Raw genomic sequence first — 118,049 nt, forward strand, 5'->3', positions numbered from 1 at the left:
CAATTCCTCATTTTTGTAAATTCCGATGAGTAGACTCCCAACCTGTTTAGCCTTTGCTCATAAGAGAATTCCAGGGATAATCCTAGTGAACTTTCTCTGAATTCCCTGAAATGAAATAGTATATTTTAAAATAATGGAACCAAAAGTGTTCACAGTGCTCCAGATGTGGTTTCACCAGTACCTTGTACAGTTGTCATAAGACTTCCTATACTCCAACTGCCTTGAGATAAAAGTCAATCTCCTATTAGCCTTTTTGACTATGTGCTAGCTTTCTGTGTTTCTTGCACAAATACCCCAAAGTCCCTTTGTGTTGCAGCTATCTGTAATTTCTTAACATTTAAATAATATTCTGTTCTTCTGTTCTCCATTCTGAGACCATGAAAAACATAAATGTCTTTGTGTGAAGGACGGGCTGATTGGAGGAGCAGGCAAGTGAATATGAGAGAGAAAGAGAGAAAGAGAGAAAGAGAGAGAGAGACAGAGAGAGAGAGATGGAGGGATAAAGGAGGGGCACATGGGAAGATAACAGTTCCTCCATCTCCTATCCAACACAAAACTGTCTTCATTTTGGTCAGAAAATCCAGCGATAACATTTTTGGAGTTAATTATTAAGCCACGATTTCTTTTGAAAAAGCAAGCAAGATGTGTCAATAGTTAAACTTCAAAAGTATGTTACAAAGTAAATCTATTAAAGTAAGGGGACAAAAGTGTTGACTGGTCAGAATTATAATTTACATAACATCTTATCATGTCAAAGTTAGCCATGCTGGAGTTCAAAGTTCATTGAATCGTTGGCAATTTAATAACAAGGGCAACAATAGCGAGGAGTTTTACCTTATCGTTAATTTAGAAAAGAAAATTCCAAGATATTTCACAAATGTATGAACAGATAAGAACAACATTACAAATCCAAATATGCTGATAGTCTGAGGTGATCTCAGGAAGCAACATTTTTGATATTTAAACAAAAATTTCCAAAACCCTTCAAATTTCAGAACGATTGCCTTGACTCAAAGATCATTTATTTTTAACAATGAATAAGTAAGACAGGAAGGTGAAACAGACCTGTCACAGAGTCATAGAGACGTACAGCACAAAACAGACCTTTCGGCCAACTCGTCCATGCTGACCAGATATCCCAACCTCATCTAGTTCCATTTGCCAGCACTTGGCCCATATCCCTCCAAACCCTTCCTATTCATATACCCATCCAGATGCCTCTTAAATGTTGTAATTGTACCAGCCTCCACTACTTCCTCTGGTAGCCCATTCCATACACTCACCACTCTCTGCGTGAAAAAGTTGCTGCTTGGGTCCCTTTTATATCTTTCCCCTCTCACCCTAAACCTATGCCCTCTAGTTCTGGATGCACCACCTTTGGGAAAAGACTTTGTCTATTTATCCTCTCCATGTCCCTCACGGTTTATAAAACCTCTATAAGGTCACACCTCAGCCTCCAAACCTCCAGGGAAAACAACCCGAGCCTATTCAACCACTCCTTATAGCTCAAATCCTCCAACATTCTTGTAAATCTTTTCTAACCCCTTTCAAGTTTCACAATATCCTCCCAACAGGAAGGAGACCAGAAATGCACACAATATTCCAACAGTGGCCTAACCAATGTCTTGTAAAGCCGCAACATGACCTCCCAACTCTTGTACTCAAGACTCTGACCAATAAAGGAAACCATACCAAATGCCTTCCTCACTATCCGATCGACCTGCGACTACTTTCAAGGAACTATGAACGTGTACTCCAAGGTCACTTTGTTTAGCAATACTCCCTAGGACCTTATCACTAAGCGTATAAGTCCTGCTAAGGTTTGCTTTCCCAAAATGCAGCACTCAAAGTTATCTAAATTAAACTCCACCTGCCACTTCTCAGCCCATTGGCCCACTTGATCAAGATCTATACCTCCTATGGTCACATCCAAATCATTTATATAAATGACGAAAAGTAGTGGACCCAGCACTGATCTTTGTGGCACTCCACTGGTCACAGATCCCCAGTCTGAAAAACAACCCTCCCTCCACCACCACCCTCTGTCTTCTACCTTCATGCCAGTTCTGTATCCAGTTTCTAGTTTTCCCTGCATTCTGTGAGATCTAACCTTGCTAACCAGTCTCCCATGGGGAACCTTGTTAAACACCTTAGTAAAGTACATATAGATCACTTTCACCACTCTGCCCTCATCAATCCTCTTTGTTACTTCCTCAAAAACTCAATCAAGTTCACAAGACATGATTTCCCACACACAAAGCCATGTTGACTATCCCTAATCAGTCCTTGCCTTTCCAAAGATGTGTAAATCCTATCCCTCAGGATTCCCTCCAACAACTTGCCCACCACTGACGTCAGGCTCACCAGTCTATAGTTCCCTGGCTTGTCCCTACCACTCTCTTAAACAGTGGCATTATGATAGCCAACCTCCAGTCTTCCAGCACCTCACCTGTGACTATTGATGATACAAATATCTCAGCAAGGGGCCCAGCAATTATTGCGCTAGTTTCCCACAGAGTTCGAGGGTACACCTGATCAGGTACTGGGGATTTATCCACATCTATGCATTTCAAGACATCCGGCACTTCTTTCTCTGTAATATAGATATTTTTCAAAATGTCACCATCTATTTCCTTACCTTCTATAACTTCCATGTCCTTCTGCACAGTAAACACTGATGCAAAATACTCATTTAGTGTCTCCGCCAGCTCCTGTGGCTCCACACAAAGGCTGCCTTGCAGACCTTTGAGGGGCCCTCTTCTCTCCCTAGTTACCCTTTTGTCCTTAATGCATTTGTAAAAACCCTGTTGGACAACTAATTTAAACGTATCGATTATTCTGTCCAATAAGTAAGTGACTTCCTTGAAAGGTTCAAGTGCATTCGTCACACATGACCAACTCTTCACAAAGCCTGCCCTCTTTTAATTATTTGGTGTGTGCATTGTCACAAAGCAAGGAATTGCCTTGTCATTGGCTAAATGGAGTTCTTTTAAATCAGCCTTCAAGTTAAATTAGGGGTCAATCTTCAACAGTGTGATTCATTGGTCTCGACCGCAACAATAGCCCGGATAGTCTTGGCAACTGATGTTAAGTGGCTACACAAAAGTTTAAAAAGCCCACTACCACTGGGCAGATCAAAGCCTCACTAACCTTTTTTTGGATGGGTTGGAACATCCATAGATCCTCTGTCTCTCTGCTTCGGATAATCTAAATCGGGGCTTCCCTACTCTGGATGGTGACCTGAGTTTGAGAGATGAGCTATCGGGGCCTCAAGCTCTGAGATAGCAACAGCTGTCGTGAAGCTCCCACTGATTTTTGACAGCTCTGAGACCCCTTCAGACCTTTCTCGGTTGGTTGGGGTGACCTAATAGACTGCCCTCTAAGACATAATTCCTGCTGTTGGAGAGAAAACTATGAATATGTCTTAAGCCAGGAATTCAGAGACAAGTAATTGCCCTCTCTGTCCCAAATTACTATCCAACTACGTGGCACAAGTGAGGAGTGCAGTGGAATATTCTTCACTTGCCTACATGAATGCAAAACCAACAATACTCAAGAAGCTTGACGCTATCCAGGACAAAGTAACCCATTTGATTGGCACCCATTTTTTTTTATTCATTCATGGTATGTGGGCATCGCTGGCTAATCCAGCATTTATTGCCCATCCCTAATTGTCTAGAGCACAGTTATGAGTCAACCACATTGCTGTGGGTCTGGAGTCACATGTAGGCCAGAACAGCTAAAAATAGAATAGAATGGAATCCCTACTTTGTGGAAACAGGCCATTTTGGCCCAACAAGTCCACTCCAACCCTTCGCAGAGTAACCCACCCAGACCCATTCCCCTACCTTGATTACTCTACATTTAACCCTGACTAATGTACCTAACCAACACATCCCTGAGCACTATGGGCAACTTAGCATGGCCAATTAATCTAACCTGCACATCTTTGGATTGTGGGAGGAAATTGGAGGACCCGGAGTAAACCTACATAGACACTGGGAGAATGTGCAAACTCCACGACAGCAGTTTCCCACCCTAAAGGACATTGGTGAACCAGATGGGTTTTTCCAAAAATCAATTCACAATAGACTTTTAATTACAGGTTAGTATTGAATTCATGTTCCATCATCTGTCATAGCAGGACTTGAATCCAGGTCCCCAGAACGTTACTCGAGTCGCGAGGTTAACAGTCCAGCAATAATGCCACTAGGCCACACCTCCTCATGCACTACATTTGGCATTTATTCCCTTAGTCACAAATGCACAGTGGCAACAGTGTGTACTATCGACAAGACACTCCACAGTAACTCATCATGGCTCCTTCAAGGGAACCTTGCGAATCCACAATCTCTTGCACCTAGAAGGACAAGGACAGCAGATACAAGGAACACCACCATCAACATCTTCTTCTCCAAGCCATTAACCATTCTGACTCGGGAATATATATCACTGTTCCTTCACTGTCACTGGATCAAAATCCTGAAGCTCCTTCCTAACACCACTGTGGACTGCAGTGGTTTAAGAAGGTGGCACAATAAGGAACAGGCAATGAATGTATAACTAGTGACAGTCACATCCTATGAATTAGTTAAACAAGTTGGGAAAGAACTACTTATGCTGAAAACCTGAAACAAAAACAGAAAATGCTGGAGAAATTCTGCAGGTCTGGCAGCATCAGTGGACAGAAAATACAGTCAACATTGCAGGTCCAGCAACCCTTCTTCAGAACCAGTAGTAACTACAAAAAGATGATATATATGCTAAAGGTGGGGGCGATGGTTGTCAGAGGGAGAGTGAAGGAAATAGGTGATAAGTGGAGCCAAAATGCCCAGCATTAGAGAAAGACAGTAAGGCAGATAAAAGGATTGATAATGGTAAGCCAGGGACAAAGAAGCACTGCTAATGCTGGCCAGAAGTAGGTGAAATAGGGTGGTTGTGTTGAAAGCAGCCCATGTGATGACAGGGCCTGGGGTGTGGGTGGGTAAAAGACATCAAACATGTTCAGGCGTTAAAATTATTAATTTCAATGTTAAGTCCTGAAGGTTGCAGTAGAAAATGTTCATGGCATGGTGGCTCAGTGGTTAGCACTGCTCCCTCACAGCGCCAGGGATCTGGGTTCAACTCCAGCATCAGACAACTGTCGATGTTGAGTTTGCACATTCTCCCTGGGTGTGCTCCGGTTTCCTCCCACAGTCCAAATATGTGCAGGTTAGGTGAATTGGCCATGCCAAATTGTCCCATAGCCTTCAGAAATGTTTAAATTAGGTGCATTATTAGTCAGGGGAAATGTAGACTAATATAGTAGGGGAAAGGGCTTGGGTGGGATACTCTTCGGAGGGTTGGTGTGGACTTGTTGGGCCGAAGGATGTGTTTCCACACTGTAGAGACTATTAAAAAAAAATGAGATGCTGTTCTTTCAGCTTGCAGTGAGCTTTGCTGGAGCACTGCAGCAAGCCTGTGACAGAGATGTTACTCGGGGAAATCAGTGTGTTGAGGTGGCAGGCAACTGGAAGCTCAGGGTCACTTATACCGACAGAACATAAGTGATCCACAAAGGACTCACCAAGTCTGTGTTACATCACCTTAACGTTCAGAAGACCACATTGTGAGTAGTGAATACAGTAGACTAGATTGAGTGCAGTGCAGGTAAATCACTTCTTCATCTGGAAGGTGTGCCTGGGCCATTGGATAATGAGGAGGGAGGAGGTGCACCTTCTGTGAATGCATGGGAGGGTACTGATGGACTGTGGTGGGAGGGGGGTGTTGGGAGTGAATGAGGAGTGGACCAGAGGGAGCGGTCCCAGGAAAGGCTGACAAGGGAGGGGAGGGGAGGGGAGTATATGCCTGGTGGTGACATCTGCTGGAGGTTGCACAAATGGTGGCAGATGATTCTTTGGATGTGGAGGTTGGTGGGATGGTAGATGACAAAGGGGATCCTATTATTGTTGTGGGAGGGAAGAAAAAGCTCAAAAATGGGCTGGATACAGCTGTGGGCCCTGGCAACCATGGTGGTGGGGAATCCTCAGTCCAGGAAAAAGGTGGAAATATTTGAGGTCTCCTGCAGCATCACTGGAACATGATGTGATGAAGATGGAGAAACAGGGAGAATGGGATGGACTCCTTCCAGGAAGCAGGGTGTGAGGATGTATAGTCCAGGTAACTGTAGGAGTCAGGGGGTTTGCAGTGAAATTTGGTGGCCAGCCTATCACCAGAAATGGAAACAGAGATATCAATGAAGGGAAGGGAGGAGTCAGAGAAAGAATTGTGGCTGGATGCCCAGGTAGGACTGGATAAAGGAATGTTTCACGTACCCCACGAAGAGACAGACACACTGGGGCCAATGCGGGTACCCTACCCACTCCTCTGACCTGAAGAAAGTGAGAGCAGTTGCTCAGTATGAGGACGAGCTCGGTCAGGCAGAGGAATGTGGTGAAGGATGGGGACGGTTCAGGCCTTTATTCCAGGAAGAAATGGAGAACCGCAAGTCTATCCTGGTCGGGGATGGACATGCAAAGGACTTGTAAACTAATGACTTTTGTTGAATATAAAACATTTAGTGTCAGGGACTGGAACAGATAATAAATATCTGGCAAGAGGCTGAAGTTATGAGAAGTGATGGAGACAGAGTTGGGGAGAAGGTTCCAGAGAGGCATGGGTACCTCTGAGTTGTTGCAGCTTGTGTTCCTTTATTAGATTAGATTAGATTAGATTACTTACAGTGTGGAAACAGGCCCTTCGGCCAACAAGTCCACACCGACCCGCCGAAGCACAACCCACTCAGACCCATTCCCCTACATCCACCCCTTCACCTAACACTACGGGCAATTTAGCATGGCCAATTCACCTAACCTGCACATTTTTGGATTGTGGGAGGCAACCGGAGCACCCGGAGGAAACCCACGCAGACACGGGGAGAATGTGCAAACTCCACACAGAGAGTCGCCTGAGGCGGGAATGAACCCGGATCTCTGGCGCTGTGAGGCAGCAGTGCTAACCACTGTGCCACCGTGCCATCCACTCCTGAAAGGAATTAGAAAATGGGGGGGGGGCAGGGTGCAGGGCACCTCTAAGCCAGCATGAGATGGTGCCAATGGAGAGAGAAGTTGAGAGTGTGCCTGAGGCAATGCATGGCACTGAGTGTGGACCTCAGGACGCGGCAGGGGGAGGACTGAACCTGCGATCCTGGATTCAAACCATGGAGGATGAAATATTAGTTGGAATCCAGTTGGGATGAGTCTGAGCTGGAGGCAGTCACTGAGGGATAAGATGGGCCGTGGAAGTGAGTTTTGGCAAATACCTTGTCAAACACCAGGAGTGAGAATGACAGAAATGATAGTGAACGAATGGAAATCCTGTCAGAGAGAGCAGCAGAACTTCTTCAAAGTTGGCACACTTGGAAGAGGTGTCACCATGAGTTAAACATGAAAATAAAACATAGAAAAGCAGGTGATTGTGGGGTAGAAAGTGAGGAGCGGGAGACCCTGTTGGGATTGTGGGAGGGAAAAGTAGAGGTGAGGGGAAACATGAGGGGAAATGGGTTAGACACAGCAGATAACCCTGTCAAAAACTCTTCGGGACCCTGCAGCCTTCAGGATTCAATAGCCAGCAGAATAAATTTACAGCCTGAACACCTTCTTCCATGTCCTCTATTCACTCCCCTACCTCAGGCCCTGTCATCACATGGGCTGGTTCAGCACAGCCAACCCATTTTTACCTACTTATGGTCCCCATTACCAGCTTTTCTTTCTCCCAGGCTTACCATTATCCATCTGTTTATCTGTCTAACTGTATTTCCCTCTCTCTCTGAGCTCCGTATCCACAAATCACTCACTCCCTTATTCCCCAGCCCTACCTTCAGCATATGTACCACCTTTTCCTAGCCACTACTAAGTCTGAAGAAGAGTCATTGGACCTGAAATGTTAACTCTGCTTTCTCTCTACAGATGCTGCCAGACCTACTGAGTTTCTCCAGCAATTTTTGCTTTTGTGTTAAAAATGTCTATTTTCTTTTGTTAAGACCCTACTTTTTCACCTGCAACTTAGTACCCAGGAGATGACAGGGGAGTGATGAAGGAGGAAAGATGGGAGGAAGCAAGATGGACATAGGAATGTGAGGAGGGGGAGTTGGGTGATGCAGAAATGTTAAGCATCTCCAAGACACAAGTTATGAGTGTGAAGGTATACTCCCGTTTTCCTGGATGAGTGCAGCTTGATACCATCCAGGACAATGCAGCCCATTTGATTGGCATCACATCCACAAGCATCCACTCCTTCCATCACTGATGCTCAGTAGCAGCAGTGTGCACTATCTACAAGATGCAATACAGAAATTTACCAAGGGTCCTTAGACAGTACGTTCCAACCCATGACTACTTCCATCTAGAAGGACAAGGGCAGCAGGTACAGGGGAACACCCTTACCTGCAAGTTCCCCTCCAAGCACTTATCTTCTTGACTTGGAAATATATCACTGTTCCTTCACTGTCACTGGTTCAAAATTTTGAAATTCGATCCATAAGAGTGTTGTGGATCTAACTGCAGCCTGTGGACTACAGCAGGTCAAGAAGGCAGCTCTAGAGCAACCTTCTCCAGAGCAACATGGGGGCAGGCAATAAGTCAAAGGCTGCCAGGGATGCCCATGAGCCATAAATGAATAAAAAGAGGATGTTTGTTCAGATGTCGGACTAGGTTGGGTTGGGATATCTAGTCAGCCTGGACGGGTTGGACCGAAGGGTCTGTTTCCATGCTGTACATCTCTATGACTCTATGTCCTTTGAAAGATGAAAGAGATACATTTTAAGAAGTCTCTTAAAGAAAGAAAGTGATGTAGAGAGGTGGTGAGGTTAGGGAGGGAATACAAGTGCTGGGATCTAAGGCAACTGAAAGTACAGCCACTAACAGTGAAGCATTAATATTTGGGAATTTACAAGAGGCCTAAATGAGAGGAGCACAGATACGGACAAATAACAAAACTACAAGGGCGTAGTGCAACAAAATGCATCCTCCCTGGAACATTTTGAAGCAATTTTTCTCTCCTCTCAATCTGGAAGCTACTCAGATATAATACATGCAAATTTTGCTCTGTTCAATACAACTTAAAATTGCCTGTATCTCCAGTTTAGGTGATGCACAGCCAATTATAAAATTAATGCCGTGTAGACATTTTCCGAAACAGAAGCTGAAAACTAGATGCTGTTTTATGATGGGTTCTTTTGCACAACAAAAATCTAATTACCTTTGCCTTAAAAATATTTAATGGCCCTCCCTGCACTGCCTTCTGAGGCAGAAAGTTACAAAGTTGCACAACCCTCGATAGGGAAAACATTCTCCTTCCTTATGTCCTAAAAAAGATGACCCCTAATTTTAAAACAGTGGGGTTCTGGACTCATCCAAAGAAGAAATATCATTTCACATCAATTTTGTCAAAGCCAAGCAGGATCTTATGTACTTCTATTGATGCATCCCTCACTCTTCTGAATTTCAGGGGAAATATGCACAATTTTCCCTCAAAAGATAACCTGCTCATTCGAGGATAATGGTCGTAAACCTCCTCTGAACCTACCACAGTTACATCCTTCCCGTGGTATGGAGGTGCCGGTGTTGGACTGGGTGAGCAAAGCTGAAAATCACTCGATGCCAGGTTATAGTCCAACAAGTTTATTTGAAAATACAAACTTTCAGAGTGTTGCTCCTTCGTCAAGTAGCTAGTGGGGCAGGATACATCGGATACAGGATTCCCATAAATGAGGAGACCAAAACTGCATATAATATTTCAGCTCAAATGTCCTGTATAACTCAAAAATAATATCCTTGCTTTTATGTCCAATTCCTAGCATAGAACTATGGAAAGGGTATGGCACAGAAAGACCTATTTGATCCATTGTGTCTGCAGTGACTGGAAAACATGGCTGCCCATTCTAATCTGGGACAGGCACCATGTCTGTAGCCTAGCAAGTTACAGCAATTCAGGTGCAGGTCAAGCTTTCTTTTGAATGAATTAACAGCTTCTGCCTCTATCACCAAGCCAGGTGACTAATTCCAGTCACCTATCACTATCTAGATCTAAAGGTTTTTCTTCATATCCTCTCTAATCCTCCTGTATCACTTTACAATAGTCCTCTCTGCTAGGGGAAACAAGGCTACCCTGTCCATTCTATCCAAGACTTTTCTTCCCTCATTGAGGCATTAATGTGAATTTCAAAAAGCATGGTCTGCCTTCCCCTAACAGTTCCACGTTACAAAGAATTGTCAGAATGGAAGAACGGGCTGCATATTTCTGAAGGAGACTTGATTAGATCCCTTCTCAGAAATACAACGCTACTTCTTTTTATAAAAACAAGGGCATGAAATTGCTACTCCTAGGAAATTCAGCCCATTATAGAGTATCAATACATTAATAAACAAGCTCCTGATGTACCGTGTAAATGCAGGATATCTGAAATGAAAACCGCAAATGTTCAAAACATTCAGCAGGTCACAAAACAGCAGTACAGGCAGAGATAGAACTAACATTTCAAACCAATACTGCAGGTAGCATTTAGCAACTGGCAATTTTCAGCTTTTGGATCCAAAAATAAGAAGACTTAATATTAACTTTATTTCGAACAAGCTATTTCAAAGTACAGAGAAACGTTTAATACTGGTGTCACGACCAATTTCTGGACTTTAGCCTTTTTGAAAGATAAATTAATAATGGCTGCTAACAGCAGTACAACTGCTAAGTACCTCTTTGGTCTTACTAAATAAGGATGCAAGATATGAAAAATTGCATGTGCTGGGATGTAAGTAAAGCAGCAAGAATTCTGAGTGAATCTACATAAATAAAAACTCTTGTCAGGAAAAAAGTACTGATTTCATCTCCAGTGGAGGTTGCTGGTAACTGCAGTGTGTAGAAATTAAAACTCGGCTGCACTAAGCTCACACCTTCCTGTAACCTAAAATAATTGAGGCCTCTCTCTGGTTTAAAAAAAATTCTTTATCTCTTCTGGATGAAGGTAGTCGAATATTTATAATTAACTTGTCTGGCTCTGGGAGATAACTTGACAAACTAAACTTAATGAATATCTTCGGCACCTAAGCTTAACAAAAATGTCAATTGCTTTTGCTGGCATTAACCAGTAAGAAGCTGACATGCAATTTGGTTGACAAGGACAAATGATACAGTAGATTTTTTAAAAAATGACTGTAATGAAATGTTGTAGAATATTTAGAAATTCAATGATGGTAATGGCTTTTATATTAAAAATTATTGTGTTTTGTTGTATTATACCGCATTAGTGGAAAATGCAATGTGAAGATCCAATGGCTGCCTTAACATTTACTTAAAATTCAAAATTTTTTGACATTCTTTGAGAATCATAACCCTATCTGGATGCTTGCCTCATTTTGTTTGGATAGTGCAAAGTGCGGAACCTATACTCTTTTATGTTTTGCAAAGCACACCCGGAGGAAATGCCAAGTCTGTAGGAGAGATGAGTTCTGCCATAATATGGAAATACTATCTGCTGAACGGTGACCTGCAATTCTGGCAAAATGCCTGCAATAATACCAGTTCCGTCAGCATTGCTGCACTAAAATCCCAGGAATTCCTACCTCATCCATTACATTTTGTGGTCAGCTAAAAAGAGCAGGAAGTGCATTCTTGCTTGACATGCCACATTGTAAGAAACAACTGCAATAAATTTGGCAAGAAATATTTGTTGTATATGCATTTTCTTTTCTCACACCATTTTCTGGTCACTGTTTGTTAAGAGTCTACACAGAATTTGTAGTGAAAGCATAAAGTGCTGGAGATCACAGCAGGTCAGGCAGCATTCATGGACGGAAAGCAAGCTAACTTTCGAGTCTGGATGTCTCTTCTAGACTCAAAACATTAGCTTGCATTCTCTCCATAGATGCTGCCTGACCTGGTGTGATCTTCAGCACTTTTTGTTTTCAGTGCAGATTCCAACAAGCTGTAGTAACTTTCTTTGACAAAGAGTTTGTTGAGTTCATGAGTAAGTTTTATCGGGGAAATACTTTCTCTCTCCTGAGAGCCCATACAAAACCTAAGGCTTGAGTGGATGTGAAATAGACACTAAGATTGGTGGATTAGCAGATGGTGAAGGGGACTATCAGAGAATACAGCAGAAATAGATAGACTGGAGAGTTGGACAGAGAAATGGCAGTTGGAGTTTAATCCAGGCAAATGCGAGGTGGTGCATTTTGGAAGATACAATTCAAGAGTGAACTATACAGTAAATGGAAAAGTCCTGGGGAAAGTTGATGTACAGAGAGATCTGTGTGTTCAGGTCCATTGTTCCCTGAAGGTGGCAAGGTAGGTCAATAGAGTGGTCAAGAAGGCATACGGCATGCTTTCCTTCATCAGTTGGGGTATTGGGTACAAGACTACTCAGACCTCTTGGCATCATGGTAGCCCACAAACCGACCAACACATTAAAACAGCAGCTAATGAACTTAAATGACTCTATACAGACAAAACTAATGTCATTTACAAAATACCTTGCACGAACTATAACAAACACTACATGGGACAAACCAGCACAAAACTTGCCACCAGGATATATGAACATCAGTTAGCCACAAAAATATATTACCCACTCTCACTAGTTTCCTTACATACAAATGAAGAAGGACCCCACTTTGACTGGGACAACAGATCCATCCTAGGACAAGCCAAACAGAGACACGCACGAGAATGCTTAGAAGCATGGCATTCCAACCAGAAATCTATCAACAAACACATTGATTTGGACCCCATCTACCACACACTGAGAAAAAGAACCTGAAATGACATCACCAACCCAAGGAAACCTAAACACATAAATAGAAAGAAGGACATAACACCAGCGCTTTTATTAGATTACTTACAGTGTGGAAACAGGCCCTTCGGCCCAACAAGTCTACACCGCCCCGCCGAAGCGCAACCCATCCATACCCCTACACGTACCCCTTACCTAACACCACAGGCAATTTAGCATGGCCAATTCACCTGACCTGCATATCTTTGGACTGTGGAAGGAAACCGGAGCACCCGGAGGAAACCCATGCAGACACGGGGAGAACGTGCAAACTCCACACAGTCAGTCGCCTGAGGTGGGAATTGAACCCGGGTCTCTGGCGCTGTGAGGCAGCAGTGCTAACCACTGTGCCACCGTGTGCTTCACCAGAGGCCTCCAAATGATGTTACCTAGTGTGGTGAGAAAATGTCTGAAAATGAACCTTCTCACTCAGCGAGCAAACTTACATCCAGATACTCAACATGAGCTACAAATCTCCTCAAAACTCATGTATTTTAAGTTTTACATGAGTTCTGTCAACTTACCATTTAGCCTTTTCAATTATATTTGATTCCTTATTTAATATTTAATGCACAATTATTAAAATACCAACAGTACATTACTTTGATGGAGTGATATACATTTCAAGGCATTCAATAATTACAGTTCACATAATTGATTGCAGGTTATTTCAATAATTTTTTTAAGTTAAGCTTCCAATTGAATTACATTTCTTTACAGCTGCTGGTGTTTACAGTGGCAATGTTACCACAGCAGTTACTTGTCCGAGTGACAAGAGGGCATGAATAGGTCATGAAATCTGGAAATCTTTATATCATTTAGCAGACTCTACGACATTTAACACTTTACAAACCTTCTCAAGATCAACCAGTTGATGAACAATAAATACTGCCCCAGCCACTGAAGGTCATGTGCCACAAGGGAATTTTAAAAATAACTGAGGATGACATTATTTTTCCTCAAAGTTGTCACCATCTTGGGATGTAGAAGTTCCCAGGTCAGTGCTCCCAGAGTCAGAGCCACAGAAGTGGAAAATGGGCTTTTGAAGGATTTGTGATTTTATAGAGGAATCTTATCCCCCTTGACCTAGTAGGAAGTAGGGCAAGGTGACTGTTGAAATGGACCATGAGCTTCAGCAACAAGCCTCTTCCCAAATGCTACCAACTTCAATTTTAGGTATTTTCCAATCAACCTCTTCATTGTGACCTCTGGAACAGGTGGAACTTGACTTCAGGTCTCCTGGTCCAGACATATGGAATCTACCACTGCACGACAAGGATCCAAAACAGGGGACTGCAGATGCTGGAGATTAGAGTCAAGATTAGATTGGTGCTGGAAAAGCACAGCAGGTCAGGCAACATTCGAGGAGCAGGAAAATCAATGTTTCAGGCAAAAGCCCTTCATCAGGCCAAAACATCGGTTTTCCTGCTCCTCAGATGCTGCCTGACCTGCTGTGCTTTTCCAGCACCACTCTAATCTTGACAAGAATCCAAAACAGCCCTTTTCGAAATAGCACTGCAGTACAGAGACCTGATGCCCTTTTGTAGTGAAACAAGTATTTAAAAGGACCATCATCCCTTTAATCAGCAAAGGTAATCTATTTAGCAAGTTCCATGAATGCTTCATCCCAATGGTCTAGGTATCTGAAGCCTTCCCTCCTGCACCAGCCTCGCAGCCACGTGTTAAGCGGCATTCACTGACTGATCCTCACCTCACTATCTTGTGGCACCGGTTGCAAATTGAGATCACTACTCGTCTTGCTCTTCAGCTTCCAACCTAGCTCTCTGTAGTCACTTTTCAGATCCTCAATCCCTTTCCTGGCTATATCATTGGTGCCAATATGTACCACGATTTCTGGCTGCTCACCCTCCCCCTCCAGAATCTTGTAAACCCGATTGGTGACATCCCAGACCCTGGCACCGGAAAGGCAACGCACCTTCTGGGAGTCCCGTTCCTGACCACAAATTCTCCTGTCAATCCGTCTAACTATTGAGTCCCCTACCACTAGCACTTTTCTATTTTACCCCTTTCCCTTCTGAGCCACAGTGCCAGGCTCAGTGCCAGAGACCTGACAACTATGGCTTTCCCCACCAGCAGTATCCAAAATGGTATACTTATTTGCTGAGGGGAACGGCCACAGGGGATCCCTGCTCTGACCGTCGGTTCCCTTTCCTCCCCCGTGACCCAGTCGTCCTTATCCTGTGTCTGAGGAGTGAGCACCTCCCTGTACACCCTCTCAATTTCTCCCTCAGCCTAGGATGATCCATAGTTCATCCAGCTCCAGTTCCCTAACTCGGTTTTCAAGGAGCTGGAGTTTCAAGGAGCTAGTTTCCCAACTAAACTAGTCCCATTTGCCTACTTTTAGATTGAAAATACTATGCTAATATAACATTTGAAGGAACAAAAAAACTGCAGATGCTGGAATCCAAAGTAGATCGGCAGGAGGCTGGAAGAACACAAGCCAGGCAGCATCAGGAGGTGCAGAAGTCGACGTTTCGTCCGTAACTCAAAGGTTACAGTCGACAATTCGACTTCTCCACCTCCCGATGCTGCCTGACTTGCTGTGTTTTTCCAGCCTTCTGCCGGAATGCAACATTTAAAAGCATCCTAACCCTTTCATCACCTAGCCTAATTTACGGTGCTCTGACCATTTTTTTTAAAATTGCTGTCATGGAGTACTTTGTTTGGGATATCAATGAAGTGCAGCAGGAGCGTGGACAGAATATCTGGAGCCATCAGCACTTCAAGGGTCAAGAGAGAAACTCAACATTGTTTTTATTTCTCTGCCTTCCGATACACAAATTATTCTGGGTTCGCCCAATTTAAGGAACTCTAAAATCAACAGAACCTTTAGAAAACACTTTTTGAAAATTAAACGTCCCAGAGTCTGCTGTCTGGAGGGGCATTCAAAAAAAAATGTTTCTAAAGGAGAGGGAGCAATTGCAAGAAAAGAATAAGAAATTTCTCACATCCCTGTTATGTGAAGGGGCGGTGATTTGAGGCAATGACAGATTAGGAAAACCGAATCTTGCAGTTAAATAGTGCCCGAACAGCTAAATTTATTTTTAAACAAGGAAGCAGTTCGCCGTCCTTTTGCAGCCACCGTAGGTGGGTGTGTAAGAGGAAGTCCTGAGCTTGATGGGCTGAGTAGTAGCGGAGCTTTCTGTGAATGGGAGCCCGCTTCGCGTTGCTATGGGATTCCCGGGCTACGTTCCACTGATCCTCGCGCTCAGCGCCTCCTGCTTCCTGGCTGCTGCCCAGCTCCCCCTGGTCACCAATACTTGGCCTTTTAAAGACGCAACACAGCGAGGTAAGTGCAAGCCAGGCATGGCTCTGCAAAACAATCAAACGACTGATAGGAAAAACACGTAGGTCTAAGTTTCTAAGACTGTACATAATCAGCATTTGTTCAAGGAGAGCTGTTGCAAATGTGTGCTCTGGTTGTTTCTACTGGTCTTCATCTAATCCTGATTAAGTTCCAGTAGAGTCGTGAAGGATCCTGGCATCTCCTCCTCCTCTCTTTGGCCTGAGATATGGTGACCCTCATGTTAAATTCCCCACCAATCATCTCTTTCTCTCTTTAGAAATGAACAAAGAACAGTAGGGCATAGGAAGATGCACTGACACTACTGTGACAGTAGTCTAAACCAGAAACCTTTTGCCTCTATGCTTATCCCTCTATTCACTGCCTATTAGTGTAGCTGTTAAAGTGCCTCTCAAACGTTGCTATTGTATCCGCCTCTAACACCTCCTCTGGCAGCACATTTCAGACACTTAGCACTCTCTGTGTGAAAACATGCCTTTCACATCCCATTTAAACTTTCCCCCTTTTACCTTAAACTTATGTACCCTAGTAATTGACATTTCTACTCTGGTAAAAAGACTCTGATTATCCATTCTATCCATGCCTCTCATAACTTTGTAAAATTCTATCAGATCATCCCTTAACCTTTGAAAACCAAGCAAGTTTGCCTAATCTCTCCTCATAGCTAATGTTCTCCAAGGCGTGCAACATCCTGGTAAACCTTTTTCTGTACTCTCCAAAGTGACCACATCCTTCTGGTTGTGTGGCAAACAGAACTGTCCATACACGCGCGCGCACACACACCCTACACTCACACCCATGCATACACTGTCTCACAGGCATATACTCCATCACACTCCTACTCTCACTCTCTCCCTCGCTCTCATGTACGCACACACATATAAGTGTATGGGGTGAATTTGCATCTGCTGAATTGTATTTGCAGATACATTCTATTTTGTTCAAGAAGCTAGCAATCTGTAAGCAGTCTTTTTTTTATAATCCATGTGACATTTTATAAATTCCTACTTTGAAAATATAACCAGTCTGACTCAAGATTGGAATACAGACAGACTCTAACCCATGCCTTTAATGCATTGTCTGAGCTGAGATGTCACTTTTTATATAGCACCTTAAGTTATCTCAGGAATGTGACTTGAAGGAAGTTCTGGGATTTTCATGTTAATGAATCGAAACCTGCAACCCATTCTAAAAGATGAAAGACTTAGCAGCAATCTAGGTTTGTTCAATATATTGCAGCAGAGTATGACACTGATATTTTGCTATAAAGTTTGTCGTATGATCCTACACCACTAGCTACCTGATGAAGGATCAGTGCTCCAAAAGCTTGTATTTCCAAATAAACCTGTTGGACTATAACCTGGTGTTGTTATTTTTAACTTTGTCCACCAGAGTCCAACAGCAGCACTTCCACATCACAATATTCCAAACGTGGCCTAATCAAAGTTCTATTCAAATCCATCATGGCCTACCAATTTGTATATTCTGCTTGATTGATGAAGGCAAGAATTCCATATGACTTCTTGACCACCTTGTCCAGTTGTGTTGAAACTTTTAGGGTACTATGGACCTGTATGCCTGGATCCTTCTATATGTTGATGCTGCTGAGGGTTCGGCCATTTACTGTATACTTTCCTTTTGCACTAGATCTTCCAAAGTGCCTCAGCTTCCATTTATCTGGATTAAACTCCATCTGCCCTTTCTCTGTCCAAGCCTCCAGCCTATCAATATCCTGCTGTACCCTTTGGCAATCCTCGGCATTGTCTGCAGCTACCCAATCCTTGCGTCACCCACAAAATTACTTCTCAAACTTACTTCTATACTTCTTTTTCAGCCATGCTTCATAGTTCCCTTTTCAACTTGCTCAAATTGACCTGGAGGACTTCATCCTCTTTTTACTTTTGGTATGGGTATGGACCACAATTTGTGTTTCTCCCTAAAAATGCTCTGTAGCTGCTCAGTGAGATCCTTTACTCTGGTACCAGGGAGGCAGCGTACAACCTTGAATTCAGTCACAGAAATATCATGTTGTTAGTCTGCTGCATTCCCCATATTCTTCATGCCTCCTGTATAACAGAGTCACATGGAATCTTGGTTCTGACACTGATGCTGACAGCACTCCCCAGTTGAACCATTACTCTTATCAGTATTTTAAGCTAAATACTGATCGTAGACTGATGCACTCAGGGGTTTCATGCCTTTTAAACCTCGAGTGTCTCGCAATCATCCACTGCCTACATACCTGTCCATCCTTGAGCTGCAGGGTAACCATTTCTGGAAACATGTTATTGAATAAACTCTCAGCTTTGCAAGTAGTCTGCCAGCTGCTACTCAAGCTCCAAAACCTGGAATTCATGCCCCTCCAGCTGACAACACTTGTAACTCTCTGGGAAGGGATGTGACCTGGAGTTCTCACATGGCACAAAATGTCCCATCAAGCTCTTGATTATGAGATTAATAATTGAGTTAAAAGAAACAAAATTAAGACTAAATAAATAAAAGACTCAGGAGCTGTTCATTAACGGGTTGTTTCTTTTGAGCCAATATCACTTTTTTTTAATGGGTGGGAGGGTTGATTAAATGCTCTACTTTAATTCTGATTTGTTTTTTACCTCATTTAATTTAATGAAGATGTAAAATATTTTAGTGTTACCTCTTGGAATTTAAACATTATCCCCTTAGATTTAAGAAATTTTATAAATACATCTGATTTATGATGATGAATCATAAAATTGACTTAGTTTTTTTTATCCAAATTAATTACCCCAGTCTTAATCTTATAGGTGATTACTGGTAACGTTTCACTTTCGTTTAAATTATTCTCATCCCAAGTGACTTTTTGTGCCTTGATGTCACTTTCTGATTGGACACCACTGCTCTGGCGATGTTCCAACCCCGCGTCAGATAACCTAATTCAATGAAGGCCAGGATCCTTGTGACTGTCGTATGCAGCACATATATCCAGCGAGTAATTAGTTAGGTCAAAATGACATTTATTCTCTGAATTCTATACACCATTATTCCATAGATATGTCAAGTCCTGTTATGCTTCTGGTAACAGAGATGGGTAATGCTGGCACATGCTCTTGTATAATTACTTACCCTTTTGATCAGAAAGCTTTAATGCAGAATGTGTGCAAATCTACACTACCAGAGTTTAATAGAAGACAACTGAGTTTTAAATTCCAAACACATTGACATTTACATATTAGCTATCCAAGTTTTGAAACGGTAACAAGAAGAGGCTGCGTGGTGTGCAGCACTGCATTCACTAACTGTTCTTAATGTTCACTATTGACATTAAAATATCAAGACCTTCAAAAAAGCTAAACAAGCTAACAGAGAAGGATAACATGTAATTAACATGACATTTATTCTCAAGCTGTTTTCATTACTTATAACAAATTTATGGTTTATTCTTGTGAAATTTGATTTTAAAAAAACACATAGCAATTTGTTATCAAAGCACTGAAGTAATTCAGTACACATAAAACACCACTACAATCTAAAGGTCTTAAATGAAGAAACATCAAAAACTGTTGTAAGATTCAAACTGTTGGAAGGTTCAACAGGATGTTAATATTGTAACTTATCACTGCTCCTAATTTACATTATTGTCTCTTCCTTTTCACTTAAAATCATCAAACAAACTTATTTCTTATTGTGATGGAAGGTGTATAATTTATCTAAATTCTAGTGTCATTTATTTTTTAGTTGGACTTACTGATTTTTAAAATTAGTAATATATTGGATTTTCTGTGTCTGAAGGCATTTAATGATGAACTTCCAAGTATTTCTGTAGCCATGGTGATTTCTTTCAGAACACTTTGAGAGAGAGGGCCACCAAAAACTAATGGGCTTTAGATACAGTGGGAAAATGTACAAGCGAACAAAAGTACACAGTGTAATATATTAGGTATTCTTGTGGAAGATACTGAATGAACCTTTTTCAAGCTTGAGGTAACACCACACAGCAATCATGAGAATGAACCTCCTATGAACTGCCTTCAGTACCACTCCATCCTGCCTTAAGTAAGGGGACTAAAGTTGTATGTAAAACTCCAGGTGCCATCACATAATGCCTTGTACAGTTGCAACACCTCTCCACTTTTATACTGTATTCCTTTAACAATAAATGCCAAAATTCCATTTGCCTTCCTTATTATCTGCTGTACCTGCATACTAAGTGCACTTACATTTTCCCTTTTTAGATACCTACAGAAGCTCTGATTTGATATTGCTGAGTTTTCAAAAAATCGCTGGCTCATACACAATTGTTTGTTCTTAATTCACCTTTTGTTGTTTGTTGTTATTCTTTGTAATTTGACCTACCTGTCGTCTTTGGTCTACTATATGCTTTTTCCTTAATTTTGAACTTTCTTTAACTTTTTCAAATAACCATGAACTGTGGTTCATTCCCTTGAAATGTTTCATATTTGTAGGAATGTGCTTACTCTTAGTATTCTGAAATATCCTTTTAAATGTATGCCACTGCTCTTTGTACTAATATTTCCTTGCTTAACATATCAGTTCATTTTAGCTTTTTCAGTTTTTATGTCCTAATCATTTTTCCTATATCTAAATTTAAAAGACGAGCTTTAAATAGTCTCTTTAGATCCATTTTTTAGAATTATGATTACTGTTCCCAAAACGCAGTCCCACTGAAGCTTCAATCACCTGGCGACACTCTTTCCTCAATATCTAGTATGACCCCTAACGTAATTGAAATATCTACATATTGTTTCAAGAATTGTTCCTGGGTGCACCTAACAAATTCTACCCCACCTAGGCCCATGGTAGTAAGAGTGTCATAGTCAATGATGGGCAAGTTAAAACCAGCCCTTATCACATGCTGTTGTTTTTACATCTTTCCATAATCTGCCTCCATATCTGATCCTCTAATTCCCAATGGGTATTGCGAGGCCTATGGTATAACCCCATCATCATGATTGCATCTTTCTTATTGCCTCTTTGGATGAGCTATCCATGATATACTCTCTTAGTCCAGCTGTAACGTTCCCCTTAATCTGTACTGCAACTCCCCAAACCCTTTTGACAACCCTCTCTATCTCGCCTGAAATGTTTAAACCCTGGAATGTTGAACTGCCAGTCCTGCGCTTCTCTTACCAAGTTTCTGTAATGGCTACCACACTTGTAGTCCCATCTACCAATCCAGGCTTTAAGCTCACCTGCCTTGCCTGTTGTACTCCTTGCATTAAGATAAAATAAACTTCAGATCACCAGTTCACTAACATCACGTGTTCTTCCTATTAGACTTAACCTCTACCTTCTCCTCAATCACTCCACATGCTGACCTACTGCTCTGGTTCCGAAAACCCTGCCACACCAGTTTAAACCCTCCAAAGTGGGGGCACTAGCAAACCTCCCTGTTAGGATATTGGTGTCCCTCAGTTTACAAGCAACCTGTCCTTCTTGTAAGGCCTCTCCTGTCCAGGAAGAGATCTCAATGATCCAGATATCTGATCTCTCCCTTTTACTTCAGCTCTTTATCCATACATTTCAACTGTAATATCTTACTGTTTTTGGCCTCACGAGCACATGGCACAGGGAGTAATCTGTGACTACAACCCTAGAGGTCATACTACCAACTTTCCACCTGACTCCTTAAATATCCCTTGCAGGGTCTCATCGTTCTTTTTGTCTATGTCGTTACTATCAATCATGACCTCTGGCTGCTCACCCTCCCCTTTCAAAATACCCTGTGCCACCTCAGACATCTCCTTGATCCTGGCACCAGGGAGGCAAAACACCATAGAAACACCCATCTGTTACCATAGTTATCGAATCAAGGTGGTAAAAACAATGACTGCAGATGCTGGAAACCAGATTCTGGATCAGTGGTGCTGGAAGAGCACAGCAATTCAGGCAGCATCCGAGGACAGGCAAAATCGACGTTTCGGGCAAAAGCCCTTCATCAGGAATAAAGGCAGAGAGCCTGAAGCGTGGAGAGATAAGCTAGAGGAGGGTGGGGGTGGGGAGAGAGTGGCATAGAGTACAATAGGTCAGTGGGGAAGGAGATGAAGCTGATAGGTCAGGGAGGAGAGGGTGGAGTGGATAGGTGGAAAAGGAGCTGGGCAGGTCGGACAAGTCCGGACAGGTCAGGGGATCGAGTTGCTGGAGGTTAGAAGCTAGGATGAGGTGGGGGAAGGGGAAATGAGGAAACTGTTGAAATCCACATTGATGCCCTGGGGTTGAAGTGTTCCGAGGCAGAAGATGAGGCGTTCTTCCTCCAGGCGTCTGGTGGTGAGGGAGCGGCGGTGGAGGAGGCCCAGCACCTCCATATCCTCGGCAGAGTGGGAGGGGGAGTTGAAATGTTGAGCCACTGGGCGATTTGGTTGATTGGTGCGGGTGTCTCGGAGATGTTCCCTAAAGCGCTCTGCTAGGAGGCGCCCAGTCTCCCCAATGTAGAGGAGACCGCATCGGGAGCAACGGATACAATAGATGATATTAGTGGATGTGCAGGTAAAACTTTGATGGATGTGGAAAGCTCCTTTGGGGCCTTGGATAGAGGTGAGGGAGGAGGTGTGGGCGCAGGTTTTACAGTTCCTGGGGTGGCAGGGGAAAGTGCCAGGATGGGAGGGTGGGTCGTAGGGGGGCGTGGACCTGACCAGGTAGTCACGGAGGGAACGGTCTTGACACTGACGGTTTTTGACGACCGACTTGACACTGACATCTTCTACAGACGACCGACTTGACACTGACATCTTCTACAGACGACCGACTTGACACTGACATCTTCTACAAACCCACCGACTCCCACAGCTACCTGGATTACACCTCTTCCCACCCTACCTCTTGCAAAAATGCCATCCCGTATTCCCAATTCCTCCGCCTCCGCCGTATCTGCTCCCAGGAGGAGCGGTTCCACCATAGAACACATCAGATGGCCTCCTTCTTTAGAGACCGCAATTTCCCTTCCCACGTGGTTAAAGATGCCCTCCAACGCATCTCATCCACATCCCGCACCTCCGCCCTCAGACCCAACCCCTCCAACCGCAACAAGGACAGAACGCCCCTGGTGCTCACCTTCCACCCTACCAACCTTCGCATAAACCAAATCATCCGCCGACATTTCCGCCACCTGCAAACAGACCCCACCACCAGGGATATATTTCCCTCCCCACCCCTCTCCGCCTTCCGCAAAGACCGTTCCCTCCGTGACTACCTGGTCAGGTCCACGCCCCCCTACGACCCACCCTCCCATCCTGGCACTTTCCCCTGCCACCGCAGGAACTGTAAAACCTGCGCCCACACCTCCTCCCTCACCTCTATCCAAGGCCCCAAAGGAGCTTTCCACATCCATCAAAGTTTTACCTGCACATCCACTAATATCATCTATTGTATCCGTTGCTCCCGATGCGGTCCCCTCTACATTGGGGAGACTGGGCGCCTCCTAGCAGAGCGCTTTAGGGAACATCTCCGAGACACCCGCACCAATCAACCAAATCGCCCAGTGGCTCAACATTTCAACTCCCCCTCCCACTCTGCCGAGGATATGGAGGTGCTGGGCCTCCTCCACCGCCGCTCCCTCACCACCAGACGCCTGGAGGAAGAACGCCTCATCTTCCGCCTCGGAACACTTCAACCCCAGGGCATCAATGTGGATTTCAACAGTTTCCTCATTTCCCCTTCCCCCACCTCATCCTAGCTTCTAACCTCCAGCAGCTCGATCCCCTGACCTGTCCGGACTTGTCCGACCTGCCCAGCTCCTTTTCCACCTATCCACTCCACCCTCTCCTCCCTGACCTATCAGCTTCATCTCCTTCCCCACTGACCTATTGTACTCTATGCCACTCTCTCCCCACCCCCACCCTCCTCTAGCTTATCTCTCCACGCTTCAGGCTCTCTGCCTTTATTCCTGATGAAGGGCTTTTGCCCGAAACGTCGATTTTGCCTGTCCTCGGATGCTGCCTGAATTGCTGTGCTCTTCCAGCACCACTGATCCAGAATCGAATCATCAAGACAGGTTAAGATGCAGAGAAGTTGTTTATACCTGTGGAACATTTTAGACCAAAGGACGTCATCTCAGAGTAAGGAGACACCCATTTAAGACCAAGATGATGAGGAATTTCTTCTGAGGCGAGTGAATCTTGAATTTTTCGAGGCAGGGTTGTTGAGTACATTCAGGGCTGAGACAGGCAGATTTTTAATCATTATGGGAATTAAGCCTTATGGGGCAAAAGCAGGAAAGTGGATTTGAGGATGATTTGGGCAGCATGGTGGCTCAGTGTTAGCAATGCTGCCTCACAGCACCAGGGTCCCAGGTTCGATTCCAACCTTGGGTGACAGTGAAATCTCCACACAGACATGCTCCCCGTGTCTGCGTGGGTTTCCTCTGGGTGCTCCGGTTTCCTCCCACAATCCGAAGATGTGCAGGTCAGGTGAATTGGCCATGCTAATTTGCCCATAGTGTCAGGTGCATTAATCAGAGGGGAAATGGGTCTGGGTGGGTTACTCTTCGGAGGGTCGGTGTGGATTGGTTGGGCCAAAGGGCCTGTTTCCACACTGTAGGGAATTTAAAAAAAAAAGATCAGATCATTCATTATCTTATTGAATGGCTTAGCAGACTCGATGGGCTGAATGGCCTACTTCGCAACTACATCTTATGGACTGCAGTTAGAGACGAGAACAGATGTGGCCTTACCAGCAAACTCCAAATCCAAAGAGAAAAACAAACTTTTCTACCTTTTATTTTGTTTGGATTAATTTGGATGTGTTTTGTATTCAGCATGGGACACTCTTCATTCTGGAGGTTCAGCATTGGATGCAGTAGAGAAAGGCTGCAGCCAGTGTGAGTTTGAGCAGTGTGATGGTACTGTGGGATATGGTGGAAGTCCAGATGAACGCGGGGAGACGACACTGGATGCTATGATTATGAATGGGTGAGTAAATAACTAACCACTGTGTGGAAAATAACTTTTATCTGTTTACAGTTGAACCTTCAGGATTGATTTGTGTGATGAATTACAGTCTTCTGCAAATACCTTTATTCAAAATAAGATCTAGCTTCAAAATCTTTGCTTTTTTCTGTTGCATTTTATTTGCTGTTCACCCTGCCAAACTCACTGCAGTAATAGTCAACCTTCTGAAAAAGTTGACATTTGCCTGAAAAATCTGTCATGTTTCATGTACTTTTTGCTCATGTTTTGGAGTGGTATGGCAGAAACACCCGAGTGAGTCTTTCTCTTTGTTGCTGTTTTTGCATTTGCGTTCCTAACTATCTAGAAGACAATGGAATAGATTTTAGAGTCCGATGTGGCCACACCTGGTAAGGATGTTAGATTTTCTTTCCCAAAGTACATCAGTGACATTAGAACAATTATTACATGATCTTCATGAGGCCATATATCTTTACCTCTCTGTTTAAACTTCACCATTTGCCTTGGTGGGATTTGAACCAACTTGAAGTTCTGGATTAATTCCAGTGACACTACCACTATGCCACCACCACTCCTCATGTATTAATTATAAGCTGACCTTTTTTTTTTGCTTCATGTTTTGTCTCAAACAAACTCAATTTTTACACGAGTAGATATAATTACTGGATGGTATGAGGAGGGTTAGTTTTCCTGTTTCCCACATTCCCCAAATATTTTGAAATGGATTATGCTCCCCTCACAAAACCTCAGAATTGCACAGTCCGTTTTCTTGTATGTGGTTGGAAATGTATTTTAGTTGAGTTGCGCACAGTTCACAATGTGCATGAAGTCTGTATATGATTCACACAATCTATTTCAAGTGTGATGCCACATTTAATATTTTTAATGAGAACACTCTGAACATGAACTTTGAAAATGTGCAGAAAATGAATGCTCACAGCATGCCATTTCTTAATTGAAACATAAACATTGAAATTCTTCACTCACATGTTTTATATATATATATATATTGTTAAAACTCTTCAGTAACACAATTGAGGTTGGAGCAGTTGGAAACCTGCGAAGAATTAAAAGTGCAATCAGCGTTGCAAGAGCAGTGATGGAACATAGCAGTCATTCATTGTTGGTGGGAGAGTCAGGTAAATCTCCATTGTCCAGTGATGATAAAAGAACTTGTATTAACATATTCTTGTTCTTCAACATATTTAATTTATTCATAAAACTTACAAAAGTGCATTGTACGATATTGGAAACTTGGCATTACATGAAGTGATAATCCAAATAAGTTTTCTCTTGTTCTATGTATTTACAAATGCAGCTAACATTCACAAATTTTTTGACATGTCAAACTACAGCCGACAGGGTTTTACTCAGTTTCCAGGGCCTTTCGCATCTATGTCTTGAAAAGTCTTAGTTGCTTTTTCCCCATAGCATCTATATAGCAACTCCCTTAAGCTTTCTTGCAGCCCTCAAAGTGCTTTCCTGGACTTCTGTCAGCACACAACATTGAGTGATGGACAACACTTTACAAAGACTGATGGAAATTTCAGGCAGTTCAAAGCGTGTCTTGCACTTGCATTCTGAGCAGCAGTTAAATCAACTATGCTTTGCAAAGAAATGACAAACTCCAGTTAAGAAAAATACACATTTAATGACCGACTAAATGGGTAGATTCACTAGGCCAAAATAATTAGACCAGACGCAATTTATTTATGTCTTCATTTGAATGACTTTGAACATTCGACATAAATCTAATTGCTCCATTTTTATTTGAAGGCAATTTATATTTTTTAAATTTCCTCGTGTCATTCAGTTCCGCGGTGTATACTCTTTTTTTTGAAAAAAATGCACAGTTATGGTTTATTTTGGATTTGTTATCTTACTGTCAGCAAATAATATCGCTGGAAAGCAGAATGTTTTTTTTTGTTTGAAGCAGTGATTTGGGTTTAATGTATTGGAAAGGATTCATATCATAAAGAGTAAATCATGCAATGCTGATTGTGTGACATATTTGTTTACTTACTGAGAGAAATGTAAGTCACTCAGTGACTTAAACTTGTAAATTTCTATCAGATTGCTACTCAGCCTCTGACACTCTGGAGAAAAAAAATCCAAGTTTATCCAACCTCTCCTTACAACTAGTATATACTCCAACATAGATTAGATTACCTACAGTGTGGAAACAGGCCCTTCAGACCAACCAGTCCACACCGACTCTCCGAAGAGTAACCCACCCCGACCCATTTCCCTCTGGCTAATGCACCTAACACTATGAGCAATTTAGCATGGCCAATTCACCTGACCTGCACATCTTTAGACTGTGGGAGGAACCAGAGTACCCGGAGGAAACCCACGCAGACACTGGGAGAATGTGCAAACTCCACGCAGACAGTCACCCGAGGCTGGAATCGAACCTGGGACCCTGGTGCTATGAGGCAGCAGTGCTAACCACTGAGCCACTGTGCCACCCTGGGCAATATCATTTGCACCCTCTCCAATGCCTCCATATCCTTCCTGTAGTGTACTGACCAGAATTGCACACAATATAGCCTAAAGACAAAAAAAGTTTGCAACATGTCACAAGACCTTTTTGCAATGCGCTTAGAAGCAGATCTTGAATAATTAACTAATGGATAGTGGACACATTCATGAATAGTTGCCAGTTTAATGATTCTATGCCTCTTGTGTCCTGTCTCTAGTGATGCAAGAACAATATTATACACAATAGTGAGGAACAGAGTTAATTCTTCCTTTTGCTTAAAATTGCTTTCAAGATCTTCTTTCCTGATGTACGAGCAAAATGCTGGAGTTGACGTTTCGAGCAGTTCTGAAGAAGAGTTTGTCTTGAATGTTAACTTTGTTGCTCCCTCCACAAATGCTGCCAGAGCTGCTGAGTTTCTCCAGCACTTTGTTTTCACACTGACCATCAATTCAACCATCCAGAACAATGCTCTCGACTGTGTCTCCAGTGGGAAATGGCTAATTGAGAACAGCTCAAGCTGAGGAAACCCTATTATAATCTAGAGATTTCATCCCTTGCATTTTTTTTTGAGGTTAAGCTGGCCTGAATTTAGCTTATGCTGGTCCATATGAATACATGATCTTTGATAAAGTTTGTGGCAGTTCTTGAATATGTTGACAGAGAACATGACAGGCAGCCAAGAATACATTCCTGGGTCATCTTAGTGGACAGAAAACTGATATGTTTGGAAATGCTAAGTGAAATTATCGTAGATTTAAAATCGTGAATATATGAGATAGGGGGAGTACCAGAAAACAGTCAGTGGCCTGCCCAAAGTACTTTTCCAAATCTTTGTATTGCCAAAGGATAATTAAAGGGCTGAGACTTAGAAAGTCAGTTTCAATGTCTTGCATGCACGTAACAAAATTTATAGATTGAAAGGGGACTCTATAGTCAGGGGCACAGTTAGGCATTTCTGTGGCTATGAGTGAGACTCTAGAATGGTGTGTTTCAAATGCATAAGTCGGGTTTGAACTGTAAAAGACTTTAATTAGGCTATGTTTGGAGTATTGTGTGCAATTCTAGTGACTACACTACAGGGAGAATATGGAGGAATTGGCGAGGGTGAAAAGATGTTATCTGTGTTGGAGTATATTAGTTGTAAGGAAAGGTTGAACAAACTTGGATTGTTTTCTCCAGAGTGTCAGAGGCTGAGTGGCAACCTGACAGAAGTTTAAAAATATAAGAGAGACTCTGGGAGATGGATAGTCGGAGTCTTATTCCCAGGGTTGAAATGTTAAAAACTAAGGGGCATAGGGTTAAGGTGAGAGGGGGAAAGTTTAAAGGAGATGTGCAGGACAAGTCTTTTTTTTTTACCGAGGGTGGTAGGCACAAGGGATTTGGTAGAAGCTGATACAAAAGCAACATTTAAAAAGCATTTAAACAGATAGATAGGGAATAGAGAAATACAAAGCATGTGCTAGCAGATGGGTTTAGTTTAGAATGGCATCATCAGCACAAATGTGATAGAGTCATAGAGATGTACAGCATGGAAACAGACCTGTCCATGCCGACCAGATATCTCAACCCAATCTAGTCCCACCTGCCATCACCTGGCCCATATCCCTCAAAACCCTTCCTATTCGTATACCCATTCAAATGCCTCTTACATGTTGCAATTGTACCAGCCTTCACCACGTCCTCTGGCAGCTCATTCCATACACATATCACCCTCTGCGTGAAAAAGTTGCCCCTTACGTCTCTTTTATATCTTTCCCCTCTCACCCTAAACCTACGCCCTCTAGTCCTGGATTCCCCACCCCAGGGAAAAGACTTTGTCTATTTATCCTATTCATGCCTATAATTCTTACAGATAGCTGACCGAAAGGGCCTGTTCCTGTAATGTACTGCTCTGTGTACCAATGCAGTATCTTTGAATTTTTCATATGAAAGTATTGTTTTTCCAACAGCATCAATCTTTGCTCAGAATATGGGATTCCTCAGTGAAGACTTAACATCAAATAAATCTCTGTCTATCCATGCAGAATGGCTGAGCAAAAAATGCCAGCCCAATTACTGGAAGGTGGGTGCCACTTCTGTCAAGGACAAGTCCTGCTAAATATTTTTACTTCTTTTCAGTCATAAGATGAAAATTAATAAGAATTTTATAATATTACCAGGTATTGTGTTAAAAAATTTGGTTTTCACAGAATGTCTTTCCAAATGCTAAAACGTCTTGTGGACCATATAAACGAAAGGAAGGGCAATGGTCAAAAAGACATAGAATGCCAGCACATGTGGTCGATGTTCACAACCATGATACCATTGGTAAGCTCTTTCCCAATCTGCAAAATCTACCAGCCTTGAAGAGTACAAGCAGCCGCTTGAACGCCATCACTTCCAAGTACTCTTGCAAGCCAAGCACCATTCTGACTTGGAAATATCCTGCTTATTCACCCCTTTTGGGTCAATATCCTGGAATTGTTTCACTGATAGTCCTTTAGAAATGTCTACTTTCTTTGGATTGCAGCAGTTCAAGAAAGCAGCTCGTCACTACCACCTTCTTAAGGGTAGCTAGAGATGGGCAATAAATCGTGGCTCAGCTAGTGATGTTCACATCCCATGTCATAATTAAGAAATGATTAAAAGTAGGTGGATAGGTAACTGGTTTATTGGAAAAATTATCTTGGCTGCATATGTTGAATTATGATACAAATAAAACAAGTATTCATCGTTCACCACATAGCTACAGACAATATTTAAAAGGAAAATACAATATAAATGAAGTGTACAATTATGAACTTTACTATATATAAATAATTCAAAATAAATTGCAAAAACGTAGGTCTCCTTAATTTTTAGACTAAAATTGTTAATAAGTACTTAAGAAGGCATACAAGACATTGCCTTTATCAGTTGCGGCACAGAATATAAAAGCAGAGAAGACATTGTTGGATCTGTATAGAACTTTGGTTAGGCCACAGCTGGAGTACTGTGGAGTATCCAGTGTAATCACATCCTTCCACTCTATAGGAAGGATGTGATTACACTGGAGTGGGTGCAAAGGTGATTCACTAAGATGTTGCCTGGAATAGGAGATAGATAAGCTCGGATGGTTATCTTTGGAGCAGAGAAGATTCAGTGTTGCCATGATATAGGTGTAGGCGTTTTCTAACCAACCTGTTCAGTTATGTCTTTGCATATCTTTCACACAGGTGGGTCTTCAACAGGGTAACCTCACAACCTTTGAAAAGTACTTGGATGAACACTTGAAATGTCATAACACCAAGGTTATGGGCCAAGTGCTGGAAAATAGAGCTAGTGTAGTTAGTGCAGGCAGTATAGACACAATAATCCAAAGGGCCTTTTCTGTACCGTATTAATCTCTGATTAATGAAAGATCTACCACACTCTGTAATTTGTATTAAAGCTCACTGATAATATGCTATCAGATCAAGTTTATTAAATTCTCAATCATTTACATATGGTTTATGACATTCATAAAGTAAAGGTTTGGGAGTTATCACAATTCTTCATTTTATGTCTTTTATGTGGTGTTTTCTCCTGAATTCATTTGCGAGTTGACTTTCATGTAATTGTGGCCATTATTAAAGGGGACTTTACAACTAGTTGTATGGAATTATAGATTCCTGTATGATATTTTGCCATTGAATTTTTTAATTTAGGTATGATTGTAATTGATAAGAGTAGAAGTATAGTGGCTGGAACATCTACTAATGGTGCAACGCATAAAATCCCAGGGTATGTATTTTTGGGCTCTAAAGCTTCTAGTGAATGACTCGTGTCACTCTTTATGCCTCACTATCTTTGTTTCACCGTTTGTCGCGCCATCTTGCTCTCTCCATCTGTCTTGCATTGCGTTGTTTCCATCACTTTTGAGCTCAAACTCTCTTTCCATTTGTGTTGCACACTCTCCATCTGTTTCATGCTCGCACTCGCTCTGCTTGTCTCGCACTCGTGTTCTCTGTCTCTCATATTAGCATAAGGATTGTCAACTCGACTAAATATTATTTGGGCCAACAGCCTCATTTACTTCGAAAGTTCTGTTGTATATGATGATGAAATCATCTGTCTCATTTAAAAATGTGAGTGAACATCCAGCAATATTTGGGGCTAACTATTGTTTTGGCTAAATGCCATCATTCATCAGGATTGAGTTACAGTAAGTTGCCATCCCCTTGTGTTATTATTAATGTGTGACTTCTGTCAAATATTTTCACTTGCCTTGTATTATTGTCACAGCTGGCATAATACTTCAGTTAAATGGAAATTTAAAATTTAATTGGTACGACAATCAAAATATGGAAAAAGATCTAGTGGAAAATCTGTCCCGCTCCATTACTGCCCTGGCAGTGAAGTTGAAAATTACCCCCATAATGTAAAACCCTGACTGTTTAACAGATGGCAATTTATTGGTATCAACATACGTTTTTTAAATGTGTTTCAAACAGTTGACTGAATTTCACTGCAACTCCTAAAACTGGTTTGAAAGCAATCCAACATTTATTTGCCACCAACAGCTGGAGCATATTATTTGAAGAATTTTGTTGTAAAAATTAGTGTTAACATCCCCGACAGCTTGTTAACAACAAACACTTGTATTTATCCTGTGCCTGTAATGCAAAGTCTCATTCCAAAGTGCTTCACTAATAATGATACTGAACAAAATTTGACACCAAGCCACAATGAGACTTTCAGGCAAAATGCTTTGTCAGTTTAAGGAGTATCTTAAAGCAGAAAAGTGAGGAAGACCAGAGATTTCCAGAGCTGAAGAGATCCTTTGTTGGTCAGAGCTGAGGAGAGCTTTGGAAGGGTGAAGTCCAGAGGTTAAGAAGGCAAGGAGAATGGTTTAAACAGCTGATAAGCAGAGGCAGAACTGAGTCGGATGATTTTTTGGAGATGTATTTAGGTGATCTTAGTACAAATATATGGTCAGAAAACCATCTCTGCGTCATGACATCAAATCGAGTTCAGCAGGGAGGGGCTAGTGTTTAATGGCTAGGTAATGGTGTATCTGGTGTTGATCAAAGACAGTATATTTAGTTAGACTAATTTCTGTTCATCCAGTTCCAGATGTCAGACAGCCTGGTAATTCAGAAACTGGAGGCATTGAGAGAGGTTATCATGGTTAAATCTACAAATGCCCTATCAATCAAGTTAGGAGGAATGAGCTAATACCCATCTGCCACTGACCACAACAAAGCTATTGACTTTTAAAAGCCATGGTATGTAAATGCCTCCATTGGACTGCAGTGGACAAAGTCAGAAGTCACATGACACCAGGTTACAGTGTAACCGGTTTATATGAAATCACAAGCTTTCAGGGCTTGTGAACAAAGGAGCAGTGCTCTGTAAGCTTGTGATTTCAAATAGGCCTGTTGGACTGTAACCTGGTGTCACGTGACTTCTGACTTCGGCAAATCAGCACCTTTTAAAAGTCAACTATATATTAGATTTTATGTAGCTCAGTATCAGAAGCAAGTCAGTTAGTTTTCTTAATAATGAGGAATGGGTTCATTTCAAAGACTGTTTACTCAGAGAAGTTGAAATACCTTTGCATCCCAGAATGATCCAGAAATTATGAGCAATTTTCGCAGACAGGAGCAGAAGTCGATAAGTGATCCAGCCATATCTGGTGCTAAAGGACTAAATTTGTTTACCATGTCTATTTGTTCAAGAATAATCTCAATCATTTTAGTTGTTTGTCCTCTCCATTCAGGTGTGTGTCCTTTTGTGAGTGGGAAGCAGGGGCTAGTGCTGGAGAACTAACCATGGTTAGAGGGATTATGGGGACTGGAGTTTCAAATGTGGAAGTGAGGTTAGACATTGGATTGCTAAACAAGGGGAAAGTCCTAGGTTTAATACCTAAGTTGTGTCTAGCTAATAAACCTTGGATGTTTTTCTTGCCGAAACCTTCTTCATTCTGCTGGCTGCTGTGCCTTCAGTTTGTGTTTAACTCCGGAATTTCTTTCCTAAATCTCTCTCTCTTTTTTCTATAAAAACTCACTGTTTTTGACCAGCTTTTGGTTGCCCATTCCATCATCTTGTTTAGTTGGCTTGCTGTCAACTTGATTTTGTTGACCTTCGCTCCTGTGAAACAAGTTTGGATGTGTAACCATGTCAGTGGTGCTTTATAAATGCAAGTTGTTTTTGCAATATTGCAGCCAGCTGCATGCAAGTCTTTAGTTATTTGAGGTAGAATGTGAGAGAAATAGTGTTGGTCTAGAAGTTAAATTTAATCCCTCTCTGTCTCATGGAATTTTGTGTCATGAGATAATGGAAGAAAACCCATAAAGATTCAAAATTGTTGGTAGGAAGATGTACTGGAAGGGACAGTGAACATAAAGTGAAAAAAGTTTATAATGCTTTACAAAATTTGCTAATATTTGACTTTCCATTTGTTGCCTAGTATTCCCATTGACTGCTGGGTGAATCCTCATGATAATTGGAGCTTCGCCATTTAGTCCAGAGGCATTTCCTCCCCACTTAGAGAATTATGGGGTGTTGAATTGTTCAGTGAATTAGCGTGGTATTTCTAAGCATTTTTTAAACAGTGAAATTTAATTTTCTGGGATGGAAGAGCAAATTACCACAGATGCTGGAATCTGCACTGAAAACAACAAATGCTGGGGATTACAGCAGGTCAGTTGGCATCCATGGAGGGAGAGCAAGCTTCATGTCAGCTCTGATGAAGAGTCATCTTGACTCAAAATGTTAGCTTGCTCTCTCTCTCCATGGATGCTGCCTGACACACTGTGATTTCCGTGATCCAGGTGGATATTTACTCAAGAAACAATGATTAGTTTACTCATGGGATGTAGGTGTCTCTGGCTAGGCCAACATTTCTTGCCCATCCCTAATTGCCCAGAGGGGAATTAAAAGTCAACCACATAGGTCTGGAGTCACATCTAGGCCAGACCAGGTAAAGATGGCAGATTTTCTTCCCTAAAGGACATGAGTGAATCCAGATGGGTTTTTCTAACAATTGACGACAATTTTATGGTCATTAGTAGACAATTAATTCCAGATTCTTTATTGAATTCAAATGCTACCAACTACCCATGGTGGGATATGAACCTGGGTCCCAGAACAGTAGCTGAGTTTTTGGACTAATAGTCAAGCAATAATACCACCAGGCTATTGCCTCCCAATAATTATTTGTGTTCCTTCTAGCCGTGTGGGAGATTCACCAATAGTTGGGGCAGGTGCTTATGCCGATAGCACAGCCGGAGCTGCAGCTGCTACAGGAATGGGCGATATTATGATGCGGTTTCTCCCAAGGTATGTCTTTCTGACCAGATCCACCTTTTACCAGGTGATGGAGTTCAGAAATTGGAATGATCTAGCAGGGAGCAAACTTAAGACAGTGTATGTATGTGAAGGTATGTTGCATTGTAAAAATAGTTGCTGAGTTATGCCTGCACAGGAGACAGAAGTCTAAATTTCACAATTAGTAGTGAAAGTGTCCCCCACAAAAGAAAATGCACCATTTGCTCTAATGTCGGCTGCCAGTGAAGATTTGACTGGCTTTAAAGCACAGACCCGTGTTTATTCCAGCATGAAGCCTCCTAAAATGGCATCTTTGTGTCTGGGATCAGGGCAAGAAATATTGAGTTTATTTACGCAATGCTTAATCAAAGTAAGTTATATTTCCAGAAGCTTATTTTTGTTTGAGGGATTAGAACAGCACCGTTCTAAATTGTTTTTTATAGAGCTGGAAAGTTTGTTCAGTTAAAACTCGGTGATTTCTGCATGTACCAATCCCAACTTTTTGAGTCATTCATATGGAGTTAGTGTACAAGGACAGCAGGTTCACACTGTGAAATTTATTTCAATGCAGAGTCTATGGGTAAGAACTGTAACGGTGCTCCCTATGCAACAGAAAGATGTCTCTCCCAGCAATCTCTGGATGTTTGAATTTTTTTCCAGTGTGTAGAGATTTAATAACTTTCCAAATGCTCCCATACTAACAGCAAGCGCTAAGAACCTAATTGTAATTATTCCAGCAAATTTCAGTTCAATGATGCAGCAGTCACAATGATATTTGGCTCAAAGAAAGGGAAGATTGGGAGCTTGTTATTATGGGCCACAGGCATTCTAGGATTTTACAATAGATACAACACAGAGGCCATTCAGCCTATTATTTCTGTTCTGTCTCTCTGTGAAAGCAATTTAAACAGTGCCACTCCCTTGGCTTTTTTTTCCTCATCGCCCTACAAACGTTGTCTCTTTAGATAATCATTCAGGTTTCTTTTGAAAACCATGGTTGTATTTGTCTCTCAGTCATTCTCAGAAAGTACATCACATTTCAGAGCTAAATCACTTGCTGCAGAAAACGTCCATCTTCCAGAGGAGGAGGTACTGGATGTCTTTAAATGCATACAGGTGGATAAATCCCCAGGACTTGATCAGGTGTACTGCAGAACTCTGGGGGATGCCAGGGAAGTGATTGCTGGGCTCCTTGCAGAGATATTTGTATGGTCGATTGGCTAATGTGGTGCCACTATTTAAAATTGGTGATAAGGAATGGCCATGGTACTATAGACCGGTGAGTCTGACATTGATGGTGGGCAAGTTGTTGGAGGAAATTCTGAGGGACAGGATTTACATGAATTTAGAACGGCAAGGACTGATCAGGGATGATGACATGGCTTTGAGCGTGGGAAATCATGTCTCACGAACTTGATTGAGTTCTTTGAAGAAGTAACAAAGAGGATTAAGGGCAGAGCAGTAGATGTCAAAGAGCGTGATGCTGGAAAAGCTCAAGGATAGGTGCTGGGTCCACTGCTTATCGTCATTTACATAAATGATTTAGATGTGAACATAGGAGGTATAATTAGTAAGTTTGCAGATGAAATGAAAATTGGGGGTGTAGTGGACAGTGAAGAAGGTTACCTCAGAGTACAACAGGATCTTGATCAGATGGGAGCGCAGGTTCATAGTTTCTTAAGTAGAGTCACAGGCAGATAGGACAGTGAAGAAGGCATTATGTATGCTTTCCTTCATTAATCAGATCACTGAGTATAGGAGATGGGAGGTCATGTTGTGGCTGTACAGGACATTGGTTAGGCCACTGTTGGAATATTCCATGCAGTTCTGGTCTCCTTCCTATCGGAAGGATGTTGTGAAACTTGAAAGGGTTCAGAAAAGATTTACAAGGATGTTGCCAGGGTTGGAGGATTTGAGCTATCGGGAGAGGCTGAATAGGTTGGGGCTGTTTTCCCTGGAGCGTCATAGGCTGAGGGGTGACTTTTATAGAGGTTTATGAAATAATGAGGGTCAGGGACAGAATAAATAGACAGTCTTTTCCCTGGGGTGAGGGAGTCCAGAACTAGAGGGTATAGGCTAAGATGGGAAAGATATAAAAGGAACCTAAAGGGCAACTTTTTCACACAGGGTGGTGCGTGTATGGAATAAGCTGCCAGAGAAAGTGGTGGAGGCTGGTACAATTACAGCATTTAAAAGGCATCTGGACATGGGCCAAGTGCTGGAAAATGGTATTAGATTAGGTTAGGAAATCTGGTTGGTATTGGTGAGTTGGACTTAAGGGTCTGTTTCTGTGCCGCGCATCTCTGACTGTATGACTCTAAATGAAAGCAACTTATTGTTGCTTCTTCTGTCAACCATCATAAATTGGTGAACCGGAAGACACCAATCAGGACCGACTCTCCCTGTCCACTCCCTCCTTTACAGACCTGCTATCATGTCTCTTCTCACCTTCTCTTCTTCAAGGAGACTGGCCTCAGCTCAGAGCCATTTCCTTCTCCAATCTATCTACGAATTGGATGTTCCTCATTCCTGGAGTCATTCTCATGAGTCAGTTTTCCACTTGAGGCTGACACAATATTTTACATAAAGTTATTGTACCCTTTTCTTGTTTTTGTAGCTATGAGCTATTTATAAAACTCATGTGTTTTAGATTCTTTCCAACCTGCACTGCCAGTTTCAATGATATACAGACATTTCCATTCCAGTACACCCTTTAGAATTCTATGCATTGATTTATGTTCCCTCCCCCACTTCTCTCTAGAATGAATTATAGAATCCCTGTGTTGTGGAAACGGGTGATTCAGCCAAGCAAGCCCACACCAAATCTCTGAGGAGGATCCCACCCAGACTCACCCCCTGCAATCCCTTCCCAAATCCCTGCAACTCCCATGGCTAATCCACCTAACCTACACATCCGTGAACACTACAGGCAATTTCCCATGGCCAACCCACCTAACCTACATTTCTTTGGACTTTGGGAGGAAACCGGAGCACCTGGAGGAAACCCACGCAGACACAGGGAGAATGTGCAAACTCCACACAGACAGTTGCCTGGGGCTGGAGTTAAACCCAGGTTGCCGGCACTGTGAGGTAGCCGTGCAGCTTTGTCATTGCTGTCTCGAAATGCACGCCCCATCCACCTCCCTCCCTCACAGAGAGCAGGGAAATCAGGCAACAGTGTGGTTGGAATCATTTCCTATTTCTCTGCATTGCATTCTTCCAGTTGTGTGCCTATTTCTTTGTCTTCCTTTTCTATGTCCTTTTGAAGATTTACACTATCCTCCCCACAGTTCACAATAATTCTGTTTTATATCAGCCATAAATTTTGAATTGGTGACCTTGCACAAGTCTAGGTCACTGATATATCAGGAAGGATGGGAGTCTCAGCACTGATGACTGGAAAGCCGACAAGAGAGATCCTCTGATATGAAAAATAATTGTTAGCGATATCTGGGGCAGCTCAGTGGTTAGCACTGCTGCCTCACAGTGCCAGGGACCCGGGTGTAATTCCACTCTCTGGTGACAGTCCAAACTCGGCACAGACATTCTCCCTTTGTTTGGTTGCTCTGGTTTGTTCCCATAGCCCAGTGATGTGCAGATTCGGGAAATGTAGGGTTATAGGGATTGAATGGGATGCTCTTCAGAGGGATGATGTAGACTCGATGGGTCAAATGGCCTGTAGGGATTCATCTGTTTCCAATACTCAGCCAATTTCATATTTAAATTGAGAGTGCCTTTATTCCCCCTCCCCATTGGGTTCTAACCATGCTCACAAGCTTTGCTCAACTTTCCTGCATTTTATCAAATGCTTTTTTTCAAGTCTATATACGCTGATTGCATTACCCTCCTGTACACTTCCTATTACCTCGGATTTTGTTAAACTTGATTTACTCTTAATAGCCTATTCTAAAACCGCCTCTTTCTTAACTTTTAACCTACCCACTGACCCAGGTCCTTCCTCTTTCCTATCATTTGCGCAGTATTTTCTTCCATTTTAATGACTGTTGAAACGTACTCCTTTGAGACCTTGACTATGACTGTTAAAATTCCCTTTTATATTGTTAGTTGTCCTCACTCAAGCATTGAGGATACATCCGAGCAGGCAAAAGGATTGGGTGCCAATATTGATCAAAGCTACTGTTACATCATTGGAGAGGCATGATGTTGTTTTGGGGTCAAAGGCAGTATCCATTTCCTTCATTTTAAGAAACAGCAGAGGAACGTTTGTGCCACTAAGTTTATACTAACAGTCCAGTAAATAGTGGGAAGGAACAAAGTGTAGAAAAATGCAATATCTATTGAGTATTTGAGTATTTATTGAGAAGTTTATTTGTAAACTGGCTTTTGCAATGGTGTAATAGGACAAAGAGTGAGACGTTCTGACATGTGAACAAGCCAATACACTTGATCAGTGCATCTCCAGTTCAATGGGGAAGAAAGTGTTTGAACTAGTTATTGGGAACGAAATGGAACAAATGGAATTTATTTCAATGGAAGAACATTTGGTTCATATTACAGCAGCATAACCTTTAGAATAATCACAGAAAAGGGCTAGGTGCAATTAAACATAAAAATATAATTTGAGGAAGATTAACTTGGAAAGGAATCCAGCTGATTTGGATTGGAATTTAACAAATAACTCATTTTAAAGCAATAGTCAACCAATTGGAGGATTAGTTCAGGTACAAAAGTAGACAAATTTCCATTGGAGCTGGAAAAGCGCAGCAGGTCAGGCAGCATCCAAGAAGCAGGAGAATCGACGTTTCGGGCATGAGCCCTTCTTCAGGAATGAGGAGATTGTGCCAAGCAGGTTAAGATAAAAGGTAGGGAGGAGGGATTTGGGGGAGGGGCGTTGGAAATGCGATAGGTGGAAGGAGGTTAAGGTGAGGGTGAAAGGCCGGAGTGGGGGTGGGGGCGGACAGGTCAGGAAGAAGATTGCAGGTTAGGAAGATGGTGCTGAGTTCGAGGGTTGGGACTGAGACTTCTTCCTGACCTCTCCGCCACCACCCCCATCTATCTCATTTCCAACGCCCCTCTCCCAAGTCCCTCCTCCCTACCTTTTATCTTAGCCTGCTTGGCACACTCTCCTTATTCCTGAAGAAGGGCTTATGCCCGAAACGTCAATTCTCCTGCTCCTTGGATGCTGCCTGACCTACTGCGCTTTTCCAGCAACACATTTTCAGCTCTGATCTCCAGCATCTGCAGTCCTCACTTTCTCCTAGAAAATTTCTATTGGAGGGGTGGAATGTTAGAGCATTCAAAACTCAGGTTCCCTGGATGATTAAAGGTAGAGCAGTGAAAAGGAAACCAATAAAAAAGGCTTTTGATGAATTCCTCATATAGAGAACCAAACTGAGTATGGAAAGTGTAGAGAGCTTGAAAAGGGGGTGAGAGTGCAAGGGAGACTAGCTCAGTTGGCTAGATGGCTAGTTAGTGATACCAAGAGCACTGGTTCAACACCCACACTAGTTAACATTACTATGAAGGATTGTCCTTCTCAATCTCTCTCCTCACTTGAGTTGTCTGTCTCCAATGAGACATGTGCCCCATGGTCTGGTAAAACAATGGAAACTTTACCATTAGTGCCAGACTATTCAAATTATAAGTCTGCCTTTTCTTTATCTGAAAATGTTGAGAGGGATAAACCTCACAAAACAAGCTGGGAAAACCTTTACAGCCTATATTCCAGGACAAAATTAGTTAACATTTAGAAAACTAGCATTTGCCAACATTGGTGCAATTTGTTCTGCTACAACGTGAGGTTCATTAGCGCGAATTTTCTGTAATGCGATTGACAAATTGGGGACACTGTTTCCAAAGCACAAACTTTTTAAACATGTGTTGGCTGTAACGCGATTACATCACAAACCCTAAGCGCTGTTTCTAAAGTGCGATTTTTTTTTTTTCTCTATAACATGGGGTTACACAAGAATGCAACTATCGCATTTTAGAAGAACTGACTGTAGAAATTTGTTAAAATGAATTCCTGTTTGAATATCTAGAGTTCTTTTAAAGTAACAGAGAAGGACAAAGTTGTTTATATAACATTTCAAAAATTGTTTGACAAAGTGTCATCTGTCAGCAAAATTAAAACCCGCACGGTTAAAGGGATCAGTGCGCCTAAGCTTGGCTGAGGGAAGAAGTAGTGTTCAAATGTTCTTTTTCAAACTGGGGCAAAGTATACACTGCTGGTCCTCAGGGATGGTATTGGAGCCACTGCTGTTTTTTATATTAACTATATGGATCCAGAGATACACAGTATACTTTCATCGTTTTGAAGTGACCCAGAAATGAGAAGGACAGTAACAGAATTCAGGAGGCAATAGAGAGACTGGTGAAAAGGGCAGACAGTGATGGAAGGAATTTAACACAGAGAAACGTGAAATAATGCATTTTGGTAGCAAGTGTCTGAGACAAAATCAACTAAATGTTTCCCATTTAAAGAGGATGGAAGAAATTAGAGCTCTGGCAGTTTTTATGATGAAAGGCCTTATGGGATCCTTACTCTAATTAAGCAATAGAATGCAAAAACAAGAGTTATACTGATCCTTAAACATTGGTTGGGCTTTTCTTATTTGGGGTATTGTGTTCCATTCTGAGCACCATTAACTGAGAAAATGTTTGTTGTTAAGCTATGCAAAATTCTTCTCCCACCCATCTTCGTTTAACAATACAATGATTTCAGTATCAAGTATTCCTTAAATGCATCCATACCATTTACCTACACTGCCCCTTTTAGTTCAATTCTAAGAGATTTTTCACAGTTTCCCAATTGGTTTTATTTGTGGCCATATCATAATCATGTGTCTTGTTCTGATCAAGCCGATAAGCCAAGACGTCTTCTGTCTTTTCTATGAAACCCTTTCAGAATCATTACCATTAAGACCTTTAAAAAGTTACCCTTATCTCTTATTCTCTGGAGAAGAGAGCCCTAGCCTGTTCAATTTTTCCTGATAGGTCACACCGAGCCTATTTCTTGCAGTGGTTCAGAAAAAGGTATAAATTCTCAGTTCTGAATGCAGTTTCTCCCTGCAATGTTTCAGAAACAGACAGTTTTGACTGGAGTTTATTAAAATCAATCCGCATTCTTTCGCTGAGTAAAGTTTCCTATTTTGTGCACCAAATTCATCGTAAGAATTGTAAAATGTTCTTTTCTTGGATCTTTGAGTACATTTTTCATGTGGACATTATTTCAGTTTGACATTTTTGCCTCAAATTAGTTACCAGGCAGTGGAATATATGAGATTGGGAATGGAACCAACTACAGCTTGCCAGAAAGTTATTGCAAGAATTCAGAAGTATTACCCAAAGTTTTTTGGCGCAATCATCTGTGCGAACAGAACTGGGGGTTATGGTAAGTCTTTAAAACAAAACCTGTTGTAAGGATAAGTGGTGAAACTAACTTCCTGAGAGAAAATCTCAAGCCATGCAGGAAATAAACCAGTCTTGGGTAAACTTGACTACACTTAACATTCATTCTATGTCCTTACAGACTCAATTTATCACTAAGTATCTGTACTTGCTCACTTGTGTACAGGTTTGTGTTTGTTATAACAAAAATATGTAAAATTCCACATTTTTTGCCTCCAGTTTTTTTTTGTGATATCTAGAGAAACATTTTGATTAAATGACCCTAGCTAGAGCTGAAACCCTGTCTTTGGACTATGCATAGTAAAGTGAAGTACAACCAGAAATCTGTGGAGCCTCAGTCACTGGGAATGTTCAAGGCATAGCTTTCTGGAGACGAATACATTGAGAGGTGTGGGGACATTGCTGAGGTAGAACAGGCTTGGTGGACTGAGTGGCCTCCTGCCCAACATTTGAAATCACTGCAATGCCTAGATACAATGTAATGATGTCAATACATACTTTCTTAATGACTATCATCTCTGACTTTTTCCAGCACATCCCAATTGATAGGGGGTGGATGGGAAAGATCAAATGGCTTGGTACCTGGACTTTCAATGGCCCATGATAAAATCTTACCAGAGATTCCTTTTCGTAAATTACCTTAATTTGTAAGATATAGGTGGCAGCTACGTAATTGGTGGATAAGTCATGGGAAATGCAGGATTGCAGGGAATAAGGTTTGGAGTGATGGGTCTGGATGGGATGCTCTTTGGAGAGCCAGTGTGGACTCGATGGACCAAATGGCCTGCTTCTGCATTTTAGTGATCCTATGAATAGATAGGTCACTGGGATGAGAATCATACAATTAGGCACCTTGCAGCTTCCAGACTCAACAATGAGTTCAATAATTTCTGGCAGTAATCTCTTCCATGTTCTGGCCTTATTGTTTTTATTTTGTCGTTTGCCTATCACATAATCATTTCATTTGGTCCTGCCATGTCTTACACCTTATCATGCTTTTTAAAAATTCTTTTTAAGACTCAACTGTTGTATCCCATTAAAATAACTTTTTTTCAGTTCTGATGAAAAATCATGAGCATAAAATATTAAGTTGGTTCCTCTACCAGCATAGTTTTTGCTTTTATTTCACATTTCCAGCATCTGCAATGTTTTGCTTTCTAATCATAATTGGATCTAAATAAAATCGGTGTGGGATGGACTTGGAGGCAATCAGGATCTTCTGAAAGAATACTCAATGGAATGGGAGAGAGAGGCCAGGGAAATTCACTATGGACAATACAAAGCAGTAGAAATAGGGACTGAATAAAGAGACCTAAAGACAGTTGTGGACTCATGTTCTCTATACCTTGATTGTGTTTTCAAATTTCACAATGAATAGATTGTGAGATATGTTGCCGAATCAGTTGCGTTCATGTCCAAGAAGTCATGTTGAAGATTTATAGATCTCTCTCCAAAAGCAGCTGGAGCTCAGGGAGAAGCCCCATTTAATTGCTAGGGTGAGAAGATGGTAGGGCTGAACGTATTGGAGTTGAAGAGTGCCAAAGGCATTGTCCAACTGTATATTGTAGTGTATTGAAAATTAAACATTTTATTTGTTTGAAGGTATAATACACCTACTCTAACAAAGGGAGCACGCTACAGACAGATTTTAAAAGTTGGTCTGTGTTTAACAGCTCACGCTATTCCAATTCTGAATGTTCACAGCTGATTATATAATTGCTTTTGTCCCATGAACTTAGCGTACATCATGAAAGCTGTGTATTATTTGTATAGAGAAAAGCGACAGAACAAGGAATTTGGGGGTCCTCAAACACGAATCACAAAAGCGAGCATTTACGTTTGTAAGTAATAGGGAGGGTACACGGAATCTTAGCCTTTATTTCAAAGCGAGTGGAAGATAAAATCATAAGAGGTTGGTATTGGAGCTGTCAGAAAAGGTTCACTAAGCTGATACCAGGTTAAACTGTCTTGAGGAGAGGCACTGGATTCACAGTCATACAGAGTCAAAGCAGACCCTTTGGTCCAACCAGTCCATGCTGCACACGATTCCAAGCTAAACTAATCCTGACTCATGCCTGCTCCTGTCCCATATCCCTCAGATGATGCTTGATTAAATAAATGGCTCTACCTCTGTTATATATAGATCTTCAGTTATAGACATGGTCTTTTACAGTGATTAGTTGGTGGTTATTGAGGATTTTGAGTCTAGTCTGAGGATTGTTTGAGTTGGCAAAATACGGTGGTTACTATGTTCATTTTAATTCATGGAAGTGGATAACCCCACCAATAATCTAGAATATGATTCTGATCTGTGAGGACGCACATATCAACATGTTTAGCCCTATCTCCTGGAGTGATGCAATATGTTTTTTTCCCAGGACTGAAAGCTAGCTGTAGTTCTTTCACAGCATGTTTCCATAGTATAAGATTGAGACACTTTATAGAAATGCCTAATAAAGAATACCTGCTGGAAAAGAAACAGTTTGAATTTGTGACCAGCTGACTGGTTTTGTTTTGTCTCTCACATTCACGACCAGCCGTGAAGTAGGCAACGAATATTGGAAAGTATAAATGCGCAGGTCAACATTATTATCCTGTGAGGCCACAAAGGGATAGAGGGCTTGAAATCTGAATCACAAAACCACACACTCTATTTTGTCTAGAGGACATTTGCAATGCAGATTTTGTCAGAGGAATGAAATTGGAATTGGCTTAATAGAGAACGTTGTCAGCGAATGGTACATAAAAATGACCATAATTAGGAGCATGAGTAGACCATTCGGTCCTTTGACAGGATCAAACCTGTTGAGTTGTTGCAGCGAATTCTGTTTTCGTTTGAATGCAGAGAGCAGTGTTATGTAAGTATCACTGACTCCAATGTTGAAAATAGAGACACCGATATAGTATTCCACTGGCTTCACTTCAAGAAATAGCCATTTATAAGTCCCACATTTCTAATTCCTCACCCTCTCCCTATCAGTTCTTGGCCCAGTATGTAAATCATGAACGTTGCTGTTAAATGCATTGAACTTTGGGATTGTAACTTGTCTATTGTTGGATTTGCAGTCAATATTTGTGATTGTAATTTCCAATTAGATTTTAGTCTCCCAGGACTTCGATCTTACTTGGCCATATTTATGTTGAGCTTCCTATTCTCTCTTGGGTTTTTTTTTCTAATATTAACATGATAACAACATTTTAAGGATAGAGGAAGTCACACTAACTTCAGTGTAACTGTAATGGTTTTCGGCCAAAAAAGATTTCCCTACCTCCAGTTTACTTACAGTTTGCTTTTCAGTCATTTGCAGATGGAGAGGGGAGGCGATGTCCTAGTGGTATTGTAGCCGGGCTGTTAATCCAGAGACTCAGATAATGTTCTGGGGACTGGGGTTCAAATCCTACCATAGCAGAATCCAATTTTAAAAATAAACCCTAGAATTAAGAGTCTAATGATGATTAGTTGACAGGAAAAACCCATCTGGTTCATTCATGCCCTTTAGGGAAGGAAATTGCCATCCATACTTGGTCTGGTCTAACTCCAGACCCACAGCAATATGGTTGGTTGATCCTTTGGACTGGGCAGTACTGTAAATGCTGGCCGAGCCAATGATGCCCTCATCCTATGAATAAATAAAAAAAGCTTGTAATCTTTTCAAATTTCCAAATCCCTTGGTTAATCCATTTGGGATCCAGTTTTAAGACATCCAACAGGCGTCAGGAGAAATAATTGACTGAATTGGATACTGAACTGCAGTTTCATGCTGGATATCAAGATATTTGTTCATAAAACCAAAGTATTTCAGATGCTGGAGAAATTACTTTTTTTAAAAAAAAGTGCTGGAGAAACTCAACAGACTTGGCCATGTCTGTGAAGAGTGATCTCATCTACACTGGGAACACCAAATGCAGACTGAGTGCTTGCACTGCAGCATGGGTTTGTCCTGTTTGGAAAAGGACCTCAACCTATCCCTCTGACATTTCTCCAACTTGCGGCCACACAAATGCATTTGTCTGAAGCCTGAAGTGATGCTCTAGCAAAGCCCAAAGCAAGCTGGAAAAACAGCATCCTTTTTTCCACTTTGGCACTTTACAACCTTCAGGTTTCAACATGAAGTTTAACATCTTCTGACCATGAATTCTATCCCCCATTTTGATTAATCCCCTTTCCGACGCCATGGTGGATTGACATAGAGCTGCCTATTTTCTGCTATTAACATTTTCCATTAACCCCACTCCTCTTCTATACCCCTATCCATTACTATTAGTACTTACTGTGTCTTTGGCTCCTGGGCAGCTGTTCCACTTGCTCTTCCTTCCTGCCCAGGTTTTGACAACTGCATTCTCACCTCAGTTACTGTGGCTGACTGAGGTTGCTATCACCTTGGACTGTAGCAGTTCAAGTGTGGCCAGACCATCTTCTTAGTGCACCTCTGTTTGGCAGCCACTAATTGGCCAATAAATGAACATCTAAACTGAGGCCAGTATTACACTCAATTCTGTGCCTCTCACCCTAATTCAAAATACATCCCACTTTCTTAAAGGTGTCACAGAAATGAAAGTTATTGTTGTTACCATCATTCATCTATTTTTGAATATTTTAGAACCATAGAATCATACAGTACAAAAGAGAGCTTTTGGCCAATTGAGTCTATACCGCCAAAAATGTACCACTATCTACTGTCCTTCCACTTTCCTGCATTAGGCCCATAGCCTTGATTGTTATGCATTTCAAGTATTCATACAAATACTTTTTAAAGGTCATATGGTTCCTTGCCTCAACTAACTTCCCAAGCCGTGTATTCCAGACCTTGACCAACACTGGTGAGAAAGGTCTTCAAATCTTGTCTAAACATGCTGTGTTTCACTTTAAGATTATGCACCATGTTATTGACCATTCAGCAACGGGGAATAGCTGCATTCTGTTCACCCTGTCCATGCTTCTCATCATCTCATATTCCTCTATCAGGTCCACCCTCAATCTTCTCTGCTCTGAAGAAGACAAGTAAGAGAAAGTGAGGACTGCAGATGCTGGAGAGTCAGAGTCAAAAAGTGTGGTGCTGGAAAAGCACAGCAGGTCAGGCAGTATCCGAGGAGTAGTTTCAGGTAAAAATCATTTCTGATGAAGTGCTTTTGCTCGAAATGCCGACTCTCCTGCTCCTCTGACACTGCCTGACCTGCTGTGCTTTTCCAGCACTTCACTTTCGCCTTCAAAGAAAACAACCCAAGCGTACCCAGGCTCTCTCCATTCGCTGAAATACTCCATCTGGGTGACATCCTGTTGAATCTTCTTTGAAATCCCCTCCAGGGCAGTCACGTTTTTCCTATAGATTGGGGACCAGAATAGCACACAGTACTCCAGCTATGACCTAACCAAAGTTCAGTACAATGCCCTTATAATCTATGCCATGAGTAATAAAGCTTTTTTAAACATCCGATTAACCTGTCCTGCTACCTCTGGGATCTTTGGACAAGCACTCCAAGATCCTTCTGTTCCTCTGAGGTTCCCTGTGTCTTTGTATACCAAGTCTGACTGGCTATTCTAAATATTATATATTCTAAACATTTGACAATAAATTATATGACTAAGAGAGCCTGATAATTGCAATGGACTTTGTTGGAAAGCCACTGGAACAGTTATTTTGTGAGGACAGTTGAAATGGGTCCAAGAACAGGTCACCCCTCTTGATCATAGTGCAAGGTTTGAAAGACATGACAAAAATATTTGAAGCAGTTGCTTTGTGGTTTTTTCATATCATTTTAACAATGAGATTCGTGAATGAATTATTCTTTCCCAGAGTGGGAAGAGGAAAGTGCAACAAGTACAATAGAAGGGGAACAAAGAAAATGGTGAGTTCTACAATGTACACATTGTCAAAGCAATTCAGTGTGCTAATTCCCAAAGAATATTCCAGATTGGTCGTGGAAGTTGCATTATAATTAGTACTGTTGATTTTAAGGAATGGTTGCTTTTCTTCTTTATAACGATTCTGCTTCTCTTGACTTTGTAGTTAATGATACTCATCTAAAGCTAAAACAAGAACAATGTTCAAATCGAGGGAGAGTTATTCCGCAGCTGGTCACATTGCAGTAATTGGAAATTTACTGTTGCCTTTTTTTTTGAAAAATGTGTGACTTTTCTCAGTGACATAAGGTTGAAGTTCACTCAAAATCCTGAGAAACAATTTCGAATAAGGATTGTGTGGTTCAAGATAACAAGCTTATTGCTGTTGAGTTACATTAACCATAACTGAGTCTTTCTGAACTTTTCCTTATAGGTGCTGCATGCAGTAAATGTCTAGGATTCAACCAATTCCACTTTATGGTTCACAATCCATCAGGGACCTCGGAGCAGATAGTGGATTGCATTTAAAGCTACAGTGATGCATCACTTTCAACGACTTTAAGGCTTGTTATCATTTGCACTCACTTTTGAACCTAAATGACACCTTGCAATCTGTTAACGTATCGTAAGAAACCTTGTTGTCATGTGATTTGGTAACTGGACCATATTGATTGCCAATATAGTCTTTGCAGATTGTTTGTCTTTGAATTTTGAGATGTATTCTAAATGTGAACACTCTTTGTTCATGTGCATGCACATGAACACTTGACCTTTCAGAATCCGCTGAGCTTGTGTCATTATTAGACCATGATTGATCTATACCATGAGTCCAGGAGAAAGTGAGGACTGCAGATGCTGGCGATCAGTGTTAAAAGGTGTGGCTTTGGAAAAGCACAGCAGTTCAGGCAGCATCTGAGTGGCAGGAGAGTTGACATTTCAGGCAGAAATCCTTCATTCCTGATGAAGGGCTTATGCCCGAAATGTCCATTCTCCTGCTACTTGGATGCTGCCTGGCCGACTGTGCTTTTCCAGCACCACAATTTTTGAATATACCATGAGTCCATTTATCTATTAGATATTTGGAACCAGAACGAAAATCAATAAGTAATTGGAGAACCATTAAAATTACACTAGTAACAACCATTCATGGATATGTTTGCAAATACATGAGATCTATATGGACATACGAAGGTCTTCCATCCCCTCATCTCTTGTATAATTTAATGAAATGATTGATCAGAATCTCATTCCCATTCACCTGGAACTAAATTAATTCAGAAAACTGGGCAGCATGGACAACTTGGGCCCCTGTTTCCATGCTGTAAATCTCTCTGCTTTTGACCCATATCTTGTGATTTTTACAACTAATAATTGATTGATCTCTCATGTTCAGAAAATTTAAATTGACCCAGCATCCACACCTCCTTTTGAGGGTAAGGGAGCAGCATCTGTAAATGTGTACTGTGCTGGACTGTGAAGCCATCATTTCAGAACTGCCTTCACATAGTGGTAATACCAAATTGTCAGACTGACCTACTGCTCCCTGAGTGCACTAAACTAAGACACAAGACTAACCCCAGTTAAAGAACCTTCCATCACTTTGAGCCATACTGGGTACACCATCCTTTCAGCCTGGTGAAGGGCAACAACTCAAATGTCCAATCCAAACATGTGCAGGTCAGGTGAATTGGCCATGCTAAATTGCCCATAGTGCTAGGTGCATTAGTCAGAGGTAAATATAGGATAGGGGAATGGGTCTGGATGGGTAACTCTCAGGAGGGTCGAAGTGGACTTGTTGGCCCTGTTTCCATATTGTAAGGAGTCTAATCTAACCAAAAAAGGTGTTCTGAAGGAACAGCCTCAAAGTTGTTAAATGTTTAAAAAGAAAACTGCCCCTCACTATAATGATTAGCCTAACATTAAAATGTAGCTGCCTAATGAGCTGGACTCTGGGATACATGTACAAACTAGGAGAGGGAGAACATAACAAAGAGGTGTAGTTAGTAAATTTGACGTTCATTTGCACATTTCATTTTATAGATATAGACAGATGAATTGTTGTAGTTGAAGGGCACTCCCGACAAGGTCGTCTTGTATTTTTAAATGACCTTTCTGACTTGATATGACATAACTCTGGAGCTGGTACCCTTGAACCCAATGAACTGCTTTGTTTGCAAATAGCAAACATTGGTTATGCAGAGTTGTTGCTGAACTAGCTGCACGGCAGCTGCCCCTCAATACACTTCTGAAGCTGCTACATATCAATTGTCTGCTTAACTCATGAACTACCAACCATTGTTGATTGTCAAGGTTTAGTCAAGCAGTTCTACTTAAACATGTTGATGTCATAGAGTCAGGGAGAGTTGTAGAAATGTACAGCATGGAAACACACCCTTCGGTCCAATTTGTCCATGCTGACCAGATAACCCAACCCAATCTAGTCCACTTTCCAGCACGTGGTTCATATCCCTCCAAACCCAATCTATTCATATACCCATCCCAATGCCTTTTAAATGTTGCAATTGTACCAGCCTCCACCACTTCCTCTGGCAGCTTATTCCATACACATACCACCGTCTGTGTGAAAAGATTGCCCCTTAGGTCTCTTTGTGGGCGGCACGGTGGTACAGTGGTTAGCACTGCTGCCTCGCAGCGCCAGAGACCCGGGTTCAATTCCCGCCTCAGGTGACTGACTGTGTGGAGTTTGCACGTTCTCCCCGTGTCTGCGTGGGTTTCCTCCGGGTGCTCCGGTTTCCTCCCACAGTCCAAAGATGTGCAGGTCAGGTGAATTGGCCATGCTAAATTGCCCGTAGTGTTAGGTAAGGGGTAAATGTAGGGGTATGGGTGGGTTACGCTTTGGCGGGTCGGTGTGGACTTGTTGGGCCGAAGGGCCTGTTTCCACACTGTAAGTAATCTAATCTAATCTAATCTTTTATATCTTTCCCCTCTCAACCCAAACCTATGTCCTCTAGTTCTGGGCTCCCCCATCCCAGGGAAGAAACTTTGTCGAATTATCCTAACCCTTCTCCTCATGATTTTATAAACCTCTATAAGGTCACCCCTCAGCCTCCGATGCTCCAGGGAAAAAAGCCCCAGCCTGTTCAGCCTCTCCCTATAACTCAAATCCTCCAACCCTGGCAATATCCTTGTAAGTCTTTTCTGAACCCTTTCAAGTTTCACAACATCCTTCTGTTAGGAAGGAGACCAGAATTGCATGCAATATTCCAAAACTGGCCGAACCAATGTCCTGTACAGCCGCATCATAACCTCCCAACTCCTGTACTCAATATTCTGACCAATAAAGGAAAGCATACCAAACGCCGCCTTCACTATCCTATCTATCTGCGACTCCACTTTCAAGGAGCTATGAAACTGCACTCCAAAGTCTCTTTGTTCAGCAACACTCCTTAGGACCTTACCATTAAGTGTATAAGTCCTGCTAAGATTTGCTTTCCCAAAATGCAGCACCTTGCATTTGTCTAAATTAAACTCCATCTGCCACTTCTCAGCCCATTGGCCCATCTGATCAAGATCCCGTTGTAATCTTAGGTAACCTTTTTCGCTGTCCACTTCATCTCCAATTTTGGTATCATCTGCAAACTTACTAACTATACCTCTTATGTTCACATCCAAATCATTAGTATAAATGATGAAAAGTAGTGGACCCAGCACCGATCCTTGTGGCACTCCACTGGTCACAGGCCTCCAGTCTGAAAGGCAACCCTCATCCACCACCCTCTGTCTTTGAGCTAGTTCTGTATCTAAATGGCTAGTTCTCCTTGTATTCAATGAGATTTAATCTTGCTAAATAGTCTCCCATGGGGAACCTTGGAGAACGCCTTACTGAAGTCCATGTAGATCACGTCCACTGCTCTGCCCTCATCAATCCTCTTTGCTACTACTTCAAAAAACTCGGTGTTTTTTGATAAATGTCACCATAAGCTCAATCCTTGCAACATAGCCATACCATACTCAATAAGATCATCAGATCATATCTCCCCTCAAGTCAATGTTATTTCTGATCTTTTATATCAATTCCAAATCTGAAATGGTTGCAATTGTCAGAAAAAATGAAATAAATTAATTTCTTTTCTTAAAGTTGATTTTTTTGTTTTGTACATACAGTGACTGATATTAAAGAATTTCAGGAGATTTTCACACTTTTGTAGAGGATGATTTGATTTTCTGAACGTTTCTATAAGTCAAAAACATGGAGCAATGTTAACATGGTGAAAATGTCCCAAAATGCTTCTCTGGAGTTTTACAAAACAACATTTGATCTTGAGTCCGATAAGCGAACACAAAGGCAGGTCACCAAAGCTTAATTAAGGAGGTAAGTTTTGGTCAAACTTCAAAGGAGAAAAGAGAGGTAGAGAGATTAAGGGAGGGAAATTCTGAGATTGGGGTAAGCAATGAATTCATGTGTGATTCATCTTGCAGGTACAGAAGAGATAAGAATTGGAGCAATACCGAAACTGCCAAGTGGTATGAGGCTGGTGATGGTTACAGAGATAGGAAGGGGAATCAATGGTGTGAGGTGACAATAGTTAGACTTAAGCCAATGCTCTTCTCACTTTGTTGTCATTTTGTGACTACTCATGTTTTTTGCATCTGTTCCCATTCTTTGAAGCTCCACACCCAATAAGTAATCAACAATTTTTAAATGACAACTTCAGAGAAAAAAAATAACCATCATTCCTAAATAACATTATCCTTCATTTAGAAATTCTTATAGCTATCCTACCCACCGATCAGAAGGATCGCCAACATAATAAAACTTATAAATTTTGGTCTGACTTGTACACTTTTAAATATAGTTCCAATCTGAACAGATATTTTCTTTTTCTTTATTTTCCCCCTCCGAATATGCAGACAATCTCTTGCTGGCTTTTTGGTTTCAGTCTTGTATAGCTGAAGCGAGCAGCGAAACTGAAGCAACTTTTTCACAACCAACTTTGTTCATCTACAGAATGACCCACAGTAAATTACCAACCCACATGTGCCATGACCATCTAGAAGGACAACAGCAGCAGACACACTGGATCAACATCACTTGCAAGTTGCCCTCCAAAGGGGAGGGGTGTAGTTGGTCAGGGGCGGAGGGGTCCTAAAGGTAGTAACCAGCACCAATCCAGTGGAGATGTCAATCAATCGAATTGTTGACCTTTGATTTCCACCCATGCTCTTGATTCTACATAAATCTACCTTTTTTGTTTTAAATTTGTTCACAATATGTGGGTGTTGCTGGCCCTTCCCTAAATGCCTGCAGGGCAGGTAAGTGTTAACCACCTTGCTGTAATCATGGAGTCACATGGAGGGTTTATCAGGGCAAAGATGGCAGATATTCTTCCCCTTACCACTGAAAAGTCCCTTTCACCCATTGAGTCTGCACTGAAAGAACTAACTACCATGAGAAGTGCGCTTATCTCAATTTCCTGCACTTGTTCCAAAGTGGTGAATGTGATGACATTTGAAGTACTCATCCAAATTGTTTTTAAAGGTTGTGAGGTTTCCAACCTCCACTACCTTCGCGGGCAGTGCATTCCAGACTCCTACCACCTTTTCTCTTCTGTGATTGACTCCTCACCCAAGGGGAACGGCTACTCTTTACTCAAGCAGTTCAACCTCTCAATCATGTCCCCCCTCCGTCTTCTCTGGTCTAAAGATAATAAGACAAGTGTTATGGATCTGAACAAACCACTTCAAAACGTATTAAGAGGATAGCCTAGACCCGAAAGCATTCTTATTTTAAAGGCAAGTGCGAGGTGTTACATTCTGGATGCATTTTGATTGTTCAAACTATCACATTTGAAGCGAATCATACTTTATTCATACACTATAGTTAAAATACAACAAAAAAAAAGAAATTGAAATAATTAACTCTATTAGAAAACTTAACAGATCATTTCATTACTAAGCAGTAACTATTGCAAAATAGTAAAATCCCATCAACACACCCTTGGCAAAGGCAAATTCAGTGAAATAGGTTGTCTCACAGGCAACCTGTTCATTCAGCAGGAGGAAAAAAAACATCAAGAGAAAACGCAGGGAGAGATGTACTGCAACTTCCAAACTCCAGCTTTAAGACCCCAGCAATTGAGACTGAAAAACTAAAACCAAAAATCCTAGTTCTGTGGGAGCTTGACCCCAACCATTCAGACTGCTTCTATTGTTCCACATTAAAACAAAATGCCAAGGTCTCAGGAGCTGTCTATTGGATTCAAGTAGACAACTCGGCATCTCTGTCTTAAAACCTCTCCTCAAAAAAACACAAATTACACCTCTTAAAGCCATAGTATAATCACACAAGCATTAGATTACTTACAGTGTGGAAATAGGCCCTTCAGTCCAACAAGTCCACACCGACCCTCCGAAGAGCAACTCACCCAGACCCATTCCCCTAAATTTACCCCTTCACCTAACACTATTGGCAATTTAGCATAGCCAATTCAACAAACCTGCACATTTTTGGACTGTGGGAGGAAACCGGAGCAAACCCACGCAGACACAGGGAGAATGTGCAAACTCCACATGGACTTGCTTGAGGCGGGAATTGAACCTGGTAAAAACAATGACTGCAGATGCTGGAAACCAGATTCTGGATTAGTGGTGCTGGAAGAGCACGGCAGTTCAGGCAGCATCCAAGGAGCTTCAAAATCGACATTTCAGGCAAAAGCCCTTCATCAGGAATAAAGACAGTGAGCCTGAAGCGTGGAGAGATAAGCTAGAGGAGGGTGGGGGTGGAGAGAAAGTAGTATAGAGTACAATGGGTGAGTGGGGGAGGGGATGAAGGTGATAGGTCAGGGAGCAGAGGGTGGAGTGGATAGGCGGAAAAGGAGATAGGCAGGTAGGACAAGTCCGGACAAGTCATGGGGACAGTGCTGAGCTGGAAGTTTGGAACTAGGGTGAGGTGGGGGAAGGGGAAATGAGGAAACTGTTGAAGTCCACATTGATGCCCTGGGGTTGAAGTGTTCCGAGGCAGAAGATGAGGCATTCTTTCTCCAGGCATCTGGTGGTGAGGGAGCGGCGGTGAAGGAGGCCTAGGACCTCCATGTCCTCGGCAGAGTGGGAGGGGGAGTTGAAATGTTGGGCCACAGGGTGGTGTGGTTGATTGGTGCGGGTGTCCCGGAGATGTTCTCTAAAGCGCTCTGCTAGGAGGCACCCAGTCTCCCCAATGTAGAGGAGAGCGCATCGGGAACAACGGATACAATAAATGATGTTAGTGGATGTGCAAGTAAAACGTTGATGGATGTGGAAGGCTCCTTTAGGGCCTTGGATAGAGGTGAGGGAGAAGGTGTGGGAGCAGGTTTTACAATTCCTGCAGTGGCAGGGGAAAGTGCCAGGATGGGAGGGTGGGTTGTAGGGGGGCGTGGACCTGACCAGGTAGTCACGGAGGGAACGGTCTTTGTGGAAGGCGGAAAGGGGTGGGGAGGGAAATATATTCCTGGTGGTGGGGTCTGTTTGGAGGTGGCGGAAATGTTGGCGGATGATTTGGTTTATGCAAAGGTTGGTAGGGTGGAAGGTGAGCACCAGGGGCGTTCTGTCCTTGTTACGGTTGGAGGGGTGGGGTCTGAGGGCGGAAGTGCAGGATGTGGACAAGATGCGTTGGAGGGCATCTTTAACCACGTGGGAAGGGAAATTGCAGTCTCTAAAGAAGGAGGCCATCTGGTGTGTCCTGTGGTGGAACTGGTCCTCTTGGGAGCAGATCCGGCGGAGGCGGAGGAATTGTGAATACGGGATGGCATTTTTGCAAGAGTTAGGGTGAGAAGAGGTGTAATCCAGGTAGCTTTCGGAGTCGGTGGGTTTGTAAAAAATGTCAGTGTCAAGTCAGTCGTCATTAATGGAGATGAAGAGCTCCAGGAAGGGGAGGGAGGTGTCAGAGATGGTCCAGGTAAATGTAAGGTCAGGGTGAAATGTGTTGGTCAAGTTGATGAATTGCTCAACCGCCTCACGGGAGCACGAGGTGGTGCCAATGCAATGTAACGGAGGAAGAGGTGGGGAGTGGTGCCGGTGTAATTACGGAAGATCAACTGCTCTACGTAGCCAATAAAGAGACAGGCATAGCTGTGGCCCATACATGTGCCCATGGCTACCCCTTTGGTCTGGAGGAAGTGGGAGGATTCAAAGGAGAAATTGTTAAGGGTGAGGACCAGTTCAGCCAAACGAGTGAGAGTGTCGGTGGAAGGGTACTGTTGGGGACGTCTGGAGAGGAAAAATGGAGGGCTTGGAGGCCCTGGTCATGGCGGATGGAGGTGTAGAGGGATTGGATATCCATGGTGAAGATGAGGCTTTGGGGACCGGGGAAACGGAAGTCTTGGAGGAGTTGGAGGGCGTCGGTGGTGTCTCGAATGTATGTGGGGAGTTCCTGGACTAGTGGGGATAGGACAGTGTCGAGGTAGGTAGAGATGAGTTCAGTGGGGCAGGAGCATGCTGAGACAATGGGTCGGCCAGGGTGGTCAGGCTTGTGGATCTTAGGAAGGAGGTAGAACCGGGCAGTGCGGGGTTCCCAGACTATGAGGTTGGAAGCTGTGGGTGGGAGATCTCCTGAGGTGATGAGGTTCTGTATGGTCTGGGAGATGATGGTTTAGTGATGGGGGGTGGGGTCATGGTTGAGGGGGCAGTAGGAAGAGGTGTCCTTGAGTTGGCGTTTGGCTTCAGCGGTGTAGAGGTAAGTGCGCCAGACTACCACTGCGCCCCCTTTATCCGCTGGCTTGATGGTGAGGTTGGGATTGGAGCAGAGGGATTGGAGGGCTGCGCATTGTGAGGGTGAGAGGTTGGAGTGGGGGAGGGGGGTAGACAGGTTGAGGCGGTTAATGTCCCGGCGGCAGTTGGAAATGAAGAGATCGAGGGCGGGTAATAGGCCAGCGCGGGGTGTCCAGGTGGATGCAGTATGTTGGAGGTGGGCGAAGGGGTCCTCGGAAGGTGGGCGGGAATCCTGCTTGTGAAAGTAAGCTCAGAGGCGGAGGCGACGGAAGAATTTTTCAACGTCACGGCATGTATTAAATTCATTGATGCGTGGACGGAGGGGGATGAAGGTGAGTCCTTTGCTGAGGACTGATTGTTCGTCCTCAGTGAGGGGGAGGTCTTGGGGGATGGTGAAAACGCGGCTGGGCTGGGAGCTGGGATCTGGTGTGGGTGTAGAGCTGGGAGTGGGGGTGGAACCTGTAACTGGAGTGGGTGTGATGGTGGGGGGAATGGGGGTGGTTCTCCGGCACTGTGAGGCAGCAGTGCTAACCACTGTGCCACCGTGCAGCCCAAAAGCATAACTAGTCTCTCCTTATAGCTCAATTTCTCCATCCCTGCTGCATGCTGATGAATCTTCTCTGTAGCCCCTCTCATGCTGTCACACCCTTCCTGTAGTGAGGTGACCAGAACTGCACACAGTACTCCATTTGACATCAAATCAATGCTCTGTACAACTCCAACATTGCTGCCTTGCTCTAATACTCTACAACACATCTGATAATGAAATCAAGTGTCACATATGCCTTATATCAGGGATCTGTCAGTAATTAACCCAAGATCCCTCCGTTCCTCTAAGCTACCCAGTGTCCTGCCATTTAATAAATACTTCCAATGTACATCACCTTGCGCTTACCCGAGTTAAATACCATTTGCCCATCTGACCAACCCATCTATATCTTCCTGTAACCTACATTCATCTTCTTCACTATTATCATTTTACTAATCTTTGACGTCTGCAAATTTGCTTAACATTTCCCCTACATTTTCATCTATATGGACTTCAGTAAAGTGTTCGACAAGGTTCCCCATGGGAGACTGGTGAGCAAGGTTAGATCTCATAGAATATAGGGAGAACTCGCCGTTTGGCTCAAAGGTAGAAGACAGAGGGTGGTGGTGGAGGGTTGCCTTTCAGACTGGAGGCCTGTGACCAGTGGGGTGCCACATGGATCGGTGCTGAGGCCACTTATTTTCATCATTTATATAAAGCATTTGGATGTGAGCATAAGAGATATAGTTAGTAAGTTTGCTGAAGACACCAAAATTGGAGGTGTAGTGGACAGCAAAGAAGGTCACCTCAAATTACAATGGAATCTTGATCAGATTGGCCAATGGGCAGAGAAGTGGCAGATGGAGTTTAATTTAGATAAATGCAAGGTGCTGCATTTTGGGAAAGCAAATTTTAGCAGGACTTATACACTTAATGGTAAGGTCCTTGGGAGTGTTGCTGAACAAAAGAGACCTTGGAGTGCAGTTTCATAGCTCCTTGAAAATGGAGTCGCAGATAGATAGGATAGTTAGGATAGTGAAGAAGGCGTAACTTACAGTGTGGAAACAGGCCCTTTGGCAAGTCCACACCGACCCTCCGAAGAGCAACCCACCCAGACCCTTTTCCCTATATTTACCCCTTCACCTAACACTATTGGCAATTTAGCATGGCCAATTCAACTAACCTGCACATTTTTGGACTGTGGGAGAAAACCGGAGCACCCGGAGGAAACCCACGCAGACACATGGAGAATGTGCAAACTGCACACAGACAATTGCCTGAGGTGGGAATTGAACCTGGTTCTCTGGCACTGTATGCTTTCCTTTGTTGGTCAGAGTATTGAGTACAGGAGTTGGGAGATCATGTTGTGGCTGTACAGGATATTGGTTAAGCCACTATTGGACTATTCCATGCAAATCTGGTCTCCTTCCTTGTGAAACTTGATTGTGTGAAACTTGAAAGGGTTCAGAAAAGATTTAGAAGGATGTTGCCATGTTTGGAGAATTTGAACTATAGAGAGAGGTTGAATAGGCTGGGGCTGTTTTCCCTGGAGCGTCAGAGGCTGAGGAGTGACCTTGTAGAGGCTTATAAAATCATGAATGGCATGGATCAGATAATTAGACAAAGTCTTTTCCCTGGGCTGGAGGAGTCCAGAACTAGAGGGTATAGGTTGAGGGTGAGAGGGGAAAGATATAAGAGACCTAAGAGGCAACCTTTTCACTCAGAGGGTGTTACGTGTATGGAATGAGCTGCCAGAGGAAGTGGTGGAGGCTAGTACAGTTGCAACATTTAAAAGGCATTTGGATATATATAGGGTTTGGAGGGAAATGGGCAGGGTGCTTGCAGGTGGGACTAGATTGGGTTGGGATATGTGGTCGGCATGGATGAGTTGGACCAAAGGGTTTGTTTCCGTGCTGTACATCTCTATGACTGTATGACATACTTAACAAACAATAAGTGTTCCAGTACTGATCCTTGTGGTACACTGCTGGACACCGGCCTCCTTCTACCACTACACTGTGTCCATTTACTGAGCCAGTTTCTGATCCATCTCACCAGGTTTCCCTCAATTCCATGTGCATTAACCTTCTCAGTCAGTCTCCCATGGAGGACCTTGTCAAAAGTTTTGCTAAACTCCATATAAACTGTATCAACTGAACATCCCTTATCCACACAATTATCATATTCTCAAAGAATTCTCACAAATTTGTTCAGCATGACCTCCCTCTGACAAAGGCTTGCTGATTATCCCTAATTAACCCATGTCTTTCCACGTGAGTATTAATTCTCTCCTTAAGAATTTTCTCCAACAGTTTCCCGACCACTAAAGTGTGACTCTCTGGTCTGTGATTTCCTGGATCATCTCTAATACCCCTCTTATGAAGTGGAACCACATTAGCCATCTTCCAGTGCACTGGCTCTTACCCTGTGACCAGACAGGAATTAACAGTTGTCTCAGAGCCCCTGCAGTTTTCTGCCTTGGCTCTCAAAGCAGCCTGGGATATAAGTCATCCAGGCCAGGGCATTTGTCTGTTTTTAAGCCTGACAGAGCCCAGTTTCCTCCCCATTTTCTATGTCAGTGGATAATCGTTACATGCGGTGTTCAACCATTCTGACATTCCATGATCAACATGCTGATGTGGTCACAGCGTTGACTACTAATTCCAGAGCTTGTTGCTGCACATGCACCTCTGAGGTCTGTGCAGAAGGGAGGAAAATATAGGGGAATACTGGTTACCAACGCATAACCAGTTACCATTTAGACAGCCCAACATACTATATACCTTGCTCACCATTTTCTCAAGAAATTGTGCCACCTTTTACAGATCTTGCAAACGTACTCCATCACTCTTTGTCAGAGTCAAAAAGTCCGTGTTAAGTGTCTATTGCCTCTTCCAATTCACTCTGTCAAGCTGATTTATTTTTTTAGATTAGATTAGATTACTTACAGTGTGGAAACAGGCCCTTCGGCCCCACAAGTCCACACCGCCCCGCCGAAGCGCAACCCACCCATACCCCTCCATCTACCCCTTACCTAACACTACTAGCAGAGACCCGGTTTAATTCCCGCCTCAGGCGACTGACTGTGTGGAGTTTGCACGTTCTCCCCGTGTCTGCGTGGGTTTCCTCCGGGTGCTCCGGTTTCCTCCCACAGTCCAAAGATGTGCAGGTCAGGTGAATTGGCCATGCTAAATTGCCCGTAGTGTTAGGTAAGGGGTAAATGTAGGGGTCTGGGTGGGGCCGTGTGGACTTGTTGGGCCGAAGGGCCTGTTTCCACACTGTAAGTAATCTAATCGAATTGGCCATTTTAAATTGCCCCTAGTGTTAGGTGCATTAGTCAGAGGGAAATTGGTCTGGGTGGATTACTCTTCGCAGGGTCGGTGTGGACTTGTTGGGCCGAAGGGCCTGTTTCCACAGTGTAGAGAATATAATCTAAATGGAAGTGGATAGCCAAGGAGAGATATGCACACTAAGGCATTCCCGAGGGAGCTGACAGATCAGGGCCACCTTGAACTGATTTGAAAACTTACGTTGAACCTGATTTTAACTTTATCTTTTTTTTGTAGTTACCAGATTGAAATGTATAGTTTTGTTTTTCTTTATCAACCAATTTCTACTTGGTTGAAATTTCTCCATGAGAAATCTGCATTCTACAATTTCATAGAACATAGAACATAGAACATAGAAGAATACAGCGCAGTACAGGCCCTTGGGCCCTCGATGTTGCGCCGATCCAAGCCCACCTAAACTACACTAACCCACTATCCTCCATATACCTATCCAATGCCCTCTTAAATGCCCATAAAGAGGGAGAGTCCACCACTGTCACTGGCAGGGCATTCCATGAACTAACGACTCGCTGAGTGAAGAACCTACCCCTAACATCAGTCCTATATCTACCCCCCCTTAATTTAAAGCCATGCCCCCTTGTAATACCCGACTCAATACGCGGGAAAAGGTTCATACTGTCGACCCTATCTAACCCCCTAATCATCTTGTACACCTCAATCAAGTCACCCCTAAACCTTCTTTTCTCCAGAGAAAACAGCCCCAAGTGCCTCAGTCTTTCCTCATACGATTTTCCTTCCATACCAGGCAACATCCTGGTAAACCTCCTCTGCACCCGTTCCAATGCCTCCACATCCTTCCTATAGTATGGCGACCAAAACTGCACACAATATTCCAGATGCGGCCGTACCAGAGTCTTATACAACTGCATCATGACCTCAGGACTCCGGAACTCAATTCCTCTACCAATAAAAGCCAGTACGCCATATGCCTTCCTCACCGCACTATTTACCTGGGTGGCAACTTTCAGAGATCTGTGTACATGGACACCAAGATCCCTCTGCTCATCCACACTACCAAGTATCCGACCATTAGCCCAGTACCCCATCTTTTTATTATTCTTCCCAAAGTGAATCACCTCGCACTTAGCTACATTGAATTCCATCTGCCACCTTTCTGCCCAGCTCTGCAGCTTCTCTATATCCTGCTGTAACCTGCCACATGCTTCCTCACTGTCAACAACTCCTCCGACTTTCGTATCATCCGCAAACTTGCTCACCCAACCTTCTAACCCCTCTTCCAGGTCATTTATAAAAATGACAAACAGCAATGGTCCCAAAACAGATCCTTGCGGAACACCGCTAGTGACGGCACTCCATGAAGAAACTTTGCCATCAACTACTACCCTCTGTCTTCTTCCATCCAGCCAATTCCTAATCCAAACCTCCAACTCACCCTCAATGCCATATCTCCGTATTTTCTGCAGTAGCCTACCATGGGGAACCTTATCAAACGCCTTACTAAAATCCATATATACCACATCTACCGCTTTCCCCTCATCAACCTCCTTCGTCACCTTTTCAAAGAATTCAATAAGGTTTGTGAGGCACGACCTGCCCTTCACAAAACCATGCTGACTATCCTTGATCACATTATTCCTATCCAGATGTGCATAAATCCTATCCCTTACAATTCTCTCTAAGACTTTGCCCACAACAGAAGTGAGACTCACCGGCCTATAGTTACTAGGGCTATCCCTACTCCCCTTTTTGAACAAGGGAACCACATTTGCTATCCTCCAGTCTTCTGGGACTACTCCTGTAGACAAAGAGGACACAAAAATCAAGGCCAATGGCTCTGCAATCTCCTCCCTTGCTTCCCAGAGAATCCTAGGATAAATGCCATCAGGCCCAGGGGACTTATCTATTTTCACCTTTTCCAGGATTTCCAACACCTCTTCTCTACATACCTCAAAGCCATCCATTCTACTTATTTGTGCCTCAGTATTCTCATCGACAACAATGCCCTGTTCCTGAGTGAATACTGAAGAAAAGTATTCATTCAGTGTCTCCCCAATCTCTTCCGCCTCCACACGCAACTTCCCCCTACTATCCTTGACTGGACCTATTCCTACCCTAGTCATTCTTTTATTCCTAACATACCTATAGAAAGCCTTAGGGTTTTCCCTAATCCTATCTACTAAGGACCTTTCATGTCCCCTCCTTGCTGCTTTTAGCTCTCTCTTCAGGTCCTTCCTGGCTACCCTATAACTCTCAATCGCCCCAATTGAACCTTCACGTCTCATCTTGAGATAGACCGCCCTCTTCCATTTAACAAGGGATTCCAATTCCTTATTAAACCACGGCTCCCTCGCACGACCCTTTCCTCCCTGCCTGACAGGTACATAATTATCAAGGACACTCAATAGTTGCCCCTTGAACAAGTTCCACATATCATTTACACTCTTGCCTTGGAGTCTACTTTTCCAAGCCACACATCCTAAGTCATGCCTCACCGCATCATAATTTCCCTTACCCCAGCTATAATTCTTGCCCTGTAGTACACACTTATCCCTCTCCATCACGAGTGTAAAAATCACCGAATTATGGTCACTATCCCCAAAGTGCTCACCTACCTCTAATTCTAACACCTGGCCTGGTTCGTTACCCAGAACCAAATCCAGTATGGCCTCACCTCTTGTTGGCCTGTCTACATATTGTGTCAGGAAACTCTCCTGCACACATTGAACAAACACTGACCCATCTAACGAACTTGAGCTATAGCTTTCCCAATCAATATCAGGAAAGTTAAAGTCCCCCATAACAACCACCCTATTACTGTCACTCATCTCCTGAATCACCTTCCCAATCCTTTCTTCAATGATTCTAGGACTATTAGGAGGCCTGTAAAAGACTCCTAACAGGGTGACCTCACCTTTCCTATTCCTAACCTCAGCCCAAACTACCTCAGATGGCAAGTCCTCATCCATCGTCCTTTCCACCGCTGTAATACTATCTTTGACAAGCAATGCCACACCTCCCCCTCTTTTACCCCCACCTCTGACCCTACTAAAACATTTAAATCCCGGAACCTGCAACAGCCAATCCTGTCCCTGTTCTAGCCATGTCTCCGTAATAGCCACAACATCGAAGTCCCAGGTACAAACCAACGCTGCAAGTTCACCTACCTTATTTCGTATACTTCTTGCATTGAAGTATACACACTTCAAGCCACTTCCCTGTTTACAGGCACCCTCCTTGGAAATTGATGCCATGTTCCTCACCTCCCTACACTCCAGGCCCTGCACCCTGAAGCTACAATCTGGGTTCCCATGCCCCTGCCAAGTTAGTTTAAACCCCCCCCAAGAGCACTAGCAAACCTCCCCCCAAGGATACTGGTTCCCCTCAGGTTCAGGTGTAGACCATCCTGTTTATAGAGGTCCCACCGTCCCCAGAAAGAACCCCAGTTATCCAAAAACTGGAACCCCTCCCTCCTGCACCATCCCTGAAGCCACGCATTTAATTGTTCTCTCTCCCTATTCCTCGAATCTCTATCACGTGGCACGGGTAACAAACCAGAGACAACAACTCTGTTTGTTCTAACTCCAAGCTTCCAACCTAGCTCCCTGAAAGCCTGTCTAACATCCTCAGCACTCCTCCTACCTATGTCGTTGGTGCCAATGTGGACCACGACTTCGGGTTGCTCCCCCTCCCCCTCCAGGACCCGGAAAACACGATCAGAGACATCACGTACCCTTGCACCTGGGAGGCAACATACCAAACGTGAGTCTCTCTCGTTCCCACAAAACCGCCTATCTGTGCCACGAACTATTGAGTCCCCAATTACTACTGCTCTGCTCTTCTTCACCCTTCCCTTCTGAGTAACGGGGACAGGCTCCGTGCCAGAGACCTGAGCCCCGTTACTTACCCCTGGTAAGTCATCCCCCCCACAAGTATCCAAAACGGTATACTTGTTCTTGAGGGGAATGGCCGCAGGAGGTCCCTGCACTGGCTGCTTCCTCCCAGTCCCCCTCACTGTAACCCATCTATCTGCCATCTTTGGAGTTACTACTTCCCTATAACTCTGATCTATGACCCCCTCTGCCTCCCGAATGATCCGAAGTTCATCCAACTCCAGCTCCAGTTCCCTAACACGGTCTTGGAGGAGCTGGAGATGGGTGCACTTCCTGCAAGTGTAATCGGCAGGGACGTCGATGGCATCCCTCACCTCATACATGTTGCAGGAGGAACATTGCACTGCCTTCACTGCCATCCCTCTAAAGCTAACTGTTTAAACAAAAACTGTGTCTAAATAATACAAGCAAAATTCAGCACTTACCTGCTTGCCACAACAGATGTTATTATTAGGTTAGAGGAGGAGGGCGGGTGGGAGGCACTACCCGTGTAGTGCCTCGGGTTCCTCTCCTTCACGCTTTTGAAGGGGGAAAAAACTAACCCAGCTAAGCTTACACTAACTGCTTCCGGGTCTCGGCTGCCCCTCTGCTTGCCGTCACTTCCTCTGCTGCTCCCGCTCTTTCTGTGAAGGAGAGAGAAAACAAAACACCGATGCCCGCTACAGGTAAGTAATTTTGAAAAAAACTCTTACCTTAGCTGTAGTCTCCCGGGTTCACCTCAACTCGGCCGCTGCTCCCACTCAAAATCCAATTTCCTATTGGATTATGTGATTGCTCAATGTTTTGTGGTATAAAAGTGAATTATATTTATCAAGTTATTTATTTTGCAGGAGACTACTCAGTTCATTGAGTCTGTGCTGGCTGTACCTAGTGCAATCCCTTGCAGTATACACCACACCTAAAAGTTTATTTCCATTTTTATTTGATTTAACATGGAACACACTTCAGTCTGGAGGTTCTGCATTGGATGCAGTGGAGGAAGGTTTGCATCAGTGTGAGACTGACCAGTGTCAAGACACTATGGGATATGGAGGAAAGCTGGATGAGCATGGGGAGACAACATTGGATGCCATGATTATGAATGGGTAAAACCATAAGACTATAAGACATAGAGTAGAAATTAGACCTTTCAGCCCATCAAGTCTGCTCTGTTATTCAACCAAGGCTATTACGTTTCTCATCCCCATTTTCCTGCTTTCTCCCCGTAACCCTTGATCTCCTTGATACACAAGAACCTATCTATCTCAGTCTTAAATATACTCAATGACCTGGCCTCCGCAGCCTTCTTTCCCTCACTTCTTTCCCCAACCTTTTCTTCCGCTACATCGATGACTGTATTGGTGCCATCTCATGCACCAACGAGGAAGTTGAACAGTTCATCAACTTCACAAGCACTTTCCACCCTGACCTTAAGTTCACATGGACCATCTCAGACACCTCCCTCCTTTGCCTGGACCTCTCCATTTTCATCTCTGGCAACCGACTCATGATGGACATCTATTTCAAACCAACCGACTCACACAGCTACTGGGAATACACCTCTTCCCACCCCCTCACACCCAACCCCACCCCCCCCTGGTAAAAATGCAGTCTCTTAATCCCCTCCACCATATCCAGGACATCGGAGATGGCCTCCTATTTCAAGGACTGTAATTTCCCCTCCCACATGATCAACAATTCTCTCCAGCACATCTCCTCCACTTCCCACTCCTCCTCCATTGAACCCCACCCCTCCAACTGAAACAAGGATAGAACCCTACCCCTTCCCCCCGATCTTCACCTTGCACCCCACTAATCTCCGGATACACCTCATTATCCTCAGCCATTTCAACCACCTACAATCAGACTTCACCAACAAATCTGTATTTCCCTCCAACCTCTATCTGCGTTCTGCAGATACTATTCCCTCCGTGACTCCTTCGTTAGGTCCACGCCCCACCATCAACACACCATCCATAACCAGCACCTTCCCCTGCCACCACAACAGATATAAAGCCTGCGCCCATAACTCCTCCCTCACCTCCATCCAAGGCCCCAAAGGATCCTTCCACATCCGGTAGGGATTTTCCTGCACATCTAAACACCTCATCTACTATGCCGTTGCACACAATGTGGTCTCCTCTACGTCGGGGAGACAGGACTTCAAATCGTGGAACATTTCAGAAACTTATCTGGGACACATGCACCAAACAGCCCACCACCCTGTAGCCAACCACTTCAACACCCCCTCCCACTCTACCAAAGATATGAAATCCTGGGCCTCCTCCACCGCCAAATCCAAGCCACCTGTCAAATGGAGAAAGAGCACTTCATCTTCTGCCGTGGGACCCTTTAAGCACACGGCATCAACATCAACCTTACCAGTTTCCTATTCTCTCCTCCCCACCTCATCGCAGATCCAACCCTCCAACTCGGCACTGCCATCTTGATATGTCCTACCTGTCCATCTTCCTTTCTATGTATCCACTCCACTCTCCTTTCCGACCTATCACTATCAGTCCCCAACTGCATCCACCTATCGCCTACCCGGCTACTTTCCCCCTACTCCCACCCCCACCCTACTATTTATATCTTCTAATCGTAGACTACCAACCAGATTCTGGATTAGTGGTGCTGGAAGAGCACAGCAGTTCAGGCACCATCAGAGGGGCAGTAAAATCGACGTTTTGGGCAAAAGCCCTTCATCAGGAATACCAACCATTGTTTATTGTCAAGCTTCAAACAAGCAGACTCCATTTACCACTTAAATAGGTTGGCTTATTTTTTGACATGGCAGTGCAAGCTCAACCCTTGTAACAGAACTATATCATAATCAATAAAGGATTAGATCATATGTCCTCTCAAGTCACTGTTATTCAGTATGATCGCAAACGATCGTTTATTTCAACTCCAAACTTAAATATGATTATAATTGTCAGAACAAGATCAAATAAATTGATTTATTTTTGTGAAGCTGATTTTTTTTAACAGACAGTAACTGATACTAACGAATCTAATTGAGATTTTTACACTATTGTAGAGAATGATTCCCTCTGCCAAGCTCACTTCATGATATTAAAATCCGTCTGCCGCAAATCACTATTTGTCTTGTACACCTAAAGTTTTTACAGCAAATTTTGCTTATTTTTGTTGCCTATTCCAATAGCAAAAAGAGATGAACTGGGGCGCATGTAATTGCATTAAAATCGAGAATTCAAGTAGATAAATGTCATATTGGTCATAAAAATATTTTTCATCTTCTTTAAATTAGATAGAATAACAAATAAGGGAAGGGGCGGTGCTTTCAGACAAGGATCGATGAGAGGCGGAACAGTGAGTGAGTGTGTCCAAATAGCCTGGTTTATTGTTGCAGCCGCTGTGTGTGGGTGACCTGGGCTGAGTGGGGTTTTCTGTGAATGGGAGCACACTTCACGTTACTATGGGATCCCCGGGCTACGTTCCACTGATCCTCGCGCTCAGCGCTTCCTGCTTCCTTGCGGACTCTCAGTTCCCCCTGGCCGTTACTACCTGGCCTTACCACAGTGCTGTGCAGACAGGTAAGTGCAAGTGGGCACTGCTGTCACCCCCGCTTCTAGACTTGCTTATGTATGTGTAAAGTGAGGGCTACTGCAAGCTTCTGCACTATTTGCTGATTTTAAGAATATTAATTCAATGCATATACTGGTGGTAGATTAGGGGAAATGTGCCTAGGGAAACGTGATCTTACTGTCACTCAGTTCCACTGTGAAAGGGCTGAGGAGTGGCTGAGGAGTTTCATTGAATTGCATTGAATTTATTGTCAAGTGTACCGAGGCACAGTGAAAAGCTTTGTCTTGCGAGCAATACAGGCAGATCACAGAGTTAAGTAGCATAGATAAAGGAATATTAGGTCAACAGCAGCAAAAACAAAAACACAGGTACAGGCGAATGTTAAAAATTTGTGAGTCCATTCAGTATTCTAACAACAGGAGGGTAGAAACTGCTTCGAAACCAGCTGGTGCATGTGTTCAGGCTTCTGTACCTTCTCCCCGATGGTAGAGGTTGTAGAAAAACATTGCCAGGATGGGATGGATCTTTGAGAATGCTGGCGGCTTTTCCTTGACAACGGGCCTGGTAGATGGATTCTATAGACGGGATGTTGGCCTTTGTAATTGTCCGGGCTGAGTTCACCACTCTCTGTAACCGTCTCCGATCTTAAATGGTACAGTTGTCATACCAGGTAGTGATACATCCAGACAGAATGCTCTCGATGACCACCTACAAATGTTGGCAAGGGTATTCGCCGTCATGTCAAATTTTCTCAGCTGCCTGAGGAAGAAGAGAAGTTGTTGGGCCTTTGTATCCAGTGCGTCCACGTGAAGAGTCCAAGAAAGCTTGTTGTGGATGTGATTTGGTATTGGACTGGGGTGTACAAAGTTAAAAATCACACTATACCAGGTTATAGTCCAACAGGTTTAATTGGAAGCACTAGCTTTCGGAGCGCTGCTCCTTCATCAAGTGGTTGTGGAGCTCAAGAGCTCAGAGTTAAAGAGGGGAGTTAGAGGACATTACAACATCAGGAAGGGGCAAAAACCATGGAGAATATGGGAGTATGGGGGTGATAGGGAAACCCATCCTGGAGCAGAATAGGTCAGGGGCAGAGTTTTGGTGATCTCCGATTGAGAGAAGTTAGAACGTGGGAGTCCCAACTAGGAGTATGTTGGAAAGCCAAGTCTAGAGATAACATGGGCATTGATGAGAGGGTTTCAGCAAGGGATAAGTTGGGGCAGGACAGAGTCGTGAAATATTCCAGAGGTGGTTTTGATAATAGTTTGTCATCTATGCTCATACTTATCAAGAGGTAAGAAAAGTGTGTAGAAACGAGCCATCTAGGCCATGCTTTCCATCCATGAAAGACATCTTCAGTCAGAGCTGTAACACAACAGTCAAACTGTGCACAGAAAGATCGTACAACTGGGTACAACCATGTCCAGATAACCAGCTGGAAGTGAAACTGAGGAATAAATAATGGCAGAGATTCAGCAATTCTCCTGTTCTTCAAAATTATGTCATGGAATTTTTTTTAATGCCCACTTGAATTGATGGCATTATCAAATTCCGTGCTCCAGCTGAGGTGGGGGCATAGGTATTAGGCAGATGAATTGGTGAGAGCTGACCATGGAAAGTCGAGGGCACAGCCTTAGGCCTGCTGGATACTGAGGTAGACCTGAATTGGTGCTCTGGGATACTGTCTCTGCAGCATTAAAACAGAGAGGTCTTCCAACGTTAGAACATTCCTGATGAAAGACTTCTGCCTGAAATGTCGATTCTCCTGCTCCTCGGATGATGCCTGACTTGCTGTGCTTTTCCAGCGCCAGACTCTCGACTGAGAACATAGAACAGCACAGCGCAAGAATAGGCCCTTCAGCCCACCAGCTCTGTGCCAACCTTAATGTCATTCTAAACTAATCCCACCTGCCTGTACATGGTCTGTGTCCCTCTGTTCCCTGCCTGTTTATGTGTCTGACAACAACGCTTCTGAAATGTTGCTATTGTCTCTCTGCTTTTATTCCCTCCCTTGGCATTGTGTTCCAGGCACGCCTGTGTAAAAAGGTACTTGTCTTGCTCATTTCTTTAAACATTCTGACTTGAACCTATGTCTTTCGTGTTTGATGCAATGTCTCGGAATAATTCCCTTTTCAAAGGCATTATTGTTTTTACTTGAAGCAGGCTTTTTAAATTCAGGCCATTTGTGCCTCTTAAAATAGGGGCAGCTCCAACACCCACCCATCTACACTTCCATCTAAGTCATTTACATATATCACAAACAGCAGATCTGTGAGGAGCACCACTAGTCACAGACTTGCAGCCTGAAAGATACTCTTTCACCACTATCCTTTGCCTTCTATGGGTAAGCCAATTCTAAATAAATGTGGGAAAGTCTCCATGAATCCTGTGCACTTTAATCTTCTGGACCAGCCTACCATGAGGGACCTTGTTGAAATCCTTCCTAAAATCCATGCAGACAACATTCACTGCTCTACCTACATTGATTACCTTTGTGGCCTCCTCAAAAAATTCAATCAAGTTAGTACGCATGACCTGTCCTGCACAAAGCCATGCTGACTGTCCCTAATTAGGCCATGCTTTTTCCGAATGTGCATACATCCTATCCCTAAGAATTCTATCCAATAGCTTCCCAACCACCGATGTGAGACTCATCGGTCTTAGTTTCCTGGATTATCTCTATTTCCCTTCTTGAATAGAGGAACAACATTAGCCATTGGTGATGAAGGTACAAAGATCTTGGTCAAGGCCCCAGCAATCTCCTCCCCTGCCTCTCAAATAACCTGGGGTAGATACCATCGGGCCCTGGGGACTTATCCACCTTAATGCTCTTCAAGACTCCCAACACCACTTCTTTCTTGATCTCAAAGTACTGTAGTATATTTGAACTCTCCACACAAATCTCACTATCCTCCATTTCCTTCTCCTGAGTGAATATCGACACAAAATACTCTTTTAGGATTTCAACCAAATCCTCTGCCTCCAAGCACAAGTTCTTTATCCTTGAGTGGTCCCATCTTCTCCCTAGTTATCCTCCTGTGTTTAATGCATGTCTAGAATGCCTTGGGATTCTCTTTAATCCTACTTGCCAAGGTCATTTCATAACCCCTTCTTGCTCTCCAAATTCCCTGCTTGAGTTCTTTCCTGCTTTCATTTTATTCCTGATGGGCTCAGTCGATTTTAGCTGCCTAAACCTTGCAATATGCTTCTTTTCTTCTTCTGGCTAAATTCATAATGTCCCTCATTATCCAACGGTCCTTTACTTTGCCACCCCTGTCCTTCCTCCTTATTGGAACATGCTGAACTCTCATCAACTGGTCTTTAAGCAATTCCCACATGTTAAATGGGGACTTGCCTCACCTCATGGTGACTGGGTGGACTTCTCCCAGAATGCTCCTCAGTGAAGTCTCTCTGCTGTCCTTCCTCCTGCTTATCACTGGGAGGGGGGTGAATGGGATGTGAGTGTTCTTCCTCACTCCACTGATCAGTCGTGGTGAGTGAGCTGACTTCTCCCAGAAATTTTTTTTATTTGAAAAATATGCTTTATTCATAAAGGAATCTCCTTTTATATATATATATATATATATATATACACATTGTCACAAATATGGTTTGGTTCTGTACAGTTGTAGACCTCTCTTATACATACAATATTAACATTTCCAGATATTTGAGGCACTAGGAGGGTCTGATAACTGAACGGACCCCCATTTACCTTCAGCCGGAAGACCCCAGATGGTGGTCTTTCCCCACTACACCTTTGCACCAGCTGCCCCAAGTTTTAGCGTGTCCCTCAGCACATAGTCCTGGACCTTGGAATGTGCCAATCTACAAGACTCAGTCGAGGTCAACTCCTGGAAAACGAACAAGGTTCAGGAAGAACAAAGAGCATCTTTCACAAAGCTGATGGTTCTCCAGGCATAATCAATTATTTGTGTCGGTGTGCGACCCAGGGAACAGACCGTAGAGCATGCAGTCCCAGAGCTGCAGAGCTGCCCAGGATGAATCTTAACGAAAAACACTGCATCTTCCCTCAGCCTTCCTTTGCAAATGCACATTCTAGAAGGTAATGTGTGCCAGTTGCAACCAGCACCACCCCCTCCCCCCAACCCCGGCTTCAAGGGGCAGCGTGCGGTGGCATAGATTGACATGGTGTTCATGAAGGACCTCACAGGTAGTGCCCTTCTCACCACCATCCAAACGATGGCCTGGTGCTTGTTTCTGGTGATGAAGCATTCTGCCAAATGAATTTGACAGTCTGCTCATGGAAACACACAACAGAATTCACCCTCTTCTTTTCCCTCAGTGTCTCAAGGACGCCACGAGCTAATCACTTCTGGATGGACTTGTGGTCAAAAGTGCTTTTCTTTGCAAATTTCTCCACAAAGGACAGATGATACAGAACAGTCCAACTACTTGGAACATTGCATGGCAGCGAGGCCAGTCCCATCCTTTGCAACACTGGGGACAGGTAGAACTTCAGTACAGAGTGACAGTTAGTGTTTGTATATCGAGGGTCTACACACAACTTGATGCAGCCACACACAAAGATGGCCATCAGGATGCAAGCAACATTGGATATGTTCTTTTTCCCCCTTTATCCAGAGTTTTGTACTTGGAGTCCTTGCAGACCCAGTCTATCTTAGACTTCCAGAGGAAATAGAAGATGGTTCAGGTGACTGAAACAGCGCCATTTTGGAGAGAGTCCTCACACCTGATGACCATGTTTGACCAAACAATGGAGTGGGAGCAATGCTCGCAAAAGACCAATTTCTGCTTCATTTTGGCAATGCACTCCACCCAAGAGTTTGTGCACGCTCCTCGGCGAAGTCTCTCTTCCATCCTCTATTGAACGCTCTGCCGTCTGCTATCAGACAAAATAATATGACTTTATCCAACCACTCTTCATACCTAAAACCCCCCAGAGCAGGCAGCATAAAGTAAACCTTCTCTGCACCCTCTCCAAAGCATCCACGTCCTTCTGGTAGAATCAAACCAGAATTGCACACTGTATTCCAAATGTGCTCAACTTAATTTTCATACAACTCTATCACAACTTGCAAAGATTTATCTTCGCTTCCATGGCTGATGAAGGTAGGTATGCTGTATGCCTTCTTCACTGCCTTGTTGACCACCTTATCCACCTGTGATGCCACTTTGTAGACCTGTATGCCCAGATCCCTCCGTATGTTGATGCTCCTAAAGGTTCTGCCATTTATTGTATAATTCAGATTTGTCCATGATGGCTATATCAATTCCGTTCCATTCCCCTGCCGTATCCACAAGGCTCAAATGTTTATGTTTGTTTTTATTTGATTTAGCATGGAACACACTTCAGTCTGGAGGCTCTGCATTGGATGCAGTAGAGGATGGTTGCAGTCGATGTGAGATCGACCAGTGTCGAGGTACTGTGGGTTACGGAGGAAACCCGGATGAGCATGGGGAGACAACATTAGATGCCATGATTATGAATGGGTAGGTCATATTCCTGACTATTATAACATACTAGGGAAATATATCTACTTAACAAAGCTGCTTTTCAAATCAAATGTGCAGTGATCTTTTTATCATGCCAGCCTCTATGTACACTTTCCTACGAATGTGAGAAAGCTAACATGTGACCTCTAATTTCTTGGAGAAACACAGTGTCTCCTGAAGATCTTAGTGCGTTGGTTGATATACTCTAGTCCTGGTCTGTGATTCAAGGCCACAATAATACTTTGGGCCATCATCTTCTACTTGCAGAACAAGTGACTACATTGTATATACGCTTAGCAGGACTATGCTGTCTACTGTCTACGAGGGAGGTTCAAACAAGGAATCTCTGTTGGGCCAATAATAGGCACTTTTTGTTTCATCGTTTTGTATTCACAGAATATGAGCATCATTGTCAAGTCATTGCCAATCTCTGCTTGCTTTTGAACGTTGTTGTGAATCACTACCCAGCGGCAATGAAGGAATGGTGATAGAATTCGAAATCCAGATGTCACATGATCTGGGAACTTGTGTGTGGCTGAGTTCCCAAGTGCCTGGTTCTCTTATCTGTCAGGCTTAAGAAGTTTTAAGATCAAGGTTTGGAAGATTCTGTCAAAGGAACTTTGCTGAGATTCTGCAGTGATTCTTGCAGCTGGTACACACTGAAGCTACAGTACACCAGTGATGAAGGGAGTGAGTGTTTAAGATGGAAAATGGGGTGCCAATCAAATTACCTGTTCTGTCTACCTGCTCGAGTGTTATTGGAGCTACACTCATCCAGGCAAAGGGGGGTAATTCCACCACATTCCAGACTATTACCTTACAGACAGTTGACAGGCTTTGGGGAGTCTATACTCTGTCTTTCATCTGTTCTAGTAGTTACAGTATTGAGTGTTTGGCTTCTCCAGTTCAGTTTCTGATTAGGTGACTTTTTTCTTTTCAAAAAAACTATTTGAATGTGATATGACACTGTCACAGCCTAAGGTGCTACATGAACTTGAACCTTCTAGTCTTGAGATAGGGAGACTGCCACAGCCACAGGGCCCTTTAGAATAGTGTGATAATTTCTCTTTTGTTTTGAAATGCTATGAACAAATAAACCAAAATTAATGCCCTTAAAGGGGCACTGTAACTAAAGGAAGTTCTAAATGGTATTTACTGATTCAAATCAAAATGTGATTTTTGGAGTCTGCACATGCATTCCAGTCCCCGTGGTGCCCATCAGCCAGAAAAGGTCTTGAGTGTAACAATGGACTCTGTGGGCTACCTTTTCAAGACATGGACATACCTGAGAAAGAGAGTTGGGCAGTTAGCCCTCTGTTTAGGTGATTTGTTCACTAGATTTTGCATTGCGAGTTGATTTTGAAATTATTCTTTCGTAAATTTGATCACAACGTACAGTACTTGAAATCAAAGCCAGTGCGAGAATGTAGGAGAGTGAAAATCATGCATGTTCTCAACAACTGATATTGATCACTGCCCATATTTTAAAACTTCTTCAGTGATACAATGGAGGCTGGAGGAGTTGGGCAGCTTCGAAGGATTAAAAGTGCGATTCGTGTTGCTCGAGCAGTGATGGAACACACCAGTCATTCATTGTTGGTGGGAGAATCAGGTAAATCTCAGTCCTTGTTGTTTGAAGGGAAAAAATGGTAGCTGTTTATTACAGATACCTTTCTTGACCTTGCAAATTTCCTTGACAATTTGAGAAACATGCACAGTAAGGTCCACAAATGAAAGTTGCTGGCTATTCTGAGACACTCGAGGATAAATATTAGATCGGAAAAACTAACTGGCGGGTGATACAGATTGTGAACTTTGTATAGATTTAATTTTTTTCTGTACATTTGGGTTTTTAGTTTTTGAATTTGGAACCTTTTTGGGTTTTCAGTGTATCTGAGGTTAATTAACTTTCATTTCTATCATCATGATTCCTTCCGAAACAGTTTTTGAGGCCCACCCGTAGAATTTATGGGATTATATCAACCAAAGAAGATAAACAAGCTCCAGTTTAGAAATTCAGGAATGTGATGTTTTTTTCAGCTTGTGAGAAATACCCATAGCTGAGATTTTGTTTTTTAATTTTGCTTTTGCATAATCCTATGAAGTCCTCAGTTGAAAATGTCTCAATAAACTAGTGTTCCTATGTAACGTTACCTCAGAGTTAGTGGTAGTCCTGGACCCAAATTGTAGGGATAAAGAATTCTAAACTACCAACGTTGTTTGTGTCTAGAGGTGTTTCCTAACTTCACCCCCGAAAGCCCCAGTTCAAATTTTGAGCCCCCTCATCCTGCACCTCCCAACTAGTACAACTACGTTTTCTCTCCTATCTACCCCATCCATTCTCCTTTACATCACAAACTTCAAACAGATCACTTTGTGAATTTCTAAATTTCAGGGAAATCTCATTTGTCTAATTTATCAGTGTAGAATTTGGAGTCCAGCCATCATTCTGTTAAATAATTGTGCTGTCCTTCCTCTGAAGCCAATTAACCTCCCTAAGGAATACTGCTTCTACACCTCCTTATCTGACCAGGGGTTTGTACAGCATAACTTCCTCCACTTTATATTAAGTGTCTAAAAGGCAGTGAATTAGAAGATTATGACAACAGTAATATAGAATTTATTTAGCTTTTATTGTTTCATGCACTTGGATAGCTAAACGGTTCATGATAAAAAAACAATTTTTTTTCAACAGCTTCAGAATTTGCTCAGAATATGGGTTTCCCAAGTGAAGATTTAACAACAAACAAATCTCTGTCCATGCATGCAGACTGGCTGAACCAAAGGTGCCAACCTAATTTCTGGAAAGTGAGTCTGACTTCAAGTGAAGGGCAAATATTTTAGATGCTTATAAGGTATGAAAGGAGAAGTTTACAATGTCATCTAATTCTATGGAAAGACATTTTGGTTTTCACAGAATGTTGTACCGTATGCAGAAACTTCCTGTGGGCCATACAAACCAATGAAGACGCCACTGTCCAAACAGAACAGAATACCAGCACAGCTTGGCAATATTCATAACCATGACACCATTGGTAAGTCTTTTATTTTGATAAGTTTTATATATATATTGGAATGTTTTGGAGATATTTAAGATGAAAGTACTTTGTGCAACTCTCAGGAGTTGAGGATTCATGGTTGATTGTTGATTTTTGAAATTAGGAATGGTTGTGATTGACAAGACTGGAAGTGTAGCTGCTGGGACGTCTACTAATGGCCTATCACATAAAATCCCAGGGTATGTATTTTAGTGTTTTAACCTTGTAAAAATGTCTCTCTCCCTTGCATAATAGATTTTTGTGTCTATCATTTTCGGCAATCTGGCCCTTTGTTTTCCAATTTCTTAAATCTAAAACAATATCCTGGATGAGCTTAATGCTATCAATCTTTAGAGTTGACTATTATAAAACAGTATACTGCACAGGATTAAAAACAAGAAGTTCCAGTAATATACAGCTGGTCAGGCAGCATCTGTTGAGAGCTCAGAGTTAAAATGTTGAGTCAGTGACCCTTCATCTCTCTTGCTACCTCACCTCTTCAGTACATCCTGCCCTTTCCTGGGATAGAGAAGTACAGCATGGAAACAGATCCTTTGTCCAACTCGTCCATGCCAACCAGATATCCTAACTTAATCGAGACCCAATTGCCAGCATTTGTCCCTTGAAACCCTTCCTATTCATATATCCATCCAGATGCCTTTTAAATGTACTAGCCTCTACCACTTCCTCTGGCAGCTCATTTCATACACGTACCACCCTCTGCGTGAGAAAGTTGCCCCTTAGGTCTCTTTTATATCTTGCCCCTCTCACCCTAAACCTATGCCCTCTAGTTCTGGACTCCCCCACCCCAGGGAAAAGACTTTGTCTATTTATCCTATCCATGGCCCACACAATTTTATAAACCTCCGTAAAGTCACCCCTCAGTCTCCGACACTCCAGTGAAATCAGCCGCAGCCTATTCAGCCTCTTCCAAAAGCTCCAATCCTCCAACCCTGGCAACATCCTTGTAAGTATTCACAACATCCTTCTGATAGGAAATACCAATATTCCAAAATTGGCATAACTAATGTCCTGTACAGCCGCAACATGACTTCCCAATTCCTATACTCAATGCTTTGACCAATAAAGCAAAGCACACTAAAAGGTAAAAACAATGACTGCAGATGCTGGAAACCAGATTCTGGATTAGTGGTGCTGGAAGAGCACAGCAGTTCAGGCAGCATCCAAGGAGCTTCGAAATCGATGTTTCGGGCAAAAGCCCTTCATCAGGAATAAAGACAGTGAGCCTGGAGTGTGGAGAGATAAGCTAGAGGAGGGTGGGGGTGGGGAGAAAGTAGCATAGAGTACAATGGGTGAGTGGGGGAGGGGATGAAGGTGATAGGTCAAGGAGGAGAGGGTGGAGTGGATAGGTGGAAAAGGAGATAGGCAGGTAGGACAAGTCATGGGGGCAGTGCTGAGCTGGAAGTTTAGAACTAGGGTGAGGTGGGGGAAGGGGAAATGAGGAAACTGTTGAAGTCCACATTGATGCCTTGGGGTTGAAGTGTTCCGAGGCGGAAGATGAGGCGTTCTTCCTCCAGACGTCTGGTGGTGAGGGAGCGGCGGTGAAGGAGGCCCAGGACCTCCATGTCCTCGGTAGAGTGGGAGGGGGAGTTGAAATGTTGGACCACGGGGCGGTGTAGTTGATTGGTGCGGGTGTCCCGGAGATGTTCCCTAAAGCGCTCTGCTAGGAGGTGCCCAGTCTCCCCAGACGCCTGGAGGAAGAACGCCTCATCTTCCGCCTCGGAACACTTTAACCCCAGGGCATCAATGTGGACTTCAACAGTTTCCTCATTTCCCCTTCCCCCACCTCACCCTAGTTCTAAACGTCCAGCTCAGCACTGTCCTCATGACTTGTCCGGACTTGTCCTACCTGCCTATCTCCTTTTCCACCTATCCACTCCACCCTCTCCTCCCTGACCTATCATCTTCATCCCCTCCCCCACTCACCTATTGTACTCTATGCTACTTTCTCCCCACCCCCACCCTCCTCTAGCTTATCTCTCCACGCTCCCGGCTCACTGCCTTTATTCCTGCCCGAAACGTCGATTTCGAAGCTCCTTGGATGCTGCCTGAACTGCTGTGCTCTTCCAGCACCACTAATCCAGAAAGCACACTAAAAGCCTTTTTCACTATCCTTTCTACCTGCAAATCTACTTTCAAGGAGCTATGAACCTGCACGCCAAGGTCTTTGTTCAGCAACACTCCCCAGGACCTTACCATTTAAGTGTAAAAGTCCTGCTCTAATTTGTTTTTCCAAAATGCAGCACATTGCATTCATCTTAAAAAAAATCCCATCTGCCACTCCTCACCTCATTGGCCCATCTGATCAATAACCCTCCGTACTCTGAAGTAACCTTCTTTGATGTCCACTTCACCACTAATTTTGGTGGCATCTGCAAACTTACTAACTATACCTCCTATGTTCACATCCAAATCATTTATATAAATGATGAAAAGCAGTGGACCCAGCACAAATCCTTGTGGCACTCCACAGGTCACAGTCTGAAAAGCAACCCTCCACCACCACCCTCTGTCTTCTACCTTTGAGCCATTTCTGTATCCAAGTGGCTAGTTTGCCCTGTATTTCTTGAGATCTAACCTTGCTAACAGTCTCCAATGAGGAACCTTGTTAAGCGCCTTACTGAAGTCCATATAGATCACGTCTACTGCACTGCCCTCATCAATCCTCATTGTTACTTCTTCAAAACACTCAATCAAGTGCGTGAGAGATGATTTTCCACACACAATGCCACGTTTACTATCCCCAATCAGTCCTTGCCTTTCCAAACACATGTACATCCTGTCCCTCAGGATTCTCTCCAACAACTTGCCCACCACTGATGTCAGGCTTGCCGGTCAATAGATCCTTGGGTTTTCCTTATCACCTTCTTAAATAGTGGCACCACATTAGCCAATCTCCATTCCTCTGGGACCTCTCCTATGACGATCGATGATCCAAATATCTCAGCAAGGGGCCCAGCAATTACTTCCCTAGCTTCCCACAGAGTTCCAGGGTACACCTGATCAGGTCCTGGGGATTTATCTACTTTTATGCGTTTCAAGGCATCCAACTGTAATATGGACATTTTTCAAGATGTCATCATCTATTTCCCCACATTCCATAATTTTCCATGTCCTTCTCCTCAGTAAATACTGATGCAAAAACTCATTTGGTATCCCCCGTCTCATGTGGCTCCACACTTAGACTGTCTTGCTGATCTTTGAGTGGCCCTAGTTTCTCTTTTTTTTCCTTGATGCATTTATAAAATCCCTTTGGATGTCCTTAACCCTATTTGCCAAAGTTATGTCATGTCCCTGTTTTGCCCTCCTGATTCCCCTCTGAAGTATACTCCTATTGCCTTTATACTCTTCTAAGGATTCACTCGATCTATCCTGTCATATGCTTCCTTCTTTTTCTTAACCAAACCTTCAATTTCTTTCATCATCCAGCATTGCCTACACCTACCAGCCTTTCCTTTCACCCTGACAGGAATGTACTTTCTCTGGATTCTCGTTATCTCATCTCTGAAGGCTTCCCATTTTCCAGCTGTCCCTTTACCTGCGAACACCTGCACCCAATCAGCTTTTGAAAGTTCTTACCTAATACTGTCAAATTTAGCCTTCCTCCAATTTAGCACTTCATCTTTTAGATCTGGTCTATCCTTTTCCATCGCTATTTTAAATCTAATAGAATTATGGTCGCTGGCCCCAAAGTGCTCCCCCACTGACACCTCAGTCACCTGCCCTGCCTTATTTCCCAGGAGTAGGTCAGGTTTTGTACCTTGTAGGTACATCCACATACTGAATCAGAAAATTGTCTTGTACACCCATAACACTTCCTATCCATCTAAACCCTTAACGCTATGGCAGCCCCAGTCTATGTTTGGAAAGTTAAATTTCCCCTACCATAACCACCCTATTATTCCTACAGATAATTGAAATCTCCTTAAAGATTTGTTTCTTCATTTCCCTCTGACTATTAGGGTGTCTACAGGACAATCCTACTAAGGTGATCATCCCTTTCTTATTTCTCAGTTCCACCCAAATAGCTTCCCTGGATGTATTTCCAGGAATATCCTCCCTCAGTACAGCAGTAATGCTATCCCTTATCAAAAATGCCACTTTCCCTCCTGTCTTGCCCCCCTGTTCGCCCTCTTGCATTGAAGTAAATGCAGTTTAATTTATCAGTTAAACCTTGTTCTCTGCTTTGTTCCTGCCTGCCCTGACTGTTTGACTCGCTCCTTTTCCCAACTGTGCCAGTCTCAGATTGATTTCTTTCCTCACTATCTCGCTGGTCCCCCCACCCCCACCCCCACCCCCATCTTAGTAGTTTAAATCCTCCCAAGCATCTGTAGCAAATCTCCCTGCCAGTATATTAGTTCCTTCCAAATCAGGTACAATTCCTTCTTCTTGTACAGGTCACTTCTACCCCAGAAGAGATTCCAATGATCCAAAAATGTGAACCCTTCTCCCATATACCAGCTCCTCAGCCATGCATTCACCTGCTGTATCCTCCTACTTCTACCCTCACTAGCTCGTAGCACCAGGAGTAATCCAGATATTACTACCCTCGAGGACCTCCTTTTTAAATTCCTGCCTAACTTCTGAAATTCTCCCTTCAGCATCTCATCCTTTTCTCTTCCAATGTCGTTAATTCCAATGTGTACAATGACCTCGCTGGTCCCTCTCTCCCTTGAGAACATTCTGCACCCTCTCTGAGACATCCTTGATCCTGGCACCAGGGAGGCAATGCACCATTCTGATTTTTCACTGCTGGCTGCAGAAATGTCTGTCTGTGCCTCTGACTAGAGAGTCCCCCTATCATAATCGATTGCTTGGAACCTAATGTACCCCTTATTACATTAGAGCATGATACAAACCTGGTTTGCTTTAGTATTGCTGATTGATAAAACTTTTTAAAATTATTGGTTTATGGGATGTGGGGTGTCACTAGCAAGGCTAATATTTATTGCCCATCCCTAACTGCCTAGAGGACAGTCAAGAGTCAACCACATTGCTGTGGATCTGGAGCTACGTGTAGGCCAGACCAGGTAAGGAAGGCTAATAATCTTCTGTAAAGGATATTAGTAAATTAGATGGGGTTTGAGAGCAATCATTGTTGTTGCATGGTCACCATAGACCCAGCCCTTTCTCCTGCTGAATTCAAATTTCAACATAAAGAGGATTCTGGGTAATCCAAGATGGAGGACAGAAAAAAACTTTGGCTGTAACAGCTGCTCCTTTTTTGAGGTATTTTAGGTGCTGGAGGTGATTTCCTCAAATTCCAGGAGCAGTGATTACTGTTTCATATGCTGTTGCATTGTTTTGGAAATTTGGAAAAAAAAAGTCAAAACAACAGCAGTTTTAAAAGAGAGAAGAACGGACAAAGGAAGCACATGGTGAGGACAGTGCAGGAGAGAGAGAGAGAGAGAGAGAGAGAGAGAGAAAAAACCTGCACTGTTACTGCTTTTGCTGTTTTGAATTCATGTATTGCTGGACATTGGAGTGCGTCTGGAAAAATTAACAAACAGTGAAATTCACAACTAATCTTGGAGGAACCTGTTTGGGCGAAGTTCACAGCACAGAATCAGATAAGTTAATCGTTGTTTTAAGTCTGGCCTACAGAGAAGCTGCAGTAGTGATTAGAGTGAGTTATTTCTTGATTATATGTTTTTGGAGATATGTCTCTTGATTAAACTTAAAATATAAGCCATTACTATTAATTTAACCTGGGGCAATGTTTGTAGAGGAATAAGATGGTGTTATTTTCTGGGTCTGTAGATTGTGAAAGAGCAAAAATGGCCTTTAGTACAATATGTACCTCTTGTCTGATGTGGTAGTTTTAGATTAGATTACTTACAGTGTGGAAACAGGCCCTTCGGCCCAACAAGTCGCCACCGACCCACCGAAGCGCAACCCACCCATTTCCCTACATTTACCCCTTTACCTAACACTACGGGCAATTTAGCATGGCCAATTCACCTGACCTGCACATCTTTGGACTGTGGGAGGAAACCGGAGCACCCGGAGGAAACCCACGCAGACACGGGGAGAATGTGCAAACTCCACACAGTCAGTCGCCTGAGTCGGGAATTGAACCCGGGTCTCTGGTGCTGTGAGGCAGCAGTGCTAAGCACTGTGCCACCGTGCCGCCCTTTAAAGAGAGTTTGAGGGTTACTGTGGATTATATCTGCCATAAATGCTGTAGGCTGTGAATCTTATCAGATCGAATAGATTGGTTGGAGAGACAGTTAGAAGCAATGAGGAATTTGCAACAGCAACAGTATGTGATGGATGGCAGTTTTAGGAAGAGGGGAATGTCTCAGATACAGTCACATAGATGGGTTAACTCCAGGAAAGGCAAGAGAGGTAAGCACCTAGTGCAGGAGTCTTTTGTGGATATACCCATTTCAAACAGGTATGCTGTTTTGGAAAATGGAGGGGGTGATAGATTCTCAGGGGAACGTAGCACGGATATCCAAGTTTCTGGTGTTGAGACTGGCTCTAATGCAATGAGGGGTACGTTGGCTTCCAAGAAATCAATTGTGTCAGGGGATTCTGTAGTCAGAGGTACAGACAGACATTTCTGTGGCCAGCAGCGGAAAAGCAGAATGGTGCGTTGTTTCCCTGGTACCACAATCAAGGATGCCTTAGAGAGGGTGCAGAATGTTCTCACGGGGGAGAGGGGCCGGCAAGAGGTCATTGTCCACATTGGAACCAACGACATAGGAAGGGAAAAGGTTGAGATTTTGAAGGGAGATTACAGACAGTTAGGCAGGAATTTAAAAAGGAGGTCCTCGAGATTAGTAATATCTGAATTACTCCCGGTGCTACGAGCTAATGAGGGCAGGAATAGGAGGATAGAGCAGATGAATGCATGGCTCAGGAGCAGGTGTACGGGAGAAGGATTCACATTTTTGGATCATTGGAATCTCTTTTGGGGTAGAAGTGATCTGTACAAGAAGGATGGATTGCACCTAAATTGGAAGGGGACAAATATACTAGCAAGGAAATTTACTAGAACTGCTCGGGAGGATTTAAACTAGTAAGGTGGGGGGAGGGACACAGGGAGATAGTGAGGAAAGAGATCAATCTGCGACGGGTACAGTTGAGAACAGAAGCGAGTCAAACAGTCAGGGCAGGCAGGGACAAGGTAGGACTAATAAATTAAACTGCATTTATTTCAATGCAAGGGGCGTAACAGGGAAGGCAGATGAACTCAGGGCATGGTTAGGAACATGGGACTGGGATTTCATAGCAATTACAGAAACATGGCTCAGGGATGGGCAGAACTGGCAGCTTAATGTTCCAGGATACAAATCCTACAGGAAGGATAGAAAGGGAGGTAAGAGAGGAGGGGGAGTGGCATTTTTGATAAGGGATAGCATTACAGCTGTGCTGAGGGAGGATATTCCCGGAAATACATCCAGGGAAGTTATTTGGGTGGAACTGAGAAATAAGAAAGGGATGATCACCTTATTGGGATTGTATTATAGACCTCCTAATAATCAGAGGGAAATTGAGAAACAAACTTATAAGGAGATCTCAGCTATCTGTAAGAATAATAGGGTGATTATGGTAGGGGATTTTAACTTTCTAAACATTGACTGGGACTGCCATAGTGTTAAGGGTTTAGATGGAGAGGAATTTCTTAAGTGTGTACAAGACAATTTTCTGATTCAGTATGTGGATGTACCTACTAGAGAAGGTGCAAAACCTGACCTACTCTTGGAAAATAAAGCAGGGCAGGTGACTGAGGTGTCAGTGGGGGAGCACTTTGGGGCCAGTGACCATAATTCTATTAGATTTAAAATAGTGATGGAAAAGGATAGACCAAATCTAAAAGTTGAAGTTCTAAATTGGAGAAAGGCCAATTTTGACGGTATTAGGCAAGAACTTTCAAAAGCTGATTGGAGGCAGATGTTCGCAGGTAAAGGGATGGCTGGAAAATGGGAAGCCTTCAGAAATGAGACAACGAGAGTCCAGAGACAGTATATTCCTGTCAGGGTAAAAGGAAAGGCTGGTAAGTAGAAGGGAGTGCTGGATGACGAAAGAAATTGAGAAAAAGAAGAAAGCATATGTAAGGTATATACAGGATAGATCGAGTGAATCCTTAGAGTATAAAGGAAGTAGGAGTACATTTAAGAGGGAAGTCAGGAGGGCAAAAAGGGGACACGAGATAGCTTTGGCAAATAGAATTAGGGAGAATCCAAAGGGGTTTTACAAATAGATTAAGGACAAAAGGGGAACTAGGGAGAGAATAGGGCCCCTCAAAGATCAGCAAGGAGGCCTTTGTGTGGAGTCGCAGAAAATGGGGGAGATACTAAATGAGTATTTTGCATCCATATTTACTGTGGAAAAGGATATGGAAGATATGGACTGTAGGGAAATAGATGGTGACATTTTGCAAAATGTCCAGATTACAGAGGAGGAAGTGCTGGATGTCTTGAAACAGGTAAAGCTGGATAAATCCCCAGGACCTGATCAGGTGTACCCGAGAACTCTGTGGGAAGCAAGAGAAGTGATTGCTGGGCCTCTTGCTGAGATATTTGTATTATCGATAGTCACAGTTGAGGTGCTGGAAGACTGGAGGTTAACAAACATGGTGCCACTGTTTAAGAAGGGTGGTAAGGACAAGCTAGGGAGGGAGTCCTGAGGGACAGGATGTGCATGTATTTGAACAGGCAAGGACTGATTAGGGATAGTCAACATGGCTTTGTGCGTGGGAAATCATGTTTCACAAACTTGATTGAGTTTTTTAAAGAAGTAACAAAGAAGATTGATGAGGGCAGAGCAGTAGATGTGATCAATATGGACTTCAGTAAGACGTTCGACAAGGTTCCCCATGGGAGACTGATTGGCAAGGTGAGATCTCACGGAATACAGGGAGAACTAGCCATTTGGATACAGAACTGGCTCAAAGGTAGGAGACTGTGGGTGGTGTTGGAGGGTTGATTTTCAGACTGGAGGCCTGTGACCAGTGGAGTGCCACAAGGATCGGTGCTGGGCCCTCTACTTTTTGTCATTTACATAAATGATTTGGATGCGAGCATAAGAGGTACAGTTAGTAAGTTTGCAGATGATACCAAAATTGGAGGTGTAGTGGATTGCGAAGAGGGTTACCTTAGATTACAGCAGGATCTGGATGGACTGTAGGGAATATACCGTCAAAATTGGCCTTTCTCCAATTTAGAACTTCAACTTTTAGATTTGGTCTATCCTTTTCCATCACTATTTTAAATCTAATAGATGGGCCAATGGGCTGAGAAGTGGCAGATGGAGTTTAATTCAGATAAATGCGAGGTGCTGCATTTTGGGAAAGCAAATCTTAGCAGGTCTTATACACTTAATGGTAAGGTCCTAGGGAGTGTTGCTGAACAAAGAGACCTTGGATTGCAGGTTCATAGCTCCTTGAAAGTGGAGTCGCAGGTAAATAGGATAGTGAAGAAGGCGTTTAGTATGCTTTCTTTTATTGGTCAGAGTATTGAGTACAGGAGTTGGGAGGTCATGTTGCCACTGTACAGGTCATTGGTTAGGCCACTGTTGGAATATTGCGTGCAATTCTGGTCTCCTTCGAATCGGAAAGGTGTTGTGAAACATGAAAGGATTCAGAAAAGATTTACAAGGATGTTGCCAGAGTTGGAGGATTTGAGCTATAGGGAGAGGCTGAACAGGCTGGGGCTGTTTTCCTTTGAGCGTCAGAGACTGAGAGGTGACCTTATAGAGGTTTATAAAATTATCAGGGACATGGATAGGGTAAATAGGCAAAGTCTTTTCCCTGGGGTCAGGGAGTCCAGAACTAGAGGGCATAGGTTCAGGGTGAGAGGGGAAAGATATTAAAGAGACCGAAGGGGCAACCTTTGCAGATTTCTCCAGCTTCCTCATTTCCCCTCCCCCCACCTTATCTCAGTCCCAACCCTCGGACTCAGTACTGCCTTCTAGACCTGCAATCTTCTTCCCGGCCTCTCCGCCCCCACCGCCACTCCGGCCTATCACCCTCACCTTAACCTCCTTCCACCTATCACATTCCCAACGCTCCTACCCGAAGTCCCTCCTCCCTACCTTTTATCTTAGCCTGCTTAACACACCTTCCTCATTCCTGAAGAAGGACTTATGCCCGAAACGTCGATTCTCCTGCTCCTTGGATACTGCCTGACCTGCTGCGCTTTTCCAGCAACACATTTATCAGCTCTGATCTCCAGCATCTGCAGTCCTCACTTTCTCCTAATAAGGAACATTGTCAAAGTGTACAAGGCTGTGAGCCAAGTGCTGGAAAATTGGATTAGAATAATTAGGTGGTTGTTTTTGACTGGCACAGACTCGATGGGCCGAAGGCCTTTTTGTGTGCTGTCAACTTCTCTGACTCTAATAACCTGGCGTGTGGCTTACTAAACCAGTGACATTACCACTATACCCGCCTTTCCCACATCGAAATTAATTCCGAGGGTTAATTGACGCATGTTTTTCTTCAAACTGCTAACCATAGTTGGACTTTTTATTTGTGTTCCTTCTAGCCGTGTGGGAGATTCACCAATAGTTGGGGCAGGTGCTTATGCCGATAGCACAGCCGGAGCTGCAGCTGCTACAGGGATTGGAGATATTATGATGCGGTTTCTCCCAAGGTATGTCTTTCTTACCAGATCTGCTTGGGGTGTTTCTAAAGCTGGTGAGCTATAATGAGTTGACTGAAGCTGTGATATCTAGAATGAGTAGTTGGTGCTCAAAAATATGCCAAGTAAATTCTCTCCTAGAACAGAATTCTTCTATCAGGAGTACTATTTTTCAAAAAAGTGTTATGTTTCTGTCTTATCACCACTATTAAGAAGAAAATGTTGTTATGTAACCATATCATGTGTGAGTAACAGATATTTAATGTGTTTTCGGGTTTTTGAATTTTAATACTGTCCAGGTTGAAGAAATGGGTCTGGACGTTTCCCATTTCAGTCATGTTCCCAGATGAGGCATGGCTGATTGGTCTCTGCTTCACTATGGGGTGATGGCATTAGCAGTGCTCGCACCAGGCTACTCATCCAGAGCTAATATTCTGGGGACACGGGTTCAAAGACAGATGGTGGATTTTTAAAATTTTATTATTCAATCAAAAAGCCTGCAATTGAGAAGCTAATCTAAATATAACCACCCCCAATCGGTTTAAAAAAACCCATCTATTTCATTAACGTCCTTTAGGGAAAGAAACCTGCAATCCATACCTGGTACGGTCTTCATGTGACTCCAGACTCTCCGCAATGTGACTGACTCATAACTACTCTCTGGGACATTAGGGATGGACAGTAAATGTTATCTTAACCATTGACACCCTCATCCCAACAGCCAGTAAAGGAACAATAATCACCCAGCAATCTTAATGGAAGCCTCACACCTGTCTTCCTGCCCAATCAAAATGGGCTCAATCTCACTATTTCTAATGGCAGTTTGACTTGTGTAGGTTATTAAAGTAACTCCAAACTTAAGTGTACATTTTCAGTCTTGCACCTAATCAGTACAGATGTTATTTGATACAGATATTACCAATCCTATACTTTCAGCCTGGTTCCAATATCCTGTTACTGGGACACCATCCAGTCATTGGCCATAGGATCCTGAAAGCTGCAGAAAGAAACAGTTATAGTTTTACAGCATAGAGAGAGGTCCTTCGATGCACTATGCTCATGACAGTCCTCAAACACACATCTAATTCTGACCCACTTTCCAGCATTCGGCCTGTTGCCTTTATGTGTTGTGATATTTTACGTGTTTGTCAAAATAGTTTTTAAATACAGTAATGGTTCCTGCATCTACCACTCTTTTAGGCAGTGAGTAAAATTCTTCCATAAATCTTCTTTAAATATCTTGTCTCTCATACTAAATTTATTCATCTCTGTACCAATGGGGGATGGTTCTTCCTATCTATGCCCCTCATGATTTTATACACCTCAATTAATTACACCCCTTTAGTCTTCTCTGACCTAAGGAAACTAACCCCAATCTATATAGTTTCTCTTCATAGCTGAAACACTCCAGCTGAGTCAGTATCCTGGTGTATCTCCCCTGTACGCTCTAGCAAACTTAAATCCATTCTATAATGTGACAACCAGAACAGCAAAAAGTTAGGCAACATCTATGATACTAGAGTCTTTTACAGATCCATCGCAATCTCTCTGTTCTTGTATTTAATACTCCAATAAAGGAAAATCTCCAATATCCCTTCTTAACCACCTTATCCACCAGTGTTGTTGCTTGCAAGAATCTGTGGATGTTGAGCCAAGGTCCTTTTGATTTTCTTTATTTCCGAGGATCCCTTTTACTTCCTTCAGCTGTGAGACGTGGGCATCGCAGGCTACCTAGCTAGCATTTATCACCCACCTCTTGTTGCCCCTAAGAAGGGGTGGTGAGCTATCTTCTTCATACAGAGGCTCATTCATACACACATCGAAAAACCTGCCCCTTAGGTCCCTTTTATATCTTTCCCTTCTCACCTTAAACCTATGCCATGTAGATTTGGACACCCCTATCCTCGGAAAAAGACCTTGACTATTCACCTTATCCATGCTCCTCATGATTTCATAAAACTCTATAATGTCACCCCTCAGCCTCTGATGCTCCAGGGAAAACAGCCCCAGCCTGTTCAGCCTCTCCCTATAGCTCAAACCTGCCATCCCTGGCAACATCTTTGTAAATCTTTTCTGAACTCTTTCAGGTTTCACAGCATCTTTCCTATAGCAGGGAGACCATGCAGTATTCTAAAAGTAGTCTAACCAATGTCCTATACAGGCTCAACATGATCTCCCAACTCCTATACTCAATGCACTGACCAATAAACGAAAGTGTACCAAACACCATCTTCACTATTCTGTGTTGTGGTGTTGAAGGTATGTACTGTACCTTTTAAGAGAGAGTGAAAGTTGAAAAGCTGGCAAGCCTGTCATATGACTGCAGGCACAGAGTGTGCTGGATAATTTGAAGTTGTAGCATTTTGAGCTGTAAATCAGACAGAGTTGTTTTCACAACCGTTTGACTTTAACCAATCAGTTTAAATTATGTCCCAAGATATGAAAACCCAATCGAATTTTACTGTTTTGACAACATCAAACCAATGAGACAATCCGATGTTTTGGAATATAAAAAGTAGGCATTTTGAGCAGTTAACCAAGAAAGGGCACCTTATGCCATCGAATGACTGCTATTCAAAAACATTCTCTCTGAAAGGTATCATTTTCAAATCAAATATCTTTGCAGCAGAAGACAAAAGATGATCCAGGAGAAATCTAAAAACAGAAGTAGTTCGCCACATCAAGCCAACACCTGGTTTTAAAAATTGATTTGCTGTAAATTTACTAGGGGTTTTATCGGATCGGTGTGTTGTAGAGTGGGAGGTAGATAAATTGTTAAGACAAAGGAGGCTTACAGTGTAAATAGTTGTTGTTTAATGTTCTCTTTTGGAGTTAAAAGAGTAAATAGTTAATTTTTTCTTTAAATAGTGGAATTTGGGTAGCTCTCTGTCATTCATACTGTTACAGATTACAAGGCAAGGTGAGTTTTTCTGTGGGTCCCGTGTCATAACATCTGTCTCCCTGTGACTTCGCTTTCAAGGAATCCTGCTGAGTTGATCCCACCTTGCGTGGAAATAGAGGTCTTTTTCAAAATTGCTATTCATTCTGGGATGTGGGTTTCTGGAGTGCGTGCATGTGGGCAGAGTGTGCCCAGTGCCCACGGGGCTTGTCTGAGATGTTCGTTCCTGCTGTCCAAGACAGAGTCCTTTTGGAGCAAGTGAAGAGCTGGAGTCGTCAGGGAGCCCCTCTTATTTCAATGTTGCGAAATGTTGATGTCTGCTTTGTTCTGCACATGGCAGTTACTGAGGTCATCAAGCAATAATCTCCTTAAATAGGCAACTGACTGCAGTCTAGCAAGACCCTTGACTCGATAGTGAGAACTTACTTCCCTACATTAAGAAAGCCTTGCTGGATTTCTCATGTGGTTCTACTAGATTTATCGTCCATGTCACTCAGGACCCTGTAAAATTCAGCACTTTGTCTCCGACACTGTCATCTGCAGGCTTTTTCTCCCCAGAGCTTCCCATGGTCTGTAATTTCGACTTCAGGTTTTCTATCTTGGCTTTTCTTTGAATAATTCCGACCCAATGTCATTGTCTGACCGATACTATTGAATATTGATGGGAAGAGAGAAGTCGCTGTCCACTTTTGATGAAATAACTTGCTCACACTCAATACCTGGGCTCTTAGAGAATGTTGACTGTGGGCAAAACGTTTATTAGGGTATTTGGAACTGTATCCCAACATGATTTCACATATTTCAGAATATCTGAATTTGGATTCTGGGTTTATAAAAGCAAATGTAATTGAAATGTTTCGTTTAATTCATACAAGGGATGTGGAAGTTGCTGGCTAGTCCGGCATTTTTTCCTCATCCCTAATTGGCCTGGAACTGAGTGGCTTGCTTAGTCATTTAAAATGGCATTTAAGAGTTAGCCACATTGCTGTGAATCTGGAATTGCACATGAACCCTACCTATTTATTTTTGTTTTTTTTCCCTAAAGTACATTAGTGAACCAGATGGGGTTTTTAAGATTTTAGATAATGATTATGCGATCACCTTTAGGCTAGCTTTTAATTCCATATTTTTACTGCAAACAGATTTTACCATCTGCCGTTGTGGGATTCAAGCCCATGTCTGCAGAACATTGAGCCTGGGGTTCTGGTTTACTAGTCTAGTGACATGACTACTATGCTACTGATGGTATATAACAATTGCAAAGTATTTCCAACCCAGGAAGTGGCCATTTGGCTCAATAGGAAATTGCCAGAATGTAGTTTTCTTTGCATCCATTTTGTTTGAATATAATCTTAATTCTTTTCTCTCTTGTGCTTATCTAGCTTCCTCCCCAAAAACATCTGTATTCTCTTTAACTTAATTATTCCTTATGGTAGCATGTTTCATATTATAACCACTTGTAAGGAAGTGAAGAGGTTTCTGCTGAATTGCCTTTTTTGGATTTATTATTGGCCATCTTGTACTTATGGCCTTCACCTTCCATCTTCCCCACAAGCAGAAACATTTTTCTATAAGGAACAATGTGAAGGCACAAGAAAGGTGCAGAAAATATTCTTGAGAGTGATTCCAGGAATAAAGAGTAGCTGTTGTGATGATAGCTTGGAGAAATTGGGACTGTTTTCCTTGAAGACGTAAGTGTTGAGAGGAGATTTGACAGACCGGAGGCTGGAAGAAGACAGCAAGCCAGGCAGCATCAGGAGGTGGAGAAGCAGACGTTTCGGGTGTAACCCTTCTTCAGAACTGAACTTCATGACTTCTCCACCTCCTGATGCTGCCTGACTTGTTGTGTTCTTCCAGCCTCCTGCCTGTCTACTTAGAATTCCAGCATCTGCAGTTTTGTTTTTGTCTCAAAAGGAGATTTGACAAAGGCAGTCAAAATTGAGTGGTCTAGACAGTATGGGTAGGGAAAAACATATTGAAAATCAGGGGATCCAGACAGCACAGATTTAAGCTAAATGGCATAAAAAAACAATAGCCAGACAGCAAGTGGCTTCGATCTGGAAAGTACCGGGTGAAAATGTGGTGAGAACATTTTGAACGGAGACATTTAAGAGGGAGTTGTATTATTATCTGAAAAGGAAGAATGTGTAGGGTGACAGGGACGGAGACTGGAGAACAGAACTGGATGAGTTACTCTAACAGAGAACCTTCTCCACGCAATGGGCCAAATTGCCTCCTTCGGTGTTGTACTGAGTCATCGAGTCACAGCATGGAAGCAGACTCTTCAGTCCAACTCGTCCATGCCGACCAGATATCTTAAATTAATTCAGTCCGATTTGGCCCATGTCCCTCTAAACCCTTCCTATTCATGTTCCCATCTGGTTACCTTTTAAATGTTGTAATTTTACCAGCCTCAACCACTTACTCTGGCAGTTCATTCTATACACGCATCAACCTCGCTTGAGAAGGTTGCCCCTTAGGTCTCATTTATATCTTTCCCCTCTCACACTAGATCTATGCTCTCTAGTTTTGGACTCCATTACCCTGAGAAAAAGACCTTGGTTTTTTACTCTATCCATGCCCCTCATTATTTTATAAACCTCGACAAGGTCACCCCTCAATCTCTGACACTCTGGGGAAAATAGCCCAAGTCTGTACTGATTCTGTGATCTACACTATTTATCAAAACCTTCTATAATGTTGATGACTTCCAACAAGTCACCTGCATTTCCACTCTTTTTCAGCTTTCCTGATATAACACCCTCTCAATTCTGTACACTGAACATATTGCCTTGGCTCAGAAAGTAACAATTTCTTTTTAAGTGGTTGTTCTAAATTATGGTAGATGTTTTAAAAATGCCATAGTTGGATGTATACATTTTGCCTAATCTCCACAAAGCATGATTCACTAGATTGTTCTGGATTTCTTCTGCTGATCAATGGTCATCTTTAATGTGGACATTTTTGTAATGTGGTGATTGTTTTTCCTTTGTCTCTCGAATTAGTTACCAAGCAGTGGAGTATATGCGGATGGGAATTGAACCAGCCATAGCTTGTCAGAAGACGATTAAAAGAATTCAAAAATATTATCCACAGATTTTTGGTGCCCTTATCTGTGCAAACAGAACTGGGGGTTATGGTAAGTCTTTGAAATAAAATCTGTTAAAGGGCAGTTATGAAACTGGTTACCTGACAGAGACGTTATAAAAGCCATACTAGTGATAAGCTACTGTGACTAAATGCATCTTCCACGAAACAGTATCATGTGGAATATCCTCAAATAATTTAAATTGTGAAATCCTGCAAGGGCCTAGTATGTTTAAATGTGCAGTTAAACTTGCATTTGTTATAACACAAAGGAAAAAGTCCTGTAACCTCCCTCCTAATAGTATTGTGGGTCTACCAACACCCCAATTCAAGAAGACTTCTCATCACCACCTTCTCGACGGCCCTTGAGGATATGTATTAAGTACTAGCCTTATTAGCACAGCCACCATTCCAGGAAAGCATTTTTAACCTTTTGGAGCAATGCCATGCAGATGGATCTTGTTGTACAGGTCCACATATCCCTGAAAGTGGCAACACAGGTGGATAAGGTGGTCAGGAAGGCATATGGCACACTTGCCTTCATCAGTTGAGGCATTGAATATAAAAATTGGTAAGTTATGTTACAGCTGTTTTAAAGTTTAGTTGGGCCATATTTGGAATACTGTGTGCAGTTCTGGTTGCCATACCAGTAGAAGTACGTGGATGCTTTGTAGAGGATGTAGAGAAGGTTTACCAGAATGCTGCCTGGTCTGAAGGACTTTAGGTATGAGGAGAGGTTGGTTAAACTCTGATTCTTTTCACTGGAAAGACAGACCAGAGGGGTGACCTGATCAAAAGTCTACAAAATTATGAGAGGCATAGATAGGGTGTTTAGTTATTCAGAGGCTTTTTCCCCAGAGTGGAAAGGTCAACTACAAGACGGCACAGGTTCAAGATGAGAGGGGAAAGTTAAGGGGAGAAGTGCGAGGCAAATTTCTCACATAGAGGATGATGTTTGCCTGGAACACAGCAGGTGGAAGCAGTCACGTTTGCAATGTTTAAGGTGTATCTTGATAAACATATGAATGTGAGGCAAACAGAGGGATAAAAACCATGAATAAACAATACGTAGCTGGTCTAATTAAGAAATAGGACTCGGAATATATTTGGTGGGATGAAGGGCCTGTTTCTGTACTGTATTTTTCTTTGTTCTATATCTTATGTTGTTGCTGGAGAGGGGCATTTATGACTGCATAATATTCAGAGTGTTTAAAAACAATTTTTCATCAACATGGATTCAAGTTTTCTTGTGGGGAATTTTGTCCAGTTGTTTCTCTTTGCTAGTTTTCGTAATGGAATGTTTCCCCCTTAAATCCATTATTCCAGAGGTGTTTAAAAACCAACACATTAATGATATCACAAGACCTTTCTGTAAAGCTTCAGAAGCTTTGCTTGGCCTAGCATCTCATTGGAATCTTGCAGGAGGTGGGTAGTGTTTCCTTCTTGCATCCTGAACTAATATTCAAACGTATCACCTCAAAGTTGCAACTTGCTTTGGTCACTTTTTTATGAAGTGTTTTTGATCAGAGCTGAGGTTTTAATTTTTAATCAATCAAGATGTTCCAACATCCAAAAATTAAATTTAAAAAAATTCTCGAACTGTAAAACTTTCTTTCGACTTACTAGTACATGGGAAGTAGATCGAGTGTTCAGAGAATAAATATTAAATTGCCACTGAGTGCACAAAGCCCTTACTTTATAAGATTACATGTAAAAGGCAGTGCTCAGCAAATCCCAAAGCTGCATCTTTTTAAAATATTTCTTTGTGTGGGTCTAGCTTAAGTATTGACTCATTCAATGGGAAGTTAAAATTTCAAAACTTCCACCCTCTTGCTGAAAAGGAATTGTGATATGCTTATAACTGAATTCCTATCGTGACAATCAAAATGATTATACAGATCCACATTATAGCAGACTTCTGTTCTATATAGCTGTGAATTTTCATTGTGTTGATGTCTTTGTAGCTCCAGTTTAAACCATCATGTTTGGTTGCAACAAAATTCATGTTTTCTTATCAAAAGAATCAAGATTGATTGGAAATGATTCCCCTGATTGGGCTGAGGAGGTATAATGATCACATTCAGTGTGTTCCTCTGCCTTTAGATGAATATATTTGTGATTGAAACCATGGCATGAGCTGTCAAAGGAGGTTGATTGATTTATTATTGTTACATGTACCGAGATACAGTGAAAAGTGTTTTGTGTGCTATACAGGCAGATTGTTTCAGGGTAGCAGAACAGAGTGCTGAATATAGTGCTACAGCCTCAGAGAAGGTACAGAGAGAGAGAGGTCTCAATTAACATTTGAGAAATCCTTTCAAAGGTCTGTCAGCAGCGGGGAAGAAGCTGCTCTTGAATCTGTTCGTACATGTATTCAAACTTTTAAATCTTCTGCACGACAAAAAAAAAATGGCATCTTTTAACCAGGGTGACGGGGATCTTTGATTATGTTGGTTGCTTTCCCAAGGAAGCTGCAAGTATAGGTGGAGTCAGTGGATGGAAGGCTCGTTTGTGTATGGGACTGGGCTGTGTTCAGAGCTCACTGTAGCTTCTTGTGGTTTTGGGAAGAGCAGTTGTTATCCAGATAGGATGCTTTCTATGGCGCATCTACAAAAAATGGTCAGGATCCTGATGGACATGGCAAATTTCCTTTGCCTTCTGAGGAAGCAGAGATGTTGTGCTTTCTTGACCATTGCATGGCCATGGGTGGACCAGGATTGATTGTCGGTGATTATCACTCCCAGGAACCTGAGGCTTTCGACCACCTCCACCTCAGCACCATTGATGCGTTCAGGGGTGTGCCTCCACTCCACTTCCTGAAGTCAATGTTAAGACACAATGTTAAGACTCCTGCTTAATTTAAACCAGCAACACAGAAAAGATTTATCCTGTGCAGTAATCTGTGAAAATTCGAGAGGCCAAGAACTATTTAAAGTAAAAATTAACACCTTTATCTCTTAAGGTATAACAGAGAATAGTTAACTAACAACTATTTACAACTCCTTCCTCTAACCTATCCTTTACATTCTCCTTCTACAATACTAGTCCGATATCCCCCCCTCACCCCCCATCCCTGATTAAAGTTTACCAAAAATACAAGTTTTCAAAACCAGCCAGATGTCAAATCTTCCCTTCCTTGGTCGTCTTTTCTTCTTAGGGGTTTTTGTTTCATGGGTGACTGACCAATAAAGGTACCTTTTAAGACAGCTATTTTACAGGCGGTCTTTACATGCTGGTGGATTGGCAGTTCTCTTCCAACTGTTAAATTTTCCCCAGTCTTATACCCCAAAGTATTGGATTGTTTCATTGGTTTTTAATATTGTCAATATACTAAATCCAAACTTGATTGGAAGTTGCTATTTTGTGATATAATTTAAACTGATTGGTTGAATTCAAATTTGTTTTAGTCTCCAGGCAACCAGCTACACTAACTGCTGGACCACATGCTACATTGTAAGTTGTTGAGAACACTTGGTATTGTCAGGTAGTTCTGATGGCTTTTAACTTGCTTAAAGGTACAGTACACCCACATCTTCAGAGCAATGTTTTGCTAAAATTGTTGGCTTTACACCATGCCACAAAGCACGGTGTAAAGCCAACATTCCTGTATTCTGTGTTGTCATTCTTTGAGATCAAATGACATTGTTTGACACCACAATGGTGGTGTCTTCAGCAAACGTGTAAATGGAATTGAAATGGAATTTGGCCATACAATCATGAGTGTATAAGGAGGGGCTGAATGTAGGAGTTGACAATGCAGTCTTGCGGGGTGCAGTGTTGAGAATTATGCTGGAGGAGGTGTTAAGACCATAAGACATAAGAGCATAAATTAGGCCATTCAGCCCATCGAGTCTGCTCCACCATTCAATCATGGCTGATAAATTTCTCAACACCATTCTCCTGCTTTGTCCCCATAACCCTTGATCCCCTTGATACTCAAGAACCTATCTATCTTAGTCTTAAATACGCTCAATGACTTGGCCTCCATTGTCTTCTGTGACAATGAATTTCATAGATTCACCACTCTCTGGCTGAAGAAGTTTCCCTTATCTCCATTCTAAAAGGTCTTCCCTTTACTCTAAGGCTGTGACCTCTGGTCCTCATCTCTCCTACCAATGGAAGCACCTTCCCAACATCTCCTCTGTCCAGGCCATTCATTATTCTGTATGCTTCAATTAGATCCCCCCCTCATCCTTCGAAACTCCATCGAGTATAAACCCAGAATCCTCAAATATTCCTTGTAGGTTAAGCTTTTCATTCCTGGGCCATTCTCGTGAACCTCCTCTGAACATGCTCCAGGCCAGTACTTCCTTCTGGAGATATGGGGGCCAAAACTGTGCACAATACTCTAAATGTGATCTGACCAGAGCCTTATAGAGTCTCAAAAGTTCATTCCTGATTTTATATTCAAGTCCTCGCAAAATAAATGCCATCATTGCATTTGCCTTCCTAATTATTGACTCAACCTGCAAGTTTACCTTGAGAGAATCCTGGACTAAAACTCCCAAATCTCTTTACACTTCAGATTTCTGAATTTTCTCCCCATTTAGAAAGTAGTCCATGCCTCTATTCTTCCTACCAAAGTGCATGACCTCACACTTGCCCTCGTTATACTCCATCTGCCACTCCATCTGCCACTTCTTTGCTCACTCTCCTATCCTGTCCAAATCCTTCTACAGCCTCCCCACCTCCTCAATGCTACCTGTCCCTCTACCTATCTTTGTATCACTTGCAAACTTAGCCAGAATGCCCTCAGTTCCTTCATCGAGATTGTTAGTGTACGAAGTGAAAAATTGTGGTCCCAACACTGAGCCTTGCGGAACACCACTAGTCACCAGCTGCCATCCTGAGAAGGACCCTTTTATCCCCATGTACTGCTTTCTGCCAGACAGCTAAACTTCTATCCATGCTAGCACCTTGCCTCTAACACTATGGGCCCTTATCTTACTCAGTAGCCTCCTGTGTGGCACCTTGTCAAAGGCCTCTGGAAGTCCAGGTAGATAACACCCATTGGCTCTCCTGAATCTAACCTGCTCATTACTTCCTCAAAGAATTCTAGCAGATTTGTCAGGCATGACCACCCTTTGACAAAGCTTTGTCCTATTTTATATGACACTTCCAAATATTTAGGAATCTCATCCTTCACAATGGATTCCAGGATCTTACCTACGACCAAGGTTTCGCTAATTGGCCTGTAGTGTTTCCTCTTTTGCCATACTCCATTTTTAAACAGAGGTGGCACATTGGCAATTTTACAGTCATAGAGTCATAGAGATGTACAGCACGGAAACAGACCCTTCAGTCCAAACCATCCATGCCGACCAGATATCCCAATCCAATCTAGTCCCACCTGCCAGCATCCGGTCCATATCTCTCCAAACCCTTCCTATTCATATACCCATCCAAATGCCTTTTAAATGTTGCAATTGTACCAGCCTCCACGACTTCCTCTGGCAGCTCATTCCATACACGTAACACCCTCTGCATGAAAAAGTTGCCCCTCAGGTCTGTTTTATATCTTTCACCTCTCACCCTAAAGCTATGCCCTCTAGTTCTGGACTCCCTGACCCCAGGGAAAAGACTTTGTCTATTTACCCTATCTATTCCCCTCATAATTTTGTAAACCTCTATAAGGTCACCCCTCAGCTCCAGGGAAAACTGCCCCAGCCTGTTCTGCTTCTCCCTAAAACTCAAATCCTCCAACCCTGGAACATCCTTGGAATTCTTTTCTAAATCCTTTCAAGTTTTACAACATCTTTCTGATAGGTCCTCTGGAACTTGCCCTGATTCTAGCGATTCCTGAAAGGTCACCACTGTCGCCTCAACTATCTCTTCAGCTATTTATCTTAGAACCGTGGGCTGTAGTACACTGGTCCCAGTGATTTATCCACCTTCAAGCCATTCAGTCTTTTTATCACCTTCTTTTTGGTGATGGCCACCATACTCAGCTCTGCTCCACACTCTCTTGAATTTTTGGGATATTACTCCTGTCTTCCACCATGAAAACTGATTATTCAGTTCCTCAGCCATTTCCTTGTTCCCCACTACTATCTCTCCAGCGTCATTTTCCAGCAGTCCAATGTCCACTTTTGCCTCTCTTTTGCTCTTTATATATATCTAAAGAAACTTTTACAATCTTCCTTTATATTACTGGCTAGCTTCCCCTCAAATTTAATCTTCTCCCTCCTTATTTCATTTTTTTTGTTGCCCACTGTTGGTCTTTGTAAACTTTCTAATCCTCTGGTTTCCCACTGACCTTCACCACGTTATATGCTTCCTCTTTTGCTTTCATGCTGTTCCTGACTTCCCTCATCAGCCATGGTTGCCTCATCCTCCCTGTCCCATGCTTCTTTTCCCTTGGGATGAATATCTGCTATGTCTCCTGGATTACTCCCAGAAACTCCTGCCATTGCTGTTCCACTTTCCTGTTAGGCTCCCCTTCCAGTCAATCCTACCCAGTTCCTCCTTCATGCCTCTGTAGTTGACTTTATTCACCTGCAGTACTGTTACCTCTGATTCTATCTTCTCCCTCTCAATTTGCAGAGTAAATTCAATCATTTTATGATCATTGCCTCCTAAGAGTTCCTTTATTTTAAGCTCCCTTATCAAGTCTGTCTCATTGCACAACACTAAAACCAGTATTGCCTGTTCCCTCGTGGGCTTCACCATAAGCTGCTCCAAAAAGCCATCTCATAGACATTACACAAATTCTTTTTCTTGCAATCCACTGCCAACGGATTTTCCTAGTCCACCAGCATAATGAAATTCCCCATGATCACTGTAACTTTGTCATCCTGTACATCTTTTCTATCTCCTGGGGTATCTTGCACCCCAGCTCCTGACTACTTTTTGGAAGCCTGGACATAACTCCAACTATGTTTTTTTTTAACTTTGTGGTTCCTCAATTCTACCCACACGGATTCCACAACATCTGATCCTACTTCAACCTTAATATTGATTTAATTTAATTTAATTTCTTATTAATAAGGCAATCCCATCCCTCTGCCCACCTGCCTATCATCTCAATAGGATATATATCCTTGAATATCCAGCTCCCAATCCTGATTCCCTTGCAGCCATCTCTCCGTGATGCCCACCACATCGTACCTGCCAACTTCGATCTGTGCCACAAGCTCATTTACTTTATTCCTTATATTGCATGCATTCAGATATAACACCTTCAGTCCTCTGTTAACCGTCCCTCTTCTCATTGTCATTCATTTGTCCAGTGTGCTTGAAGTTTGATTGCTAATCCTTTCCATACACTCTGTCCTATTTGTGTCTATGCTGGAGATTTTCATAACCTGTGCTGAGTTCTGAACTTTTACCTCCTCCTTAAGAGTCATAGAGTCATAGAAATGTTCAGCACAGAAACAGATGCTTCGGTCCAAATTGTCCATGCCGACCAGCTATCCCAATCTAATCCCCTCTGCCAGAACCTGGCCCATATCCCTCCAAACCCTTCCTAATCATATACCCATCCAGATGTTTGTTAAATGTTGTACTAGCCTCCACCACTTCCACTGGCAGCTTATTCCATACACATACCACTCTCTGCGTGCAAAAGTTGCCCCTTAGGTCTTTTTTTATTTCTTTCCCCTCTCACCCTAAAACTATGCCCTTTAGTCCTGGACTCCCCACCCCAGGGAAGAGACTTTGTCTATTTATCCTATCCATGCCCCTCATGATTTTATAAATCACTATAAGGTCACCCCTCAGCCTCCGACACTCCAGGGAAAACAGGCCCAGCCTATTAAGCCTCTCCCTGTAGCTCCAATCCTCCAACCCTGGCAACATCCTTGTAAATATTTTCAAGTTTCACATCATCCTTCTGAAAGGAAGGAGACCAGATTGCACGCAATATTCCAAAAGTGGCCTAACTTGAGCCCTGTATAGCCGCAACATGACCTCCCAACTCCTGTACTCAATACTCTGACAATAAAGCAAAGCATACCAAACACCTTCTTCACTATCCTATCTACATGTGACTCCACTTTCAAGTGAAGATCTAGACAAAGGTTATCCAGCAACACAGGTGTTAAGCACCTCTGTGTACTCTGGGAAAGCTGTACACTTTAGCTTAAAACAGAGGCAACTTTTATAGGTCTCTTACCAAACAGTACAGCCTTAATTGCAAAATTAATCCAATAAAATGTAGTAAATTAATAAATAGACATAAAATTGAGCCAATGATATATCTTGGGAACTGACTTGTTTTGCACATTTTTATCTATTGCCACCTGAATCCCAAGGCCAGTTAGAATGCTTTAATGATGCCATATCTTGCTTTATTAATTCATACTATGGAGAAGACATTGTTTGCTAATCTCTTTCAATTAGTTCAGGAATGCAGTTTTCAGCAGAGTTAGATGCCATTATAAACAGAATTGTGCTCCTAGAAGCCATTTTGTATATTACTTTGTTACTTGCATAAAGAAGCCATTTTGTAGTTAGTAAAAGCATGCATAAAATGGTTGCTCCTGACAACAACCTAAATCCAGATTTTAGATTCTCATCTCCCCCCTTTGGTCATTCCATGACCACCCCATAGGTTAGATCAGTCCAATCAAATGGGGAGGAAGTAGGGTTAGGCACTGTCGCCTCCTCATCTTCATCTGATTGGAGAAGAAGCATTTTCCAGGTGGAACCGATGCTGTCAATAGAAGTTTGTGTTTTAGCAAGAATACATTTAACAATAGCAATGCCAACAAAAAGACCAACTAAAACAATAGCAGCATACATAGCCATATTTATCAGCCAGTTGTACCATGAGCTGAAACCCCAATCTCCCGGCCCACAATCATTTGGCTGATGAAGGTGCGGATGTCATCTACGTGCCTGATAATATTCTCGATGAGGTCAGTGACCCCCATGATGCATTTGCCTTTGACTATGGCACAAATTCCCGCTTCTTTGGTGAGTATGTAGTCGACAGCATACCGGTTTTATTGGGAAGATAGATGTAATTCTGAAAGCATGTCCTTAACTCCTGTTAAGGCAGCAGTTGTCTCCTTACCTAAGAGCTGAAAATGTGTTGCTGGAAAAGCGCAGCAGGTCAGGCAGCATCCAGGGAACAGGAGAATCGACGTTTCCTGTTCCCTGGATGCTGCCTGACCTGCTGCGCTTTTCCAGCAACACATTTTCAGCTCTGATCTCCAGCATCTGCAGACCTCACTTTCTCCTTACCTAAGAGGTTGAGACCGCAAATGATTTCGGTTTTGATGGCTAATAATTCCTGCAGACCCTCCTACAGGAAAAAAAATACTAAGAAATGCATACCCCAGAGAGTGAGCCTTAATAGTGCTCAAAGCCTTTGGATTCTTTCAAGTCGTGCAGAACTCAGGTGAGACTGAACGTTTGACAGGGAAATCCCAATCCCATTGCCAGGAAATTAGACAGGGAGCAGTGGTCGGAAAAAGTGTTCCTACAGCTGCAGCACGGGGAATACCTATTTCATTAAGGACAAGGAAGTTCGTTGCTTTGCCTTGGCTGAAAAAATAGTAATCGGGTTTAGTATAGATAATGGAGGGAGCTTCCCAATAAGTAGTGGGCCTATCTTTGTGACTTCCTGGAACTTATGGATAATCCATGGCTACAAAGTATGGCTGTCCTGAGTACGTGGGGTGAAAGCTGTTCAATAGAAAGAGATGGGTCTTTCGGAAAGAGATACGATTATTGTCCCAGAATGGTTCCTTCCATCCCACAATTTGGAAGATGTAGGTGCCATTAGGGGTCTCATAATGAAGGTGGGTGCTATTACCCATTCCACAAAGGGCCTAAATACCAGCGATAACAGAGACACGTTCCTCCCCAAGGCATACGCATGAAATGTGAGGCCCTACAGGGAAGCAACGGCGACTGGTACATTTGATCATTGGGCAGAGAATAGTCTTGGTCACATTAACGTAAGTACACCCCATCCTTTACCATTGTACCAATTCAGATAAGCTATCCCGGATTTTTTGGAAGAAGTCCATAAGCAGCTAGCAAGTGGGGATAAGTAATAATTAAAAGAAATCAAAAGAAATATTATGTCCAGTAAACACTATAGGAGCATTCTATTCTCCTTAGTTGGGATTCGAGAGGGGAAAAGGGGCCAGAGAGTCTTTTGCTCAAGTAAGGCCGTACGGACCACTTCATTCCTGCCAAATATTCTATTGTGACTTTGGAGAAACAAATTGTTAGTGAGAGATAACATTTCCCCATCTTCTCTTTTGCGGCGTAACCTAGTTGAGCAATGAACCTGCACTGCAAGGTCTGGTTTTCTGATTTTCCCTATAACTGAACCCTCCCCACCGCTGCCTATTTAGTTCATAGTCCTGTCTACAGCCCGAGTTATGCGATTTGCCAGGACTCTGGTCCCAGCACGGTTCTGATGAAGACTGCCCCATCGGAACAGGGACCTTCTCCCCAGTACTGGTGCCAGTATCCCATGAATTCAAACCCATTTCTCCCACACCAATTTTTGACCACGCATTTACCTGCTTAATCTTATTGACCCTGTGCAGGTAGGCTGGAATTGATGTGAGTCATGACTAGCCTCTCGAAGCACTTCATAATTATGGAAGTCAGAGTCATGGGGGTCGTAAATATGGAGGTCAATCATTGAGGAATACCACAAATTTTATTTGGCACTAGGATGATGGTGGTCTTCTTGAATCAGGTGGGGACCTCAGATTGCAGTAAGGAGAGGCTAAAGATGTCAGTGAATACTCCTGCTAGCTGGTCCGCACAGGATCTGAGTGCGCAGCCGGGGATTCCGTCCAGACCAGTTGCTTTCCATGGGTTCACTCTCAAGAAGGCCAATCTAATGTCTGCGCTGGTGACCATGGGTACACGTACATCTGAGGCTGGTGGGATAGGTGACATTGTTTCCCTGACCTACTGTTCAAACTGAGCTCATCAGGTTCAGATGTACTGTTGTCCGTGATTCTGTTTGACTTCATGTTGTAGCCCATTATGTCATGTAAGGCTTGCCACAAGCAATGGGGGTTATGTGGTTGGGCTCGGTTTTAAGCTCAGTTTGGTGTTACCTTTTGGTGTCTTTGGCCTTACGAAGATTGTATCTGGAATTTCTTATAAGTCAGGGTTGCCTGACTTGTTTGCCTCAGACCTGGACTTCAGTAGGGAGTGGATCCCAGAGTTCATCCATGGTTTTCTGTTTGGGGAGTGTTTGGATTAACTTCTTTAGGATGCATTCCTCTATACGTTTACTAACGAGAGTGGCATACTTATTTAGGTTGGCTGCTGAATTCTTGGATATGGATCAGTCCACTGATTGTCATCAGTCCCACAGGAGCTCTTCTGTTGCTTCAGACTAACACTGCATCACAGAAATTGATGCTTCTGAGTTGGGAGGAGGAGCACAATGTAGTGATCTGATTTTTCAAAATGTGAATGGGGGATGAAGTGATAGGCATCTTTGATGGTTGTATAGCAGTGATCAAGGATGTTCAGATGTCTGGTGGGACAGGAGACATCTTGATGGTATTTTGTTAGCACACTCTTGAGCTTGGCCTCGTGAAAGTCACCAGCTACGATGAACAAAGGCCTCGGGGTATTCTGTCTCAAGACTGTTTGTAGCATTGTACACTTCGCCAAGTGCACTCCTTGCCTCTGTATGGGGGTAGGATGTAGACTGCTGTCAGGACAGCAGAGGTGAACTCACACGGCACTTCAATACTCTAGGTCTGGGGAGCAGTAACTCACTATGGTGACCATGTATGAGCAGTTGGCGTATCATTTAGGAAGTAGTTCACACCACCCCTTGCCTTACTAGGGGACACTGAGTGGTCCATTCAGTGAACTAAGAAGTTGTAAGGCACAGTCAGATGTAGCCTCTAAGAGGCAGGAAGACCTCTGGGCTTGCAGTTCCAGTGTTGGCCAGCTAACTGGGTTCGTCCAATGGCGTCCTGGGCATTGTCTCATCCACGAGCACTCTGGGATGGGGATCGCGCGGGCACAGGCCTTACAGTAGGTCTGGTCAGGCCTCTTTGATGTCACAGCACCGTGGGGTAGGGTCTCGTTCCTGCATTGGGTGGGCCTCAGTTCCAGGTTTCCATAAGGATGTCTGGCTTACGGGAAGCTGGTAGACCCCTAGTTTCTCTGGGCTTGCGATTCCAGCTTCGGTGTTTGAGCCTCGTCAGTCATAGAGTCTTTAAACCTGACAGTAGATTTAAGAGAGCACTATTAGAAATTCTGACAGACTTAGACTTGAGGTTAAGAAAAGCAGAACGAGAATAAAATATGTAAGAATATGATCTGTTGTGGACAGCTCACAAAATGTCGCCACACTCGTAGTCTTGAAGATCTATCTTGTTGGCCAGATTGAATACCACATTTTCATGACGAGGCAATAACACTTGTTCAAGTAATTATCAATCATTCCAGGCAGTAACTACAGCATGGAAGGGTTGTTCGGGCTGGGTCATAAATATACAGGCATCAGCTATGAATGTACTGTCAATTTGAATTACTGCAGCCATGAGAAGCCTTGATTACTATCCTCATTTAAATAAGGAAGTGCAAAAACATAAGAACTAGGAGCAGGAGTAGGCCACCTGGCCCTTTGAGCCTGCTCTGCCATTCAATAAGATCATGGCTGATTTTTCATGGACCCAGCTCCACTTACCCGCCCTATCACCATAACCCTTAATTCCTTTATTGTTCAAAAAGCATCTATCTTAGCTTTAAGTAGATGCTAACCTTTCTTTTACTCCCAGTCATGCAATGCCTCTCATTTTAAAAATGTCATTCCTGTTTTCAACTCCCTGTTTGGCTTTGCCGGTCCTATCTCCAAAGCCTCCAGCATCCTTGCACCCCTTTTAGATCTGTGTTCCACCAGTTATGACTTCTTGCAGTCTTTTTATTCAGTTGCTCCGCCATCAGCAGCAATTACTTTAAATATCTAACGTCTGGAATTCCCTTTTTAAATTTCTCTGCCTCTATATCCTGCTCACCACTTTCTTTTATACTTGCATTAAAAAAAAATCCTTATGTGATTTGATACCAAATGAAATTTTACAATGCTCACATGAAGCACATTTGGGCATCTAGCTGTGTTGGGCAAATGAAAGTTATTCTGGTTACCATTAGTCAGTTACTGAGAAAGTTCTCTATTACTTGGCCAAAGTAGTCACTCTTCATATGATTCTACATCTGATGATGCTGTAAGTTATTCTAACAGGAGTCTAGTAATGTCTTGCCCAATATTTACTTGTATTAGCAAGTTTTGAGAAGATTTGCAGCTCAAGTTGAGGCTTTTATGAAAACGAACCTTCCAGCTCAGCGAGCAAACCTACGTTCATTTATTTGTATTATTTCTGGCAGAGGTCACTGATGGATGTCATGAGAGCAGTGACTCTAATCTTGATCAGGAGCACAGCCAGGTTTGAGATCAGGCTTTCATTGTCAGAGCTCAGTTGGTTGTGTAGCTGCTTTGCAATTCAGAGTAATACCAACAGTATGGGTTGAATTCTTGCACCAGCTGTGGTTCCCATGAAGGATTATCCTCATGCTCTCCCCTTGCCTGAGGTGTGGTGACTATAGTTTGGTAGGAATATGGTGACTCTAATTGTTTTGTACTGCAGAACTTCAATACTGCGGAAACAAGAGACCTGCTGTTGAAGATTTTTTTTGTCTTACACTGATCACGACAAATGCAAAAATTTCAAAGGCCACAATTTATACTGTATGAGAAACCAGAAGTTGATTGAGATGTTGTCATCCACCAAGGAACAACTACCCCAAGACTTTGGTTTAAATTCTAAATTTACAATGATGTTGCCAGGGTTGGAGGATTTGAGCTAGAGGGAGAGGCTGAACAGACTGGGGCTGTTTTCCCTGGAGTGTCGGAGGATGAGGGATGACCTTATAGAGATTTACAAAATTATGAGGGGCATGGATAGGGTAAATTGGCAAAGTTGAAACTTTATTGCTGGAACAGCACAGCAGGTCAGGCAGCATCCAGGGAACAGGAGATTCGACGTTTCGGGCACAGGCCCTTCCTGAAGAAGGGCCTGTGCCCGAAACGTCGAATCTCCTGTTCCCTGGATGCTGCCTGACCTGCTGTGCTGTTCCAGCAATAAAGTTTCAACTTTGATCTCCAGCATCTGCAGACCTCACTTTCTCCTCCTAAATTGGCAAAGTCTTTTCCCTGGGGTTGGGCAGTCCAGAACTAGAGGGCATAGGTTTAGGGTGAAAAGGAAAAGATATACAAGAGACCTAAGGGGCAACTTTTTCACACAGAGGGTAGTATGTGTATGGAATGAGCTGTCAGAGGATGTGCTGGAGGCTGATACAATTGCAACATTTAAGAGGCATTTGGATGGGTGTATGAATAGGAAGGGTTTGGAGGGATATGGGCTGGGTGCTGGCAGGTGGGACTAGATTGGGTTGGGATATCTGGTCGGCATGGACAGGTTGGACAGAAGGGTCTGTTTCCATGCTGTCCATCTCTATGACTCTATAACTCTTGCCAAGATGTGACATAGGCAATGCACCAACGAACAGTGCTCCACAAGCTTTTGCTTAATTGAAAAGACACATGCCTGGACAAATTCCTTTGGTTGCTAACACATGAAATTCGTGGTACTTAAATCTTCCAAATATGTAGTGTCAAGATGACATGTCTATTTCTGATGAATGACTATAACCAGAACTGGGTTTTCCTGATATCTTGTCCGTTTCTTTTACAGGTGCTGCATGCAGTAAATCTCCAGAACTTGTCCAGTTTCATTTCATGGTTTACAATCCATCGAAGGTCTCGGAAGAAATAGTGGACTGCATTTGAAGCTGCTGTGATGCATCTTTTTCGGAGCCTTTAAGGCTGTTTATTCTTGATTGTGAATCAAGTTCAGCTTCAGATAAACTAAATTTCGTAGAAAATAGTGTTGATAATGCAATCTGAAATTGAACAGAATGGTGGTGGTAATGGAAATTAAATTTATACCAATCATATTTCAAACATTAGTGGGTTACATTCATGCCACACAATGTCAGTCAATGGCTGTCTCTGACAAGAGAGAATCTAACCATCTCTCCTTAACGATATCCTTGGCATTGTTCTCACTGAATCCCTCACTGTTAATATCCTGGGGATTACCCTTGATCAGAAACTGAACTAGACCAGCCACTTTGATTGTATGGCAGGTGAGCACTAGGTTGGTTAAGATGAATGTGAGGTGATCTTATGCCAGGGTCAAAATTCCAAATACTAGGGGGCATAGGTTTAAGGTGAGTTGGGGAAAGTTTAAAGGAGATGTGAGAGGCAAGTCTTTTTTGCACAGAGCGTGTTGGGTGCCTGGAACATGCTGCCAGGGAAAGTAGTAGAAGCAAATATGATAGTAACATTTAAGAAACATTTCGACAGATGCATGAGCAGGCATGGAATTAAGGGGATATGGACCATATGCAGACAGATGGGATTTGATTAGGACCACATCCTGGTCAGCACAGAATGGTGGCTTATTCCTGTGTAGTACTGTTCTGTGTTCTATATAAATAATGTGACTTGAAGAGCAGATCAGAAGCTGGACGATTAGTGTTGTGTTATTAACTCCTGTTTCGCCGGTTCCTGTCTCCCATCTGTAAGTCCGGAGTGAAATGGACTACTGTCCACTTCCTCTGATGAGTGCAGCTACAACATAAATAAGCTCAATACCATCTGGGACAAACCTGCTCACTTGATTGACAAGGCGAAAGTGAGGACTGCAGATGCTGGAGATAGAGTCGAGAGTGTGGTGCTGGAAAAGCACAGCAGGTCAGGCAGCATCCAAGGAGCAGGAGAGTCGATGTTTTGGGCAAAAGCCCTTACTCCTGATGAAGGGCTTTTGCACAAAACATCTCCTGCTCCTCACCAATCTCTACTCACTTGATTGATACTCCATCCTTTATCTGTTCAGTCTCTCAATCTCAGTTGCACTGTGGCAGCACGATGTACAGTCCACAAGATGCACTTCAGCAATTCTCAAGAAGCTTCCAATAGAATAATTTAATCCCTACAGTGAGGAAGCAGGCCATTCAGTCCATACCGATCCTCCGGACAGCATTCCATCCAGACTCCCCTACCTATAACTCTGCAATTCCCATGGCTTATGCACTTAGCTTACACATCCCTGGCCATTATGGACAATCTGGATGACCAATCCACCTAATTTGCACATCTTCACACTGTGGGAGGAAACTGGAACACCCAGTGGAAACCCATGCGGACACGGTGAGAACCTGCAAACTCCACCCATGCATCACCGAAGGCTTCAATTAAACCCTAGTCCCTGGTCTGTGAGACAGCAGTGCTAACCACTGAGTCACCATGCCTCCCAAATAGCATCATGCAAATCCATGACTTCCACCATCTAAAGGACAAAGGCGGCAAACACCTGCAAATACCAACATCTGCCAGGTCACCTCCAAGCCACACACTTTCCTGATTCATCTGAGTTTCAGTTTTGTTTAATCTGTCCATAATTCGCATTTACAAACACATCTATTGTACCATATTAATAAGGGTAGCATGTCATTTTGTACTTTGTCCAGAAAAAGACTTTGATAATAGCCAATCCCAGAACTCTAACAAACTTGAAGTGAATAGCAAGAGCTGATTGGTTAGGAGTACGTTAATTATACTGGAATTTACAGGTAAGTTATAAATCAATGGAATTAAGGCTGTTTATTTTTATTATTTTCCACTAATTCCATTTTTTAAAATTGTGTGGGGAAAAAAGCACCTCCAGGGCCTTATCAGTAATACTCTCCTTAGCACAAAAGCTATAAGAACATAAAGAACAATTTTGTTTGAATTTAGGATAAAAACAGAGGCTCTCCAATGTTGTAGAATGAGACCAAAACTCATGGACAGATCCAATCAAATTGACTGCCTTATTATTGGCAAATTGGATTTCAACAACAACTTTTGAGTGGAATTGATCACAAATTGGATATAAAAAGAATGGCTTTAGTGCCTTTTTTTAAAGTTCTGTTAAGACTGCCGAGAGCAGATGAAGTGTCGTTCTGCGTCATGGAGTCATAGAGATGTACAGCATGGACAGACCCTTCAATCCAACTTGTCCATGCTGACCAGATATCCCAACCCAATCTAGTCCCACCTCCCAGCACCTGGCCCATATCCCTCCAAACCCTTCCTACTCATATAACCATCCAAATGCCTTTTAAATGTTCCAATTGTACCAGCCTCCACCACTTCCTCTAGCAGCTCATTCCATACACATACCACCTGCTGCATGAAAAAGTTGCCTGAGGTCTCTTTTATATCTTTTCCCTCTCACCCGAAACTGATGCCCTCTAATTCTGGACTTCCCTACCCCAGGGAAGAGACTTTGTCTATTTACCCTATCCATGCCCCTCCTGATTTTATAAATCTCTCTAAGGTCACCCCTCAGCCTCTGACACTCAAGAGAAAACAGCCCCAGCCTATTCAGCCTCTCTCTATAGCTCAAATCCTCCAACCCTGGGAACATCCTTGTAAATCTTTTCTGAACCCTTTCAAGTTTCACAACATCTTTCCGATAGGAAGGAGACCAGAATTGCATGCAATATTCTAACAGTGGCCTAATCAATTCCCAAATGAGATGGGAATTTGCCTGATGGTGTATGTTTGTTGAATGTGAAATATCTGAGCTAAATGGTTCAAGGAGATTAGTTTAAGACTTTTAATTAGGCTCACGTAACCAAATGACATTTATCTAAACGCGCTGATTAAAGCTTATTACTGTCACTAGGTCAAAATCCTAGAACTCCCCTAACCATAGAGGTATACAACACAAATAAAGACCCTTCAGCCCACAGCACAGTGTGTGTACCTACCCATGTGGATTCCAGTGCTTCAAGAAGGTGGCTGACCACCTTCGAAGGGCAATTAGGAAAGGGCAATACATTTTAGCTCCCATAGCCACGTCCCATGAAAGAATTTTTAAAAAGCTGTACTGTAAGCTAGATTTACATTCCATGACAGGAACTGATTTTAGAGTTGGGTGGACAGGACATTCTGTAATATCAGCTGGCATGGTCATCTACCAGCATGTTCCTTCTGTGGGTAGTCAATTTTACCAATTAAAATACCTACTGTGTGTGGAATTTTCCAAACAGCATTTGAAGGCTCCCTGCTGAGGCCATAGACAATTTAATGGATGAAAGTAATGTCATGGCAATGTGTGTGGCTCACTGATGCCCATACCCTGTAACTACAGTTGCCAGCCGCAGTCACAGGCCTTTCTGGGGAGCGGTTCTTTCTTCAGGCTAATGGCCTATGGCTGTGACCAAGTTTTGTGAGACATTGGAAAGTTCACCCTTAGTCATTGTCTCATTCTTTCATTTGCTTGACAGCACCCACACTTCCTGCTGGAGTTGATCGGTGCCCACAGCCTCTGGCAGTCAGATTGACTGTTGGACGTGGAGAACTCCACCATTCTCAATTGGAAAGATCTCTGAGAGTCAACCTCTTTGTTGGCCACCACCTCCAGATCTCTTCCTGGGTCCCCTACTAGCCTTTCCATGAATCTGACAGGAATCTCACCTCAACAAGAAGATAGGAAGCCAGAAGTGAAAGAGCAGCACTTGAGTTAAATTGGGTTACAGAAATCTTTAAAACAAGGTTCAGGATTGAAAATGGGGTCCAAGCTGCAGATGCAGTGCATAGAACTTTTATATTGCTAAAGGACAAACAAAAGACCTCCACGAGGGAGGGAAGAACAGGCATAGTAGGAATTGAATGTACTTGGTCATACCGAAGTTCTGTTTGAAGCACACAAGACAAGTATGTGTCTTTTGCAGGTTTCACGAGTTTCTCCCTCTGGAATTCTTTTACACACTCAGATAACGGACTTTAGATTTATGCTAGTAGTCTAGTGCCTCCTTCCTGAAACCCTCTAACATTGACAATGGGCTGTTATTGCTTTATGAATGAAACTTTGGGCATGTCGTCCTCCATTCAGACACTTAAGCTTGCTCCTTTCAATCGGATCACTCTTGACCTGGATCTGGAAATAAACACAGTTTGGCGATGATTTAATTTCAGTTTTAACAGCACCCTGTACAAGGCTCAAAGGTAGAACACCATCACTGCACCCACAACAGCCCCCAATGATGTCATTGTGCTAACCAGCTTGAAATAGCCAGCAATGGGATGATTTGCAGAGATGCTGCTGAGCTGAAGTAACATTTAAGAACTGTTGTGTTGCAACTAACTGTTCAGAACTGGTGCTATGCTAATTTCCAATTTTACTTATGGAATATTATCTGTTTTCAATTATTAAGCTATACTTAAAATGCTCTCTATTTCTCACAATTGATTAGTTACTTCAGTGCTCTTTTGACGTGTCTCTACCTTTTACTATCCCCCACCCCACGGTGCAATCTCTGACCTTACAATTGAAAAATGATTGAAATTAACGAGATTGAATAATGCATTTTAAAATCAGTTCTGTAATCTGTGTGGAAAGATATTATAATAAATACAAAATAAAAACAGGAAATGCTAGAAACAGGTCAAGCAACATTAGTGTGTTTGGGGGTGGGTGGGAGGAGACATGGTGGCTGAGTAGTTAGTTCCTGGTGCTATGAGGCAGCAGTGCTGTGTTCGATTCCAGCCTCAGACGGCTGCCTGTGTGGAGTTTGCTTGGGTTTCCTCTGTGTGCTCCGATTTCCTCCCACAGGCCAAAGATGTGGAGGTTATTTGGATTGGCCATGTGAAATTGTCCACAGTGTGTCCAGAGATGTGCAGACTAGGTGGGTTAGCCATGGGAAATGCAGGGTTATAGGGGCTGGGTCTGAGTGTGATGCTCTTTGGAGTATTGGTGTGGACAATGTGGGCTGAATGACCTGCTTCCACACTGTAGGGATTCTAGGAGAGAGAAACAAAAGTAAGGATTTAATGGCTTCTGCTCGAAGTGTGAGAGCAGGTATCTTTAAAGAGGACCTCTCTGCTCCCAGCAGCAAGAAGGTACTGCTGAATTAAGTGCCAATTAGGCATGTAACTCCTGTCCAACAGGCTTCTTGCCTTTTCAGGTTGCACACCAGAGAAGGGCTGCCTGAAGTGGATGGCTGATCAGAAGCTACTGAGTGTCTTTGGAAGCCTTGGCAACATAGTTATGCAGATAAGAGCTTTGTGAGGGGTGGGTTTTGTTTTGGGGGAGTGGGTGGGAAAGGGAATAAGACTTTCACTGGTCTCCGCCTGCACATTAAATGCAAGCCTTAACTTCCCCCAAATGACAAGCCATCCCATTATCTGCCATCCTGCCCCTTTTCTAATGGAGGGGTAAATCCTGCCCTTTGAGATCATATTTCCCATTGACTAGTATTTCCTATTTTTATTTATGATTTCCATCATTTATAGTTTTTTATGTCTTTGCATTGATGTATAACTTCATTGTGCTCTCCTTCTATGACTACTCATCTTAATTGCAGTCACACTCATTCTTTGAAACTCGGCTGCCATGCCACACCTGATAGAAGGTTCCGTTAATGGGACAAGGCCACAAGGAAGAAAATGGGGGGAAAGAAAAAGGAAATTAATTGCCAACAACTTTATTTTGGAAATTAGCTTAGTTTCCCTAGCCTCAGTTCTTGTACAAGAGGGGTCAAATAAACTTTTCACAAGCAACGTCAAACATGTAGTTCCTGATGAAGGGCTTATGCCTGAAATGTCGATTCTCCTGCTCCCCGAATACTGCCTGACCTGATGTGCTTTTCCAGCACCACACTCTTGACTTAGTTATCATACCAAAGTAATGTTGATAGGTCCTCATTACTCAAGGCCAGCTTGGTCTGATAAATCAAGCTTCCAAAATAAATATCCTAATCAGGAGTTGGGTGCTAAAAGTAAACTATGTTACATACAGTTTTCTTTCCAACTAACTTATGAGACCATTTTCACATTAGTCCATATCCAATACACAAGGTTCTTTGGAAGCTTAACTACAAAGAAATGGTGTTGACCTCACTTTGCAGCAATGGTTATGCTTCTATTTAGATTTCCATTTAAATAGCAACAGTAACAAGTAAAACTCCAAAGGCATGATTAATGAGGCAAATATTGTCTCAAAGCATGAGACAGTAGGACGGGAATCGAAAAACATTCAAATGGTGGATTTTAAGGAGCATCTTAAAGCTTGAGAAACAGAGGGGTTTGGGAATATGATTCCAAAGCTTTGGGAGGAGTTAGCTGCCCATGAAGGACAGAGTTGGAGGAAACTATTTTTAATTGAGAGTTGCAAGTTATAGAAAAAGGTTAAGGTGAAAAGGAAAGGTCTTGGGTATATGGAACACAAGCATCAGAACTTTAAAAATGAACACAGAAATTGCTGGAGATACCCAGCAGGTCTGGCATTTGTGGAGAGAGAGCAAAGTTAATGCTTCAAATCCAGTGACACTATTCAGAACTGGACTTGAAACCTTAACTTTGTTTTCTTGCAAAGGTGCTGCAAGACCTGTCACCATACTACATAACATCATCAGTCAGCCTCCGCTGAAGTATTAGTGGTAGTGACCCACTTTCTATTTACGTGTTTAGGTTTCCTTGGTGACATAATTTCCTGCTCTTTTTAAGGAGATTTACCAGGATGTTGCCTGGTCCAGAGGGAAGATCTTATGGGGAAAGGCTGAGGGACTTGGGTCTGTTCACATTGGAGAGAAGGCGGCTAAGAGGGTATTTAATAGACATATACAAGATTATCAGAGGATTAGATAGGGTGAACAGTGAGTATTTTTCCTATTATGATGACGTTGGCTTGTAAAAGGGGGCATAGCTGCAAATTGAGGGGTGATACATTTAAGACAGATGTCAGAGGCAGATCCTTTACTCAGAGTGGTAAGGGCATGGAATGCCCTGCCTGCCAATGTAGTTAACTCAGCCACATTAGGGGCATTTAAACAGTCCTTGAATCAGCATATGGATGATGGGATAGTGAAGGGGGATGGACTTAGATTAGTTCACAGGTCGGTGCAACATCGAGGGCTGAAGGCCTGTTCTCCGTTGTATTGTTCTATTTTCTAAGAACCTCCACAGACCCATAGTCTCGCTACCTGGAACACTAACTTACAGATTAGCCAAGGAGCTACATCAAAGACTAAAACATTTAGAAGACGACTCACGCTACTCCATTCACTCCACCCAAGAATTCCCGAAGATCAAAGACATGAAGATAGAAGATGATGAAATAATGGTCTCTTTTGACGTAACAGCCTTGTTCACATCCATCAACACCAACCGGGCCAAGGAGACACTGACTAAATTATTAGAAGAACCAAAAGACACACACACCAAACATCATTAACTTCATCAGCAAGGACAATATCATCAAGCTAATGGACCTACGCCCTACCACCCACTTCACTTTCAACAACAAAACCTACAGGTAAACCAATGGAACACTCATGGGATTTTCAATATCAGGGTTCTTATCAGAGGCAGAAATGCAGAGACTCGAACAAACACCTCTGCCAACCTGCCAACCCAAACTTTGGGTCCGTTAGGTGAATGACACTTTTATCATCACCAAATGGAACAAATTAGAGGAACCCTACAAGACCGTCAATAATACCCTTACTGACATAAAATTCACAAAAGAGGAGGAAAACAACAACAAACTACCATTCCTAGATGTCGCAGTAGAGCGAACAGCCAGTGGGGAACTTCAAACCAACGTCTACAGGAAAACAACATATACAGACCAAATACTGAACTACAGAAGCAATCATCCCAAGACCACAAGCAAAGCTGCATTAGAACATTATTTCAATGAGCCACCACACATACTACAGCACAGAGGAACTACAAAGCATAGAGGAAAATCACCAATAGAGCGTATTTGAAAAGAACAGGTACCCAATGAACACAGTCCGCAGATTTCTCAGCAAAAAAACCCAAACAAGTGTCCAGAAACCCTAGCCGCTCTTCTCTACATCAAAGACATCTTGGAAATAACTCAGATTACTCAGATCTCTTGGCATTATGGTAGCCCATAAACCCACCAACACATTAAAACAGCAGCTAATGAACTTGAAAGACCGAATGCAGACAAGCCAAACTCATGTCATTTACAAAATACCTTGCAAGAACTGTAACAAACACTACACTGGACAAACAGGCAAAAAACTAGCCACAAAAAGACATGACCCACTCTCACTAGTATCCTTATGTACAGATGAAGAAAGACACTACTTCGACTGGGGGCAACACATCCATCTTAGGACAAGCCAAACAGAGATACGCACCAGAATTCCTAGAAGCATGGCATTCCAATTGGAAGGAGAAAGTGAGGTCTGCAGAGGCTGGAGATCAGAGCTGATCTCCAGGAAGGGCTTATGCCCGAAACGTCGATTCTCCTGTTCCCTGGATGCTGCCTGACCTGCTGCACTGTTCTCGCAACACATTTTCAGCTCATTCCAACTGGAACTCTATCAACAAACACATTGACTTGGACCCCATTTACCACCTTCTGAGAAAAAGAACAGGAATGGCAACAACACAGGAAATGATGTCACCAAGGAAACCTAAACACATAAATATAAAGCAGGTCACTAACACCAGTGCTTCACCGGAGGCTCACTGATGTTACCTACTATGGTGATGAAACGTCTGAAAACACACCTTCCAGCTCAGCCTGAACCTCAATCTGAGCTACAAATGTTCTCAAAACTCACTAATAAAATAATTATGTCTGGAGGGAAAAGAAAAGATGAAAAAGTTTTGAGATACTGCATTAGTAATTGACGTAACAGGAATGAAGGTTGATTTTCTTTAGTGATGAAGAGGACACAGCATTGGAAATGCTGCTCAGGGTCAAACATGAACATCATTAATCAATATGAGAAAATGGCGCAGTACTGGAATGGAATCATTAGCTTGTGACAGGAATTTGATTGTTCAAAAACAATAGTTCTAGCCCTGATAGTGAATCAAGTAAAAATTATAGCACATCCAGGAATGAATATTGGATAACTAGTACGACAAATCAAACGCAGTACATACTTTATTAATAAACTATAAATTAAGCTTATGAATGGGATAATGACTGATTTAATCAAGTAACAAAAATCCTATACATCCTAGAGGGTGAAGCTAAGTCAATACAATTATAACTAATTTTGAGAAGAATAAATCACCACTCAAATCTTACTATTAAAAATAACTGGGTTGGGTTTGCAGAGAACATAGCAAGACAGTTTTGACAGAATAAATGCAACAATCTTCCCTTGGACAGAGGTTTAATTGTTTTGCTGGTGGATAAACTATATTCAGAATTACTGTTTGTATACCGATATCCCAACCAAATTTCTTAGAATTCTTTCACAGGACCAGAGGATTCTTTGGCACTTGGAGTCATACAGTCCAACCTCAGTCCTTCTCGTCCACATCAATCAGATATCCGAAACTGATCTGGTCTCATTTGACAGCATTTGGCCCCTATCCCTCAAAGCACTTCCTATTCATATACCCACCTAGATGTCTTTTAAATGTTGTAATCGTGTACCTGCCTCCGACTTCCTCTGGCAGCTTGTTCCAGAAATGCACCACCCTCTGTATGAAGTAATTTTTAAGTCTTTCCTTTCTCACCTTAAACCTATGCCCTCTAGTTTTTGACTCCTCCAACCTAGGGAAGAGGACCTTAGCTTTACACTCTATGTCCCTCATAATTTTATAAACCTCTATAAGGACACCCAAAGTTTCTGGTGCTCCAGGGATAAAATGCCCCTGTCTATTCAGCCTCTCCCTATAAATCAAACCCTCCAGTCCCGGCAATATCCTTATCAATTTTTTTGCACCCTCTCAAGTTTAACAACATCCTTCATAGAGCAGAGTGATCAGATTTGTATGTAATATTCTAAAAGTGGTCGCACCAATGTGCAGCTGCAACTCGTATACTCAATGCACTAACCAATGAAGGCAAGCATGCCAAATATCTTCTTTATCACCCTGTCTACCTGCAATTTCACTTTCAAGGAACTGTGCACCTGCATCCCTAAATGTCTT

The 118,049-nt window shown here is 42.9% G+C and overlaps 2 protein-coding genes across 2 annotated transcripts; both read left to right on the top strand.

Annotated features, from left to right (window-relative positions):
- The first annotated feature begins 15,941 nt into the window (after window positions 1–15,941).
- LOC122557314 (N(4)-(beta-N-acetylglucosaminyl)-L-asparaginase-like) lies at window positions 15,942–52,089 on the top strand. The gene is made up of 9 exons (XM_043704893.2): window positions 15,942–16,112; window positions 24,877–25,030; window positions 26,054–26,166; window positions 29,459–29,571; window positions 29,699–29,816; window positions 31,175–31,250; window positions 34,683–34,790; window positions 41,999–42,132; window positions 48,425–52,089. The coding sequence occupies exons 1-9, from the start codon at window positions 15,995–15,997 to the stop codon at window positions 48,517–48,519; spliced, it is 1,029 nt and encodes a 342-aa protein (XP_043560828.2). The 5' UTR covers window positions 15,942–15,994; the 3' UTR covers window positions 48,520–52,089.
- A 15,679-nt stretch (window positions 52,090–67,768) lies between these two features.
- Window positions 67,769–113,369, top strand: LOC122557309 (N(4)-(Beta-N-acetylglucosaminyl)-L-asparaginase-like). Its single transcript, XM_043704874.2, has 9 exons — window positions 67,769–67,960; window positions 73,271–73,424; window positions 74,927–75,039; window positions 76,123–76,235; window positions 76,345–76,462; window positions 76,590–76,665; window positions 86,980–87,087; window positions 92,980–93,113; window positions 107,758–113,369. Exons 1-9 carry the CDS (start codon window positions 67,843–67,845, stop codon window positions 107,850–107,852), a joined length of 1,029 nt encoding a protein of 342 aa, XP_043560809.2. The 5' UTR covers window positions 67,769–67,842; the 3' UTR covers window positions 107,853–113,369.
- The last annotated feature ends 4,680 nt before the right edge of the window (window positions 113,370–118,049 follow it).

The sequence above is a fragment of the Chiloscyllium plagiosum genome, unplaced genomic scaffold (genome assembly GCF_037043375.1).
Source record: "Chiloscyllium plagiosum isolate Xiang-an unplaced genomic scaffold, Cpla_swu_hap1 HiC_scaffold_2, whole genome shotgun sequence".
Lineage (NCBI taxonomy): Eukaryota > Metazoa > Chordata > Chondrichthyes > Orectolobiformes > Hemiscylliidae > Chiloscyllium > Chiloscyllium plagiosum.

What these genes read in the sequence shown, in the direction of transcription:
- LOC122557314 (XM_043704893.2), top strand. Translation starts at nt 15,995, where the DNA reads ATGGGATTCCCGGGCTACGTTCCACTGATCCTCGCGCTCAGCGCCTCC. An exon ending in TAAAGACGCAACACAGCGAG is followed by an intron (nt 16,113 to 24,876) that starts GTAAGTGCAAGC and finishes TTTTGTATTCAG; the next exon opens with CATGGGACACTCTTCATTCT. An exon ending in GAACAGAACTGGGGGTTATG is followed by an intron (nt 42,133 to 48,424) that starts GTAAGTCTTTAA and finishes TTTTCCTTATAG; the next exon opens with GTGCTGCATGCAGTAAATGT.
- LOC122557309 (XM_043704874.2), top strand. Translation starts at nt 67,843, where the DNA reads ATGGGATCCCCGGGCTACGTTCCACTGATCCTCGCGCTCAGCGCTTCC. An exon ending in CCACAGTGCTGTGCAGACAG is followed by an intron (nt 67,961 to 73,270) that starts GTAAGTGCAAGT and finishes TATTTGATTTAG; the next exon opens with CATGGAACACACTTCAGTCT. An exon ending in GCCAACCTAATTTCTGGAAA is followed by an intron (nt 76,236 to 76,344) that starts GTGAGTCTGACT and finishes TGGTTTTCACAG; the next exon opens with AATGTTGTACCGTATGCAGA.